This window comes from Periplaneta americana, chromosome 10, assembly GCF_040183065.1.
Source record: "Periplaneta americana isolate PAMFEO1 chromosome 10, P.americana_PAMFEO1_priV1, whole genome shotgun sequence".
NCBI lineage: Eukaryota > Metazoa > Arthropoda > Insecta > Blattodea > Blattidae > Periplaneta > Periplaneta americana.
Genome location: NC_091126.1, coordinates 133,585,969 through 133,730,147, shown reverse-complemented (window position 1 = coordinate 133,730,147; position 144,179 = coordinate 133,585,969).

Sequence of the window (144,179 nt, the reverse complement as noted above, 5' to 3'; positions counted from 1 at the left end):
TATTGAGGAAAAAGCAGAAATGCAATTTGGAAATTAGTCAATTTGCTATATCTATGGTTCTGATTAGAAAGTTCGCTTACACAATGAGAAAATTGGAGGTCAGATATCTCTTAACGCCAGTATACAATATCCGTCAGGTTTGGACGTTGTAAAAGGTATTGTCCAGTATTTTCGAGTGTAGTAATACTGTTTCTTCGGTGAGTATCGAAACATCAAATGATTCACAGTAACAGTTATATATTCATTTATTTTGACAGATTCTTCTCTCTTACTGAGTTAGATTTTCCGGTTTCATATTTGCAATGAACATTTTTACACTAATAAACCATGAATTGGCGAGAACATATAAAAATGTCATACGGAAATGGGTAATTAAAAATATTTTTAAAATTACGAACACCTTCAAAATTATTATATAAAATTAAATTGAATTCAAAATAATTGTTAATAAAGATTTATATTGAAAAATTATTTAATAAAGCGTATATTAACTTTTTAATGTTAAAAATAAATTTACAATCCCTAAAGATTCGAAGGAATTCAGTAAAGTTTTCGTTTGTCTGTGGCTCAAATCAACGGAGGCGAGGCTCAATTGGCAAAACATTAACTATTTAACACCTTATTTAACATATAAATGAACCTTCACGATCCCTAAACACAAATATCGCTATTAATTTTGCGGTCAAGAATAACTTCAAAACCACATATATTACAATAAATATTATACTGAACTTATTTGTAAAATAAAAGATATCTTAAACATTTAAAAAGTAGAAAATATCCGTAACTTCAAACAAGTAATACTTTCAAAACCCCTAAAGAAAAGAAAGGACTCGGTACTTTTTTGGTCTGTCTGAGACTGAAATGAGCGGGGTTGGGGCTCATTTCACTAAATTAAAAATAAAATAATTAACATATAAAAAAGGACATTAAATAATTCATAACTACTTAGGGCTACTTACAAATGCTTTTAGAGAACTCTGAGTTTCATTGCCGCCCTCACATAAACAAGCACGCCAACGGTTCCTATCCTGATCAAGAATATTTCAGTTTCTACCATAATATCCCCACTCCTTCAAATCCACTTGTCGTGCGTCGGTCTCGGTTGACTTCCCTCTGGCGTCGTGGTGGAGAGAGGGGAAACGGAAGTAATGGGACAAGAGGACTGAAGATCAAAGAGGGATGATGTATTATTCTGGCAAAAAACAGAAATCTTTTAAGAATCTCAATATATATGTTTTCCCCTGGATCTGGAGAAGGGGATACGGGAAAGTCCCGTTAGAAATTGGTAAATTAGAAATTCATCCCGATACGTAGATCCGTGGAGATTTACAATACCCTAATGGGGTAAGAGAGCAAGGATAACGGGAGTGTCTGGACAGGAGAGTGTTAGGCTTGCTTGGAGGGTACGATGTGTGGATAGGAGAATAAGAGAGAGATAGAACTGGAATCGAGATTAATTCTCACAGTCGAAGGATTGAGCTACCATCGTTTATCGATATTTCGATACCGAGAAGAAGTTCTGTGTACGTCGATGTTTCCAATGAACCTAGCTTCGCGACTTTTCGACGCTAGGTGCGGGAAACGGGTAAACTCTATTGTCGAGGGATCAACGATCATCATTCTAGCCTTTGCAACAAAAGAGAGGTTCGAAAGAAGAACCAGAGTAGAGTAAACCAGGATGAATATATGGATAGCTAAGAAGTGTTACCTAGTATCTGGAAAAATTGCAAGTATTCTGGAGAAGAAAAAAGTGTTTAAAATTAATTTATCTAAAAATTAATAAACGACTTGCTTATTTTTCTGCTATGCAAGATTTTCTACTCCAGGAGTAATTATCACTAATTGTTTAATTTCGTGAATATAACAATAATGTAGTTACAAGTAGCTACTCATGTCATTACTTTTAATAAACTAGTAGTTACGAGCTATCACAAATCACGAAATTATCTCGAATACAGTTCAATTGCGTCAGCATCAAGAAATATTAGCAAAGAGAGAGAAATTAAAAATGAATCGAAGTGAAACAAAAATAAATATTTTCACTGATGATAAACACACCTACAGCTATATTTGCAAAAATGTCAGTAAACGCTTGGAATTTTTCGGATATGCGAACTAATTTTTTGGACTTCTCACAATCTCGCATTATTAATCGGTCTCTTGCTTTCCTTTTTCTAATGTTTCTTCAAGGAAAAATCAATCTATTGAGGAAAGATATGTTGTAGGTTAAGTATAGAGTTGTGTCATAATTATTATGACAAATATTAACAAATGCATGCGGTGTCCAGCTAATGTTAGTGCTTTTCGCCATCATTAGTTGGGTATGGAAATTTTTAATTCTAAAATGCTGGTATATTTATATACTATTAGTGACACTAACGGTTATCTTTGTCATCTATTCGTTCAAGTGATGAATAAAGAAGCCACATGCTTGCAATGTGTGCGCGTTGCGATTATACCATGTTTTGGAGGAGTGGTGGAGGACTTATGTAGCTGCTTTAATTCAGAGAAGGTTCTTGGGGTGCACTTGATGCCCTTGATGTCTTTTGCCGCCGGATGCTTCGCAATTTTTTCCAGATCTGATCGTGGTGTAAGGCATGGATGCAGAGTAATCCTTCGTGAAATTATAGAATTTTTTTTTCTTTTTTGTTTTTTTGCATTATTAAGGATGATTTGTTGCTTCTTCCCTGAATCCTTCTCTTGGAAACAATTATTTTTAACGAGTGAGGCGACGTATATCTTTTCCTCGTCCCATGTCATTGTCCAGAAATCTTCAAATATTACTTTCCTTAAAATTTCATATATTAATTTATATTTCATAGCGATGCCATTCCGAGAAGGGGATGAATATGCTGTGCCCATTTTATTTTCTTCCCTTTCTTTTCCCCTTTCTTCTGCACTTCCTTGCAATTTTTGCCATCCAATGAACTTCTTTCCTAAATCCTTCAATATTGTATTAGTTTTTCCTCTCTCCATGCCCAGGTTCTGCTATTCTCTTTCTTTTTCTACTTTCTGCAGAATGCGAGGTGGTTGCAGTGTTGATTGAGGTAATGGAATAGTCTTCTGTGGTAAGTTATGTCCACTTTCTGGAATATACTCCTCATCACTGTCATCTTCCCGATCATTAACTTCTTGCTGTTCAGAACTTTACACCTTGTACGGATCATCAACATTCTCATCTATGTAATTAGCTTTACTGTTGCATTTCCCTTGTTCTAAATAATTATTACGGTGTGGAAATTTCTTGTTATTTCCTTCCATATATCTCTCACAGGAGAACATTTCCTCACTTTCTATATCCACCACATTTCCATTAATTATATCGCTGGCAGAAACACAATCATAGAGGGCTAATGGAACATTCAGTGTTTCACTCAGCATCTCTAATGTGATGCTATTATCGTTCGCTTGGATGATCGGAGTTTCACCTGGCGACGACGCACAGTGGTCCGGATCGCTAAAAAGCCGGACAAAAGTCATTTTTCAAACTTCATATTAAAAATACAAAATTACCTGAATAATAATCCTCAATAGTCATTCTAATAAGACCAAGTGTTTTTCGAAGAATACTTCAAAGGTTCTGGTCAATACTTACGAGCAAAAGTGACACAAATCTTTCGTGATTAATTCTGCGATTTTGTAAGTGATTTTTGAACAATGTGTCTGCCTTAACAATGCAAAATAAAATTCTGAGAATATTTTTTATGAATGTATTACGGTCTTATGTATAGGGAAAAATTATAATTATCATTGTTTTTTGTTTCTAAGTTCTAATAATAAATACAAATTTTAATGCTCGTATTTTGCGAAAAAATAAAGAATGTTTTAGAGTTTTAAAAAAATGTTCACGAGTGTACACCGTGAAACTTACATATTGTATATTGGTAGACATTTATAAGTTCGTCACTGAAGGTTTTATCTGCGGAACCCTGCAGAACTGTGAATCGTGACCTCCAAATCATCCCCATGCGCGTGGTCCGTCAACACATGTTGCGATATAAGCACGCAGTAAAATTTATGTTTGTATATTTAGATATTGAGGGATAATTTATTGGATGTAAACACACAGGCCCTTGACTTTTCAGTGTCCAGAGGGTTTCTGTCGGTCTCAGTTCAGTGTATAATGTGTGAATCCAGTGTATGAAAAATGAATTTACGTGTGAGTCGCCGAGAAATTTACGACATAATTCAAGGAAAGAACAGTGGGACTCGTGTACAACAAGAAGAATATGTTGTGGATTATATGAAGAATAAATTTGAATTACATTTGGACAATCGTGGCACAAATTCTCTACGAAGTGTAATAAGAAGGCGCTTTTTTCTTCCGTACTATCAGTTTTGGAAGAAATGTTATCGCAGCGAAAAAATGTTTGTTCCTAAATATTCAGACTGGTTACGACAAGAAACTGAATTACCACTTACAGACATTCCTTCCGCTTCTTCCTCTTCAAAAACGTTTGGACGTCCTTCAAAAGAATTTCAAGAATTATGTGAGAGAAGTAAGAGGAGGAAAATAGAGTATTTGAGGAAGAATGTGGGTGCTGAGGAGCTTTCATATGCCACAGTGATGAATTTGAGGGCTAGAGGTGACGACAATTCAGCAAAACTATTAAAAGAAATTACCACAACGACACCTATCAGAGGTAAACAAATTCGTGAATCATGGCTGAAGAAAAGAAAACAAGCTACGAAACTGTCAGAAGAAGAAGCGTTATCAACGACAGTAAGTACAAATTTATCGAAACATCAATACATGTCTATTAGAAAAATGGCAATTAAACACAATCATGACTTGTATCCGAGCTATTATGCAGTTCTGAAAGCAAAAGACGCAACTTATCCGAACAATATAAGTGCTAGTGAGAGTGCATGTGAAGTGAAAGTTCAGGATTTATTGGACCACACGTACTTCTAGCAGAATTTTGACATTTATATCTGACAGCGAGCATCCTGGTTTCCCCCACTCGCTTCTGCTCTCCCCTCTGTAAAGACTAGTGGCTGGGCTGTCTTAGCTCTTTTCTGAAAACATTAATTTCTGTTAGGAATTGGACGTCTACGTAATATTGTGTAACTGTTTAAAATAACTTAAATAAAAGGGCCTCGTCAAGTAATTAACTGTTATGTGAGTTCCCCCCTTTCTACAACCCTGCGACAAAACCAATTGGATGGATAGTAGATAGCATTCTGAGTAATTTTATCTTTTCGGATTAGACAGAAATGAAGATTGAATTTACATTCTTCTATACTGTCCATCCATAAACCACAAAAGAAGTAAATTAAAATCATCAGTACCAGTTGCAGAAGACACAATCCTGCAGTATATATTGACTACACCCCAACTCTGGCTACTAGCAACAGAAATCTACAATGAACGGTCAAATATACACCTCATTTCTCATGAAAACAAAAACTGAAAAGACTACAGTGGACTATAGTGGACTTTATGTTGTCAGCAAACAGCTGGATACATTAAGAAGATTGATTGATTGATTGATTGATTGATTGATTGATTGATTGATTGATTGGTGTTTGAATTGCGACCTTCAAACAGTTCTGTATTTCAACTTTTCTGCATTTACAATAATGAAACTACTCAGTGCATCCAAGGCACACTTCTCAGATGCAAATGCTCAACACCTTAGTAAGTATCAAAATGCATACTTTATTTCTGCTTAGCCATAAACTCCATAACAAAATGTATAAAAATGCAGATATTCTAATATAATTTAGCACAATAATATAATGGAATTTACAAGTGTGCAAGTTCATACAAGTTATATTACCGGTAGTATTAAATGGTACGTAACATTTTGGATACCCCTACAAAACTACGAAAATATTAACGGATTCTTTATGTTACTAAATGTAAGAATGTACTCACCCACAAAAATACAATCCTTAATTGAATTTCGATTATAACTTATACAGATTATAATTTTAAACTTGTGGATTACATAACTTATGTAACTTTTCATCCTTATATTAGGGGTTGCTGATGAAATCGTGTACATAAAATGACTATAATGATTGCATTTATCGAGTTTTGCAATAAAATAACAGTAGTGTGATAAAAATATCTAATTTGGCCCTTATTAATGAAAGCATAATTATCTCACCCCTCAAGAGGGGTAGTTATTCATTTCCAAATGGCATTAAAATTTGCACACGTTAGATACATGTTATTAGTAATAAGTGTACCAAATTTCAAGTTAATATGGCCACTAGAAAAGAAGTTATTACTTTTGTCCGGGTTTTAAGCGATTCGGACCACTGTGCGACGCCTGCATAACCGTTGTTATCATTCGCCATCTACGTGATGCGCTATAATTGCTCATCACTTTCTGCCTAGTATTTATCATGGTTTGTATTTTCATTTTTTTAATCACCTCTTTAAGCATATGAAACTAACTCATAAGATTCTAAATTTATTCGGCTACATTGAAATATGTAACTTAGATTATTATGAATCTTTATGTTGAAAGCCACTGGAGTGGCTCAGTCGGTTAAGGCGCTTGTCTGCCGGTCTGATGAAGTTGCGTTCGGGCCCGGGTTCGTTCCGCGCTTAGGTTGATTATCTGGTTGGGTTTTCCCCACCCGTAATGTGAATGCAAGGTAATCTATGGCGAATCTTCGGCCTCATCTCGTCAAATATCATCTCGCTATCATCAATCTCATCGACGCTAAATAACTTAGTAGTTGATAGAGCGTCGTTAAATAACCAACTAAAATAAAAAAAATACGTTGAATCAAGAATTTTCTGAAAAGTATGGCTAATAATAAAACTACTCTCAGAATGAAACAAGGCCGATGATCAAGTGATACTTATATAGGTACACTAATGAGGGGCTTATAATAAAAAGCAGGTAAGTGACGGAAACCTAGTTTTGAGAAAATTACAGTTAAAGTTCTACATGCAATGGAATATTATACACTAGTTTGGTGAAATGATGTCCATATAGCAGCACTGCACATTGTGATCACTTACCTGATTTTATCCCAAAGAAACATCCTTTTGGGCTATCACAACACGCACTTACCTCATTTTTTAATAATGTCACTTACCTGCTTGTTGTTCTAAGCCCCTCAAATGTTGTTGAATATCTACAATATAAACCTAATTTTACTCTCGATAGTATTACCACCATGACCCGGTGAGGGTTTTAAGAAATATTTCAAACACATATCTTGTAGAAAAGGCTTCTAAATAGACTATTTTGTGCTGAAACAAGAGGAATACCGCAACGATATATTGGAAATACTATATTTGCAACGATATATTGGAAATACTATATTTGCTAATTATGTTGAATCAAGAATTTTCTGAAAATTATGGCCAATAATAAAACTACTAATTGCTAATTATGTTGAATCAAGAATTTTCTGAAAAGTATGGTCAATAATAAAACTACTCTCAGAATAAAACAAGGCAGCGAACAAGTGATACTTATACAGGGTGTATCTAAATTGATGTCAAATATTTCGGGGACATATTCCTAATACCAAAACACTACAAAAAGTTCATATGAACATTGGTCTCAAAATAATTTATTTCAGAGTTACAAGACAAAATTTAATGTTACAAAAATTGCTCGGAGTGGCTTCCTCCTGCTTCGATGTATCCCCTAAACCTGCGTTACATGCTCTGGCGTTCTCTGTTGAAAGTTCCTGGAGTGTTTCGTATTTCGTGAAATCCAGTTTGGATACGCTCTCAGAATATCAACATTAAGTACAGTAGTCGCATAAACCAGGGACTTTAATGTCCCCAGACGAAGAAATCCATTGGATTCAAATCAGGCGATCGAGCAGGCCATCCAATGAATCCCCTTCGACCAATACATCTTTGGGGAAATCGATCATTAAAAAAATTACGAACTATCAGACTGAAATGAGCTGGAGCAGCATCGTGTTAAAACACATTCGTTGGATGACGTCCAGAAGCACATCATCAATTAAAATGATGCAAATCATTTCGTTCTGTTCACTCACAGAATATATTTTTTTCTGATTTCTTTGCTCAACAAAATACAAACAAACAAAAAACCATGAAACAATCAGCGGTCATTGATGGGACAAATCCTTTAGTAACTCCCTAACGAATGGTTTTCAGACCAATGTTCTTATTAACTATTTTAATTGTTTTGATGTTAAGAACACGTCCCCGAAACATTTGACACCAATTTAGATACACTCTGTATAGGTACACAAATGTTGTTGAATATATACAATATAAACCTAATTTTTCTCTCGATAGTATTACCACCATGAAACGGTGAGTGTTTTAAGAAATATTATAAACACATATCTTGTAGAAAAAACTTCTAAATAGAATATTGTGTGCTGAAACAAGAGGAATACGGCAACGATATATTGGAAATACAATTTGCTAATTTCTAAATATGATACAAATTAACCTTGAAGCTCTCAACAGCTTATTAAGAAACATAGTCAATAAATATTACCGATCATTAAAACACACTTATTTTATCCATATTTAATTTGTATAAATGATTTTGTTTCTTACAATATTTTTATTGCCATGTTATGCTATCGTTTCAATTTCCCGTGGTACTCTTCAGTTCTACCATCGGCCTTCTTAAAGAATGTGTTCCTGAATGTAATAAAAAAATAGGAACTACCTTCTACGTACATCTTACTTACTTACTTGCTTGCTTTTAAGGAACCCGGAGGTTCATTGCCGCCCTCACATAAGCCCGCCATTGGTCCCTATCCTGAGCAAGATTAATCCATTCTCTATCATCATATCCCACCTCCCTCAAATCCATTTTAATATTATCTTCCCATCTACGTCTCGGCCTCCCCAAAGGTCTTTTTCCCTCCGGCCTCCCAACTTATTTGAAGGATTCGTAACAAGCTGTTTTTTACGGTGATGGGTTGTTAGCCCTTCGCCCAACCCCCAAGCTACGTACATCTATATTATGTAAATAACTGAGAGCAGAAATTCGTCTCTCAGTGTGCGGAAACAATTTAATATTACATAAATTCTCAACTATGGGAATTGTTAGCATTTCTGTTGATTGCCGGATATTAGTATCGTACATGCAGCAGTGGTAAATGTATGAGATTCGATTTGTATACATATTATTTTATACCTACTGTACAGTACTTTTATAACAATTTTGTAAGTATACTACTGGAGATATAAGAATGCCGTAATTGAAAGCGATATTAAGAAGCAAGATATGGTCCATTTTTGCTTCACCTTAATGACTGTGAACAGTCAATTATATACTAAATTAAGAGTATTAGTATTCGGCTTTAAGAAGGGAGAATATCTGAGAGGCCCTTAGTTATTATAATACTGTATATATCCAAACTTCAATGTCGAAATTTAAATTTAAAAATATAATTCTACCGGTGTGTAATCAATATATTTCCACTATCATTATTTTACAGAAATTAAAATTAATGAAACAAGAAAAACAGAATGTGCAAGTGGATATATTCATAGGCTTTTTCATTATTTAAGGTATTTTAATTTAAAATAGAAAAATGCAAAGGAGAAGACTATCGATTAAATCTATAGGAGAAAATTTCTTCTTATGTCTCTTGCGACTGTTGTGGCTGATGTATATTTGAAAGAAATCAGCTACATCAGTGGAAAAAAATATGGGATGAAAATAACTACATAGAATGAAGATATTAATCTGTATTGTTATCAGTACAATACACGCAATTACTAATTCATTCTTCCAATTTCCATATTAACACAATTTTCATTGATTAAGTTTTTTAAACTTAATATATATGTCAATGTCGTCGAACTAATGTTATGAGAGAACAAAACAGCAGGACAGCTTCACACTAGCAACAAATATTTTATTATCTTTGTGGTAGGAATTTTAGAGATTGCATTTAACACTCCTGCACCAGTTCTGGTTCTCAGTATTATTAGAGACGTTTTCTGTGTTACCAATATACAAAAGCATTCACCATACACAATGAGACATCATTTTTTATAAAGATACAGTATAACCACTTACATTAAGTGACCGAAAGGAGGATGAAACATTTATGTTGCTTGATTTATATTAAAAGAAGCTCTGTCTACTTACGTCTGACTAAACACAGGAGTTTATTATTATTATTATTATTATTATTATTATTATTATTATTATTATTACTGCCACATGATTATAAACGGTACAAAACTTCGAGGCCTTAATATGGATCTGATGTAACTACAATCGATGTTTTATTCACAACTAATTATTGTTCAAATTCTATTATCTGTACGTTCCGTGTAACTCAACCATTAGGGCCTAGTATTGTACATGCCATTAATTTGTGAATAAACGATTCACTTTATGAAAAAAGACAGACATAAATTGTTCATCTTTTTAATATTTATCGCTACATTCACAGAGAATTTTAAAATTTTAAAGAGATATGAGAATATCAGCAGCGACAATTTCCATATAAATGATTTATTATTGGTTGGATTATGCGTTTTAGAAAAATATTTCATTAGAAGTATAGGTTCTATTTCATACAAAGAACCACCTGTCAAAATTTGGGCACTCAAACTCCTAACCCCTAAATGAATCTTCTCAATGAAATATTGCTAGTAGGCTACACTTGTGATCAAAAATATTTTCAAAATTATTTCTTTAAATAACTATTATACTGAAGTTATTTTTAAAATAAATTAATCTTAAGTATTATTAAAAAAATTTGAGAATATCCATAATTTCAAACACCGAAGAATTAAAAACCCAAACAGAAAGAAAGGACTCAGTAAAATTGTGGTCTAAGACTCAAATGAGAGAGGTCGGGGCTCATTTCACTAAAATAAATCAATTATTTAACTCATAAATATGCACATTTAATTATTATTCTGATCTTCAAGTATTTTTGGGTTTCGCCTGTTACGCCTCAGTTATCTGAGCTCTTCATTGTTTCTTTGGACGACCAAACTACGTATGCGACCGTCATTCATGCTGCAAATGACTTATCCAATAAAATAATTAATAATTACTTGTTTACTTGCAAATGGCTTTCAGAGAACTCGGAGTGTCATTGGCGCTCTCATACAAGCTCGGTCTTCTGAGCAAGATTAATCCAGTCCTTACCAACATAACCTACGACCCGAAATCCATTTCAATATTATTGCATCATCTACGTCTCGGTCTCTCCGAAGGTCTTTTTCCCTCAGGTCTCCAACGAAAACTCTATATGCATTTCTGGATTCACCCATACGTGCTACATGCTCCGCGAATCTTAAACGTTTGAATTTAGTGTTCCTAAAATTTTTATGTTAGGTGAAGAATAAAATGTGTGCTGTTTTATGTTATGTAACTTTCTCCATTCCCCTGTAACTTCATCCCTCTTAGCCCCAAATATTTTCCTATGCATCTTATTCTCAAACACCCTTAACATCTGTTCCCCTCTCAAAGTGAGAATCCTGGTCTAACAATGACACAGAGCAACCAGTAATAGCGTATAACAGTTTTATAAATTCAAACTAAGTTCTTGAAAGCAGAATGGATGACGAAAGCTTCTCAAACGAATACAGCAGGCAGTTCCCAAATGTATTCTCTGGGAATTTTTACGCCTTTTAGTCATGTTTTTCAAACCGAATTTACTTCGTCAAAGTATGATACTTTGTGAGTTACAATTTTACTGTTTACTGTATATTTGATTATATATTTTATTTTTGATTTCAGTGTTGTTATATTCCTATAATTTGAATAGGTTTAGTAATATTAAAAGGACAACATTAAGTTAGCCTATATTTATTTTCAACTCCATTGATAAAATATCGTTTTTTGGGTATGACGGGTAAAATTCTACACTTTATTCCATATGATTTTCAGAAATATGTTTCTGCTATTTCTACATATTCTTCAATCTTGTCAACGCACTATGATCTTCAGCGTGGAATAGTGGTTACTTCGTCGTCTGTGCCCAAAGACCGGGCGGAACGCCTCACTACTATTATGTTCAATAATTTATCCTCCTGAGTCGCTTTAAAAGCTACTTCGACACATTTTTGAGTCAAGTGAAATAAGGGCTAAAATGTCTAACAAGAAATGCTTTCGGACCTTCCGACGAAAATTGCCACGAAACTTTCTGGGCTGAACAAGCATGAGGCCAAAGTAATTGGTGTGAAGTGTGGCATTTCGCAATCATTTGCTATCCCTAAAACAAGGCGTATAAATGCAGGGTTCGCAACTGTAACGTTTGTGTTCATAAGTTATGAAACACGCTGTACCCGAGAGACATAATGTCCTTTTGTGATAATGCGCATGCCTGGTAGTTCTCCTGCCTTGTGTAAATAAGTGCGTTTTGCATAACCGTAAGTGGCTAAGTAGTACGATTCATGGCATGGGCCCGTTTGTGTGTTACAGAATACTGTAGGTGAAATACGTGTATACTATTGTGTGTTTATCAAAATGAGTTGTAACCCTCATGCTGTGGTACAGATACTGGTGAATGAGGTGACACAGAATTACCCAGCGAACAACACGCATCCAACATACATCGACAGGCGAATTGCACGGGAGTTGTTTATCATCCTGGAGAAATATGTCAGTAGCGGCATGGACATGTTGAAAGGACAGACATTGTGGTTTGATAGTGATGGAACGTCGGAAACTTTATCTGAAGATAACGATGTGCTCGGTAGTCCAGTTCATAACACGGCAACCAGTTCCAGTTCCTATGAACCATCACCTCCCAAATTCAAACGGAAAAGTATCCACTAGCAGTTCTCTAAAATAACAATGGAAAGGATTTATGACAGTGTCAAGATTGGACACAAAAGCGTTGCAGCAACTGCCCGAAAATTCAAGACATCACCGGCAAAATTGAGGCAAATAGACAAGGCGCTTGAGAGAGGTGGTAGGATAGAAAACAGACTTGCTCGCATTCGAGAGCATGTGTACACCAAATTCAGGAATGTGCGTAATGTTGGAAATGCAATTCACTACTGGCATTTAAAGACTTTAGCGAATGAAGCAGCTATTTTCATGGGGATTCCCAGATTTAAAGCCGCCAATTATTTCCTCCATCAATTCAAACGTCGCTACAAAATAACATCACGCAAGATTACAAGATTCATTACTAGGCGGGATGTTATTCTTGATACTGACGTGAGGATCAGAGCATTGGAGTTTGTGCGAGAAGTTACGGACTACGTTTCTGTTAATGCAATCGATGCCGACATGGTGTTGAATACGGATCAAAGTCGATTTGAGTACGAAATTACCTCAAATTTAACACTAACAATGACCGGGGAAAAGACAACTGAAGCAACTGTTGAAAGCGTTGCATCTACTACTCGACGCCTCGCAAATAAATTGTAGGCCTACATCTGTTTTCAGGAAGCGGGTGGTAAATTTGGAAAACGTATTTTCGAAACATTACAACGTAACCAACCTCCAAATATAGAATATGATTGCAGCACCAGTGGTAATATGTCAACAGCTCTCGTACTGTCCTGGATGCGTAAAGTACTGCAACCGGAACTAAAGGGAGCATTGCTTCTTCTGCAGGATTCATGGTCTCGTCAAACAGACACAGGTTTATCGGAAATAGCCTTCGGAAACAGGGATTTAAATTTACACACAAAAATCATACCAACTAAAACCACAAAGTACTGTCAGCCTCTAGACGTCTACTTATTTCGCCAGTACAAACTATTTCCACGACGCATTGAAGAGAACATACGTCATGATGAGGGGAATGCCGTCAAGCTGCATGATAGGATCTTCATTTTCAAGTTGCATTTCTTGATATACAATCAGTTGAGTGCACCACAGTAGTAGCCTATGCTTCGCTGTGCGTGGAAGGCGTCTGGATACGTGTCACAGGGCATGCCACTTCCGTTCCGTAATGTGTTGGACATAAATTTTGCTGGTCTTGACATACGCAGCATTCCTGCCTGTGATTGCAGTTCCGCCATTATTTGCTCGTGGTGTGAGATTCAACTTTGTTTGCAGCACTGCCTTCTTACACCACATTACCATAAGGTAGAATGAGGTACGTATATGACAGTTTACAAATCTATCTGTTGTACGTAATCTCGTTATTTACATGTGTCATATTTCACAGGTAGATGATGTTAGGCACTCTATGAATACAAATATTACAGCTGCGAACCCTACGTATATACGCCTTGTTGTAGGGGTAGCAAATGATTGTGAAAGGCCACACTTCACACCAATTACTTTGGCCTCATGCATGTTCAGCCCAGAAAGTTTCGTGGCGGTTTTCGCCGGAAGGTCCGAAATCATCCCTTGTAAGTTTGCAAACGTATAATGTGGTGACGTTCAGGAAGGCCAACGACAACACTTTCTTGAGGTACGTTTCGGATCAGCGGTGATTCCCTTTACCAGTCGTATGTTCGATATGAAAGATTTCCTCATACGATCACATTATTACTACATTTTAAGATTAGGTTTCAATTATCATTTTTTTAAGTAATCTGATAGAGTACTAACCTATTTTCAGAGTGATCTATATTTCATTGACGGAATACTGGTTAAGTTTCATGAGTGACTTGTGTATTACTAATATTTACATAAAATATTATTTTATTAAGGAGAAATTATAAATAATATTGTATGTGCGGTTTAAAAATTGACAGAACTTTTCTCTCGACGTGGTGTGATAAATTACTCACTATGGACTTGCTTGACACACTGCTTTGGATTGTCTTACGATATTTTGAAACATTTTTCACATAGTCTTTGTTTCCAAGCAGTAAGATGTTAATGCACAAATTTATCTTTGCAATAAACGTGTATTTAAATTATTTGCAGTTGATCAATTAAAAATGCATTTTCGCCAACATAAATGCTAGTATAAACTCTTATTATTATTATTATTATTATTATTATTATTATTATTATTATTATCATTATTATTATTATTATTGTCCTACTATAAGCGGTGAAATAAATTATTTTTACTATTTGCATCAAGGAGTTGAACTCGGTTAAAATTCATGTTGATTTGCGTAAGTGTAATTATACACATCTATATTAAGAAATTCCTTGCACAGAAAGAAATAAAGGTTTCAATCTTGTAAGATGTGACTGATTCGCTTAATAATATTGCCCCACTTATGCACAACTGACGACGCATTTGGAAGTAGCTGATGATTATCTTATTAAATAACAAACTTTGCTAATATTTATAAGTAGTTTGCGGTACCATTTGTATTATATTATTGCCAGCTCTATTCGCTTTGACTTGGTTGTTTGTTCACAAATTTTGAAGATTTAATGCAGATGAAAGGAATACAAAATTGGGGCTCGTGGACTATTTCCATAGAAAATATGGACGGTGTTTGTTAGATAACATGGGTTTAAAAATGGTCCAAAATGTGTCTGTTGTTAGCTCTCGGGCAAAGATTCCCAACAACGTGAACTTGTGTGTGTTATGTATCAGAGCACATATAGATCTGACAAATTTTCTATACCTACCCACTAATTCATGAAGAATGGACAATAGTCGTTCCAGAATCGGAAGGCTTTGAAGGACTGAATGCACTAATCTATGTCCTTCACCATCATATCCCTTTATATTAAACAAGAACTACAAAGAGGAAAGTGCAAATAAATTCATAAGATTGTCAAGGAACATAACATGCAGGGACTGAAAATATTTTGGGATTGAGAGAGTGAAGTTTCAAATCTTAATGGCCTTTCCTTGTAGTGAAAAGGAACAAAAACAACTATCCTTTAAAACAAATTATGGAAACCCTTGCTTAAGCATACATGTAAAATCTACAATTGAAGAGTTGAATAGAAAAAACGGGCGTAATCCATGTTTTTTTTTTCCTTTTTCCGTTCAATGCATTATTAGATTCTCTAGTGTGTATTTTGTCACCCTACAAAGTTTCGATTTGATATCTATTTTCTAGTGGTCTGTGGCACAGTATAAGTATTGAGCTGTTTTCACAGTTTAATATTAGTTATTAGATGATGGTTGAAAGATTGTGTTTTCTAAGTCCTACTCAATTTATTATTGAGAGAGAGCTCAACTTGTTATTGTTTTAATGTTACTCATTTTTTAAAAAATGCCCAGTGAATTGTATGTGTTCAGAGAAGATGTATCTTTCGGTTCATGCAAATATGAAAGTGAATGTGGTGAATGATGTACCGGTAACTAACAAAGCGACGAGAAAACGAAAAATAAATTCTAGATTCAGCTACCATACGAAGAAAGGAAACTAAAAAAACTATACTTCGAAAATCTCAATCTCAATATAAAGGTGTTGTTCAATCTTATTAGCTCTTACTACAGGCCAGAAATGGGCACAACTCTAAAAAAAAAGAGTACAGATCCTATTTCAGCTTTTGCAAGAGGACAGATTATGCTTCCAGATTACCACGAACAAATTTTTGTGTTAGAGTTTGACTATGTCCAGAATTTAGCACGTCCCTGATTGAATGTTACCACTCAGTTTTTTAGACTACCTACTGTGGTTTTACATCTTCAATTTCCACTGTCGCAATGACTCCAGCTTCTTTTACTACTTCGTAGAGAAAAAGTCGAAAAAGGGTCCTAACACAGTATGACTATGTTCAAAATATAAGAATTCTACAAATATTGAGGAGACAGTTCTCTTCCCAGATTCAGTCAAAATAAGAACTTCACAATGGTACGTTTCTGTTCACGGTTGTCAATGAAGATAAACGTTTAAAGTTACCCATATTTTTCCAGTTCGTGGTCACTCTTACAACCAGTGTGACTAGGACTTCGGTCTGTATAGCATGATAATCAAGAGGAAAGAAAATATTTACACAGCTGCGGAATAAGCTCAGATTCTTCTAACCTGTAGGCTGAGTCCAGCTATATTTAAGGTGATTGAAGGAAATGAGTATATCTTTGACTGGAGCCAAACTTTGACAACTCTTTTTAAGAATAAGAAACCCGCAACGAAAGATCCGCATTTCAAAATTCAGTCATATACAAAACTGAAAAATTCTTCTATTGGCATCGTGTCTGCTTCAGAGAGTTTTCTCAGTTGCTACTGTATATATTCTTTTGGCAAGAGGAAGTAGCATTTAAAGGGTTAGCTACAGCTTACAGCAGTAAAATTTTGGAAATATTCAACATTTTTTCTTCCATTACTGTATCTTGTACAATAATGAAAATTAGTATGTTTAAAACACTGTCCTTCTGCTATACGAAAAAAAAAATCGATTTAAAAAAATAATTTACATTTTTTTGTTCAAAATTCAGTTCACTGTGCAGTGATTAACCGTTTCCCACATAACTAAAACCTATCCAACATTATGTGATGAAAATTTTTGTGTGTATTTATACATGTCGTATCTACAATATGATGCAAGATCACTCGTCTACCTTTGATAGATTCTCTGATAGAAAATAAATTCATTTAAAAAAATGGTCAAATTATATCAGTATTTTCTTCTAACACAAAATAAAAAATATATTATTTATTAAGGAATGTAGTTGAAAGAACACGATATTGTAAATGTTATGTTTTATTTAACGACGCTCGCAACTGCAGAGGTTATATCAGCGTCGCCGGATGTGCCGGAATTTTGTCCCGCAGGAGTTCTTTTACATGCCAATAAATCTACTGATATGAGCCTGTCTCATTTACGCACACTTAAATGTCATCGATCTGGCTGATATTGGGTGTTTAACTGTGTTAACCAGGCATCCAGGAGCAAAATTTTCTCCCTTTCGTCGCCGAACAAACATTGCTTTGTCCATCAAACAGTGAAAGGTTCATTCATCGGAGAAGCAAACCTGTATGCAATTTCTTAATATTAACCAGTAACGAACTGTTTAATACTTAAATACAAAATTTAGAGTTTTTATCAGTTTCTTTGACAATTTTCAGGTTTTCTTCTCCGATGAATCAACCTTTCAGTGTTTGATGGGCAAAACAATGTTTGTTCGTCGACGAAATGGAGAAAATGTTGCTCCTGGATGCCTGGTTAACACAGTTAAACACCCAATATCAGTCATGATATGGTCTGTGATATCAGGCAAAGGTTCAGGACGACTCTACACTGTTCTGGGAACAATGAAACAAGATCAATATATCCAGGTATTGGAAAACAGGCCTATCCCTCAGCTGAACGAATGGTTCCCAAATGGGGAGAAATATATTTTTATGCAACATGGTGCACCTCGCCACACTGCTAGCAGAGTCAAAACGTTTCTGGCTTCCAAAAACATTCCACTTTTGCCATGGCCAGGAAACTCACCGGACTTGAATCCTATTGAGAACGTCTGGGCGCTCGTAACAAGAGAGACGGCAAAAGAATTTATTACTACCAGAGTTCGACTTATTGAAAGGCTGATACATGTTTGGAATCACAATGAGAGGATTCAGGAAATAATACAGAATTGTTTTGTAAGCATGCCGAAGAGAATTGAAGCTGTAATTAAAGCCAAAGGAGGTCGTACGAATTGCTGAAATTTCTGTAAAAATGAGGTGTGGTTGGTTATTTATCAATATTTCTTGAATTAACATTCTTATAATTGTAATTTTACTTAATATTGTTTAAAAATTAAATATGTAATGTGAATTCTGCTTAAGAAAAGGAAACCAGAGTTCAAATGAGGAAGTAATATGTAAAGTATAGTAAAAATGAGAGTGATTATAATAATGTGGTCAGGTACTGTAATTGCGAAGAACAAGGAAAAACAGAAAAATATAGCGGTAATAAATCGCTTGAGAAGCTACTGAGTGGGTATGAATTGAGGCCTTGCAAACCCAAAGGAGCTAATGACAAATTTTTCAAAACTGAGTTTTGTACACCTAAGTAATCTATGAACCAGCGCCAATGCACAGCTAAAAGAGACATGTTCTTAACCAGTTTCTAGTAGTTCCAACAGTGACCAAAAAATGACACAGGATTTACGTCAAGACCCCCTTTGCAATTCTAAAGGAGCTATGTGCAACTGATTCTATTCAGTGGAAGGCGGACTAGTGACTGTTTTGTTGTATTTTTGGCGTACGTTTTGCTAATAATGATCGAGAAACCTGCTGCATTTAATGACGAAACACAAATAAAAGTTTCCCATAAGAAGATAATACACAAAGCACGTGTGAGTGGGAACTCATATGTAACAGGAAGTGGTAAACATATTCTAAAAAACCCACTTTCAAAGTAAACAGGTAAGGTCAGGCAACATAATTTCATATTATATTTATTTGATATGTCTTTATTTTATATTCCAAATATATTATTATATCTACTGGTTCATTGATCCACATTCAAGATACTTCAGATGATGTCATGTGTCTCTGGTGGAGGAAATCAGATGGCATCGTGTTTACTGCGTGCAATCAACGGATTTCATCACGTCCAAGACGAAGATGGTGATTTGGAGTGACAACTTGCGATCCGTTTAAAAATCGCATGATGATATTTCTGTACCTTTATCTCATTGCCATGGGAATGATTGATAGGATGGAACACAAATTTCTCATGGTAGGTCACAGTTTTGGTTCTGCATATTGTGATTTCACTGTAATAGAACAACGTTGGAAGGTCACAAGTAACAATCAAGTTCTGGAACACGTTGTTACAGACATTGAAGAAGCGAGACCATCTAGACCATTCAAGACTTTCCGCATGGGAGGAAAATTCTTTCACATAGATGAAGCAGCATCTCTGACAATCAGCACATCTAAATTGAAAATCTCTAAGACTACTTGGATTATGGTAGAGAAATCAGCACCGAGTGTTGTGGAAATCAGAGTTTCAATGAAATCTCTGATTTCAAGTCGTACAAAGTTCTGAAGCCAGGAGTCACAATGGAAAACATCGCCAAGATACAAATTCAAGCTCTTCCGGCAACAGCTGCACTGTCTGCTATGAAGAAAGAATACTTATGGACAATGCTTCCTTACATAGACCAAGAAAATCGAGAATTTTTTCAGCACCTTTTCGCCTAAGTTCACGGTGCTACCAAGGTTTGTATGCCTACTGGCATCAATGTTCATGACCTAAGAACATTAATACAGGGTTGTTTCCGAACTCTGATAACGAATTTGAATGACCTCATGTGCTTCAGGAATCACACCGACAGCTTAATTGCGGCGAGAGGTGACAGACCAGTAGTGAGTGATTTCATAATCACAGTGCACGGTGTATCACAGTAGCAATGCCCAAGAAAATCGAGACTTTTTGGGAGGGGTACATAGCAACCCTTTCCGATGCCAAGTATAGATACGTGAAAATCATAGGAGCCTGCAAAAAACGTGGCTTCGCTATTTTCAAGAAAGGCATCTTGTGTGTACCTAATAAGACTGGCAAAGGTCGGAGGGATTAATTCCAGAGTGCAAAAAGCAACAAAATCCACCCCTCGTTACAAGTCGCTGCACCCCACAAGATGATACAAATTATTCCTTTACAGCTTTACCAAACTTATTAAGTACACAGAAGATGTCTTTCTTGGAAATAAGGAAACCTCCTTCATTGCAGGCTTCTTTTATTTTCAAATAACTGGAATGGGTTGTTATGTACCCCTATCAAAAAGGCTCGATTTTCTTGGACATTGCTACTGTGATACACCGTGCACTCTAATTATGAAATCACTCACTACCGGTCGCCACCTCGCGCCACAGTTCAGCTGTCGTGTGACTCCTGACGCACATGATATCATTCAATTTCGTTATCAGACATCGGAAAAAATCCTGTAGCACTGATAACATTAATTTTTCTTTATTTTTCACTTTTTTCTAATACCATCCAAACTTTAATCTGCATGGTTTCGAAAGATTGCACGGTACTTAGCTCTGTTCAATATAAATATCAGGTTGCACTTATCTTCTTTCCAAATATCACAAATTCAAATATTTTTTGTGAAGTGTGTGAGTAATTATAATCCAAAAAAACATATGTAGTCAATAAAGCATGATTCAAAGTATGTTAATAATTTTTTGCTACATGTTATATTAAAACCCTGAAGCATGAATCAGTTTTTACTTATTTCCCAAAAAACACAATTTTGTCACTTAGCACTTTTGGGTTTGCAAGGCCTCAATTAATGTAAATAAAGCGAAAAATTATTAAGGGTTATGTGTGGTTGTAGGAATACGTCATTGTATCAAGAAATTAAGGGAAACAAATACAAAGTAATGTATCACAAAAGTTAACTCCTATCTTGTATTATGATTTATGTTGAAGAATATTGTCGTACATTGTAGAAAATATCCACAATTTTACAATTTTCTAGTGAATAAAACCACAGGGAAAGAAAATATGTATGAACAAATAAAATATTATTTTCTTTATAGTACTTTTTATGTAAGAATGTGCCATCATCGCTTACTGCTAATAATATGCCTTACATTATATATATTTCGGCAGATTTCTTTTCTCCATATTATTGTAATGCTCACAACAAATTCCCCAAATTTAAACAAAATATTAGGCAGAAGCCACTCTCCTTTCAAGAAAACATGAAATTATTAAGAGCACGTCAATATGTGAAGATTTTTACAAAACAAAAAGTTAAAAAAATTTCTGGAGTATTTCCAGTAAACTAAAATTAAAACATAGTTTTTTCGACTTGTTTTATTAAACAGGTTACATTGATACGCTTATGTTAATAAGAAAATACACATTATTCGAATTTTAACATTTATTTTATGACATCAATACACGTCAAGTGAATTATTGTTCATGTGTCCTTAATGTTAAGAAAAATGTTCCCTTACATGTCTATTTTATACGCATTTCTAAAAGAACTCACTTTTCAATGAGTAACACATTATATATTATATTAATTGATAGATTAATATTTTCACAATTTTTTGTAGCGTTGCCTCTCTTCCTTTCTATCTCTCTCTTTCTACCTCTCTCTCTCTCTCTCTCTCTCTCTCTCTCCCTCTCCCTCTCTCACACATTCCACATTCTCTGATATAAGCAATAAAGTTATAATTTCTTTCCTGATAATTTTAGCATCCACATATAAATCCTAATCTCTCATCTTACATAATAGTTTTTGTTTTCTCTTCAGAGCTCGTTTAATTCTGGTACTTTAATCACTGCAGTTTGCACATTCAACGATATCAATGTAAGTATCAATATTTCCAAATATATGAATAGTGTTTATTCGGCTGTGTGGAAAGAGCGGGCAATGCATTCTGGTCCTCTCTGTCCTCTTTTTCTACACGTTCTCCAGCGACATCTAGGAACTATGATCATCATGATGAGAAGACGTAAATGTAAATGTTCAGTATTTCAAACGGAATTCATGCTGCATCTTGTTTTTTTTTTTTTCATACAGAGACTGAATCACGTTAACCGTTATCTTTATCTGGACAAGTCCTTCTGCCTTGTTGAGGTTGATTCCAGGTCTTGTTTTTCCATTAAAAAGTAGCAGTCTTAATTTTTCGATTGCGTACCTTGTATAATGTTATTGCAATGTGGATTACAGCTGCTCTGTTACCGCCCAATTATAATAGATTCATGAAAGTGATTGTTACAAAAACAAACTAACTTCCTACGTAAAGTTCATCAAGAAGGTACCTTCGTGTCGAAGTGGCGCGGGAAGTGTGAGAACTGAGTTTGTATTTGATACTCATTCTTACCCTTTCCGTGCCATTTCGGCACGTATTTCAGAATGTATTCACTTCCCAAATGTAAGAATGTAAGAAATACTGTCACGATTTATTCTGCCTTATATGTTTATAATTTGTAATTGAATAATAGAATGAAAATTGTTTCTTATAAATTTTCTACTATATTATTATTAGTGTTATTATTATTGCTATTATTGTTGTTATTATTATTGTTATTATTATTGTTTTTATTATTATTATTATTATTATTACTCTAATTACTATCAATATTAATATTATTTTACTATAAGCGGTGTAACAAATTATTTTTATTATTCGCATCAAGGACATCAATTTGTATAAACCGTTACAAACTCATGTCTACTTTTGTAGGCCTAAGTGTAATTGTACTTATTTGTGTTAAGAAATTCCTGATCTGCAGAAAATGAAGGGTTGAAACTCGTGTGGTTTTACAGATCACATTAATAATTTTTCACCTGTGATATACAACTATTGTGCCGTTTGGAAGTAGCTGATTATTCTCTCATTTTATAACTATTACTAATATGTGTAAACATATTTTTGCGGTATCATTTCTATTTTTTTATTGTCAGCACTTTACGTTGTAAACTTGGCTGCTTATTCACAAAACTTACAGATATATTCTACAACAAAGAATACAAAAATCAAGCTCGTGGACTATTTTGACTGATAAAATTCGTTGCTATGTTAGATTACATAGGCTTCAAAATGGTCCAAAATATTTATTTGTTATTAGCTCTAGGCAAAAATTTACAAAAGACATGAACTTGTGTGCGCTGTATGTAAGAATGCATATAGGCTATAGTCTGTTTCTCGAATCTGTAGTATATAGGAACCAAAATATAAGTCATTTCTGCAAGTGGAGAGTGTAGTGGTACAATCGAGTGACCGCTTTGGGGTAAAACATGAATTGAAGACGAGCGTCTAAAATACCTTCCCTACCTATCACATTGTGTGACGCACTTCTCATCCATTTGTGGCCGTGAGCCGATGCATCCCGCAATACACTTCCGCACTCATAGACTCCGCCCTTTCGCTTGTCATAGGCTGCACCAAAATGCGTCGACTTACTCCACAGATTCCACAAACGGAATATAGTTCGGAAAAATATTTGTTGAACCTGCCTACTAGTCCATGAGGAATGGATAAATTTGTTCCAGAAACGAAAACGATTTAGAGCAGTGGAATGCATTAATATATTTTCTTCACAATCATGTTCCTTTATATTAAAAAAAATACAAAGAGGTAAGCAGAAATAAATTGATATGATTGTCAATGCAGGCACTGTTGAAATTGTGTAATCGAGAGTGCAAAGTTTCAAAGCTGATACCAATAACTCTTTCATTAAAAGTTTATTATAATGTATAATTTATGAAATAAACAATAGAAACCAGTGATGAAGCATAAATGTAAAATCTAGAATTTTGAATATTTAAAATATTTATCAATTGTTTGATATAGTTTGCTACCACCCGAATTGTCGTTTACGCTTTTATACTTGGTCCTGCTTGCCAGCTTCCCGAAACAGCTATCATGATAACAAGTCCTCGAAGTTACGTCTCCGAAATTCACTTGAGAGTACGTCTCCTGATTCGGAATCGGATTCGGCCGTGGGTTCGATCCCAGCTTGGGCTGATTAACTGGTTGGTTTTTCCGAGGTATCCCGAATGTAAAGTAAATGTCAAGGAAACTATGACGCATCCTCGGCTTCATCTCAGCAAATACCATCTCGTGGTCACGAAATATATCGACGGTAAATATCCCAGTAAGTAGTTTATTTGGCGTCGTTACATAACCAAGTAAGAAATTGAGATATATCTTCGGACACGAAAGAGTTTAATAGTGTACAACGACCGAACTTACGATGACAACAATAGACGTCATTTGGACAAAGCTTTATTTAAGACAGGCAGATGGATTTCTTAATTCATTTCTTCCATAGCTTCTAATATACTGCAATAGAAGTATAAGGTGTTATACTGTAGGGTTATTAATTTTCTGAGTTACTCGGGAATTTTCAAATCGGGGAAACAGAAATTAAAGAAATGTGAAACATGACAGAAGATAATTTGATTCAGGAAAATTGATTTCACAAAGTATATTGTTCGGGAATATGGATATTCCTGTATGTTCTGCCTTGTAGTTTTACTATTTGAATTTGATTAATAAATTTTTTATTGTTGCTTAAATATTTTCTGCTATTTTATAAATATTATATTATTATTATTATTATTATTATTATTATTACTATTATTATTATTATTATTATTATTATTAATATTATTTATGTATAAGGTAAGGAAAGGTATTTTCTTGATATAAGTATATCCGTGATAATTTTTGCGGAAGATTTCAGGAACATGACTTCTGTAGAAAATAGTTCTAGGCACCTGCTAGTAATACTGCATTGTTTCGCGGATAGTGAAACATGATTGATTCCACCTTAGTTTGGTTGTGCTGGCCATGACAGAAAGTTGTATTGTGCGCTACTTATTTTCTTAAGAATTTCTGTAGTTTTTTTAACTATTTCTAGTGTTGCAGTAATTATTGAGCACACATTTAAGGTAAGAACTCCTTACTTGTTCTATACCATAATACTTGAGTTCCTCTAACTGTACATATATTTACATTATATTACTTATGTTAATGGCGTCCATCAAAGCTTAATAATGGATGCGATTTCTTAGCTTTCTTCTCGTGAAAGTGATGGCGGCCGAACAAGCATCAGTATTTCGGTACATAGCAAGATTTCTGCACCTTTGCCAGAAAAACTTATTTGAAGAGAATTATTACCCATAAATCGTACTTCAATTCTATCTATTTTTTATTAATTTGGTGCCTATCACGAAATTACCTACCCTATTTTGATTTTAGGTCTAGCATAGGAAAAGAGAGAATTAAATGCAGGAAATATGGTGCAATCAAGTTATTGCAGCCGCCAAAATAGTGAGGGAGCAGAAATTATCTAGCTATAAAGCTACAAAAAAAGTAGATGTGTCATGGAATTCAATCAAAGATTTCATGAGCAGAAATGACGGTAATGGAAATCAGACTCCTAAATTAGGAAGGCTTTTTGCTCTTATGCGTGATCTGAAAGTACCGCTGTACATTAATTATACCAAGGTGGATCGAAAAGTAACGCACAATAATTAAAAAAAAACGCTTAATAGGTAAACAAAAAAAAAAAAACAAATGAAGTCACGTCTTTCAGCTATTTTTCTACATAGGCACCAAGTTTCTCAACACATTTCTGCCATCGTGGTACCAGTTTCAGTATACTATGTTCATAGAAGTCCGTTAGGTTGAAGTATAGACATCTGCGGACAGTTGATTGCATTTTTTCAACGGTCGCAAAGCGATGGTCGGCCAGGAATTTTTTCATGGGGTCAAACACATGAAAGTCCGGTCGTGGAAGTTCTGGACTGTATGGTGGATGCTGGAGCACCTCCCAATCAAATGTATTGATTTTCTAACGAACAGAAGCCGCATAAATGGGGCGAGCATGTCATGAAGAAGTTTTACACCGTCAGCATTAATGTTACGGCGTTTGTCACGAAGGCACAACGCAACTTTACCAATGTCTGTCTGCTGCAGCATTCACAGTGGTCTCGTGTTTAGCAGAGACCACCATCGAAACACCATTCATATCCCAGAACACTGTCACAAGCACTTTCTTTGCAGATTTCGTCACTTTGAATTTTTTCTTTGCTGCGAATGCAACATGTTTCCACTCCATAGAGGTCTGCTTTGTTTCGGGCGTGCAGTGGTACGCCAAGGACGCATTACCAGTAACAATTGCTTCCAAAAAAAGTCATGCCCTTCTGAAGCGTAACGCCTTTAAGTATTCCAAGCATGTCATCATTCACTGGCTCTTGTTGTCGTCTGTCAGATTCTTATGCACCCAGCGGGCACTAACTTTACTAAATTTCAATGTGTCGTGTGTCATTCACAATATCGTACACCACTCCGAGTGAATTGTTGAACTGCTGAGATAAGGTACGCATTTAGATCCGCGGTCGTTCAAAATTGCCATCTCAATGTCTGTGACATTCCGCTGGGTTGCAGTTATTACCGGCCGCCCGGAACGTGGCGAATCACAAAGGTTATCACGGCCGTTTGATAAGAATGCGCATCGCCTGAAGATATTGCTCGAGTCCATAGTCTTCCCCGTACAGTCATACATATCCCTGTGAATTTCACTCGGGTTTTGTCCTTTAATCCACAAAAATCGCACAACACTTCGCTGCTCTTCACAAGTTGACGATAGTAACATGCGTGCAATTACTGTTTCATAGTTCACGTACACGCTTCTTTCGCTAGAGCTGCACATACAAAACAAATTGTGTCTGTAGTAAAACTTCAAACTACATTTCGGTGAAATGTCAACATCCCAGCCGCAATACCAACAAAGAAAAAAATTATTGTGCGTTACTTTCCGATCCGACCTCATATTATGTATACAAATGCAAGAGTTGGAATTTGGCTTGACGGTGCCTATTATGAAAGTGGCACACCAGATGGCCAGGAGTATCGGGCGAGAATGTTTGCTGAATGCAGATAGCGAAACTGCCAGATAATGAAGGTGGTTTCATTTTAAACAGAGATACAATCTTACAATAAGGGCTCCTAAAAATCTTACTGCCAAGAACTCACAAAAGTCGTAAATGTGTTTATGTTTCATGTTTTCTTATTTATTTAATGTTTTTAGTTTTATTAGCCCTAAGATATGTTAGAAACTGTTGTCCGGACGATCTCTTATTTTTACATCAACAGTCCCCGTATCATGATCAAATTAATCAAAATAAGCCTATCTCTACATAACGGTCATAAATATGTTTATGGTTCATATTCTATTATTTGTATCATGTGTTGTTTTTTATTGAGCCTAGTATATTTCAAAGGTAGTAGTCTAGAAGATTTTTTTTTCATGAATAATCCTATGAACTGTTAAAACTGAATAAATATACATTTATAGGCTTTCATAAATAAGAAGTCATAATATAATTTAGTGTATAAAAACACTATTGTGAATTTATATAAATATAAAGTAGGCCTAACATGAAGTAACTATGTGTTTCTTTCATTCACGAAATTGCCTTGCCATTATCACGAAATTACATACCCCTATCATTAAATTACCTACCAAACGCGCATATTTTCAGTCATATTTTCGATTAACAATTAAAGTTTGAAAAATAGAAACTACACCTCTCTGTTATATAACTTATGTCGTTACATTAATGCCATAGAAATAGAAACATAGTATCATTCCCAAAATGGGGAAGAACTAGCCATAATGTTAAAAATATCACGAAAATAACTTTCCTTACCCTACATCTCACATCTGATTAAATACTGTAACTATGTTACTACTTACCAAATTGTGCAATATAAGGGACAGGAACATGCCAACTTACTTCATTAACTCCTGGCCTTGTAGCCCCATGAGTCATGCCTTATTGTTATCACGAGCTTTCAGTCAGTCTTCGCTCTCATGACTAAGTATGTAACATTAATAATACGATTATTATTAATTATTACCATTGTTATAGTTATTAATTACTTTATTATTATCGTCGTCATTATAATTATCGTTATCATTACCCTTATTATCATTATCGTTTTTATATACATCTGACATCTGACTATGCTAAGAGTTACCGGATTATGCAATAGAAGGGACAGGAACAAGCCAACTTACCACATTAATTCCTGGATTAGTAGCCCCACGAGTCATACCTTATTGTTTCACTTACGAGCTTTCAGTCAGGTTTCGCACTCATGACTAAACATATATTACTACTATTATTATTATTATTATTATTATTATTATTATTATTAATTATTACTGTTATAATAATTAATTTGTTATTATTATCGTTATCATTACCATTATCATCGTTATCATTATCATCATAATCTTCATTACCATTATCATTATCATTATTATTATTATTATTATTATTATTATTATTATTATTATTATTATTACATTAATATAAGCGGTACAACAATTTTAAATGTGGGGTTTAGAGTATTATTCCTTAAAGCGATATAATACAAAGAATTCGAGAAAATAAAATCTAGTTTATCGTCCTATTTTCCGTACAGTATATAATTTAGAGCAGCGATCATCAGCCCAGAGCACCCTGGAGCTAGCGTCGCTTACCCCCGGAGAACACACTGCAATATTGTGCAATCGTGGCTGCTAGCGGCTATGCTCTCTACCTCTTCCTTCTGCACGATAGGGCACACGGGAGTGCTCCGCTTACCCTTTACCCATTTCAGCGGATGCTGACGGCCACTGATTTAGAGCAATTTTCTCACATTAATTTCATTGTAATATAGGCCTACATAAAAAGTGACAAATTTTAAAGTCACTGAAGACTTTTATATCAGGGTAAAGAATTGAAAGTACTTCTGTGTATGGAAGTTTCTGTAACATTCTGGCTTTCACATATTTTAAAAGAATTTTCTGTAAGTTAAAATAAAAGCTTAAATTTTCAGTTGTTTCTTTACCGGCTAATTTTTAAAAAGTTGAGAATATCCACAATTTCAAAACCCTAAAAAAAAAAAAAGAAAGGACTCAGTAATACTGCGGTCTGTCTGAGACTGAAATGAGCGAGGTTGGGGCTCATTTCACTAAAACAAATAAATCAATTAACACATAAATGGGCACATTAAATAATTCTTGTTCTTATCTACAAGTATTTTTGGGTTTCTCCTGTTACGCCTCGGTTGTCTCATCTCTTCATAGTTTTTTTGGAGAACCAAAACTCTCCGTCCACTTTGACCATAATTAATCATTTGTTTCAGTATGCAACCATCATTCATACGCTGCAAATGAGTTTTCCAATAATATAACTAATAATTACTTATTTACTTGCGAGTGGCTTTCAGAGAACCCAGGGTTTCATTGGCGCTCTCATAAAAGTTCACCGTAGCTCTCTCTCCTGAGCAAGATTAATCCAGTCCTTACAAACATAACCGAACTCCCCAAATCCAATTCAATATTATTCTGCCTTCTACGTTTCGGTCTCTCCAAATGTCTTTTCCCCTCAGGTCTCCCAATGAAAAATATATATACATTTCTGGAATCACCAATACGTGCTACATGCCCTGCCAATCTTAAACGTCTAGATTTAGTATTCCTAATCTATTATGTTAGGTGGAGAATAAAATGTGTCCCGTTTTGTGTTAGAGTGGATCGTGGGAAGATACCTGACTTTTCCTTTGATTGAAAATTATAAGACAGTCTTCATTTAGTTTTGAATTTCATATTGAAATATCAAGGTCTGGGAGGTATTTTGAAACAATAATTTTGGTACAAAACAAGAAACATTATTTACTTTTTTTGTAGATACAGGTTTTCTTCTTGTCTGCAATGTAGGCATCTATCCTCGATAATAGGGTAAGATGTCAAATGCAGTTAACACATTTACTGATATATGTATTTTACATGAACTTGGTTTGATACAGGTATATAACAAAATTGACCTAATCTTAATCTCCTGGACACTTGTTCATTCGTTTATCACTTCCTAGCAAGACAGTCGTTGCACATGTTTTATTGCCGTGTGCAAGACTCGTGAAATCATTTCATACACAGAAAGAATTCAATCCAGTACATTTTTTGTAATCATTCATTTTTAGACGGCTTTTAAAGGTACAATAAAGAATCCCGTATGCTTGCGATGCTCTGAAACAGTTCGTACCCTCTGTTGTAACATGTTCCATCGCAAGTTGAAGACTCTCCTCAATCCACTGAGCTCTATCACAAGATTTTACATAATGTTTATACATTCCCTGCAATAAAAAGAAATAAAACTCTTGAAACAAGCTGCCATATTACCCCGAAAAAATGATAATCTTCCCCAAGTATCCTGGAAAGATGCCTAGTTCTGTGATGCAACCTAAGATGGCGGAACAAGGTCGCCGGTTGTTAAAAATACAAACTTTAGAACCTTTACTATAATATCCATTACAAAGGTTTAACAATTATTACTAATTCAAGGATCTACTACAATTTTAACATAACTTTGCAATTATTTTCTAGCAGAAAAATGAACTGTTTTCTTGCTTTTCTTCTTCTCACAACAAGAACGCGTGGCAAAATGAGTTGGCTTCCATTCTACAGACATTCAACTGTTTCAATGATCATGAAGACATGCGCGTGGCTTTCTCTCTTGGAAGTATGTGAAACTACAAATAAATAAGCATCTTCCCCCGATAGTCATCTCCCCCCGATTCACTCTATGTAATTTTCTCCATTGCCCTGTAACATCATCCCTCTTAGCCCCAAATATTTTGCTAAGTACCTTATCCTCAAACAGCTTTGATACGTCCACTTCCTAAAGAAAATTCACGTACTTCTGCCAAAGACTATATGCCAGTCTCCATTCTTCCGGTTTTATCTAAAGCCCTGGAACGCATCCTTCATAAACAGTTGTCAGATTATCATGTAATATAATTAAATCTTTTAGATCCTTAACAATCAGAATTCAGAAATGGACATAGCATTCTACTGCTTTGTTGAATGTTACTGAGGACATACGCGTAGCCATGGATAAACGACAGGCTACTGTACTAGTTTTATTGGACTATAGCAAAGCCCTCGATTCTGTTGACTTCGATCTACTATTGACTAAACTACAAACGCTACAACTTTCTGATAGTGCTATCACCTGGATGCACTCCTACATTACTGGCCGCCAGCAGCGTGTCATATCTAATAACCGTTTCTCATCCTGGCGTACTGTAGACATAGTAGTTCCTTAAGGTTCAGTATTAGGCGCCTTGCTCTTCTCTCTTTATACAAATTGAATTTCTAAATAATTTAAGCATTGTAGATATCAAATATATACAGACAACTTTCATTCGTATATTTCAGCCCGTCCTGATACACTAAATGACAGCATTAATAGTTTTAATGAAGATCTTGATTCCATCCCTTCCTGGTCTCAGAAATTTGGACTTAACCTAAAAGCATGTAAATCACAGGTTATTCTGTTCGCGGACCGTGGATTAATTCCTGATGTCAACGACCTGAATATTCCACCTGTTAAACTGAATAAAACAATCATCCCGTTTAGCCCTACCTTAAAAAAGTTTCGGAGTGCATTTCGAACCTAATCTCAATTGGGATACACATATTAAATATACATGCAAGAAGGCATTGTCTATTCTCCATTCACTAAAAAGATTGTATCATTATCCATCTAAATTAAAACAGATACTGGTACAGACACCCATTCTACCTCATTTCGAATATTGCGACGTTTTGTTCAGTGATCTCAGAACTGATTCCGCTCAGAAACTACAGCGTGTTCATGACGCGTGCGTCCGATTCATATGTAATTGTCGATACTATGATCATATCTCAACTTCTTTCGAGAAGTTATAATGACTTAGTTTACATGAGAGGAGAAATCTGCACTCGCTTTCTCTCTTATATCGTATTATGCACACTTCATCCCCCTCTTACTTATTCGCCCGTTTTCATACTCTCTCTCGCTATCATAATATTAATACTCGATAACACGCTAGAAATTCCATTTTACACATGATCTCTGTATTCCTCATCATTCACTGTTGCTACCTCACGCCACTGGAACTCTCTGCCGCCTAAAGTCAAGGGATGCCGAACACTGAAATCTTTCAAATAGGTCCACACCTGTGGAGTAACGGTCAGCGCGTCTGGCCGCGAAACCAGGTGACCCGGGTTCGAATCCCGGTAGGGGCAAGTTACCTGGTTGACGTTATTCCGGGGTTTACAATCAACCCAATACGAGCAAATGCTGGGTAACTTTCGGTGTTGGACCCCGGATTCATTTCACCGGCATTATCACCTTCATATCATTCAGACGCTAAATAACCTGAGATGTTGAGACAGCGTCGTAAAATAACCCAATTAAAAATCTTTCAAATACAAGTTAGAAAATTATCTTATGACGAGTTGCCAAAATATCTTATTATTATAACAAGTGTTGTATTGCAAGTTTCCATGTATTCACATTTTTTAATGTTCTAGTGATATTTAACTTATTTTATCTTTGTTTTCATATTTCTCGATAATGGTATATCTATAATGTGATAACTTGAGCTATATATAATCATAATTTTTCTTACTGTGTGTACCTAAAAATATTGTACTCATCGTGTGCTTTGTACTTCATTATTTTATTATTATTATTATTATTATTATTATTATTATTATCTTACTTTTTATACTTTGTATATCTCATTTATTTTGACCTGCTGCTCACATTTTATTATGCTTTTTCCTTTCTTTCTGTATGTTTATATTATGTCTGATTTCTACTTAATTTTTGTTACATCATTGTTATCTTATTCAGTTTTGCGTGTAAAATTTTAGTGTACTTTGTAAACATTCTTTTGTAACGCAGTTTTACTCCTGGTTGAGTATTAGAGAAGGCCTTATGGCTTGAAACCCTGCCAGGGTAAACAAACCATTATTATTATTATTATTATTATTATTATTATTATTATTATTCTTGTTGTTGTTGTTGTGACGTATGACTTCACGCACAAACGCGCATATAGTTTGTTTCAGTAAGACTAGGCCTATATGGAAATGTGTTTTTCGTTAAAACAAACTATTAACAATTGCATGCTGTGTCCAGCTAATGTTAGTGCTTTTGCAATCATTAGTAGGGTATGGAAATTTTGAATTCTAAAACGCTGGTATATTTATGTACTATTAGCGACACTAACTGTTATTTTTGTCATCTATTCGTTCAAGTAATTACTAAAGAAGCCACATGCTTGCAATGTATGAGCGTTGCGAGTATAGCTTGTTTTGGAGGAGTGGCGGAGGACTTATGTAGCTGCTTTAATACAGAGAAGGTTCTTGGGGTGCACTTGATGCCCTTGATGTCTTTTGCCGCCGGATCCTTCGCACTTTTTCCAGATTTGATCGTGGTGTAAGGCATGGATGCAGAGAAATCCTTCGTGAAATTATAGAATTCTTTTTTTTTTTTGCATTCTTAAGGAAGATTTGTTGCTTCTTCCCAGAATCCTTCTCTTGGAAACAATTATTTTTAACAAGTGAGGCGACGGTCCCATGTCATTGTCCAGAAATCTTCAAATATTACCTTCCTTACAATTTCTGATATAAATTTATATTTCATAGTCATGCCATTCCGAGAGGGGGATGAATATGCTGTGCCCATTTTCTTTTCTTCCCTTTCTTTTCTCCTTTCTTCTGCACTTCCCTGCAATTTTTGCCATCCAATTAACTTTTTTTCCTAAATCCTTCAATATTGCATTATTTTTTTTCTCTCCATGCCCCAGGCTCTGCTATTCTCTTTCATTTTCTACTTCCTGCAGAATGCGAGGTGGTCGCAGTGTAGATTGAGGTAATGGAATAGTTTTCTGTGGTATGTCCACTTTCTAGGATATACTCCTCATCACTGTCATCTTCCCGATCATCAAATTCTTGCTCTTCAGAACTTTGCACCTTGTACGGATCATCAACATTCTCATCTATGTAATTAGCTTTGCTGTTGCATTTCCCTTGTTCTACATAATTAATGCGATGTGGAAATTTCTTGTTATTTCCTTCCATATATGTCTCACCGGAGAACAATTCCTCACTTTCTATATCCACCACATTTCAATTAATTATATCGCTGGCAGAAACACATTCATATAGGGCTAATGGATCATTCAGTGTTTCACTCAGCATCTCTAATGTGATGCTATTACCGTTTGTTTGGATGATCGGAGTTTCAGCTCGCGACGACGTCTGCATAACCATTGTTATCATTCGCCATCTACGTGATACGCTATAATTGCTCATCACTTTTTGCCCAGTATTAATCACGGTTTGTATGATCATTTTTTGAAATCACTTTTTTAAACATATGAAACTAAATCATAAGGATTTAAATTTATTTCGCTACATTAAAAATTTTGTAACATAGATTATTATAAACCTTCATGTTGAAAGCCACTGGCGTGGCTCAGTCGGTTAAGGCGTATGTTTGCCGGTCTGAAGTTGCGTTCGGGCGCGAGTTCGTTCTCCGCTTGGACTGATTAACTGGTTGGGTTTTCCTCACCCGTAATGTGAATGCAAGGTAATCTATGGCGAATCCTCGGCCTCAACTCGCAAAATATCATCTGGCTATCACCAATCTCATCGACGCTAAATACCTCAGTAGTTGATCCAGCGTCGTTAAACAACCAACTAAAATTTAAAAAAAATTATGTTGAATCAAGAATTTTTTGAAACGTATGGCTAATAATAAAACTACTGTCAGCATAAAACAAGGCCGACGATCAAGTGATACTTATATAGGTACACAAATGTTGAATATCTACAATATAAACCTAATTTTTCTCTCGATAGTATTACCACCATGACACAGTGAGGGATTTAAGAAATATTATGAATACATATCTTGTAGAAAAAAATTCTAAATATAATATTTTGTTCTGAAACAAGAGGAATACGGCAGCGATATTGGAAATACTATATTTGCTAATTTTTTAATATGATACAAATTAACCTTGAAGCTCTCCACAGCTTATTAAGAAACATAGTCAATAAATATTACCGATTATGGAAACACATTTATTTTATCCATATTCAATTTGTATAAATAATTTTGTTTCTTACAATCGTTTATTGCCATGTTATGCTATCGTTTCAATTTCCCGTGGTACTCTTTAGTTCTACCATCGGCCTTCTTACAGAATGTGTTCCTGAATGTAATAAAAAACAGGAACTACCTTCTACGTACATCTATATTATCTAAATAACTAGAGCAGCATTGCGTCCCTCAGTGTGCGGAAACAATTTAATATTACATAAATTCTGCATTATGGAAATTGTTAGCATTTCTGTGGATTGCCGGATATTAGTATCGTATATGCACCAGTGGTAAATGTATGAGATTCGAATTGTATACATATTATTTTACACCTACTGTACAGTACTTTGTAACAATTTTGTAAGTATACTACTGGAGATGTAAGAATCCCGTAATTGAAAGCGATATTAAGAAGAAAGGTATGGCCCATTTGTGCTTCATCTTAATAACTGTGAACCGTCAATTATATATACTAAATTAAGGGTATTGATATTGATATTGATATTGATATTTATTTGTCACTCAACTTTACAATTCACAGTTATGGTGGACCTTCACATTTCTGTTTTTCGATCCACCATCCCTTTATACATATAACTCTTTTCTATTAAGGTATTCTTTGCCGAGAATTTCTTGATTACTTTCTAATGCTCTGTTATGACTGAATTGCTATATGTCCTTCCCCCTCTATGCTCTTCTATTCTCTCCCTCCTACCTAGACTGTTTCCCTTCCATTCCTAAATTTCCGATTTTATTACCCCTATCCATATATTTATTTCTATAATACTCCTACAGTTATAGTACCCCTGCTACTACTCCCAATCCAAAACATTGAAAAACATCAAATATCTAATTCACGTAAATTACACTTCCAATTTCTCTCTCATTCCACTTCACATTTGTTCAGATATATACAGTACACACATATATATATATATATATATATATATATATATATATATATATATATATATATATATATATATATTTTCCCCCACTTTAATTCTCTTTGTATTCTTTGTTTGATAGTTTATCTTATTACACTCTTACCCTATCTTCTTACACTTAACACTTTCTTCTCTGTTCCTTTTCTTACACTTTTGCCACCCCTAACTTTCCTGCACTCTTCTTCTTCTTCGCTATAACCTCTCCAACGCGCTATCTATTCAGTCTCACAATCACTAATATCTGGTAGTCGCTTCATTCCTTCACTCGTTCTTCTCATGTCTTCTCTTGCATTTCCTCCATTAATCTTGTCTATGCTCCTGACCTCAGACACTACCAGTTGTTTCCCTAATCCTTCGTCCGCAGTATTTTATATCTGCCTCACGTTATGTTTTCCTCCTTGGTTTATTCTGGTCAGCTGTTTCGTACTCGAAGTAGACGTCAGGTATCGTCATTGTCCATCTCTCGTTTCATTGATATTGAAGTTTTGTGTCGTATGCATTTTTCCATTCTTCCTAGCGTGCTGCCTTGACGTACGCATATTTTCTCGTCCATTGAACCTCCGTTTCACTGCGCCTTGATTCACCTGGCTTCGCTAGATTTCAGTCCAAAACTCTGGTTTGTCACAATTCTTTCCACAGTATTCGAGAACGTACATTTTATCATTGATTTTCAATTTATCTATGCCTCAGACTAAGCAGATCTTTCCTCTGGTTCACTTTTACACTTCACACGTCTTAGTTTGCACTTCCTTGTTTCTTTAACTATCACATGACTCGCTGAATTTTTATATAGTTTCACCTATTTTCTCGCACATCTTTTTTTTTTTAGTTCCCTCTCCAAAACCTCCACGATTTCTGAACTTGACCCTCTGCGCTCTCGTTGACAGTTGTCCTTAAATATCACATAACTCGCTGCATTTTATATAAGTTTCGTCTACTTTCTCGCGTATCTTATTTAGTTCTCTCTCAAACATCTCCACGATTGTTGATCTTTGACCCTCTGCGCACTCGTTGTCAGTTGTATTCTCGACTTCTTTCTTCTCTTCCCCGCAGTCCCTTTCGTAACTTGCACTTTTATCTGCACTCGCAAAGACTCCTTTCCTTATACTCTCCGTATTCCCCTTCGATGATTCTCCTATTATTCCCAACCATGGACTTCTCTCCTTCTCTTTCCTTCTTCTTACCTCTATTATCCGCTCACACGATTCATAGCCATCAGTAGCTCCCCCTTCTTCACTAGACTCATTCATCATTACACAACTTAAACCTTTCTTTATCTTCTCATTCGCATATTTCTTTGCCGCTGTAGCCTTTATGCCACTCTTCTTAGAAGTGTACTTCTTCCTGTCTGTTAGCTTGGTGATCCGTTTTTTGCTCCCTGGTTCAATGTCTTCTTTCTGCGTGTGACGCCTTCTTGCTTCGACTCCTGATTCATCATTTTTCGCCGCATGCTTCTCGTATTCTACTTTAGCTCCAATGTTTTCTTCCGAAGTCAGTTGAACTGTACGCTTGATTTCATTCTCTACTCCTGCTTTCGATTCCCGCTGCGCGTGTTTGTCAGTCTGCCTCTGATGTTTCTCTACCACGTTATTTAATCCAAATTCCGGATGATTTATATTCTTCTCACAAAACTCCAGGTCATAGTATCTCCCGTTGACTTTCAGTTTATCTTCATATATCTTAGCAAAATTTCCCTTATTTCTAGCACCTATCATAAACGGTATCAGCGCTTTGCGTCTTCTTCTTGTTTCGTAGTTTACGTCTTTTTCAACCCTTATTTTCGTCATTCTTAATTTTCTTAAGTTCCTTAAGATAATTTCTCTTGTTCTCATGCTTACGAAAGAAATTAAAATAGGTCTAAATCTTCCTTTCCCAATTCTATAAGTCTGTTCAATGTGGCCCACTCTCACATCGATACCAAAAATCTTATCGCACACGTTGCATACAGTCTCATATGTATCCTTTTCATATTCATGACCCTCTTCTTCCACCCCGAAGAATATTAAATTCTTCTTTCTTTGCTTATCTTCATAATATTTGATTTTCTCTTTCATTTGCTCATTATCCCGTACCAGATAATCAATCTTCGCACAGATGTTATTTATTCTGCACATCAAGCTTCCTGATGTTATATCCACTTGATTATTCGAGTTTCCTGTACTGTTCTGCATTTGTAGTCCTCCATTCCTAGCTTCATTTCTCCCCTTCTTTATCACTTCTCGTTGTAGCACTTTTTCCATTTTCTAATGTACCTTCCGCTCTATCACTCGTTCGCAGGTCAATGCCTCTATACGCTGTTCAGACTCCGCTCCTTCAGCACACGTCCTTACTCGGCTAAAACTCGTTGATGACTGAATTAAGGGTATTAGTATATCGGATTTAAGAAGAGCGAATATCTGAGAGGTCCTTGGTTATTATAATACTCTATATATCTAAGTTTCAATCTCGAAGGTTAAATTTAAAAATATAATTCTACCGGTGTGTAATCAATATATTTCCACTATAATTATTTTACAGAAATTAAAATTAATGAAACAAGAAAAACAGAATGTGCAAGTGGATATATTCATAGACTTCTTCATTATTTAAGTTATTTTAATTTAAAATAGAAAAATGCAAAGCAGAAGACTATCGATTAAATCTATAAGAGAAAATTTCTTCTTATGTCTCTTGCGACTGTTGTGGCTGATGTATATTTGAAAGACATCAGGTACATCAGTTGCAAGAAATATGGGATGAAAATACCTGCATAGAACGAAGATATTAATCTGTATTGTTACCAGTACAATACACGCAATTAGTAATTCATTCTTCCAATTTCCATATTAACACAATTTTCATTGATTAAGTTTTTTGAACTAAATATATATGTCAATGTTGTCTAACTAATTTTATGAGAGAACAAAACAGCAGCACCGCTTCATTCAAGCAACACATATTTTATTATCTTTGTGGTGGGAATTTTAGAGATTCCATTTAACACTTCTGCACCAATTCTGGTTCTCAGTATTATTAGAGACGTTTTCTGTGTTACCAATATACAAAAGCATTCATCATACACAATGAGACATAATTTTTATAAAGACACAGTATAAACACTTACATTAAGTGAACGAAAAGAGAATGAAACATTTAGGTTGCTAGATTATTATTAAAAGAAACTCAGTCTACTTACATCTGACTAAAGAGACGTGTATACTATTATTATTATTATTATTATTATTATTATTATTATTATTATTATTATTATTATATTATAAATTCTAAATCTTCCTCGCCGGTCTCGAGATGTATAAACATGCTAACTTACATGCAGGCGATTTAGATCTATTCAATGTAGGGTAAACATTGGTAATTTCGTGGCAGTGGTTATTTCGTTATACTTTTTCTTTGCTCTTTCGTGAACTAACCAATGGTGTTACGAGATTCAAATTTCCGCCAAGGGATTGCATATGTTGTCGAGTTTCCAGAAACATACAGCGACACTTTGTGTGACTATTGTAACTGCTTCAGTGAGCTTTTATGTTTGGAGAGAGCAAGTTAGCGTCGACATCTCAGGCGTACAAATTTTCTTAATGTTTGTAATACCATTACAGGCTTATTACTAAAGGTAAGCATATGATATTTGGTACAATGATTTATTAAATCTTAATGAAATTTTAGGAAATGTTTTTGGAATTTTAGATACAGCTGTAGTCGCCATATAGGCTTAGCTTTACTGATAGAAATCTTAGCTGTTTGAGCAAAATTTTCTTGAGTATTAAGCGTTACATTTTATGCTATTTTAAAAATTGTATTACAATACGATTTTAGAAATCTGGAGATAAGATGTGACAACAAAAAAGAAAAGGGGGACGCAATGGGTTCAGTGTAGCTTCTGCTTGATTTGTTATCATGCTAAGTGTCAATGATAAGTGTAAGATTACATATTTCCAAGAATTGTGACAGAAGATGAAACATGGCTCCACCATTTTGGACCGGAGACAGAGGCAGATAATGAAGTGGCATCATGAAAATTCACCAAAGAAATAGAAATTCAAAAGTGCACCTTCGGCAGGAAAAGTTATGGCTACTGTGCTTTCGATTCAGAAGGACTCTTGCTTGAGGACATCATGCCACACGGAACCACCATTAATTCTGGCGCGTATGTGGCAACTCTGAAGGAACTTCAAGCTCGACTGAGTCGTGTTCGACGACATCGGGAGAAGCAGGATGTTCTGCTATTGCACGACAACGCACAGCCATATGTCAGTCACAAGACCACAGATCAGATCAGAAAATTCGGGTAGACAACACTGAAACATCCGCCTTACATTCCTGAACTGGCACCGTGCGATTACCATCTCTTTGGTAAACTGTAGGATCCCTTCGCGAAACGAGGTTAGAAGATGACTCCCTTATGCACGCTGCTAAAGAGTGGCTCAGACATGTTTTTTTTTTCATTTGGTTAATTAACGACGCTGTATCAATTACGAGGTTATTTAGCGTCGATGAGATTGGTGATAGCGAGATGGTATTTGGCGAGATGAGGCCGAGGATTCGCCATAGATTACCTGGCATTCACCTTACGGTTGGGGAAAACCTCGGAAAAAACCCAACCAGGTAATCAGCCCAAGCGGGGGTCGAACCCGCGCCCGAGTCATATATGTTGGTCCAGACTTTTACCGTGCTGGTCTACAGGCCCTCGTTCCTAGGTTATGTACATAAGGCAGTTGAAACGGACGGGGATTATGTGGAAAAGTGGCATTTTGTTCCTAAAGAATGTATCTACATTCTGTGAAAATAGCAAAGCTGTAGGATAAAAATATAATTTTTAAACAAATGGTATGCATTTCTTTTGGAGTTACCCTAGTAATATAGGCTATAGTAAAGTCCGTAATAAAAGTGTTCACCCTTTCAGGGCAAAGAAGATGCCTTTTCAATTTCAATTTTTACTTTGATTTCATTTTTATTATGTGTTGATATGTATTTCTATGTTTTCATGCTATGAATATTAGACGGAATTACTATGTTTGAAGTCTTGTAACAATAAATGAGAATTTCATTTGACTTTAATGAATGTTTACACAATTCTTCTAACTCTCACGAAATTATCAATGTAATTTCACGAAATTACCAAGGTTATCACGAAATAACCAACCTTTTAGCTTAAGTTGTAAAAGTGGTTTTTGGCACTTGCTCAAGAACGTGTCCAATCTTTTATGTGTCCAGATTTGTACAGCAAATTATCGTCTTTTAGATGAAAAAATCGGAATAAGGATATATTTACACATTTGTATTTTAAAATAATTTTCATTAAATTATCTCGAAATTACCAATGTTTACCCTATAGAAGTATTACAATATGGCATTTTCTTTGATAATATTATTAGCATAATCCTTATACACAAATTGGTAGTAAGAATCAACTCCTTTCCCTAACATTTTATAGTATTAATTCTTGTAAATTAATTATTGTAATCTATGTTCTTTATTTTGTTGTTAACCCAAGTATATAATTTGTACCATAGTTGTTCATTTTAATGTATTAATTGTATGACTGTGCTGGACATTTATTGGCCAATGGCTGTTGTCCAGCACATAAAAATGAATAAGTTATTAATATTATTATTACTATGATTATTACTATTATTACTATAATCATTATTATTATTATATTTATTTCTATATACATATGATATCTGATTAAATAACTATGTTTCTAGTTACCGAATTATTCAATAGAAGGGATTGTTACTTTTTCTATATACATCTGACATCTGGTTAAATAACTAGGTTACTAGTTACCGAATTATGCAATAGAAGGGACAGGTACAAGCAAACTTACCACATTAACTCCTGGCTTAGTATCCCCATGAGTAATGTCTTATTGCTGTTACTTACGAGTTTTTCAGTCAGGCTTCGCACTCATGACTAAACATATATTATTAATACTGCAATTATTGTTTATTACAATTGTTATAATTTTTAGTTTGTTATTATTATCGTTATCATTATAATTATAATTATCATTATCAATATTATTATTATTATTATTATTATTATCCCGACCACACCATCTCATTCTAGTGCCGAGGTCATGGAAAGCATGGGGCTCTACCTCCATGCCCCCGAAGTGCCTTCATGGCATGTTACGGGGATACCTTTACCTTTATTATTATTATCATCATCATCATCATCATCATCATCACGTGAATATAAGCGGTACAACAATTTTAAATGTGATGTTTAGAGTAATATTCCTTAAAGCGATATAATGGAAAGAATTCGAGAAAATAAATCTAGTTTATCGTCCTTTTTTCCGTACAATATTTAATATAGAGCATTTTTCTCGCATTAATTGCATTGTAACATGCATAAAAAGATGATAAATTTTAAAGTCACTCTAAGACTTTCCTTATCATGATAAAAGAACTGAAGGTACTTGTGCGTGAAAGTTTCTGTAACATTCTTCCTTTCACATATTTTTAAAAGAATTTTCTGTAAGTTAAAATAAAAGCTTACTTTTCAGTTTTTTTCTTTACCGGCTAATTTGGTTGGGGTTCTTCAATAAAAATGTGAAATTCTTTTTCCCCAAAATTATTATACTAACTATGGGTTTATTAGCCGTAAAGACTAATAACCCTTTATGTCCATTCTTTTTATAAAAATTGAAACATTAATCCATTTTTCACGAGGTTAAATTGTTAAGAGTTCTGTTTTCAATTATTCAAAATTAATTTCTAAACACACAGTGACGTATATTTCACTAATTTTGTCCTTTTTCTCTCTCACTCATTTCATTTGCTCTTACGGCTAACAAAAGCATACTATATTTCCTCAGGAATTTAGAACGTAAACGAAAATGAAAGACAACATCTACTATTCTTTTTTTTTCTCATTTTGTTACATTAATTCTGATAGTTTATTTTAATCACTGCAGTTACTGCACAAAACAAAGTAAAGTGCATACTCATCAATAGAGCTAGGGCATGTAGCCACTGAAGAAGAAATCATGTAGCCTACGACGCGCATAGTTATGCCTGAGTCATACGTCACAAACTGACTCAGAGCTGTACAGTCTCTGGTACGACAGCATTACGCGGTGAGTGTTTTAGGAAACATAAAAATATAAATTTGTGGGGTAAAATAATTAATGGAATGTTTTCTGCCGAATAATGAGGGATAGCGCAACGCTTTTGGAAGCACTATGCTTGATAATTCCGAAATGTGATAAAAATTAACTTTCAAGCCCTCCGCAGCGTATTAAGTAACATGGTCAATAACCATTACCGATAATGAAAACGCCTTGTTTTTCTATTTTTAATTGTGAAAAATAATTTTGTTTCTTATAATTGTTCATTGCCATGTTATGCTAACGTTTCGATTACCCCGTGGAAATTTTTCAATTCTAACATCGGCCTTCTTACACAATGTGTTTCTGAAAGTAATAAGAAACAGGCATTACCTTCTACTTACGTCTATATTACCTCAATAACTAAGAGCAGCATTGCTTCTCTCATTATCAGTGTGCGGAAACTAATTCATATTGCATAAATTCTGCATTATAGGAGTTTTTAACATTTCTATTGAGTACCGGATATTACTGCCGTATATGCAGCATTGGTAAATGTAAGGTACACGTACCAAATAGCACCACCTTAACACTTCAGTTACTTTTGCTCTGGAAATAAGTTATGTACAAACATGAAAATTATGAAATAGAAACTGTAATCTTATCTTTACAAAATTGCACAATGAAAATGGATATATTATATACCGAACAAGAATTAGAACTCAAACAGGAAAACTTTGTAAACTGGCTATTAGGAACAGGTTGTCCAATTAACGCCTCCTATTTTCTAGTAACCTATACACTTATAATTGTTAATGAATTATTTTTCCTAAGCAACACAAATTGAACTAAGCGATTAAATTTTAGTTTCTGTTAATAAAAGATACAAAATCACTCAATACTAATGAAAGATTCTTGATCTGAAACTGAAACACCAGATGGATTAGGAAAATATGTTTTCCAGTGACACCTTACTTAAAAAAAAAAAAAGAAACAATGTGACACAGTAGAAAGTTATTAAACACAAAAATGTTTACCTTAGTTCAATATGAATGTTTTGCAATAAGTAAAACAAAAAAAGTTAAGGTATGTAAAATTAAAAAAAGTAAGAGTTCGATAAGCAAATGAACCAATATCATCACTGCACATTCTGAACATTTGTAAGTTGAAAGTTTAGTGATTTTCCTGATGTTTTTACACTGATGCTGTACTGTCAGCCTTAGTATTAACATAACCTAAAATTTTGTCTGTAGACCTTTAACGCCACATGGCGTTAAAGCGCTACTGAGTACTTGATAACATGACATGCCTGTTTCTCTAACATTTTCAAATTTTATAAATAGCAAATACTTTCTATACATAGAAGAATGTTTAAAGATCACGAAAATATATAGTTTAATATAGTTATTATTTGCTCAACACACAAAATAAAATATTGCCTCTTACCTTGATATAAGAACAGCCATTCACTATCAACACACAACAGGAAAATCATGGAATATAATGTCGCTCGTAAATGTCAGCGGACAGCTAGTAACTCATTTCAACACTAGATTGCAAGCGAATGCAGGCTACAGTAGTGCACTACCGAAAACTTGTGTAGTTAACAAATTTTAATAGGGTGGCGTTAAATATATACATGGAGTTATTGGCTCAGGGACCTTATGAGATTCGACTTGTGTACATTTTATTTTACACATACTGCACTCTGATACAATTTTGTGCAGTATACTACTGTAGATGTAAGAACCCCATAATCGAAAGCGATATTGAGATGCATGAAATGTTCCATTTGTCCTACTTCTTAATGACTGTGCAGCCGTAAATTTTATATTACACTTAAGATATTAGTATATCAGCTTTACTGCATGTAAGAAAGGAGAAATTCTGGGAGGTTCTTACTTATTGTAATATATATCACACTTTCAATTTGGGAAGTTACATTTTAAAATATAACTCTACAGGTGTGTAGTTAATATATTTACAATATAAATTTTTACAGAAATTAAAATTAATGTAACAAGAAAAATAGAATGTGCAAGTGGATTATATTCACACGCTTTTCCATTATTTAAGGTACACTTATATAAAAGAGAAAAGCACAAATGAGAAGAATACCGATTAAATCTATAAGAGAAATGTTTTGCCTTACGTTATTTGCTACTGCAGTGGTTGATGTATATTTGAAAGACATCAGTTACCGTTGTGGCAAAAAATACGGGATGAATACCACTACATGAAACAACGATATTAATCTGCATTATTATCCTTACTAATATCCGCAAATAGAAATTAATTCTTTCAATTTTCATATTAACATAATTTGCAAAGATTAACTGTCTCTAAACCAAAAATATTTATGCCTATGTCGTCCAACTAATATTATGAGAGAAGAAAACAGCAACACAGTCTACACAAGTAGCAAATATTTTACCATCTTAGTGGTAAGAATTTCTGAGGTTGCATTTAAAACTCCTGCACCAATTCCAGTTCTCAATATTATTGGAGATGCATCTCTGCGTTTGCAATGTACCAAAGCATTCACCATACTCATTGATACATAATCTTTTCAGATAGATATAAACACTTAGAAAACTAATGTTTGTGAACGGCCAATTTAAGACTTTTGATTCGATTTGTTGACACAAATTCGCACCCTAGCATTATGCAAGTACTACCATTCCGAAAACACGGAAATACATTTCCTTAAACCTACACCAAGTGAACGAAAAGACGATAAAACATTTAGGTTACTAGATTAATATTAAAAGAAACACAGTCTCCTCACAATTGACAAAACATACGAGTATATTATTATTATTATTATTATTATTATTATTATTATTATTATTATAACCACACGATTATAAGCGGTACAAAACTTCGAGGACTTAAAATGGATCTAATGTAACTACAATCGATGCTTTATTCACAACATATTAATGCTCAAATTTTGTTATCCGTATGTTCCGTGTAACTCAACCATTAGAGTCTAGTATTTTACGTGGCATTAATTTGTGAATAAACAGTTCACATTATGGAAAAAGACAAAGACATAAGTTGATCATATTTTTAATATCTATCGCGACATTCATAGATAATTATAAAATTTTTAAGAGATATCAAGATATCAGCAACGACACTTTTCATACAACTTACTTATTATTGGTTGAAATATGCGTTATAGAAAATATTTCATTAGAAGTATAGGTTCTATTTTATACAAAGTACGTCCTGTCAAAGTCTGGGCACTCAAACGCCTGACATTCTGTTTAAATCTATCATTACAATGCCGGATCACAAAAATCGCTAGTAACTTTGGGAACAAAAATATCTTCAACATTATTTCTTCAAATAACTATTGTATTGAAGTTATTTTAAAATAAATTATATCTTAAATATGATTCAAAGTTTGAGAATATCCATAATTTCAAACACCATAGCATTTCAAAACCCTAATAAAAACAAAGGACTCAGTAATAATATGGTCTGTCTGAGACTGAAATGAGCGAGGTTGGGGCTCATTTCACTAAAATAAATCAATCAATTAACACACAAAAGGGCACATTAAAATAATTCTAATTCTTATCTTCAAGTATTTTTGGGTTTCGACTGTTACGCCTCAGTTATCTCAGGTCTTCATCGTTTCCTTGGAGAACCAAAACTGCCCGTCCCCTTTGACCATAATTAATCATTTCTTTCCCTGTGCGACCGCCATTCATACGCTGCAAATGATTTATCCAATAATATACGTAATTAATAGTTACTTATTTACTTGCAAAAGGATTTCAGAGAACCCGGAGTTTCATTGGCCCTCTCATACAACCTCGCCATCGGTCGCTCTTCTGAGCAAGATTCATCCAGTCTGTACCAACATAACCTAAGTCCCGAAATCCATTTCAATATTATTCTGCCATCTAAGACTCGGTCTCTCCAAAGGTCTTTTCCCCTCAGGTCTCCCAAAGAAAAATCTACATCCATTTCTGCATCCACTCATATGTGTTACATGCCCCGCCAATCTCAAACGTCTGGATTTAATGTTCCTAATTTATTATATTAGGTGAAGAATAAAATGTGTGCCGTTTTGCGTTATGCAACTTTCTTCATTCCCCTGTAACTTCATCCCTCTTAGCCCCAAATATTTTCCTAAGCACCTTATCCTCAAACACGCTTAACACCTGTTCCTCTCTCAACAAATGTGAATCCCAATTTAGCACTGACACAGAGAAACCATTAATATCCTTCAACAATTTTATACATTTTAACTTTCGTTTTTTAAAGCAGAATCGAAGAAGAAAAGCTTTTCAAAACAATAATAGCAGGGATTTCCCAAGTTTATTTTGTGTTTTATTTCCTCTCGACTCTCATTACATATTTATTACTACCACCACCACCACCATTATTATTATTATTATTATTATTATTATTATTATTATTATTATTATTATAGCAATCAAGAAACAACAATACATACTTTTAGGCTGCTACTACCAAAGTAATTCCAGCACCGAAACACCAACACATGCTACAGTTACTACTACTACTACCACCACCACCACTTACTACTAACTACTACTACTTACTACTAACTACTACTACTACTACTACTACTACTACTACTACTACTTCTACTTACTACTACTACTCCTTCTACTTACTACTACTACTCCTTCTACTTACTACTACTACTACTTATACTACTTACTACTACTACTACTTATACTACTTACTACTACTACTACTACTACTACTAATACTACTTACTACTACTATTACTACTACTTATACTACTACTACTACTTATACTACTACTACTTCTTATACTACTACTTCGTATACTTGTACTTCTTATAATTCTACTTCTTATAATTCTACTTCTTATAATTCTACTTCTTATAATTCTACTACTACTACTACTACTACTACCCGCATTTCGTCTATTATTTTTTGTATTTATTGTTCTACCAGTGTTTGATAATTTCTGCCATCATGGTTCGTGGAAAAAGCAGGCAACAGGAGGAAAGCATTGAAGATTGTGTGAAGCGTGTGTTTGAGGAGTCTTGGCGCGATCCCACCATATTGGCGGGTCTTGCCAACCTCATCAAGGACTCTATAGTGTCGGAGCTGAAGTCTGCTCTCGCGCGCAACACGGAGGTGATCGAAAAGCTGGAGGCATCCCTTCGTGAGAAAGACGAGAAAATCGCCAGCCTAGAAAGGAAGCTTGAAGGCAAACAGGACGCTCTTGAACAATATCAGCGCCGGCAGAGTCTCCGTATATTTGGGATCCCGGAAAACAACAACGAGGACACAGACCAGATCGCCATCGAAGTCGCGGCAAAAGTCGGGGTCAACCTGGTGGTGAGCGACATCGATAGGAATCACCGGGTTAGGAGGCAAGGAGACCGACCTCGGCCGGTGATCGTAAAATTCGTAAGTTACCGAAAAAGAAGAGAAGTGTTTACTAATAAAAAATTGTTAAAAAAAACTCAGGTGTAACGTTGAGAGAGGACTTAAAGCAACCCCGGCATGCACTATTGAAAGACTGCATCACGATATATGGACTGACTAATGTCTGGACCACAGACGACATTATTTTTGTTAAAATTGGGAATGTAAAACACAAAATTGTAAAAGCTTCTGATCTGCCGTAGTTAATATGCAAGCACTAGGTCATAACATCATACACTACCACATTTTCTTAGTTCGTAATTCAATTTTTAGTGGTAGGCTTGCAATATTCACTATTACTGTTATCATATAAATATTATTATTATTAATCTCTGTCATTATTGCAATACTATTAGTTTATATTAATTTAGTTTCTGTAAGCTGTCAGTATTGACTGCATCGAGGTGAATGACTCGCTGTCTGCAGCCCCTCACACAAACGACTTTCACTTTTCTGAATTCCCTTCCACAGCCTCACCCCCACCCACCCCAGCCACCCCTAACCCACTACCTGCTCCTTCGACCAGTGCCCTGTTAAAATCGTCTTTCAGGTCGCATCCTAACACTTTAAAAGTAACCCACATAAATTCTCAAAGCCTTCTCTGTCATTTCAATGAAGTTCAATCTATTTTCTCTCCTTTGTCTCTTCACGCTATTCTTACCGCTGAAACGTGGTTGAAGCCTTCCCTATCATCTTCTCTAGTAAGTTTAGATAATTACACCCTCTGTAGAAATGACCGAATCGGTAAACGCGGAGGTGGTGTTGCGATATATGTGCGATCGGACTTACCGTTTAAAATTGTCTATCAGTCTTCGAATGAAGTCTTAGAACATCCTGAATATCTATTCATCGAAGTCGGTGCAAGCAACAAAAAGTGCCTCCTTGAAGTTGTATACAAACCCCCTAAATCAGGATTCTTAAGTGATCTTGAAACACCTTTGCTTAATCTTGTGCCTCACTATGACCATACTGTTATTTTAGGCGATTTCAATACAAACTTATTAAATTCAAGTAATTACGCTACAGTTCAACTTTAGAACATGTTTCAGTCTTACAATATATCCATCCTTCCTTCCGCAGCTACCCACCACACCCAGGAATCGGAGACACTTCTTGACATTATTGCCACGACTAATCCTCAGCTAGCATTAACAACTACCAGAGCCCGGTATCTCAGCACACGACATAATCTTTCTAGAATATTCCTTGTATTGTCCAAAATATAAACCTCACATCACATCATACCGTGACTTGAAGCACATTGAGCATGATGAATTAATCAACGATGCACTTAGCCTACCTTGGACTGAAGTATGGAATTTACCAGACATTGACGACAAAATCGAAAAATTTAACGACCTAGTAATTCAGTTATACGATAAACACGCACCCTTGAAAACTAGACGAGTTGGTAGACGCCCTGCGCCTTGGATGTGCGATGACATAAAATTACTCATGACAGACAGAGACACTGCTTATCGTAAATACAGACGGAGCAAGGACGAATTAGATTTTAATACTTACAAAGTTTTAAGAAATAAATGTAATCAAGCAGTAAGAAATGCTAAATTACGCCATGCACATTCCCTTATTCTACCTTCGGTCAGTGCGAAAGAATTGTGGCGTAACCTTAATAACCTGGGTCTAACAAAAGCAAAGCCTAGGGTAGATAACATCAACTTGTCACCCAATAGTCTAAATGAACATTTCGTCACTGCTCCACCTGAACCATTACATAAACAAGAGACTCTTGAATTTCTCTGATCTTACCCCCAACCTGTATGGGATAAATTCTTCTTTAAATACATTAACCCGACTGACGTAATAAAGACGCTGCGACGTATGAAATCTAAAGCCCAAGGTATAGACAATATAAATATCACTCTCCTGTATAAAATAATAGATGTGATCCTGCCGACCGTCACCCATACATTCAATGCATCTATTATGACTGGGTCCTACCCCTCACTCTGGAAAATGGCATTAGTGAAACCTTTACCTAAATCTAACACACCTTCTACAGTAAACCAATACAGACCGATATCAATTCTTCCCACTCTTTCAAAAGCATTAAAACATATTGTACACGGACAACTTACGAACTATCTCGACGAACACAAACTCCTCGATGACTATCAATCGGGTTTTAGGCATGGACACAGCACTACTACAGCCCTACTTAAAGTGACTGAGGACATCCGTGAAGCTATGGATAGGGGTGAAGTAACGGCACTAACTCTTCTCGATTTCAGCAATGCCTTTGGTTCTGTTGATATCGACTTGCTTCTTGCAAAGATGAAGGCTTTGCACCTGTCAGACAATACCTTGAGCTGGATGGACTCTTACCTACGGGACCGCCAACAGTGTGTTTCACTTGATAATCAATTCTCCCAATGGCGATGCACAAAGGCGGGAGTGCCGCAGGGCTCCGTATTAGGACCACTACTTTTCTCTATCTACATTAATGACGTATCAAAGAACTTACAGTATTGCCGATATCACCTCTATGCTGAAGACCTACAACTTTACATATATTCCAGACCCAATACGATCAATGAATCGATTGACAAGTTAAATTGTGACCTAGCCACTGTCTCCACTTGGGCGGCCAATTTCGGACTCGCACTTAATCCAAGTAAGACTCAAGCCATAATAAATTATTGGACATAAGCGTTTAGTTAACTCCCTTAATAACAGTAATCTTTCAGTTGTTACCCTTAACAACACGCTAATCCCTTATTCATCTGTCGTAAAAAAATCTTGGCTTCTTTTTTGATAATAATCTAACTTGGAATTTTCAAGTTAAAGAAACGATAAAAAAAATCTGTTCCTCCATTCACTCTTTGAGTCACTTGAGAAACTTCTTGCCCCAGCAACTAAAACTTACCCTAGTACAAACCCTAGTAATGCCGCACTTCGATTATTGTGACGTTTTGTTAAGTGACCTAAGTTCTGAACTGTCAGTCAAGTTACAGCGAACTCAGAATATGTGCGTCAGATACGTGTGCAACATCCGACGATATAATCACATATCACCGTCCTTCGCAAGTCTCTCGTGGCTCCGACTTAAAGAACGCAGAACTTTACACTCTTTGTCTTTACTCTTTCGAATTCTGCACACCTCAACACCAAATTACCTTTCGTCTCGTTTCTCTTATCTATACTCTAACCACGACGTAAATACCAGATCACTTATCTGTGGCACGCTAAATATACCTCTCCATAGAACATCATGTTATTCCTCATCTTTTACAATATCCACCTCGCGTCAATGGAATTCCTTGTCACAAAGTATTAGGGGCTGCAAGACAACAAACACCTTTAAGAACAGCTTAAAAGATAACCTTTTTAGCATTTCACTCCAATCATAGTGATTTAAACTATGACTGACTACACTGTTACTTTTTTCTTTAGACATCATCCTGATCGTGCTGTATTTTCAAAATTGTCTCATAATAATCTCTTTCTATTATCTAATATCATTTGAAATATATTAACATTCTATGTATTTTAGTTTAATTCTGCTACACAGTTTATTTCAGTGTTTAATTAATAGTTCATAGTATTTTGTTGTTTAATTCGTAAATAACTCTTGTATACATGTAACTCTCATCTAAATCAAATTGTTGAATTCTTTGTAAGTTCATGCATATGTATATACACTTTTTGCTGGTTGAGTGGAAGAGAAGGCCTTACGGCCTTAACTCTGCCAGCTAAAATAAATCATTATTATTATTATTATTATTATTATTATTATTATTACTACTACTACTACTACTACTACTACTACTAATACCACTACTACTACTATTATTATTACTACTAATACTGCTACTACTACCAATACTGCTGCTGCTGTTTTGGTACTACAGAAGGAATATTAATAGGAACACTACCAATACATTTGTCAAATATTAATACTACATTGCTTCCTAATAATTTTGTAATTGAAGTATCAAATGATAATTACTCTTCGCGTACCATATCGATTACTTATTTAAATTTTACAACTCCGTAACTATCTAATAGATTTCTACTCTCCCACGTATGCTACAGAGGACAAAAGAGACAATTCAGCATACAACATTATCTTCTGGTTTAGTTGCCTCATAAGTGATGCCAAATTATTGTCAAATATGGGTCTTTTGTCAGTCCCAGCGCTGCTGACTAAACACATTATTATTATTATTATTATTATTATTATTATTATTATTATTATTATTATTATTATTATTATAAGCGATATAACAATTATTTTATTATGCGCATCAAGGACTTGAATTTGTATAAACCGTTATAAACTCATGTCGATTTTTGTAGGTCTAAGTGTAGGCTAATTGCACTTACTCTATATACGTTAAGAAATTCCTTATCTGCAGAAATTGAATGGTTCAAATTGTACGGTTTTACAGATCCTCTTAATAATTTTGCCCCTGAGATGCACAACTAGGGGGGCCATTTAGATGTAGCTGATTATTCTCTCGTTATATAATATCTATTACTAATATCTGTAAACATATTTTTGCGGTTCCATTTGTATTCTTTTATTGTCAGCTCTATACGTTGTTGTCTTGGTTGTTTGTTCAGAGATCTTGAAGATTTATTCTGCAACAAAGGAATACAAAATTGGAGCTCGTGGTTTATTTTGTTTTATAAAAAACGGTGTAATGTTAGACAACATTGGTTTAAAAATGATCGAAAATTAGTTTTTTTATTAGCTCTTGTCCAAAGTTGCTGAACAACATAAACTTGTGTTTGCTGTGTGTGGGAGTACATATAGGGTCGATTACTAAAACGAGTTCTAGACTACGGTCATGGCTCTAAACCGCGTTTTGATTAATAAAACGAGGTCTCTTTTCATTTTTCTGAGACATGGGTCGAAGCCATGGTCTGAAGCAGGGAGCACGGCTAGGGTAGGTTTAAAACCACGGCTTCATGTATGCAATATGAAGGTAGTAGCTCAACTGGATAATTACACTGTTCTACAAGGGTCATTTTTCTTATATGAAAATATGTGATTTCAAAGGATTTTGATATGGCAAATTCAAATCTGAAAATAGAAATTCGCTATCAGGCACAGATTTTTAGTTATACGACAATATACGTCTCATTTAACTTACATTTTAAGTTTGTGATAAAGATGGTGAACTTTGCTTAACAACAGTTGCCTACAATTAATTTTGTTCTTCATTGGTTTTCATTTTCAAATTGTGGCATTCCTGTTGCTAGTAAAATTTTATGATAATAAGCAAGTCGTTGTCACAGGATTTAAAATTGAGTTAAACTGGCATTATTTGGATGATGGAGACATTCCTTACCATGTGAGTAAGTATTCATTTTTAACCATAATATTCCGACATCTGTTGTATATAAAATGTGTAAAACTTTACATATTTCTCTTTCACAGAAACCTCCTAAATCATAGAAGTAAAATAGACAAATTCTAACAGAGAGAGAGAGAGAGAGAAATCTTGAGTTTAACCTGAAATTCTTGTTAGAGGAAGTGAGTATGTTTCGTTTACATGAAATATTGTTTCTGCACATGCACAATTCAACTCATAATGACATTCTGCAATGATGTTTGTGACCTAATGAATACTTAGAACTTCAAATACGAGCCATAGAAGTGGAGACTTTTATAGATGCCTAAAAATGCAGTCTAATCATGCTAGGCCTTATTAAACAATTTGTTAAGGCCATGAACACATCTGGAAGAGGATTTATGTACCTTTCAAAAACGTTTCTTCGTTTTTCTGCAGCAAAAATAAAAGAGGGCGTGTTTGTGAGTCCCCAAATTAGAGACTTCAGAAGGATTCAGATTTTGAACAATGCCTTGCACCAAAAGAAAGAAGAGCGTGGTCTTGTTTCAAGAATGTAACGCAAAATTTTCTGGGACGAAAAAGAGTTAACGACTTCGAACAATTGGTTCAACAAATGATAAATGCATATAGAGATCTAGAATGTCACATGTCTTTAAAAGTGTATTTCCAAAATTCTCATCTATATCATTTTCCTGAGAGCTGCAGTGATGTCTCCGACGAACATGGTGAAAGGTTCCATAAATATATAATATCCATGGAAAAGCGGTATGAAGGGAAATGGATGCCTGCGATTCTTGCTGACTACTGCTGGAACATTATTAGAGACTGAAAAATTGAACACAGGAGAAAAAGATAAGATATTTAAATTCCTAGGGAAAAGTGTATTTTGTTCATATTTTCTAACCTTAAATACGTTTTTCCATATAATATAATATAATTATTATATTGAGGCTTGTATTTATTTTTTGTTTTATAGTGCATAAAATGTTTGTAAATAATTTTGTAAGTGACTAAAATATTTATAGTTACATATTTTGCCTACATAAATACATAGCGTGGAAACGAAAATTATTTAAAAAATGAAATTGCATATGACATGAAAACTATGCGTGACACAGAGAAACTAATTACAGATTTGAATTCAGGAAGTAAATTTCCATATTAATCAAGAATGTTATACCCAGAAAAATGAATTTCATTTTTTTTGTAGTACAGTGTTATCGCAGGAAATTTTGTCTCTACAGTATTAAATCCCCGGATTAGAGTGATGAGAGACAGGAATAATCCTTTATAACTATATAACGACGATAATTTCAGGCGAATATTTCGATTTTTGAAGGAATCAACGCAAAAATTTGCAAGAATGCTAAATAATAATCTGCAACGAAATGCAAGAGGCGGCGGGTTGAGAATTATTTTACACCAGGGGTCGTCAGCACAGAGCTCGCTGGGGGTAGTCTCTCTTACCCGCGGAAAACGCAGTGCACTAGGGTGGACTCCGTAGCTGCTAGCGGGTATGCTCTCCATCTCTCCCTGTTGCACGACGGTGCACACCGGACAGCACCGCGTACCCTTTGCACATTTCATCGAGTGCTGACGACCACTGTTTTACACCTTCTTGTTGCTTTGAGGGAATAAGACATAATATATTGTATTAATTATACGTTTATGCCTGTAAGACGATATAAATTAACCTTAATCATTACAGTAGTTTTGGACATTTTATTCAATACTCGAAAATGATGTGGGCCTACAAAAATATGAAGCAATGTGATTTTATCTTATTTTAAATTTTATGCCACTAGGGCTTTTCATGTAGTATTATATGTGGATACAGAACCATGCTACAATTTAGTTTCAATTGAAATTTTAATCCATTTAATATTTAGGTTATTCAGATAGTTAATGTTGGTAGTAGTTATGAAAAAATGGTAAACTGCAACGTAAACGCTCGATTTGTGCTAATTATTTGGGCAATATCATTCTGGTGCCGAAAAATGCGTTCCCTATAAAATACCAAGTAATGCTAGTATTTTAAACGCACATATATTTTGCAAATTAGTAAATATAACAATACCTTAGCTGAGAAAAAAAGAATGTGACTTACTGCAATTCAATTAAAATATTAATCCCAATGTTCACTTCTTTCTAATATGGACTGTTTACAAGAAAATAAAAATCGAATCCAATTTGCGTTTCCATATATAAAACTCACTAACCTCGGTTTCTTCTCAAGCTGCGTCTCGACATTGTTTTAGAAATCGTATAAGGATTCAGACCTCGATCGCAGTTTGAAAGCCGAGGTTTGGAACCACGATTTTGTCCGTGTTTTAGAAATCGACCCATATAATCTGTTTTGGAATCTGTAAACTGTAGGAACCGGAAGAACTCTATTGCGCAATTTGTGAGTGGAGGGGGCAAGCCGAATGAGCGCTCTGGGTAAAACATCGATTGAAGACGAGCGTCTAAAATGCCTCCCCTAGCTATCACCATTTGTCAAGAGCATCTTAATTCTTTGCGGCCATGAGCCGATGAAGTCAGATACACACTTCCGCGATGATAGGCTCCACCCATTCGCTTGTAAAAGGTTCCACTAAATGCGCCGACTTACTCCACAGATTCCAGAAACGCGGTGTAGATTGGAAAAAGTAGCTGAACCTACTCATTAGTTTATGACAAATGGCTAAAAGATGTTTCAGAATCGGAAATTATTTAGAGCAGTGGAATGCATTAACCTATTTCCATCACAATCATGTCCCTTTATATTAAAAAAGAAATACAAAGAGGAAATCACAAATAAATTGATATGATTGTCAAGGAACATAACTTGCAGGCACTGTTGAAATTTTGTAATCGAAAGTACAAGTTTCAAAGCTTATATCAATTCTTTTCCTTAAAAGTGAACTATAGTGAATAATTCATGAAATAAATAATAGAAGCTCGTGATGAAGCATAAATGTAAAATATATAATTTCGATACTTAAAATATTTCTCAATAATTGATAAAACTTCCTATCTCCTGAATAGTCGTTTTATCGTGTAATTTTGTCCTGCTTGCCAGCTTCCCGAATTAGCAATCACGATAACAAATCCCCGAAATTACGTCGCCGAAATTCAGTTGAGCGTATGTCTCCTGATTCGGAGTTGGATTCGGTAGTGGGTTCAATCCCATCTTGGGCTGAATAACTGGTTGGTTTTTTCAAGAAATCCTAATTGTGAAATAATTGTCAAGAAATACAGTATATTATGATGAATCCTCGACCTCATCCCAGCAAATACGATCTCGTTGTCACGAATTACATCGACGCTAAATATCCCAGTAAGCAGTTTATTTGGCATCGTTAAGTATCCAAGTAAAAAAAAATAAGATAAATCTTCAGACACGAATAAGATTAATAATGCACGACACAAATTACGTCGACAACAATAGACACCATTTGGACATAACTTTCTAAGCGAGGACATGTTTTTTTTTTTCAATTCACATCCTTCATAACTTCTAATGTACTCATTGAATGAATATCATGGCGTATTCATTTCTTGGACGACTGTTTCTAGTTTGGCAAATTATGAATGAGGTGGTAAGTGCAAGTTTCATTTTATCACATGGAAGCGTCTCCATAGAAGAATTCTCAGCCTCAAGTCGGGATCTGACACCCTATACAGAAGCAATGAACACACGAGAAATCGACATCAAGCTGAATAACCTGTGAGATTTGAAGAGAATTGTACAGAACCCACATTAATGCGTTATGCCATGTAGCTTCTGATTCCGATCAGAGACGCTCATCGAGCTTAAGCAGCCGACGAATTAAAAGGCCTCTCTAAGTATCTAAATGCGAAAAACAAAAGATATATGATAAAAAAATACCTGTAATAAATCCCTTGATATGCTACTGAGAGGGTATCAATTAATGTAGGTAACCGAAAAAATTATCAAGAGTTAAGTCTGGCCCAAGGAATACGTCATTGTTTCATGGAATAAAGAGGAAAAGAAACAAAGTAGGCCCTACTATATCACAAAATCTTAGCTCTTATATTGTATTATGAATGATATTGAAAAGAAGTCATCACGAACATAGTCATATATCGAAAAATAACAACAATTTCACAATTTGCTAATGAATAAATCCAAAGCGAAAGAAACAATGTACGCACATATTACTACTTTCGTTACAGCAAATTATATGTAAGAATGTGCCATCATTGTTTACTGGTAACAATATATCATACATTTCATATTTTTCAGCAGGTCTCTTTCCTTGATATTATTGTAATGCTGACGACAAATTCTCCCTTTTTAAATAAAGTATTATGCCTAAGCCATTCTCTTTTGAAGAAAACATATGGAATTATTATTGGCACGTGTGTATGCGAAGGTCTATCTAAAAACGAAAATTAAAAAAAAAAATGTGGAGTATTTCCAGAAAAATAAAACAATAACGTAATTTTTTTAATGCCCTTTTTCTACCGGATACAATGGTATGGTTATTTTAATAAGAAAACATACATAGTTCCAACTTAAATTTTTATTTCATTACTCCAATAAACGTCAAGTGAATTATTGTCCACGAGCCCTTAATATTTGTAAAAATATTCTCCTATATTTTTCTTTTATAAGAATATAAGCCTACATTGCTAAAACTCAGTCATCAACCAGTGATACAATATGTGACTTATTAATTCATATATTTATACAGTTTTTCACAAATGTCAGTACTCTGTCTGCCTCGTTTTTCCTCTCTCACATTTCACATTTTCTGTCAAGACCAATAAAGTTATCATTTCTTTCCTGATAATTTTAGTATCCACATATAAATCCTAACCTCTCATCTTACATCAGAGATTTTTTCTTCACAGTTCGTTTACATCTGGTACTTTAATTATTGCATTTTGTTAGTTCAACGACATTAATGCAAGCATTAATATTTCCAGCTAACTTATAGAATAGTGTTTATTCGGCAGTGTGGAAACGGCAGGTAAAGCGTTCCAGAAATCAGATACTTAATAGTGCGTTCTGGATATATTTGCCCTCTTTTTCTACACGTTCTCCAGCGAGATCTAGGAATTATGATCATCATGATGAGAAGAAGTAAATTTAATGTTCAATATTTTAAACGGAGTTCATGGTGCTTCTTAGGTTTTTTTTTCCACACAAATTCTGAATTACGTTAACAGTTATCTTTATGTTGACTAGTTCTTCATCCATGTTGAAGTTGATGTTCCCTCTTATTTTTCCATGTAAAGTAACAGTCCTAATCTTTCGAATGCGTACCCTGTATAGAGTTATTGCAATGTAAATTGCAACTGTTCTGTTAGTGCCTTATTGTAATGGATTAAGCGTGGCAACTGAGTTAGCATTTGATACACATTGCCACCCTTTTCGCACCATTTCGGTACGTATTTCAGACCGTATTTACTTCGAATGTAGAAGAAATATTTATAGTTTATTCTGCCATATATGTTTAGAATCTTTAATTGAATACTAGAATGATAATGATAACTGTTTCGTACATATTTCCTGCTATGGTATTATTATTATTATTATTACTATTATTATTATATTATTATTATTATTATTATTATTATTATTATTATTATTTACTTTTCGCAACTCATTACATGCCAGCATACCGCATTAAGCCTACTTCCTGGTTTGTTTGAATCATGGGGGATAACTGGTTGTTGTCAAATATGAGTCTTGAGTCAGTCTCCGTACTGCTGAATAAATATGTTATGATCATTATTATTCTTATTAATATATTTATTATTAATATTAATATTACGTTACCATGAACGGAATAACAAATTATTTTTATCACAAGCATCAAGGACTTGAATTTGTATAAACCATTATAAACTCATGTGGATTTTTGTAGGCCTGTGTAATTGAGGTGTTTGCCGGAAAAAGGGCGTATACGTCAATATGGCGACGTGAGATACGTGCAATCTAAGATATTAAAACGCACCTGATTAAAATGTTATACACGCACGCAGCCCTGTCCTGCATGTATCTACAGTACAATCAAAACAAGATTTCGCTACTATAATTATTCACTACATTTTAAACCGTTTTCCCGAAGAAGGGCGTATAGGTCTATCCGCCTTTCTTCCGGCAAGGCCCTCAATTGTGCTTATTTACGTTAAGAAATTCGTGATCTGCAGAAATTGAAGGGTTCAAACTTTTATGGTTTTCCAGACCTTCTTAATAATTTTGGCCCTGTGATGCACAACTAGGGGGGTCATGGGATATAGCTAATTATTAGGCCTGTCTCATTACATAAATATTACTAATATTTGTAAATGTATTTCTGCGGTTCCATTTGAATTATTTTATTGTCAGCTCTATACGTTGATGTTTTGGTTGTTTGTTCACAGACCTTGAAGACTTATTCTACAATAAAGGAATACAAAATTAGAGCTAGTGCTCTATATTGATTAAAAAACTGGTGTAAAGTTAGACAACATTGGTTTAAAATGGTCCAAATTTAATTTTTATTAGCTTTTGCCCAAAGTTTCTGAACAACATGAACTTGTGTTTGCTGTGTGTGAGAGTACATATGTATTCCGTTTCTGGAATCTGTAAAGTATAGGAACCGAAAGAACTCACTTGCGCAAGTGGTGAGTGGAAGGGTCCAGTCGAATGACCGCTCTGGGTAAAACATCGATTGAAGACGAGCGTCTGAAATGCCTCCCCTAGCTATCATATTTTGTCAAGCGTATCTCAACCCTTTGCGGCCATGAGCCGATGCAGACAGCTATACACTTCCACAATGATAGGCTCCCCCCATTCGCTTGTTTTAGGTTCCACTAAACTGTGTCGATTTACTCCACAGAATCCAGAAACAGAGTGTAGATCGGAAAAAGAATTGTTGAACCTGCCCATTACTTCATGAGGATTGGCTAAAGGTTATTCAAAAATTGGAAATTATTTAGAGCAGTGGAATGTATTAATCTACTTCCTTCACAATCATGTCCCTTTATATTAAAAGAGAAATATAAAGAGAAAACCAGAAATAAATTGATATGATTGTCAAGGAACATAACATGTAGGCACTGTTGAAATTTTGTAATCGAGAGTGCAAAGTTTCAAAGTTTGGACTAATAATTATTTTCATTAAAAGTGAACTATAATGAAAATTTATTAAATAAACAATAGAAGCTAAATGTAAAATATACAATTTTGAATATTTAAAATATTTCTCAATTGTTTGTTATAATTAGCTACCTCCCGAATAGTCGTTTACGTGTGTATCCTTGGTCCTACTTGCCAGCTTCCCGAATCAGCAATCACGATAACATGTCCCCGAAATTACGTCGTCGAAATTCAGTTGCGCGTAAGCCTCCTCGTTCGGAGTTGAATTTGGGCATGGGTTCGATCCCCGTTTGGGTTGGATAACTAGTTGGGTTTTCTCGAGGAATCCCAATTGTAAAGTAATTGTCAAGAAATATATGGTGAATCCTCGACCTCATCTCAGCAAATACCATCTCGCTGTCAAGAATTAGGCCTACATTGACACTAAATATCCCAGTAACTAGTATATTTGGCGTCGTTAAATAACGAATTAAAAAAATTAGATAAATTTTCAGACACGAATAACATTAACAGTGCACAACGGTACAAATTACGATAACAATAGACATGTCCACATCTGTGGCGTAACGGATAGCGCGTCTGGCCGAGAAACCAGGTGGCCCGAGTTCGATTTCCGGTCGGGACAAGTTACCTGGTTGAGGTTTTTCCGGGGTTTTCCCTCAACCCATTATGAGGAAATGCTGGGTAACTTTCGGTGCTGGACCCTGGAGTTATTTCACCGGCATTATCACCTTCACCTCATTCAGAAGCTAAATAACCTAAGATGTTGATAAAGCGTCGTAAAATAACCTACTAAAAAACAATAGACATCATTTGGACATCACTTTCTAAGACGAAGACATGTTCTTTTTGAATTCACTTCTTTCATAGATGCTAATTGTACTGCGATAAATGGGTTTCATGTTGTACTGAAGGGTTGTTAATTTTCAGAGTATATGGGAACTTTCCAATCGGGAAAACAGGAAATGAAAAAATAAGGAAAATGTCAAAAGGGAATAAGGATTCTGGAAAAGTGATTTCGAGAAATATATTGTTTGGTTACATGGATATTCCGAAGCACGGATCAGGAAAATTGTGCTGGAATCGCAAATATAAGTTAGGAAAGCAGCTCAACATACTGAAGAAGGCAGAGTGATGAGTAGAAGAACCCTTCCAACGTACTGACAGAAATATATTATGAAAAGTTCTATTTACCTGTGTTGGAAACACAAACTCGTCAAAAAAGTTGCTTCCAAAAATGTATGGTGTCTTCAAGATGAGAATTTCAATTTTCCCTGTGTTTAAATGCATCTTGTTACCAGGGAAACATTTGCTACTTGATGTAGACATTACTTAGCACTCTCATGAATGGGAAATTCTTAAATTTGAGAAAATGAGCCGGTAGATGTTCCTATTTATGAGCCTTATTTAATTTCTTTGAAGACAGTTTATAGTTTGGCAAAGTTTGCATCACTGAATGAGGTGGTAAGAGCAAGTTTCAATTTATCACATCAAAGCGTCTGCATAGGAGAATTTCTCAGTCTCAAGTTGGGCTCTGACACTGTATACAGAAGCAATGTCCTCACGAAAAATCGACGTTAGGCTGAATAATCTGTCAGATCTGAAGAGAAATGTACAGAGACATATAATGCGTTACGCCAAAGAGCTTCTGTTTCTGATCAGCGACGCTCATCGAGCTTAACCAGCCGACGAATTAAACGGAGTCTCTAAGTGTCTAATTGCGAAAAGCAAAGGAAATCTGACAAAAATACCGGTAATAAATCACTTGAGAAGATACTGAGAGGGTATCAATTAATGCATTTTACGAAAGAATTATCAAGAGTTAAGTTTGTCTCAAGGAATACGTCTCTGTATCAAGAAATTAAGGAGAACAGAAACAAAGAACTGTATTACAATATTTCTAGACTGCTCGGGAAAAAGAGAATAAGTCAAAATATACAACTTTTCAGTACAAGCAACTTAATGGTTTACAGTCTTACTGTTTGCTATTGTTACATACTAAAAAACTGATTGTATTTTAATTGAATACTTATATATTACTTTACTTATATAGTTTATACCAATCTGTAGAACATGTTATGGTGCAACATAACATTGACTTATCTTATTTTGGCCATTTTTTTACTTATACCGTAGTTTCCCCTAACTATGGTCCACATTTGTCACATTTTTCTTTGTATATTCAATACTATTCATCCAGATTAAGTGAAATTTTGGCTTCGGACTCTTGTAAGTGTATATTAAATAAATATTGACATATGTGTTTGAAATTATTTAATTACAAGTGTTGAAAAAATAATAAGCATTGGTACATAGTTGTATTCTGAGTTGCCCAACTATGGTCCACTCATATATTCATGCTTGAAAGCATGAATGGACTATAGCTAGATCTGTAATTATTCGTAAATCAATAAATTGAGCTTCTAATTTAAGGGTAGAGACATAATCTAGCACAGACACATTAAAATTAAATGAAAAGTACACGGATTCTTTTTATTAGTACACATTGCATAAACACACAAAAAACAAGTAAAATCTGAAAGTCATTTTCCTGGAATAATGAACAACTACACTCACCGGCAAAAATACCGGGTCACCTAAAGTCTCTCAATTTTTTTATGAGGTGAGAATCAGAAAACCCATTATGAAATGAAGAAAACATTGCTTCCCAGAAAGAAAAACTCTTTTCTTATTATCACTTGCGCTATTATTTTCAACGCCAAACAATGGATATAATTAAAAGGTGTAAAAACTTACAAATTATATCAATTTTCTTCCAAATGTTCAACTGATTTTGTGGCCACCCAGATGTTACTAATGGCGGATATTGCCTCCCCGTGACTGTATTTGTTACCATTCGCCGATTCAACCTTTCGATCAGAATCTGGAAGTCATTCTGGTCGATACTATTCCATTCCTTACTTAGAAAATTTTGGAGCTGCTGTAAGATGCTGTGAGGAGTTAGCCGACTTCTAACTCGCTTCCCTAGCAGTCCCCACACATGTTCAAAAGGGTTTATATCAGGACTTCTTGCTGGCCATACCATACTATTCAATCCAACGTCGTGAAAGACCCACACATGTTCAATAGGGTTTATATAAAGACTTCTTGCTGGCCATGCCATCCTATTCAATCCAACGTCGTGAAGGAAGTCATCCACGATTCTTGTAGCATGAGGGCGAGCATTGTCATTCATTAACAGGAACTTTTCACCAATAAGTGGAGCATATGGTACCACATGTTAAATTAGACCTTCTTCGATGTATCTTGGAGCAGTCAAAGCACCTCCATTAATGAAAACAAGTTCTGTGTGAGCTTCATACGAAATGCCATTCTATACCATTACTAATACATCTTGAAAACTCACACGTGAACTGAAGGTACATGAAGAAAAACGTTCTCCTTCTCTTCTCCACACTCTTTCACGTCCATCTGTAAACTAAATCTCAATTCATCTGTGAAGCGCACTCGTCGCCACTGCCCCAGGTTCCAATTAGCATGATTGTGAGCAAATCGTAATCGTTCAATACGATGTTGCTGGAGCAATTCTGGGCCTTTAGCTGATCTTCTGAAATTCAGCCCACATTCATCTAGACGTCTGCTTACATTTCTCTCACTCACGTTAACTTGTCTTATTTTCTGGAAGGCTCTTCTGGTCCCAAGAACTGCAGCCACATAACGCTGACTATTCCCATCTTCTATCAATGCAACCACTTTGCTGAATCGGTAGGACTTAGTGACATTTGTATACAATGAAGTACTCCAATACTACCTCAAGAGAGCTTACCAGTCTGTAGACTTCTTCAGCATAGCTTGAAATGTGTCCGAGAAGTTTAGACACAATAGGCCCTATTGCAAGAAGAATGAATCTCCTTTTCAGATCATTGTTGGCTATTACGTATTCAGTATTACATTGTTACGTATCACAAAATAAATTAATAACTAAATGAACCTCAGCACACCAACAATTATGAAAAAAATTCTACAATTTTAAAAAATTTTGAATAAAATGTTGTTGGTCCCCCCCTTTTTTTTGCCGGTGAGAGTATATTAAAGAACAAAAGTATGGTATCAAAATAAACAAACACATTCTTAGCAAAATATTATGAAAATAAATTCACTGATAATGTTTATTTACCATACTGAGAACTAGCTATATTTAGTAGGCTTATTTCTATTCTTTGAATATCCACTTCTCTTGTAATTCTGAAACTGAAAATATACCTCTCTTTTTCGAGACGCATATGGGGTCTTCCATTTGTTTTATTATGTTTTCCTTTCTATAGAATAAAATGTCTTCCATTTCTCGCCACCTCAGTAATTGCCGCTTCTTACTATACATGAAACAACAGTTCCATTATTCTTCACTTTCAAAACTTTCCCTGGCCACAATTCCTCCTCAAAAGTAACTACCATATAACTATGTGCCTTTAGCATTATTTTAACAGATTTCGTCTTCTTTTTCACATCTGACTCACTGTCTGTAGATAAGGAGAGTACACCGGAAACATCACAATCTGTATCCAATTCAATTTCATCGCTCTCATAGTCACTTACAGGGAAGGTTGTGATCCTTCTACCTTGAAGTTTTCATTTTACCGGACCATTATTCGTGCTAGTACCATTGATGCTGGAACAGCCTGTTTCTTTATTTACTGGACTATAACGTTAAATGGTGTTTTAGAATATATTGAAATACCGCATTTGCAGAAGTAAATAATCAAATTGTTCACATTTCATTAAAACAAATATTTCAAAATGAAATACAACTATGGTCCACGAAAAATTGTGGTACATAGTTGAGGAGTGACTTCTAGCCTTGAGGTTGAACATTTTTCACGCAGATTCCTTAACCTCTGCCAGTCTGATTATTACGTGAAAGTAAACACTATATAGCCAAATTTAATTGTACAAACAATCATATATCTATAATTTACAAGTTCTACAGAGGACAGCTTAATAAACCAGACAAACACAAACTGAATGATTTCGTGTCTTCACACATTCAATACAACGATGCACACTGACCTTGTTAAGCATCCATATCATTGCCACGTATAATGGTAGATAGAAGCATCTATGGGGAACATAATTCCATCACAGTGGCGCCTTAAATGGCAAACACGGAACTCTTTTGGGACTAAGTAATTCATAATGCGTTTTGGACCATAGTTGGGTGCCTGGACCATAGTTATGGGAAATTACGGTACTCTTTTTCCCGAGCAGTCTAGATTTTTGCTCTTATCTTGTATTATGAAATGTTAAAAAAAAATGTTATGTTTTATTTAACGACGCTCGCAACTGCAGTGCTTATATCAGCGTCGCCGGATGTGCCGGAATTTTGTCCCGTAGGAGTTCTTTTACATGTCAGTAAATCTACTGACATGAGCCTGTCGCATTTAAACACACTTAAATGCCATCGACCTGGCCCGGGATCGAACCCGCAAACTTGGGCATAGAAGGCCAACTCGCCAACCAGGACGACCTTGTATTATGAATGATTTTGAACAGAGTCATCAAGAATATCGTCATACATCGAAAAAAATATCAACAATTCCACAATTTGTTAGTGAAAAGAACCAAAGCAAAAGAAAAAAATTTAGGTACATATTATCATTTTCGTTATAGTAATTTTTATGTAAGAATGTGCCATCATCGTTTACTGCTAATAATATATCTTACATATCATATTTTCCAGTAGATCTCTTTCCTTGACATTATTGTAATGTTGACAAAAAAATTCTCTAGTTTTAAACAAAATAATAGACCAAAGCCATCCTCTTTCCAAGAAAACATATGAAATTATACTTAGAACGTCTGTATGTGAAGGTTTTTCTAAAACCAAACCTTCTGACACATGTATGGAGTATTTCCACTAAACTACAATAAAAACCCAATTTTTAAAATGATTTTTCTACCGGTTACAATGGTACGATTATTTTAATAAGAGGATACACGTTGTTCCAACTTTAATTTTTATTTTATGACTCCAATACACATCAAGTGAATTTCTGCCAACGAGTACTTAATTTTTATAAAAATGGTCTCTCAGATATCTCTTTTATAGGAATTTAGGCTTATATTGCTAAAAACTCTGTTATCAATCAGTGACACATTATGTAATTTATTAATTGATATAATGATACTATTTTTCACAAAATATCACTACTGTCTCTCCCTACTTTTTTTTCTCTCTCACATTTCACGTTTTCTTTCAAGACAAATAAAGTTATAATTTCTTTCCTGATAATTTTAGTATCCACAAATAAATCCTATTTTCTCATCATACATAACAGTTAATTATTTTTGTCTTCACAGTTCATTTATTCTGGTACTTTAATCACTGCAGTTTGTACCTTCAACGAAAAAAAATATAACCATCAATATCCCCAAATATATGAATAGTGTTTATTCGGCAGTGTGGGAAGGGTGGGTAAAGAGTTCCAGAACACATAAATTTAATATTGCGTTCTGGATCTCTTTGCCCTCTTTTTCTACATGTTCTCCAACGACATCTAGAAACTATGGTCATCATGACGACAAGATGTAAAGGGAATTCATGCTGCTTGCTAGGTTTGTTTCCAGATAGAGTCTGAATCACGTTAACAGTTTTCTTTATCTGGACAAGTTTCTCTGCCATGTTGATGTTGATGACCTGTCTTACATATCCATTTAAAGTAACAGTCCTATTCATTCGATTGAGCATTCATACATAGTGTTATTGCAATATAGAGTACAGCTACTCTGTTAATGATCTGGTGTATTAGATTAATGTAACTGATTGCTACAAAAACAAACTGATCTCCAGCACAAAGTTCAACAAAAAGATACCTTAGTGTCGAAGTGGCGTGGGAAGTGTAGCATCTGAGTTAATATTTGATACTCATAGCCACATTTTCCATGCTATTTTCGCACATATTTCACACGGTATTTACTTCGCAAAGGTAAGAATGTAAAAGAAACTCTTGCGGTTTATTCTGCCTTATATGTTTACAATGTGCATTTGAATGATAAAATGTTTATTGTTGCTAACATATTTTTGCTATACCACCACCACCACCACCAAAACCACTACAACCACTACTACTACAACCACCACCACCACCACTACTACAACCACCACCAACACCACTACTACAACCACCACCACCACCACTACTACAACCACCACCACCACCACCACCACCACCACTACTACAACCACCACCACCACCACCACCACTACAACCACCACCACCACCACTACAACCACCACCACCACCATTATTATTATTATTATTATTATTATTATTATTACTTATTTACATTTTCCAACTCATTAATGAACTAATATATTACTACTCTACCATGTATGCAATAGAGGAGAAAAGAAACAATCCAGCATACCACATTATCTCCTGGTTTCTTTGCTTCATGACTGATGCCCAATTGTTGTCAAAGATGAGTTATGTCAGTGCTAGCACTGCTCATTAAACATATTATTATTATTATTGTAATTATTATTACTAATATTAATATTAATTACTGTAAGCAGTATAATAATTATTTTTGCTATGCGCATCAAGGATTTGAATTTGTATAACCGTTATAACCTCATGTTGATTTTTGCAGGTCTAAGTGTAATTGTACTTATTTAAGTTAAGAAATTCCTGACCTGTATAAATGGAAGTGTTTCACAGATCCTCTTAATAATTTTGCCCCTGTGATGCACAACTAGTGTGACCATTTGGAGGTAGCTGATTATTGTCTCATGGTATTATAATAACTATTACTAATATTTGTAAATATTTTACGGTTCCATTTGTATTATTTTATTGCCAGCTCTATACGTTGTTCAGTTTATTGTTTGTTCACAGATCTCGACGATGTATTCTATAAAGAAGAGTACAAAATTGGAGCTCGTGGACTATTTTGATTGATGAAAGACTGTGTTATGTTAGACAACATTGATTTGAAAATAGTCCAAAATATTGGTTTGTTATTAGCGCTTGGCCAAAATATCCGAAGAACATGAACTAGTGTGCGCTGTGTGTGAGAGTAGGCCTACATGTATACTCCAAGTCCCCACACTGCCGGCTGCGCAGAAGATAGGACTGGACCCAAATTGAAGCGATCGCTCGCCGCCATCTTGGGGCCGTGACGATAGCGGACGGAAAGCAATGCTGATAGAACGCAATCGTATAACAAACTAAGATTTATTACTATACAACATAAAAACAACCAAACATGAGCCTAAGAGTAACAAGGATAAAGACAAATATAAATGGTAAAACGTAATTACCTGCATTCTTGTGGTATAATATCAAATAATCAAAGATATTAATCCTGCAACTGTCAGTCAATAATCTTCGTCGTCTTTATGAATTGGGCGTATTTCTATTTACATAATTCATCATATCCGTAGGATGGGCTTCCTGAAATATATTTCAATAACCGAGTGAGAACATTAACTTAATCTTGCACATTGTGTGCATCTTGCGGTCGTGAAAATAGCGGACGAAAAGTAATGCTGATAGAAAGCAACCGCAAAAGACACTAAGATTTATTACTACACTATAAAAAATAGCCAAATATAAGCTAAAAGAGTAACAAGGATAAAAACAAATATAAACAGTGAAACGTAATCACCTGCATACCTGTAGTAGTCTACAACAGCAAATAATTGAAGAAACTGGAACTGTCATTCAGTAATCGTCATCTTTGTGAACAACAAATATTAAGCTGTTATGCTAAAATTGTCAATTAAAAATTCTTGTCTTCGTGATTAGGCCTATTCATATTTACACAATTCATCAAATCTGTACCGATGGAGTTCCTGAAATATTTAATTAATCGAGATAGGACATTGACTTAATCTTGCACACTGTGTGCATTTTGCTTAGGCCTAATAATAAATATTTCAATAAACAAGGAAATGCATCAACTGTTATTATTAAATCGAATATATGCAAGAATGTCAAAATATTGTAACTAGGCCATATCTAGATAGTATGAAAATACTTAACCAGATTTATTTTGCACTCACCTATTGATTCATAAATAAAATTGATTTAGAGAGATGTTGTCTAACTATCTTCTTGTGCAAAGCAATACTGTATGATTTTGCAGTGTGATGACATCTGATTTTCACATACAGATTTATTGTCAGATGCATTATTCTTAAAATGTGGTTTTCGGGATATTCGTTGTCTAAAACATGGTCATGTAACTGGGGGAAAAGGATTGTAGAATTGAGCTGGTCCAGAACTAAGTTTTTCACTTGACTTACCAAAGATCCTTTTGGAGGCAGACCATTGTTTTCTTTTAACAATAACCTAACTGCCTTTTCACACCAGCGACATACTGTTATCACATCCTCAGATGGAATATGAAGGCCTCCATTATTTTTCTTCAACAAAAATGACATTCCCTTGCTGTAGTTTTCATTTTCATAAAGCGCTTTTTCACAAGTGTCACAATTTATCGTTTTACTAATTTGCTTTACTACATAACCAGCTATGTATGTTACTACATTTTCTGAATATTCACTCAGTGCAAATGAAGTGAGGAAAAAGGTGCTATAGAGATCTTCTGCAGGTACCAGTAGATTATTACTGTTGTCATAGCGTCTCATATTTCCGAAACACAGGGGATCTTCAGTAACGGGCTCAACATGTGCCTTGCTTGCTCCACACCAAGGTAATAATTGGACATTACTCCTCTCGGTGACGTTCCCAGTATTTTTACTCTTTACTTCATTTACAACTAATAAATGTTTGTATGCTGCTTTGAACTGCAGAGCTGTAGGGTTGTTGTTGTGTCCAAGTCTGCTTCGGATTTTATAAAAAAAAAAAAAGAGTTCTAAATGATCTTGACTGAACTTGTAGGTGGCTAAATAGCTCATCTGATCTGTCTCAGTCAAGTCATTGTAAATGTTTCTAACTCCTCGACACAATGACAAAAAACCTATGATTGCAGTTTTTCTTGCTGTCTTATATAAAGGGATGTCATACTGATCTTTCAGCCCTAGCAAGTAAAATTCAGCATAATCCAAAAACTGAAAAGAAATCACTTTATTTCTTTTATACAGAACAGACTTGTATCCCTTGGCAAATTTATAGTTTATCAAAGAATAAACAGAACTCTGCTGTTGCCTCTGAACCCTGCAATTCATTAAGACCTAGGTCATTGCAAATAAATAATAGGGCATTACCAACAGAGGCACTAAGCACTTGGACAGCAAGCTTAACCTTCATTTTCTGTTGGACATAATTAATGTGACGCATTGATACTTTGTTTGCCAAAGTCAATCCTTCAATATCCTGAATATTCTGTAATAGTTCAATAAATTTCCAGCTTATTATTTTGCTATTTTGATTTTTAATAGTTTTTAGTTCACCAAATAAATTTATAACTAATTTTATCATGTGGCAAGCATCCAACATGACCTGAATTTTATGTTCACCTATTTCGAAAGATGGATCTAGTAATTCTGCCAAAAAAAACTGCAGCCTAACTTAGTTCCGACAGAAATATTTGAAGTTAAACCATCACACGTGATGGAAATAACATTCAAATTTATGTTTTGCAATCTTTTTACAGCTTCTTCGAGTATATTCTTCTTTATTTCAGCTGATAATCCATTTATCAGGTAGTAACCGATTGGCATTTTCCAGGAAGCGTTCAGAGCTATCACCATTAGTACAAGAACTTCCTTTGCTTTCTCTGTTTCGGTTAAACATACACCATCTCCCAAATCAACATACCCAACAAATTCCTTACCATTCCACTCAATGCACTTTTTAATTGACATCTCATCAAACATGAGAACAACCCATATTTGATGAGAAGAAAGCTTAGCACGTTCCTCTAATGCAAGGAAAGCTTCCTGAGTAAAACCAGGATCCCCTCTTACTGTATTGTACCATGTGCGTAAGGTATTGACATGTGGTAAAGAATTATTTAGATTCTGCCTGAGATATTCATATGCAGCTGGTGAATAAAAGTGCATTGTTATGGCAAACTTCTTAAGTATATCAGAATATTCACCCTTCTGTTCACCAGCTGCTCTAGAAATGATATCTAACATCACATCCGAAAAATTATCCTGCATGACTGATAGTGTGTGCTCAGTGGCAAGATTTTTTCTTTCAATTCTTTTACTGCTACTTTCAATTTGTTGATGGAACCCTCTTGTTTGTGAGTTTTCTTTCTGTATGTGGAATTTAGACATCTTAAATTTTCAATTTGTTCATTCTTTCTTTCCAGCTCTTTTTCCATTAATTTACATTTTTTTCTGGGACTAAGAGCATAGTTGTGCTCTGCTACGACGTGATCAGTATTTATTAAAATAGTACCACTGTTACTTTCTTCATTTGTTTCATGTTTGTCTGATTCTAATGATCTCTTTAATACTCTACGGGGTGGTTGTTCAATCTGAAATAAATTTTAGAAGTGGTAAGAATTCTGAATGTGGACATACGGGTTCCAACACATAAAAAAACATTAACTTATGAGCATTTTAATTATGATTTGCAAAATATAGACATGGATCTATGTTATAAGTAACTTTCAGTACCGTACTTCAATATAAGTTACAAGTAAATGAACATAAAAAAACATTATTTTAAAGGTCAAAAATCTAACTAGGCTATGGCCTTTTAAACTTATTTTGTGATTACCTTTGTGAGATGGGCTGGAAAATTAAAAACTGATGGAACTGCGTCAGGTTTCAGTAATTTATTACCATTAGTCTTCCAGAAACAAGATTCTATGAAATGAACTGAACAAAGCCTGTGGTGAATTGATAGTATAAATTTATCGCGTTTAACAGCAGATAACCATTTACTGAGAAGCTCAGGCTTTTGCAATGGAAACCTAAAAAGAAAGTTTGCGCTTACTCCTATAAAACATTCTCTTCTATTAACACAATAAATATGTACTAATATTCTCAGTCATTTTACAATATCCTAATACAATATATGTAACTAACTTACTTGTGAAAAGAAATTTCCGAATCCTTCTTATGTTGATTCGTACAGTTGTATGCAGCACAACTATACACCATGATTCCACTTGCGGAATCTATATAGGAGTACGATGAAAATAAATGATAAAAGAACACTCTTTGTACAGTTGTATGCAGCACAAGAGCACACGATGGTTTCATTCATAACGTGATTAAAATACTATACAAACACTATATGTATGGGCCTCATATGTAGCAAAATAGTAGGCCTACACTGTGATTTCACGTATATCACAGGAGAACGATTCATTTAAACTATATTAACACTATATACACACACACTATTGACTAAATTAATACGCACTTACTCCTAACACATTCAATAATACTGAATAACCTTCTATGTTATTTCAAATTAAGCGGAATTGTGATGTAAACATATTGTAATCACATGGCTCTCTGCCCCAAGATGGCTATGCGCGAAAGTGTTCAATTTTTGGTCGAGGAACAGCGCTCGTAGTGAGTCTAGGTTAAACTATAAAACGTCTTTGGTATACTCCGTTTCTAGAATCTCTCGTGTAAAGGAACCGAAACAAGTCTCTTGAGCAAGTGGTGAGTGGAGGGGCAGTCGAATGACCGCTATTGGTAAAACATCGATTGAAGACGAGCGTCTACAATGCCTCAACTACCCATCACTATTTCTCAAGCGCATCTTAAATCTTTCCGGCAGTGAGTTAATGCAGACCGAAATACACTAACGCAATGATAGCCTCCGCCAATTCACTTGCTATAGCCTCCACTCAAATGCGTCGACTTACTCCACAGATTCCAGAAAAGGAGTGTAAACCGGAGAAATTTGCTGAACCTATTCATTAGTTCATGAGGAATGGCTAAAATTTGTTCCAGAATTGCAAATGATTTAGAGCAGTGAAATGCAGTAATCTATTTCCTTCACAATCATGCCCCTTTATATTAAAAAAGGAATACATAGGGAAAGCACAAATAAATTTATAAGATTTTCAAAGAGCATAACATGCAGGCACTTTTGAAAAGTTGTAATCGAGAGTGCAAAATTTCAAATCTTATACCAATAATTCTTTTCATTAAAAGTAAACTATAATGAATAATTTATGAAATAAACAATAGAAACCCGTGATGGAGCATACATGTAAAATCTACAAATTTTTATATACAAAATATTTCTCAATTGTTTGATAAAATTTGCTACCTCCTGAATGCTCGTTTAAGCGTGTATAATTTGTCCTGCTTGACAGCTTCCCGAATCAGCAACCACGATAACAAATCCCCGAAGTTACGTCGCCGAAATTCTGTTGAGCGTATATCTCCAGATTCGGAGTTGGACTCGGGCGTGGGTTCGATTCCCGCTTGGGCTGAATAACTGGTTGGATTTTTCCGAGAAATACCATTTGTAAAGTAATTCTCAAGAAATATATGGCGAATCCTCGACCTCATCTCAGCAAATACAAGCTCGTTGTCACGAATTAAATGGACGCTAAATAGCCCAGTAAGTAGTTTACTTGGCGACGTTATAGGCCTATAACAAAGTGAAAAATTAAAATAAATCTCAAGATACGAATAAGATTAATAATGCACAATGACCCAAATTACGATAGCAGCAATATACATCATTTGGACATAACCTTATAAGATGAGGACATGATTTTTAATTCACTTCTTACATAGCTTCTAATGTAATACAATAAATGAATATGATGGTGTATTCACTTCTTTGAAGACTGTCTCTGGTTTGGCAAAATATGCATCACTGTCTGAGGATGTAAGAGCAAGTTTCATTTTACCAGATGAGAGGGTCTCAATAGGAGAATTCTCAGCCTCAATCGCACCCTGACACCCTGTACAGAAGCAATGAACACACGAGAAATCGACGTCAAGCTGAATAATCTGTGAGCTCTGAAGAGAATTATTGTACAGAAACCTCATTAATGCGTTATGCCAAGGAGCTTCTGATTCTGGTCAGAGACACCCATCGAGCTTAAGCAGCCGAGTAAATAAAAGGCCTATCGAAGTATGTAATTGAAAAAAAAAGGAATTTATGAGAAATTATACATGTAACAAGTCGCTTTAAAAGCTGCTAAGAGGGTATCAATTAATGTAGGTAAACGAAAGAATTATCAAGAATTAAGCTGGCCCAAGGAAATTGTCATTATATCAAGGAATTAAGAGGAACAGAAACAAAGTACTGTGTTACAAAATGTTAGCTCTTATCTTGTATTATGAATGATATTGAAAAGAAGTCATCAAGAACACAGTCATACATAAAAAATATCATCAATTTCACAATTTGCTAATGAATAAACCCAAAGCGAAACAAAAAAATGTATGTACATAGGCCTATTACCATATTCGTTATAGTAATTTTTACGTAAGAATGTCCCATTATCGTTTACTGCTAACAATTTCTTACATTTCACATTTCTCAACAGATCTCTTTCCTTGATATTATTGTAATGCTGACAACAAATTCTCCATTATTAAACAAAGTATTATGCCTAACTCTTTCGAAGGAAACGTATGAAAATATTATTAGCACGTCTGTATGTGAATGGTTTTCTAAAATAAAAAAAAAATAAAAATATATAGTATTTCCAGTAAATTAAAACAAAAAAAAAAAATAATTTTTAGGAGTATTTTTTTCCACCGGATATAATTGTACGGTTATTTTAATAAAAAAATACACATAGTTCCAACTTTAATTTTTATTTTATGACTCCAATACACATCACGTGAATTTATTGTCTACGAGTCCTTAATTTTTATAAAAGTGTTCTCCTATATTTTTCTTTTATAAGAATATAAGACTACATTGCTAAAAACCAGTGATACAGCATACAACTTATAAATTGATTTATTAATAATATTTTTCACAAATGTCAGTACTCTATCTCCCTCCTTTTTCCTCCCTCACATTTCACATTTTCTGTCAAATCCAATAAAGTTTGTCATTTCTTTCCTGATAATTTTAATACCCACAAATAAATGCTAATCCCTATTTTACATAACAGGTTTTTTTGTCTTCAGAATTCATTTATTTCTGGTACTTTAATCACTGCACTTTGTACCTTCAACGACATCAATGTAAGCATCAATATTACCAACTATATGTATAGTGTTTATTCGACAGTGTGGAAAGGGAGGGTAAAGCGTTCCAGAAGGCATATATTTAATACTGCGTTCTGGAACCCTTTACTCTCTTTTTCTACACGTTCTCCAGCGACATCTAAGAACTATGATCATCATGTAAATTTAATGTTCAAAATTTTAAACGGAGTTCATGCTGCTTCTTAAGTTTTCTTCCCCCCCCCCCGACAGATTCTGAATCACGTTAACATTTATCTTCATGTTGACAAGTTCTTCAGCCATGTTGAGGTTGATGTCCCCTCTTATTTTTCCATTTAAAGTAACAGTCCTAATCTTTCGATTGCGTACCCTGTATGGTGTTATTGCAATGTAGATTGCAGCTGGTCTGTTAGTGTCCTATTATAATAGATTAACGAAAGTGATTGTTACCAAAGCAAACTCATTTCCTACGTAAAGTTGAACAAATGGTACCTTCGTGTCGATGTGGTGCAGGAAGTGTGACAACTGAGTTAGTATTTGATACTCATTGTCACCCTTTCTGTGCCATTTCGGCACGTATTTCAGACCGTATTTACTTCGCAAAGGTAAGAATGTCAGAGAAACTTTTACGGTTTATTCTGCCTTTTATGTTCATAATTTGTAGTTGAATAACAAAATGATTATTTTTGCTAACATATTTTCTCCTATATTACTATTATTATTATTATTATTATTATTATTATTATTATTATTATTATTATTATTATTAGGCAAGGGATGTTCTAACATTCTAATAACTGTTTTAACTTTTATATTTAATTTAAGTTTATTAACTGGTACATACCCTATGCTTTGGAAAGAAGCATCCATTATTCCTATCTTTAAGAATGGTTAAAAAAATGTTGTTTCCAATTATAGATCTATTTCAATATTAAACAATTTTTCAAACATTTTTAAAAAAATAATCCACAAACATGTTTCATTTTATGTTAAGAATAAAATTAATTCAGCCCAACATGGTTTTACTAAAGGCAAATCAACAACTACTAACATAGTATCCTACCTTAATCTTGTTATGCCGGTTGTTGAAACGCAAGGTCAAATTGACTCAATCTACTTCGACTTTAGCAAAGCGTTTGATGTTGTACCTCACAATATCTTGATAAATAAATTAGAAAACTTTGGTCTCTCTTCTAACTACGTGAGCAGGTTTGAAAACTATTTAACTAATAGACCATGTTGTGTTCGTCTAAGTTGAGTCTCTCTCGGACCCATTTAATTGTTTATGTGGAGTTCCCCAAGGATCTACATTGGGCCCTCTATTATTTTTATTATTTATAGATGACATATGTAAAAGAATAAGTTCAAACTACCTGTTACTTGCTGATGATCTCAAAATCTTTCGCTCAATATGTAGTCCTGCCGATTGCCAAACTCTTCAAAATGATATTAACTCTATTGAACTTTGGTCTGACAATAATGGAATGAAAATTAATGAAACAAAAACTTTTGTCATTTCGTACTCACGAAAAACTACTTCCATAAAATTTAACTATTCTTTTAACAAAGTCTGTATTATTAGGAAAAATTCTATCAAAGATCTTTGTGTATTACTCGTTCTAAATTATACTTTCACGATCATGTTCAATATATTTATAATCATTCAATAAGAATGCTTGGTTTAATAAGGTCTATAACTTATTCTTTTTCTACTCCAGAGTCACTATTAATTCTATACTTTACTTTGGTTCGATCTAAACTTGAATATGCATCTGTAGCCTAGAATTCCATTACTTCAACAGATTCGGTTAAATTGGAAACTATTCAAAGAAAATTTATTTCCTTATGTGCTTTTCGATTTATACCCAATTCCTCTGACTTTAACTATGAGATTACCTGTAAATATTTTAACTGTTGTAGCCTTTATTCTAGACGTCAAAATCTTGATTATCTATTTATTTACAAAATTATCAATGGTGATAATGATTGTGAGTCTATCATAAACAACATCGGCCTTCGTATTCCTACAAAAGGTTTAAGATTTCAAAAAAATTTTTATAACAGAAATCCTAAATCACTTTCTCCAGTCTGTATGTGCGTAAAATATGCCAATTTGCATGGGCACAATTTAGATCCTTTTAAGGTATAGCTTCGTTTTGATTATTAGTATTTACTGTTCTTGTTATCTATTTATTTATGCATGTTTTTCTTTATTTAAGATATTATTTATTAGTTTTTGCACCTTTGTATCTTCTGTTTGTGTATTGTGCTGAACTATAATTGGCCTCTGGCTGTTGTTCAGTACACAAATATTAATAATAAAAAAATAAAAATATTATTATTATTATTATTATTATAATTAATTTTCATTTTGCAACTCATTATTGAAGTAATATATTACTACACTTCCATGTATGTAATAGAGGTGAAAATAAACAATCCATCATATCACAATATATCCTGCTATAGTTGCTTCATGAGTGATGCCTTACTGTTGTCAGATATGAGTTTTAGTCAATCTCCACACTGCTGACTAAACATAATATTATTATTATTATTATATTTATTATTATTATTGTCATTATTATTAATATTAAATTACTATAAGCGGTATAACAATTATTTTATTATGCGCATCAAGGACTTGAATTTGTATAAACCATTATAAACTCATATCGATTTTTGTATGCCTAAGTGTAATTGTACTTACGTATTTACGTTAAGAAATTCCTGAGCTGTAGAAACTGAAAGGTTCAAACTTGTACGGTTTTACAGATCCTCTTAATAATTTCGCTCCTGTGATGCACAACTAGGGGGACCATTCGGATGTAGTTGATTACTCTCACATTATATAGAGTGGATCGGGGAAGACGGCAATCGGGAGAACATGCCTATTTTCTTACAGTTCGGCCGTTCACCGAGAGAATGCACCACCTCCTTGTAGCCACTTTGTTCTCAGACCTCAGTGTGCTTCCAGACGAGCAGTGGGAACATTTCTTTCGCGCGTTTTCTTGCAGTAAATCTACAATATCATAGGCAAGTAATAAATTTCGCCTTGTAAAATTATTGCAGACATATAGTAAATCAATAATAAGTACCTTTTATTGACTTATAACTGTAGATGTCGTAGTCTCAACGCAAAGTTAAGACATTAACTTATTATGCCTGTGCTAAAATTTTATTACACTACAGTCTACGAGTAGGATGCTATTGGCATCTCACCCCGACATCTGGGTGAGACGCCACTATTTTTTTTCGGGGTAAGATGACAACTTTAACTATACACATAAATTACTTGTTCATTTCACAGAAAATGCCTAGAAACTATGTAAGGATTTCCAACCGGGGACACTGGAGGGAGGAGAGCCTCCAACTTGCCGTAGCCCACGTATTGTCGGACCATCATCGGATCTATGCCCCTTCAGCGCTGTCGTCGTTCTTGGAAAAGTTAACGCCTCTACTCACCCGATTCCACCCGTTTCTCTCTCACTACGTCAAACAGCAGGCCACGAACCTTGCCGAATAGGGATGTTGCCAAACTTCCATCAAACAGTGTCATGTCTCTTGAATATTGCTTTTAATACTGTAAGGTTAATTATTACTTATTCATAATTTAATTTAAGTAGGTCTATTGACGCTGATTGACTTATGCAAAATGCTATTACTTGCTTAATAATATTTATTTCACCACTCCGTGGTATAGTATTTATGTTGAGTTTACAACACTGGACTGCAAGTGAAAATAAACTGTCCCGCAAGAAGGCTCAAAATTGTGAGTAGTGGGGGAGAGAATGAGAGAGGGATAGAAAAAAGAGAAATAAGAATATAGGGAGAGAAATGAATTGCCGAGGCTGAAAAGGAATTAAGGTTCAGTTCGCATATCTTACGGGGGCACAGATCCGATGGTCGGACTATAAAAACTGGGGTTACTAACTGCTTTCGAGCATCCCAAGAGTATGGTATACCTTACGGTACTCTCAAGAGGAGGGTTGAGAAGAATTATGACAAGGAAAGAGGCTTGGGACGACAGAGTAACCAATTCCTAAGTTATGAAATGTATTATTATTATTATTATTATTATTATTATTATTATTATTATTAGCATCACCAATATTATCGTTGTTATTTATAGGTACCCTCGGAGAGGGAACTGAATCACGCTTTGTCGACTACATAAAAAAGCTACAAGCGTCAGGATTTCCTGCTACAGGAGAGAAATAGAGCCTTAGTATTTATGAACAATTTCAAGGAAAAATTGTTCCGGGGCCGGGTATCGATCCCGGGACCTCTGGTTGAACGTACCAGCGCTCTACCACTGAGCTACCCGGGAACTCCACCCGACATCCTCTCAACTTTTCCCTTTATATCCACACAACTCGCGTGGGCTGACGAAACGCCAGAGACCCACAACGAGTGCACACAATCTCTGTGTGACTTGGAATTGTGGTTTTCTGTTAACGTACACAGTAACGTATATATTATGCAAATCTAGTCTTTCAGGTGAAGCTCCCTGTAAAGCAGATTTGAATAATTTCAAGGAAAAATGGTTCCGGGGCCGGGTATTGATCCCGGTACCTCTGGTTGAACGTACCAGCGCTCTACCACTGAGCTACCCGGGAACTCCACCAGACACCCTCTCAACTTTTCCCTTTATATCCACACAACTCGCGTGGGCTGACGAAACGCCAGAGACCCACAACGAGTGCACACAATCTCTGAGTGACTTGGAATTGTGGTTTTCTGTTAACGTACACAGTAACATATATTATGCAAATCTAGTCTTTCAGGTGAAGCTCCCTGTAAAGCAGATTTGAATAATTTCAGCCCACGCGAGTTGTGTGGATATAAAGAGAAAAGTTGAGACGGTGTCGGGTGGAGTTCCCGGGTAGCTCAGTGGTAGAGCGCTGGTACGTTCAAACAGAGGTCCCGGGATCGATACCCGGCCCCGGAACAAGTTTTCCTCGAAATTATTCAAATGTGCTTTACAGGGAGCTTCACCTGAAAGACTAGATTTGCATAATATATACGTTACTGTGTACGTTAACAGAAAACCACAATTCCAAGTCACACAGAGATTGTGTGCACTCGTTGTGGGTCTCTGGCGTTTCGTTGCCCACGCGAGTTGTGTGGATATAAAGGGAAAAGTTGAGACGGTGTCGGGTGGAGTTCCCGGGTAGCTCAGTGGTAGAGAGCTGATACGTTCAACCAGAGGTCCCGGGATCGATAACCGGCCCCGGAACAATTTTTCCTTGAAATTATTCGAATCTGCTTTACAGGGAGCTTCACCTGAAAGACTACATTTGCTTAGTATTTATGTTTGCAGAAAAAAATGGAATCCGTCATCGGTTCAATGCAGAAGCTGGTATGGCAGGCTGGGACTGGCTGCAGTATTTCATGGGTCGATTTCCTGGTCTTGTGATCAGGAAACCGCAAGGTCTGTCCATCGACAGGTCTGTAGCTCTAAATAGGAGTGACATACAAAGATATTTCGATCTTGTTTCTGAAACGTTGTCATCCAACCAACTACTGGATAAATCAGGACATATTTATAACATAGACAAAAGCGGAGTCCAACTGAACCCGAGAGTAGAAAAGGTAATCGCCGAAAAGTGTTCACCTTCTGTGTGCCAGATGACCTGTGGTGAAAAGGAGGAAACCATAACTACCATAGCTTGCTGTAATGCTGAAGGCTACTTTTTACCTCCAGTGTGTGTCTTCAAAGGCAAAAATAAGAAGCCTGAGTGGGAAGATGCTCTTCCAAATGGCTCGCGGGTCTTTATGAACGACAAGTCAGGTTATGTGAACTCTGATAGGTTCATAAATTGGCTGAGAAAACATTTTAACCCCCGAAAGCCAAACGGGAAAGATTTACTCCTCCTTGATGGCCACGTCTCTCAAAACACGGATCCAGATATGCTTGAGTTGGCAGAGACAAACGGTGTGATCCTGCTCTGTTTGCCTCCCCATTCCACTCACATCTTACAGCCTTTGGATCGCTGTTTCTTCAAGCCTATGCAGCAGTATTTCTACAAAGCCATGAAGAATTGGACGAAAACTCATCCTGGAAGGAAAGTCTCCCGATTGCAGTTCGGAGCTTTCTTGAAGGAGGCTTGGCAAAAGGCTTCTACTCATTCCATTGTCTGTAATGGATTTAAAGTCTGTGGAATCTACCCATTTAATCCACAGTCAGTCCCAGAAGAAGCCTTCTCAGTGTCTGATATTATGGTGGAGTCTAGGACTGTGCGTTCCGGTCCAGCATCAGAAGGTTTGGAAAATTCGCTCGTTCCGAGGAAATCCACAGGCTAGTCTTCTATGTTAGAATCAATGGATGCTACTCGCTCTGGACCATCATCCCTGCCTGAGAGGGCATGCAGAGATTCTTCCACGGCAGTGCCACTTCAAACTTCGGATGCAGCTCGTCCTGGACTACAGTCCCATACTACGAATGCTCCCGGTGGTTCCGACGCAAAGATGGCGGTTGCAGACTATTGATGCAAGTTCTAATGAGCTGTTTTTTGAAGAAATAGCCCCAGTGCCAGTACTGGAACCCACACAGAAGATAAGGAAGAAGAATACCGCCGCAGTGTTGACCGATGTTCAGAACATTGCTAACGCTAAACTACGCTGTTGACGAAACGTCCTATAGGGAACACTAGGTCACGTGCAGCCACCGAAAACGACTGCTTAGTTTGCAAAAAAAGAATCAATATGACAAAACTGGAACTGAGGTGGAGTGGATTCAGTGCACGGTGTGCAAAATGTGGCTGCATGAAACCTGCACAGACGACGAGAATATGTGCTACTACTGTGGAGAATAGGTGTGCTATTTTGTCTTCAGTGTTACCTAGTTGTAGTTTTTTAATGTTACTTTGATATATATTCAATAAATATTTATATTGAAATTACTACATTAATGTCTTTATTAAAAAAGGAATTGTCATCTTACCCCGAGAATCGGGGTAAGATAGCAACATTACCACCTTATTAATGTGGATCAGTAAGTCGGTATAAAAAAGCATATAATGTTTCTGTTTTTCATAGTTATGTTCGGAAAGGCATATAGAATATGTGTGCAAAATGTAAAAATGCTAAACTGACTGACATTTGTCCTTCTAACCCACGTTAGAACAAAATATTAGGCATCTTCCCCCGATCCACTCTAACTATTACTAAAATTTGTAGATATTTTGCTGTTCCATTTCATTATTTAATTGCCAGATTTATATATTGTTGTCTTGGTTGTTTTTTTTCACAGATCTCGACAATTTATTCTACAACAAATGAATTCAAAATTGTAGCTCGTGGCTATTTTGATTGATAAAAACGGTGTAATTTTACACAACATTGGTTTAACAATTGTCCAAAATTGGTTTGGTATTACCTTTTGGCCAAAGACTCTGAACAACATGAACTTTTGTTTGCTGTGTGTGAGAGTACTTATATAATCCGTTTCTGGAATCTGTAAAGTATAGGAACCGAAAGAGTGGGGAGTGGAGGAGGCCAGTCTAAACAACGCTCTGGGTAAAACATCGATTGAAGACGAGCATCTAAAATGCCTCCCCTACCTATCAACATTTGTCAAGCACATTTTAACTCTTTGCGGCCGTGAGCCGATGCAGACCGCAATTCACTTGAGCAATGATAGGATCCGACCAACGAGTTAGATACTATATAGAGGCTAAGACCTTTGATAAGCGCTCCCTGCGGAGGCCAACAGTACTAAGGATCGTTCCATAAATACATGGCGTTCTATAGTACCGCCAGCCTCCGCAAGGAGTGCTTATCAAAGGTACACTGCAATTAAGACTTTAAAATTTCCAAAAATGTCTCATTCCCTCGGATTTAAATTAAATGTGCCGTAAATCATAATATTCGTGGCTGGATAATTAAATCCTCTCAATACAGGTATCATTGCCGCAGAGAATTATAAGATAAGACGGACTGAGCATAAGCGAAATATCTGTATTAATAAGTTTGTACCATCAAGAGTTTAGTATTTATTGTGTTTATAGGGCCTACACCAATTTTCTTTTATTAATGCGTAGGGCTCTTTTGTTAACAAAGAGGAAAGTTAGCACTTGCATCACACACAATTTAGCATTATTGTTCAAAATAATGTAAGAACAGTTTTATTCTGCAAAAGCCTCTGCCTAGTTGCGAGACACGTGTGAGATCAATGTTTGTTTCAAATTATATTAGACTACACGATGTCTCCATCACGCGACAATATTTGTTTCAAATTATATTAGACTACACGATGTCTCCATCACGCGAAAAGAAGTGTACCTAGCTGTGGCTCCTGTTGTTTCTGATAACAATGTTAACCGTAAGTATCTTATCGTTTCAATAAACGTGATGAGTTATGATCATGTGTAACTTTCTATTAGTGTCATTCTTTAATTATTATGTTGCATGCTAAGAGGTTATTTGTAGTTTTAATAATTGCAGTTTTTAAAAGTCCTCTGTATTGATTACAATTTCAAATGTATTTTTCTCAATAACTTAATTACTGGATTTTTTTCTTTAATTTTCGCCACTACCTTGCCTATATTTTACTCCTATTAGTTACATACGTCGTCTCTCTTGAAATCACCCGGTGAGCACTGAATTACATAATTTCATATTAGGTTAGATTAGCTGTAAGGTAATTAAATTTGTGACGAAGTCAAAATAATTATTTATTTTTCTTCTGCGGATTAAATTCATCCGTCTTTAGGTGCTTTGCTTTGGTTGCATCGAGTATAGCTTGTCATTAATATCTGGGCTATATTTAGTGAAACTAATAAAACATAGGCCTACAGCTGTTATAAAACTGAAAATTTTGTGTGTATTTTACTTTTTACTTATTAACATAGTCTTAATATGTAACTCAATTCACAATGATACTAACTTCATCACAGTCATTTCCTACAACATCCGAGCCACGCACCTTTGTTTTGACTAACCGAAACATGGCGAACCAATCTTCAATTGTCTTCAACTTTCTGAGGTCTTTGGCCACTCTATAGTATCTAACTCGTTGGTTCTGACTATTCGCTTGTTATAGGATCCACTAAAATGCGTCGATTTACTACACAGATTCCAGAAACGGAGTGTAGATCGGAAAAAGTAGGTGAACCTACCCTTTAGTTCATGAGGAATGGATAAAAGTTGTTTCAGAATCGGAAATGATTTAGAGCAATGAAATGGATTAATCTATTTCCTTCACAATCATGTCCCTTTATATTAAAAAAGAAATACAAAGGGAAAAGCACAAATAAATTGATATATTGTCAAGGAACATAACATGCACGCACTGTTGACATTTTGTAATCGAGAGTGCAAAATTTCAAAGCTTACACCAATTTTTTTCATTGAAATTGAACCATAATGAATAATTTATGAAATAAGCAATAGGAACTCGTGATCAAACATCAATATAAAATGTACAATTTTGAATATTTAAAATATTTCTCAGTTATTGTTTGATAAAATTTGCTACTTCCCTAACAGTCGTTTATGCATGTATACTTTGTCCTGCTTGCCACCTTTCCGAATCAGCAATCACGATAACAAGTCCCCGAAGATACGTCACCGAAATTCAGTTGAGCGATAGCCCTCCTTCGGCACCTCCACATGCCATATTTCAGCAGGACAATGACCGGCCACATGTGGCGAAGATTGTACAAGCTTTCTTCAAAGAATAACGGGTATCACTGCTTTCCAGGCCTTCACGTTCACCAGACATGTCGTCCAAAGAACATGTCTGGGATATGATTGGTCGGCAACTTCATCGTCATGATCATCCAACACCCACTCTTAATGCATTGTAGACTCGCATACAACTGCGAAAATTGCAGTGGCGTAGCGTCAATGTAAGCTAAAAAGCTTAGCTTCCCCAGTTAATAATAATTTCATAATAAACCTGCAGTTTATGGACAAAATTATTTATTAATTTTAATAGAATTTATATTTACGCGTTAAACATTGCGATGCGGCAGCTCAGGATGATTTGTGATGCAGCAGTAAACAAGAAGCCTGCACACACCAGCTTCCAAGCAGACCGGTTTCTTCTGTGTAATCCACCCCGCAGATTTTACATCCCTTTCTAATTAAGCTACACTAGTCGCAAGGCTCTCAAATAAGCTAGCTTTAACATTTAAAATAAGTACCTAGTTTCCGAGTTATCCCTTTTCGTCAGTTGTGTTCAGTTGAAGTGTTAGTGTGCACTTGGCTGATATAATGAATAATGAGCGAAATAACAGTTCCTGACACTAATTTACTTGAATTTTTTTAGGATAATTGTATTATCAAGACAGACTTACGAACAAAAGTGTGATTTAAAAACAAATGACCGATTCCCTTGCTGTCAATGAAGGACACAACCAAAAGGCAGACGCATACTTACGTAATGATACTAATATTGTGATTTCTCTAAGTATGACAGGGAGTGAGCTAATGTTATACGTATACGTGTCTATTTGTTAAGAGATATGTGTAAACCTTCAAATCATATTTTATTACGTATCATTTGAGGTCATGCCTTATTGGTGTTACATACGATGTTCCAACCAATCTTCGACTGCTGACTTGAAATTGACTACTATTTATTTTAAGACTGTATTTTTGTAATACGTTTTCTCGTATTGCATGAAAGACAAATTCATTTACCTTCCCCTGCTCAAAATTTCATGCTACGCCACTGCTAAATGGAGATTCAACAGGAACGTATTCAGGCCCTCTTTGATTCCATGCCACGTCGCTTAGAGACTCTGATTGCAACGTATGGAGGCTTCACGCCATACTGAAATCTCACAGTCACAGATCAGGTACAGTTCTGTAATTCTAATAATTTGTGTATGGTCATGTAACTAATCTGTCGTATCAATTTTATTTCAGTTACGTGTACCTCCCTTGGTGCTCCAATTTCCACAAACAGTCGTGTATTTCATATTACATAAATTCTGCATTATGGGAATTTTAGCTTTTCAGTCAATTGCCGGATATTAGTGCCGTATTGTAGTCGTAAATGTATGAGATTCGAGTTATATAATTTTAATTTTACACCTAATCTATGGTAGTGTGGAACATTTTTGTCCAATATACTATGGAGATGTAAGAACCCCGTAATTGAAAGCGATATTTAGAAGCAAGATATGGTCAATTTGTGTTTCATCTTAATGATTGTGTCCCGTCAATTATTAAATTTAAGATATTAGTATATCGGCTTCAGATCATGTAAGAAAGGAGAAATTCTGAGAGGTTCTTACTTATTATAATACTGTATATATCCCAGGATCAATGTGGAAAGTTAAATTTGAAAATATATTTCTACTGATATTTAATTTATATATTTCCACTACAATTATTTTACAGAAATTAAAATTAATGTAACAGGAAAGACAGAATGTGCAAGTGTATATATTCAGAGGATTTTTCATTATTTATGATGTTTTAAAAATAGAAAAATGCAAATGAGAAGACTACCGATTAAATCTACAAGATAAATTGTTCTTCTTATGTCCTCTGTTACTGGTGTTGTTGATGTATATTTCAAAGATATCAGCTACATCAGTGGAAAACAATATGGGATAAACATTACTACATAAAACGACTATATAAATCTGTATTATTATCCCTACAAATATCGGTAAGTAGTAATTCACTCTTCCAGTTCCATATTAACACAATTTTTATTAATCATAAATAATTTTAAATGAAATATGTATGTTAATGTCGTCGAACTAATGTTATGGGAGAACAAAACTGCAATTGTGATGGGAAATTTGAGATGTTTTTCTGCTCTTCCACTTTCCAATGTGTATTATCATGTAACTAATCTGTGGTATCAATTTTATCTCAGTTAAATGTACCTTTCTTGGTGCTGCAATTTCCACAAACAGTAGTGTTTTTCATGTTACATTAATTCTGTATTATGGGAATTTTAGTATTTCTGTGAATTGCCGTATATTAGTGTCATATAGCAGAGGTAAATGTATGAGATTCGAGTTATATGCATTTCATTTTACACCTACTCTACAGTAGCCTACTTTGGAACAATTTTGTACAATATACTATGGAGATGTAAGAACTCCGTAATTGAAAGCGATATTGAGAAGCAAGATATTGTCAATTTGTGTTTCATCTTAATGATTTTGTCCCGTCAGTTATATGTTAAATTTATGATACAGTTATATCGGCTTTAGATCATGTAAGAAAGGAGACTTTCTGAGAGGTCCTCACTCATTATAATAGTGTATATATTCCAGGATTAATGTGGAAGGTTAGATTTAAAAAATATATTTCTACCGGTAATTAATTAATGTATTTCCACCACAATTATTTTACACAAAATAAATTAATGTAACAAGATTCACAGAATGTGCAAGTGCATATATTCATGGGATTTTTCATTATTTATGGTATTAAAAATAGAAAAATATAAATGCGAAGGCTACCGATTAAATCTACACGAGAAATTGTTCTTCTTATGTCCTCTGTTACTGCTGTTGCCGATGTATATTTGAAAGACATCAGCAACATCAGTGGCAAACAATTTGGGATGAACATTACTACATAAAACGACTATATAAATCTGCATTATTATCCCTACAAATATAGGTAAGTAGTAATTCGTTCTTCCAATTTCCATATTAACATAATTTTTATTAATTATTCATATTTTTAAATGAAATATGTATGCCAATGTCTTCCTACTAATGTTAAGAGAGAACAAATCAGCAACAAAGTCTCAAATAAGCAACAAATATTTTATTACATAATGTGGTGGGAAATTTTGAGATTCGATTTAATATTCCTGCACCAATTCTGGTTTTCAGTATTTTAGGTGATATCTTTCTGCTCTTCCAATTTCCAATGTACAATAGCATTCAGCATACACAATGAGAGAGAATTTTTTGTAAAAGTTATAAACACTTAGAATACTAAAATATTAGTATTCTAAATGTTTATAACTTTTACAAAATATTCTGAACGGCCAATATTAGTTTTCTTTCTTTTTTTTAATTTGTTGATACCAAATTCGCGCCCCAACCTTGTGCAAGTAATACTATTCCGAAAATAATGAAATATATTTTCTTAGATCTATATCGACGGAACGAAAAGAGGAACGATAATACTTTTAGGTTACTAGATGAAATGCCGAATCCTCACTACTGACTAACCTTAAGAGTATATTATTATTATTATTATTATTATTATTATTATTATTATTATTAATATTAATATTATTATTATTATTATTATCATTATTACTATTACCACTCGATTATAAGCGGTACAAAAATTCAAGGGCTTAATAAGAATCTAATATAAGTACAATCGATGTTTCATTCAGAACAAATTAATGCTCAAGTTCTATCATTTGTACGTTCCGCGTGACTATAGTATTAGTGTTGTAAGTGGCATTAATTTAAGCAAAAAGGACAAAAACATTAATTTTTAATTTTTTTTTTAAATAACTATTGCGACATTCATTGACAATTTTAAAATTTTGAAGAAGTATGAAAACATCAGGAACGAAACTTTTCGAACAACTTATATTTTATTGGTAAAATTATGCGTTGTAGAAATATATTTCATTACACGTATAGGTTTTGTTTCATAAAAGGAACCACATGTGAAAATTTGTGCACTAAAACCCCTAACATTCTGCATAAATGTATCTTCACAATGCTTAATCACAAAAATCGCTAGTAACTTTGTGGTAAAAAATATCTTCAACACTATTTCTTTAAATAATTATTATATTGAAGTAATTGTTAAAATGAATTATATCTTAAATATTATTTAAAAAATTGAGAATATCCATAATTTCAAACATATAAGAATTTCAAATCCCTAACATAAAAATGGACTCTGTAATATTGTAGTCTGCCTGACACAAATGAGTGAGGTTGGCGCCCATTTCACAAAAATAAATCAATTATTTAACACATAAATATGCATATTAAATAATTATTCTTCCTATCTTCAAGTATTTTTGGCTTTCGCCTGTTACGCTTCAGATATCTGAGATCTTCATCGTCTTCTTGGATGGCCCAAACTCCCCGTTCCCTTCGATCATAATTCATTATTTTTTCCGAATATGATCATCATTCATGCGCTGCAAAGGATTAAACCAATAATATAATATAATTAATAGGTACTTAGTTACATATAATGGTTATTAGAGAAACCGGGGTTTCACTGCCACTCGCAAATAAGCTCGCCATCGATCACTTTCATGAACAAGACTAATCAAGTCCTTACAAACATAACCCATCTCCCCCAAATTCATTTCAGTATCATTCAGCGAACTACATCTCGGTTTCTCCAAAAGTCTCTTTCTTTCATGAATCCCAACGAAAAATCTATATGCATTTCTGGATTCACTCATATGTTACATGCCCCACCCATCTTAATCGTCTGGATTTAATGTTGCTACTTATGCTAGGTGAAGAATAAAATGTGTGCCATTTCAACAGATTTATTCCTTGATATAAAAGTAATGATGCAAAATAGTATCAATTTTTAAACAAAAAACATTAAGTCATTCTCCCTCCAAAAAAAAAAAAAAAAAACATTTGTAATTATTATTAGCACATGTGTGTACGTGTCTGTAAAGTTTTTCTAAAAGCAAAGACATTTTAAAAATTTACTTAGTGCTTCCTGTAAACTAAAATAAAAGCGTAATTTTTCAGATGTGTTGTTAAACGGTTATAATGGTAATGAGTTTTCAATAGGAAAATACACGTTGTTTCAAAATTAATTTTTATCTTGTGACTTTAATACACGTGAAGTATATTGTTGATCACAAGTCTTTTATTTTTGTAGAAATCGTATCTTAAAGTCCTTTTCTATACGAATGTAGGCCTACGTTAATAAAAAACCATATCTTCAATGAGTAACACTGAATGTAACTAATTAATAAATATACTAATATCTTTTTTCATAATTTCAATGCTCTGTCTCCCTCCCTTTCCTTCTCACTCTTCACATTTTCTGTCAAGATCAATAAAGGTAGAACTTATATCCTAATAATTTTAGTATACACAAATAAATACTAATCTGTCTTTTTACATACCTGTTACTTTTTTGTTTTGCTTTCAGAGTTCATTTACATCTGGTACTTCAATCACAGCAGTTTGTGCCTAGAAGGACATCAACGTAGCCATCAATATATCCAACTATATAAGTGTTTATTCGACAGTGTGGAAAAGCATTGCTAGAGTTTTCCTGCAGTCCTAGGGTAAATTAGGGCCTGTTGGACAGCCGGTCATGTTGGACAATCTGTACTTTAACGTGTTACCTCGCCACTTGTGTGCACCACATTCTCCTAGAAGTCAATGATGGAAGTAACCACGCAATTTCTAGTATATTTTCCTTTGTAAAAATTATTTTTTTTACTAGGTATATTAACATGTTGTAATTTGTTGTTTTAGGTGTACAGAAATAATGATTTTTAACAATGTAAACTACATTTATTTACTATAGTCTATATTATAATTAGTTTTCCATCACTAGTTAGTACTTGTATTTTATATTTACTCTGTATTTCGTTACTTACACTCCCCTGTCTCTATAGCTTATAGTTCCTTTCTACGTAGGCCTATTTGCGTTGCGTCCTCACCACTCCTCCAAAACAAGCTATATTCGCAACGCGCACAGATTGTAAGCAACCGGATATTTGTACGGGCTCCAGTAGCGGCTCGCCGTCAAAAAAATAGGTGAAATAAAGACCAGTTTAGATACCGCTCATGGATAAATGTATTCATTTTACATCATTTTTTCATAACATGAAAATCATATTAAAGCACAAAAGAATAGGCCTATATTTGTTTCTCTGCCAGTTTACTTGCTGATTCGATGCAAATTTTCTGTAGGCCTAAGGAACGTTATAAGATAAGAAATATGATTGAATTAATTAAGGGGGTATGTATACTTCTTATACCTTAAAATTATGTTATGTGAAATATAGGCCTAATATAAAATTTAAATTTATACACCAACTATTGAAGTTCATTCAGATAAAACAACCAGTATTAGATTTTTTAGTCATTTAACGACACTGTATAAATTACTAGGTTATTTGGTGTCGATGGGATTGGTGATAGAAAAATGGTATTTGGCGAGATGTTGCCGAGGATTCGCTATAGATTACCCGACATTCACCTTACTGTTGAGAAAAACCTCGGAAAACCCCCAATCAGATAAATCAGTAAAAGCGGGAATTGAACCCACGCCCGAGTGCAACTTCGGATCAGCAATCAACTAAGCCAACTAAGCTATGCCAGTGGCTCTGTATTAGTTCTGAAGTTATGATTTGTAATGTAAAGTGCGGCATTGGCTATAATAGCTGTTAAGTGGAAAACGGCATGAGCTCTTTTTCTTCTTCGCAAACTAGGCTTATATTCCTTTAAAACCCTTTACCTGGTAATTCCCAAAATACTGGATAGAATCGAATGAAATTTTTTCTGCATTCTTAAACATAATGTACAAATCAGAATATTTCCGGAAGTATATTTGCTGTTGGCGATATCTCTTCCGAGTACTGTTCGACGAAGTAAATCACGCATAAAATCGTCTATCTTACCGAATTCTGTTTTACAGTAGTTTATTTTCTCTTCAGCTGGTGAACCGTAATTCTTAATTACTATGCCCCATATATATTTTTTTACAAACTCCGCCGGTTGCGTCCGATGTTAAGTGATTAAGATTTGTACTTATCAAACTGCCTCAACTTTCGATTACTCTATGGACAGAATTTCTAACCTTGGATACCATTTTAACACACTCCTCTGCAAATAACATATTCTGTTTTCTTCGACGGTGTTATTTGTTCTTGTCTTGATGGTCCTGGATCTTCAGGTGAATCAGGAGGCCTGACTGCGTATCATCGGCTCCTACACTCATTAATCATGGCGGGAATAAATTAAACATATTGAAGTGCACAACAGTATAAAACAACACGTCGACATATGTCTAAAAAGACACTGACAACAGGTGAAACCAAACAGGTAGAGGCAATGACTTACGAGTAAATTTGGCAATTTTGGGATCTATTATATTTCTGCCACGCGGCTAGGGGTTGAGTAGAGGATGGGGGTTTATGACAGATTACCAATTCCAAGAACAGAGGCCGTCATGTCTTCGAGGCAAGTATAGATATGTTTTCTTACTGAATTTGTGAAACAAACATTTAACAATCTAATCCTATATGGGATGTTTTCCAGATTTTAACGTGTTAATGTTCCATATTTATTGAAGGATTATGCGTCTTCTGAGATGTTTTACGTTAGTTTCAAATCAGATGACATTTCTTTCAGAGGACAGCGGATGATACACTGACACATTGATACATTGTTTATAATCTTAGAATTCTTTTTCACTAGTTATGAATTATTTTAATAGGTTGTGTTTGAGCCGTGTACTGAGATTCGCCTTTACTGCCTTCTATCAACGTAGAAATCCAGTGCTTCGGACTTTTCAAAATCTCCGATTTGAGACTGCACAATATTTTGTTAAGTTCTGTGTGTGTATTAAGAACGCCATTTTAACTAAAGGACTGTCAATAAGAACAGTTCTAAGAAACGAAACTTTTCTACAAAAATTGTGACTGTTGTGAATTTTACAAGTATCCAGTAACATCACAAGAAAATTTAACTTTTTCCGCAGCTGAACATATCCAGTGTGGTATTGTATGGAATGTGTGAAAAATTGTAAACCATTAGGTTGATTTCTTTCCACCTGCATATTGCATTAGTTACAGAATTAATAGTGATAATACAATGTCAAGATACTTATTCTACTCCAAAATTTAAACTGCGATATTGGCAGTGATCAACTGTTGGTGTTACGTTTATGAGCCAGATACTTTAACAATAACAGTTCTTAAACACAGGACTTTGCTACAAAGAAGTGAAAAATTAGTCAGTTTTTGTGACATTCCGTAATTATATTTCAATTAATTTTGATATGTGTGTTGCTATGGAACACAAAAATGTATGTCGTTTTATTGCTATGACGATTGTCATACTTCTTGTAAAATTCGCGGTGACCTGACTTAAAAATGATAGAGATCAGACACAAAAGTTAACACAGTGAAGAATAATTAAATCCTAATTTACTTTCAGTTACGTTAATGTAAATAATTCTTAAACGAAGAAGCACAGTACAAAGAACTGTGAATGTTGTGAAATTTAACAACATTCCAATAAGTCTTAAATTTCTTGTGTTGCGGACAAAATACTTGTGGTTGCGAGTCCCAAATTCTGAAGAATTACGTCTTTCGGTTACAATTTATAAACTGGAAACATTTTATAGTGATGGTTAATACGCCTTCAATATGTTGCTGAAAAAACGAGTTAATACTTTCCGAAGACAAAATAGACCTTAAGTGAAAATTCCGATAAACTCTGCAGTGAGTTCATGCTTTCCAACTACTTACAGCCATAAGTAAAAACATTATGTACTGCAAGAAATAGTGACATTTCCTAAAACTCTAAATAGCGAAAAAGTGAGCTGTTTTACTACAATGTGGCTGAACGAAAGGCACAAGTGAGAAGCGTAAAACGAGTTATTGTTTTATGCATGAAGAGCTTGAACAACAAAACGGTGAAGAAGAAGAAGAAGAAGAAGAAGAAGAAGAACAACAACAACAACAACAAGCAAAGGCATTTTGGAAATGTTTTCTAATCCAAAGACTGAAGTGGCAGAAATAGTGTTAAGTCTACAGACAAGCAACGATAGATGCACAAGAGAAGATTCCGGCATCTTCCCGCAGTTGCAGCAAAAATCATAGACTTAAAACACGACAGCACGACGGAGTGGTTCCAGACGCCAAAATTGGAGTGCCTCACAACATTATCTTATCCCAGCAGCGGGGACGACATTTTAGGAGTCCAAAATCTTACAACACTTGCAGCAGCAATCAAGGACCACAACCACGACAGGAAGAAGCAGAGGTCAATGATGCCAGAATTGGAGTGCTTGTGAACATCATCGGAGCCTAGGAGCGGGGGCAGCATTGTAAGTATCAACGACATTTTGTTCAGATTCATACATAACATCAACTATTACATATACTATATTAAATTGATTGCGAATAAAAGTATTTCCTTTTCAAAGCTAGCCTAAAATGTATTTTATTCTGAGATGTCAGAATATCTAACCTCTTACTTGAATGGATTTTGGACTAAATTTTGAAATTTAGTTTACTTAGAACTATGACCAATGCTTTCTATTTATCACAGTACATTTATATGAATTTGTCATATTTCCAGAGAGATAGGATTTCTCAACTGTTTCCAGTATATAATTCAAATACATTGTTATTTTCCTTACAGGTTCGGTATTTCAGCGTCCAGATCTGTGGAATTCGAGAAATTCGCAAAATTTAAACTGCAAGTATAAATTTTATTGAACCAAAAACTAACCCGGAATGTGCTGAATTAACCACTTCGCTTCGGGGTAGTATTTGTTTGACAAACAGTAATGCAAAATAAAATCAATGTCAGCTATTAGAAATTTTCATTTTACGGTGTTTTAATTTGGTTTCCAAGAAAATCACATTCATAATTTTGGTTTGGTTTTCTTTCTTACCGAAAATTAATGATTTCCAACTCCCAACCCAAACATATAATTTCTGCTTTCTTAATTGAATGCAATTTTATTTCCATTTATTCCTATTTACAATGTCTTGTTTTACATCCATTCTATTCTCATTTATTTCGTTTCCAAATACTCATTTTTCTATATAAATTATTTTTATCTTCCATCTATTTCTGAGTTGCGACCTTCAATCAAGCCTTATTTTTAATATATAAAGGTTATATGATTTCAGTCAGTAACTTATCGAAGTGTAAGTACAGAATAAATTCTGTTACATCACATTAAATTATATATTTCACATATCACATTATATTATATTGTATATAATATAATATATTATAATATATATAATAAAATGTGATATGTGAAATATATAATTTAATGTGATGTAACAGAATTCATTCTGTACTTACACTTCGCTAGGTTACTGACTGAAATCATATAACCTTTTTATATTATAATTCCAACTTATCTGAATCTTAACATGACCTTCAAATATTTTTAATGTTATATTTTGTTTCGTTTCTGATCTTATTCTAATTTGGTTTCCAAATAATGTCATTGTTTTTAAAAATGTATTTTACGAAATATCTTCTTCATTAGTCAGATTTCCATACCAAACATACATTGTAATTTGCATTTTAAAAACATCATATCCTTGCATTACTAGAAAAGTCACTGATTGAATACACCGTGATCATGATTTAAAAATAAATTTCACTTTTTTTAGAAAACTGTATTTCTGTACAACTTAAACTGATTCATGCGATAATGCAAAATGTATGCCTACATCTTTATAAAATGTACCATGATATTATAATCTCATTGTTTTAAAATAATAATAAAATACTTAAATTAAACTTCCATTCTGTTCCACCAAACCACAATTCTAATGAAGTTTCAGCCTGTCACAACAATTCAAAACTAATTCACCACTTCTTCATTACATTACTTGCATTCCAAAAATATTGACATGATATATTTGCATTACTGTGGGCGCCAAATTGGTTTGCCCCAACGTAAGAAGAAGAAGCCTTCAACGCTACGGTCCCTCCTTCACAACCTTTATATGAAGATAAATATTAGATTGCATAGTTTAGGTACAGTTTGCCAAATACATAGCTGAGTGATTTCGTGGGTCAAGTACTATCTAATTTCATCCCCTTAAAACCTCTGTAAAAGGAATACTGAATTTAGCTTTTCATTGTCTTATCAATACTCTTCCCAAAAGTAAATGATTGGAGAGTAACCTCACTCACACAACTGTCTTCTGACATGAGAGTAACATGTCTAATACGCCCGAGACTATAGACCTATTTGGAGTCCAACTCGAGCTCTATCTGTACAGAGTTATGTTAGTTACTTGGCAAATTTTCCTGAACGTCAAAGAGTAGGACATAATCCCTCAGGCTACTCAAACGGACCCACTGTGTTATTTCAAAATTTTCATTTGGGCAAGAAATGACCTGTAAATTTTGCCTGTAGCCCTCTCATTCAGGATATAGCCCAGTTGTGTACAGATCTACTTCCCTTTATTTATCGGGTGAAGGAGTCCATGCTAAAGATTGAAGCATGAAGTCGTTTAATGTAAGTCACCTTCAGTCAGGTGTTATTCAAATAACGTCGCATGTAATGGCAGGCGCAGTATCTACTATACTTGTTTTTTTGAAAGATGGGATATGACGAGAGCGTTACGATCGGGAAAAACAACTGAATGTCACATAGCGTGGTAGGCCTCTTGCTATGGTAACAACGGTTGAGTTGCCAAACTTACAGTTTCCATATGGCGAGTGCTTAATAGTTCTCTTGGCTACATTTATTGTGCACTCAATGTTATCATTAGCACGTTTCGCCTTTGATTCTCTGTCGATTTTTGTATTGTTTCCTTACCTTCGCGCCAATTGTCAATGAATGTTTTAACGACAATTCCTAGCTACCATCAGCTGGCAGCATGATAGTCCATATTGGCAACATGGCACTGTAGTTCCAAGCTCGGCCGCTTAACTGTCATGTCCCATCTTTCAAAAAAACAAATATAGGCCTACGAGAACGTTACTCGAAGACAGGAATTTAGAGGCGATTTCTTCACGACAGGCTATTCTAAAACATCTTGCAAAAATTTAAATACAGTTGTAATAAGTTATAAAATTATGGTAGATATTAGCAAAGTAGGATGGTCAGGAGTCCCTTAGAATTTTTTTCACAGGATATTAGGCCCTTCATTGTCAACGGAACAGGTGAGTCTTTTTCTGACCAAGGAAAGAGCTAGGACTTTTATATTTCCCACTCCTCTCCACACATAGGTTGTACAGGGGCAGGAAAAAGTTTCGCATATTTTCAATATATTTTCAATATGCAATATGCAAAATATTTTTCAAAATTTGGTAGGACTACAGTTTCACATACAGCTTCCAGGGTGATACTGAAAGTTGTTAAGTACATTTAAGTCCACAAATATAAACCATTATAATTAGAATTTGGAAACTGTTTTTTCGTACCAATATTGACGTCTTCGCCAAGAATAACTGTTTGAATCGAATACCATGGGTCACACTGAGCAATTTCTGGAATCTGATATGAATAGCAACAAATTATTTCTGCTTTCGATTCTATTGCTTCTCAAAATATTCCGCTTAAATTTTATACATTTGTTCATTCGATATAACCAGCCATCAAAACACTACACCCACTTTTCTATAGGCATTTCCAGCTTTTGAAAGCTTCAACGGTATTAAAGGAAAATCCGCACATTTCCATCTTGATGATTGGGAACAAGCTGAAGTCGCATGTTGCCAGATCAGGAATTTAGGACGGATTAATAAATAATTTCACGCTTGAAGTGACTAAAAATTCCACTGTCTGTTTCGCAGAGAGGGACGATGCATTGTCATAGTAGAGGAAGACATGTTTCCAAGGTCATTCTGTACACACTTATTCCAATAAACAATCAGAACGACGACGAAATAATGACGCAACCATCTTCATAGCAATGCTTCCGCCTCTTTTGGCTTTCGTTGGCTTATTTTCAACTAGAAAGATCCATTGTGTCCATTGCCGTTTATTTTCTGGCTTATATCAGTAATTCCATGTTTCGCCACCTGTTATGATGTCAAAAGAGTATGACCTGTCTCGATCTCGATTGAATTCTTTAAATATTTTCTTGCACCAATCAACACGTGTTTGTATTTCAGCTTCTGTCAAATTATGAGGAATCCACAAGAGGGCTAGAATTAAACTATCTAGTCCTCTTGGGAATCCACCAAGCACACAGCTTCCTCACAGCATGTTGATTAAGGGCCGGTTCAAGAAATGAATTCGAATAAATGACCGTTTCGAGAAATTCCCGTACCGTGTGAGCGGGCCCTAAGTATAATGTTTTGTATTGCACTCATACCTATCTCAAGGATCTCCGAATTTAGTCGTAGGTGATTCATTTATTTAATCATGCGTCAATATATCTGTCACTAGTCATTGTAGCATGTCGATCCTTGCAGAAATCGTCGCTGATATAAGTACATCCACTTTTGAATTCCGCAGACTAATTATACGCGGCCCCAGCTGATGGTGCTTAATCTTCAATAAGCGTTTAAAATTCGTTAGATGCATTGTTTTGGGGTCAATGACGATTAAAACAATAGAACATCTTAGTTCCAAAACTTTTAGACTTAAATCCATTAGTAAAATAGACTTTTCATTTTAAAAATATCTACCAACTAAACCAGGATACATTTTTTGGATTTGTAAACAGCAGTTGTCTTGGGAACTTAATTGCATTTTATCATCGAACAAAAGATAATATATTGCTAAACCTGTAAGTTTGCAGAAACTTTCAGTGACCTCGTAAGAAAAGGAAATTAACTGCTAGAAAATGTTAACTGTGGTAGAAACATAGTAAAAATGGATATTTGTTCATAGTTTATTGAACGTCTTTTTATTTAAGATTTCGTAATAAATTAGACCTTGTTAACCAATTGGATTCCCTTATGTTGGTGAGCCTGTAGCATAATCTTGTGTAGCATAGCCTATTTACCTTGGTGACAGCAGTGGGTGCTATATTTTAAATTATCCCCTCCACATCATGGGTAAATGATTGCTCAACAGAAACAAGTTTAATATTTTATTGCTGGATTCTGCTGCCATCTAATTATGACGTATTAAATGTAGCGCTCAGGAGGGACGGTGAAAGGGCGGAATATTTTAAGCCTACTTTTCCCTTCACCAGAAAAGGAGTGTAACAAAAATGCACTGCAATTAGATAATGTTGGTCCAATTAATTCTACTTTTCCAATTTCAAATTCCTCAGATTTTTCTCACATAATAATCGTTGCTGTTTATGTTGGTCTTCTGTAATTGTATTTTCTGGATATCATAATTCCTGATATTATGAAGTTTATTTGACAAAAGCAATTTATCTTCTTTCTGTACCATTGCGAAACGTCTTTACATACAGACTCAACGAATGGTCTCAATTATTTTTCTTCGAAAGGATCCTTTTTTCTTTGTGCCTCAAAATTCTCATTCCCAAAAGTCCACAGATTTGTGAGATGTTATTATCAATTTCGTAGTTGATGGTATTTAAAGTCCACGTCTTTGTGAGATATTGTGATCAATTTCAGACATGATGGTATTTGACAAAAAGAAACTTCTCTCGCTAGCCAGTTCCACACAGTTGTACATCTTAATTATTTTTTTTATATTTTCTTTATATAACGTGCTTATTAAAAGCAAATTCACTTTTCAGATATCTTTGGAATTATACAAGTACGTCCTATTGTTTTCTATGATATATTCATGTTATATTTCTCTTTTCCTCTTCGAAATTCTTCTGAATTTTCTTGTAAGTAATTGGTCCTGGTTATCGGATACTAAATTATATGATAGCTCATCTTTGTATCTAGGTATATAATTGCATTTGTTTTAGTCTCTGCCCTTCCTTAAGTTTGTAACCACATTATGTCTTCTATCATTGCATTAAATACTGCTTTACTCGTTGTGCTTTGGTGAATTTCTAATTTGAGCGCAACTGATTTTCATGTTGTATTTTAAAATTAGATTTCTGTTAGTTAGTGTCATAAACATTGCCATCTTTTATGGCGTTATTAAATATTCAATATTCAACCACTCTACATAATGGGAGAATGACTTTAATTATCACAGTTTACGTTAAGATTTTCAGTAATTTGTGGAAGTGATATAATAATAATAATATTTTGTCCTTGACATTTTCAGTGCAAACACGTGAATCCAAAATTTGTTCAAATTACGGCTATGACTAACATATCTGATTTCACCTGCACTAATGCATTTTTTCTGGATTTTTGTGTTCTCTTTCAGCTTCAGCAGGACTGATTAAATTTAAGATATGTTGTCTCCTATAGATACAGTCGGGAGTAGCTGAGTATATCATCATTTCACGTTCATGACACTCATTTCAAGTGCATGATGAACTTCCTGTAACTTTATGCAATTAACAACCAATATAATAATATTACTTGGCTGTCATTGTTTTGAATTATCCAATAAACGCTTAATAAAATATTGCTTATACTTTCTTTGCCTCATGATTTCCATTCTTTCTTTACGTTTTCATTACATTTTCTCTCATTTAATGAAATTTTGTTTATTGATGTTTGTCTTAAATAATTTGATTCCTTTCCAATTAGAGTTTAACACTTTTACGATGTATTTCGTCTTGCTATTCAGTTAAAACTCGATATCTAATTGCGCTTGTAGGTCTAGTTTCTATTTTCAGAATTGTGCTATGAATTTTGTATTTATTGCGTACTCGTACACCTTAGGTTCGTTGTTAGCATACTCATTTCTTATAATTTCGTATACTCTTAGCGCATCGTCTTAATGTTACGATTTCACTTACTGTAAATATTGCGTTACGCGGCTGTATCTTTCAAATACGCAAGTTTAGAAGATTTAGACGTTTAATCTCTAAGCTTGTTGTTCATTTGTTTAGGTAAGTATACGTCTTTAATCGTAATATTTTTTATTATTTCCCGCAACCTATCTGGGACACTTTCTGACCCATTATTTTCAAATTCAGATTATGCTACTTAGAGAAAAAATAAAGCCATAATTTAATATTGCAGATCTATTGTAGGCTAGATTGCTTATAAACGTACTGAACTGTAATTATTTTAAAATTAATTTGTAAACTTTTACAACAACGCATTGTTCCTGTAAATTTGCCTATAACAAATGGATTTGATAATTATAATATAAATTAAACAACAGGTATTATCATTTCGACAATAGAAATTATTGTTTTATTATATTCCATACTACAAGGTAGTCCATTGTGTTTTGATATGTAACTCATCTGGTGAGGCGTACCTCGGCATCCTGTTCGATACTTTAGAGCTTCTTTGGCTTGGTCAAGATATCTAACTGGCCATGATTTCCTGACCTGTGAATCCCTTCAGGAAAGTTACGTTTGAATTTCTCCCATCATTTTAAATGGCGAAAAGCGTGGCGAGGTGAACTGAGTCGAAGTGTGAGCTGTTCGTTCATTTGAACGGCGAGATGCGCTATTCGGAGTGGCGAATTGAACAATTCCAACATGTTTTTACTCTAAGAATTTCGAAGATTTTTAAGTTGTCACTGATTTTATCAGTAGACGAAAGCTGTTAAATATGAGTTCGAAAATACAATATAGAGCAATGATAATGGCAAAGTTTTCCTTGTCATGAAAATCAGTTCCACTTCAAAGTGGATTTTAATAATCGAGTAGCTTGGGAAGTAGGATATGCTGAAGGATATGCGAGGTCGTCCTATGGTGATGAAAGAAATATTCTGAAATATGTTGGAAAATTCTCCCATAAAATGTCGATATGCAAGAGAAATCTCAAATATGAAACTGACAGATCTTAAAACGAATCTCCACCTGGAGAGAGATCACAGTACCAGCCGGGTGAATGTTGTACTGAAAGCGAGTTTCCGCTGTGAGTGAGATCCCTGCACAAGTCGGGAAAAGAATTTTACTAAAAGGAAATCTCCACCGGGAAAGAGATCTCCGTGCCTGTGGAATGAAAGTTTTACTTAAAGCGAGTCCCCACTGGGAGAGAGATCCCTATACCAGTCGGGTGAATGTTGTACTGAAAGCGAGTCTCCACCGGGAGAGAGATCCCTATACCAGTCGGGTGAATGTACTGAAAGCGAGTCCCCACCGGGAAAGAGATCCATGTATCAATCGGGTAGAATATGTACTAAAAGCGATTCCCAACCGGAAGGGAGATCCCTGTACAATTTAGGTGAACTTTGTAGTGAAAGCAAATCTCCGCCGGAAAAGAGATTCCGTACCAGACGGGTGAAAGTTTTAGTAAACGCGGGTCTCCACCGGGAGAAAAAATGTATGTACCAGTTGGCTGAACGTTGTACTGGAACTAGTCTCCACGGGAGAGAGATCCCTGTACCAGTCGGGTGAAGGTTGTACTGAAAGCGAGTCTGCTCAAGTAGAGAGATTCCTATACCTGTCGAGTGAATGTTGTAGTAAAAGCGAGTCTCCACCGGGGGAGAGATCCCTGTACCGGTCGGATGAATGTTGTATAGAAAGCGAGTCCCCGCCTCAGGAGAGATCCCCGTCTAAGTCCAGCTCTCCGTCCTGGTCAAGTTTAAGTCATACTGAGAGCTAATCCCCAGTGAAGGAGCGAGTTCGACCCCACTCGGGTTAATGTCTTACTCTATTAGGCAAAAGCTGTATACAATTCAAAACTTTATGACATGAATTTACTCCTAAGTCACCTTTAAACAGTTCTGAATTTGCAGCAGGAAACACATAGAAAATGGAAAACTTCGTACATATCACTTAAAACAGTCAGTGATGTATTTTACTAGTAACATCTAAATAGGCTATGCCTTATACTGTACAGATAAGTAACCGCTCGTAGACTTTTTCGAAATTAAGAATAATTTCTACGTGAGACATTAAATTTTTCCCAAGTATTATAATGCCCTTATCATACGTTATTCACACGAATTTTGATTATGTTACTATATCGTTAAATCTCTTACGTATAAATACAGTTATAAATGATATTATGTATATTAAGTCTTCAAATAATTATCTTAATTATGTTAAATTTCTTTACACCATGTCTACATCATCATAAGTGATCACAATACCCTCTCGATCAGTGTTTCTATCTGATGCGATTCTCTTATTGAAGCAGCACTTCACGTCATAATTATAAGTATGTGAGTATAATTTCTGTCGCAGAGATTGATAATGCCAAATCGGAGTTAGAATTTGGTTCTCCTATGAAATGAAGCATGCAAATACTCCTCCTTGAGACAGAGAGACAGAGAGAGAGAGAGAGAAAATACGAGTCTGTGACACAATGTCCTGCTATAGCTGGAATTTCAGACACAGATTGTTAGACTTCCTTCGGCTATCTTAATGGTTTCTTTGTAAAGATACCTTTTTCTTGCCTCTTACAAAGCAAACTGTGCAATATCAGTACCTTGGTACGCATGTATATCTAAGCCATATAACTATACGAACTGTTGAATATGTTGCAGTTCTAGGTCAAGTTCTTCGTCATCACCAATAATGTGTTTACTGTACTTCTATAATGGAAGTTACGCTGCATCTTGGCTTTAAACTTTGAGCCAAATTCATGGTGCAGATCAAGCTTTGGAAACAGACCCAATATCAGCTTCACTCTAATGATATCCTATGTAAGAAGGAATGCAATTATCATTAGCAAAAATTGAAAATCTCACTTATAACAATCCACAAATTTCCTAAACTGTGTATTGTTCTCCTTTTTCCGTAGTTGAAATTTTAGATAAAACGCAGGAATAAATAATGAATCCCACACACATAACTATTCAGCATCTCCTTCCAATTTGATAGAGAAAGGGATTTCTTCACAAATTGCAGCCCTGCTGATTTTACGTCATATCTTTGTTCGGCCTTATTGTTTGAAATAACTCAGGTTTCATATTCACGCCCTCAACAAATAAAGCAACATCTTGATAGTAGCACTTCATATTATCTGAAAGAGTATTTACGCAGAATTCAAAACATTAAAAAGATCTATGTGTTGCAAATACAAATTTTATTGATATTTTAATAATCTCGTCTTGCTAACATATTCCATCGTCTTGAATTTTGTTGGATAACTTCTTTATTTTCTGCCAGCTGTGCACCCATTAGTCCATTCACAATTATTGCAGCCCCTTTATATGTTAATTGATTAACCTTTTTGGACTGGGGTGCCAATTGTGATATGTTAACTCGAGCACAGACATAGAGATTCCTGTCTTCAGAAGCCTTCATTATTCTAATTAGAAGTGTCTTCCTCCCACATTCTTCATGACTTTGCTATCTCTCGTAGTTACTAATATATTGCAACGTACATCGAATACGTGAATAACCATATGCGAAGAAACATAATCAAGTATAAGAAATCCATTAAACAGAGCACAACTTGTAAAATATCGACATAAAATTCCTCTTGATCCCTTAACACTGGTGTTTGACTGTACATGCTCCCATGACTCCATAAATGAATGGTGACTCAGTTTCTCATAAAGATCTGTCACGTGACAAAGAAGAGCATCTGAACTGTCTGAACGTATATCACCAACATCAATCGAATAGACAGCACCTCTAAATTTTTAATTAGAATTTGTTTATTGACTAGTGCTGGAACAGATAGGCATGATTTTCCTGAAACTATAGTCCCATGAAAAACTACATACCATCCTCTCTGCAGGGAATGCAATTCTTTACTCCCTTCTTCTGCGAATTTATTTTCTCTACGCGTCATATGGAGGCGGCTGTGGAAAATCTCTTAAAAGTATGGTGATATAGAAACACATTTCTTGAACTTGACACTATTGTAGATCTCCTGCCTGTAATTGTTGACTAAGCCATGGGAACGGGTGCAGGAAGAACAGCACAATGAAAAAGAGCAGCGAAAATCTTGACTTGTTCATCATCACCTTGTTACGGACCAGGTACGAGGCTGTGGGTTAATCAAATACAGTCTTGTAAGTTTCCACAGTAATACTGCCAGTTATACTTCTGAGTTGGTTTACTGGACGACGAACTTTCTTCAACAGAGATACTTGAACTGTGCTCTCGACTTTGAATTAAGACGTTAACTTATTTGTTGGCCTCTGCCAAACAGATATTTCGCGACACAGTTCTCGCACATTCTGGGGCTCGGCATAGCGTAATGTGCTGATTTCTCAAATAAGATGAAACTCAAACACAGGCATGTGGTAAACACCACGAAGAGGACTACAATGCTCATGTTCATTGAGAATATGTTGACGTCGACTCTAGCTTCGATGACTTCTGAGTTGGACCTTAAAATAACGTTGGCTGAGTCCCAGACGAACGTGATACTGCCACCGATGTTGGAGTAGATGATTATTGCCTTCAACATAGGCACGCAGTTCAGTCCCATGATCTCGCACAACATATTTTACATCTCAGTGGAAGCATGAAATCTCCCATAGTCCTATTTTGCTCTATGTTACATCTCTCTTATTCACATAAGTAAATCTATAAGAGCAGTTCTTTCCTAAATACTCGTATGATAAAAACCAGTAGGCCTACGCATATTAACACTGATTTTTATTGTCTTCGAGATTAAAAGAACGATTAAGATCTCCATTCCGCTTTATCAGTTCTACTGAGATAAATTTCGATAAGAGGAATTCTGCTTGATGTTATTTTCTGGATAAGAGCAATTCCGTATTATTTTGTCTTGCGAGAGAAAACCCAACAGTAAGAAATATCGTTAAAATGTTGTCAAGGATCATAAGCAGAAAATGGTGAATGAAGAGTGTTGGATATACCTCTGTGATTATGGGTTTGAAATGAAGTATTATTCAGCTCTTATAGGTCATATGAACATAATATAATATAAAGCAAATAGAATTACTACTGATACCACATGAAGGTAATGGGCTACAACGAAACACGTATATAGCTGAAGAGTCCATTAATGAATTTGCTTCACTGGAAATCCATTTTCTCTCAACTTTGAATCCAGAATAAGAGGAGTTTTCCTCCAGTGTTGTCTATGATTTACATTTAAAAGTTTATACGATTTAATCGCTTCTTATATATTTACATATAATCTACTTTTAAAGCTTTTTCTTTTTATATTGTCTTCGTAGCGACCGGCACAGTCCAGGCAGTAGCTGATATGCCTGCTGATTAATTCTTGGCATTGGGCATGGGTTCCATTACCCGTCAGATGTAATCTTTAATGCCTATTGTATCGGCACCTTAACGGTAGCTACTAATTCATTCTCTATGCACGCTAAAATAGCTGTTTTTTTTATAAAATGTTTAGGTTTATTCCGAGCCTTTCCTGAACTGTAAGACAAATGCTAAGCATTTATTCGAGAATCCTAGGCCTCATCTCACCAAATACAATCTCGCTATCACAAAGTAAGTCCACGCTAAGTTTTTTTTTATTTAATAATAACATATACATAAAAACGTTACATTAAAATGCCCCGAAAGAGCAAAGCTCGTATTCGGGGACAGTTCCGTTACATAGATATACATACGAAACAAGTAAAACATTATTTGGTACAGCATGGTTAGTAAGTGACTGAAATTAAAGCAAAGATTATTACAGTCTTGATATCGACCTGTGCTCTCTCTAAATCCGCAATAAACTATCACTCTTAAGCAGTTCGTTCTGCATTCTTTATTTTTCGTCCACAAAGAAACAACCAGTAGATTTTTCCTGTGCAGTGCTTTATCTTTGTCTCAATTCGATCGACTACCAGAATGGTTGTTGCAGTTTAATTTTCCCTCTGTTATTTGATATGTCTTCATTAGTGTTCTTATCATAACAGATGTTAAATTGTAAATAAGAATGCGTTTCTATACTGTTATTGAAATGTGCTGCATTCTTTATGTTCTTCTCATAAGACAAATGCAGACGTGAGCTACCGTTCCGCGAAGGACTGCGGAATCAGTGCATAACATTGCGAATATTTGGGGACAAATGGATGTAGTAATTTGACTACACATCTTCACACTTTCATTTCGTGCAAAGGACAATAACTTTTTATGCATTCTCATGAGAAAGCATTGTACAACTTCAGGAGTTTGTCCAGCACATGTAACAATTCTCTATTTTTCATCAGGATTTCCTTTCCATAACACTCAAACTGTAGTCCTCAGTTTCAGCTCAGCAAGAGCAATAAAATCTCTACTAGACCTGTATATGACTTATGGATCATGCATACAACCATTTAATTTCATTGTGACTTTTTTGCGCTTGTTCTTAATTTCAAATAATTTTTCTAGTCTAGAAGTTTTCACTTCTATTAATTGAGAAGAGGTTTCAGTCAGAATACTTCTTGCTCGAAGCAACTAAAGTTTATTATAATTGTCTCCAGCTGCTAGCAAAGATAGACATGGATCTCAAAAAAAATTTCCATCACAGAGAACATCGTTGACTTAAGTTTATTTTCTTGTTGCTTTTAGGGTAATTAAGTATGCGAAATTTTTATTCTCATACTATCCGAGTCTGAGATATAAAGTTTAACTGGTAGTTGCTGCCACAGAAAGTGTCCAAACTTCTCTTTTGCGATGATTTTGTTGAACATGTCCTGACAGGTTTCTTGTTCTTTAGGTTCTATTTCATCTGTGCATTGAGAGTTGAATATTAATAATCTTCTTCATTCCAAGTACAATACGGAAATAAAATCTTGAGCTCTCTTATTGTATAAGTTTCGCTTACAACACACTGCGGATGTGCTGTAAACAAGAGTCTCTGTACATATGCTACTTGTGGACAGTCGTGTGAAATTGTTGCATACACATAGGTGGACTGCCATCAAGACTCGCTCCCAATTTTAATTCCGTGCCTATACATAAACAATACTTATAGAATTATCAGTCACTACAGCTATTTCACAATGTGAAACTCTTAATATTATTATTACGCAACCAGAAATTCTGCAATCTGCAATAAGTTACTCAGTGTTACTGTCATAAAAGAAACTTATGTTGTCCTCTCCGCCAAACATTACAATTGGGCCATCATGAGTATACATACAACATTTAGCAAATCCTGTTACAGTAGAAGACTAAGGATATAGACTTAGGAACAGCTTCACATTCCAAAATCTAGACAATGCCATCTCTGAAGGATGACATTACTACAATACCATCATGAGGGAATGTAGCATGCAGCACATGAGAGAAATATGACCAATAAATGTTCGGAAAAATCTATCACCACATGTATACCTGGAACAAATGTTGCTGTAATTACTGTTTTGCCATTTGCGAGAAGGTGTCATCATCGAGCAATAATATTCATCAAATACTTCTTGATATATGTTCTTACATAGTGTACCTTCAAGGTTTCACTGTAGCATCTTTTGAACATGATAAGAACTGTATTCCATCTAGACTCAGGGCTAAATGTGACATTCCTTCTTTGTGGTCCCGAGAAAATGCAATATAGATGAGCATAATCTCTGTCCAAAAGACTGATAATGCCATTTTCATTCTCAGTTAGAATTTAGGTCTCCTTTGAATTGAAGCATACAAGGAAAGCTTCTTTGAAAGAGAAATTATGAGTTTGTAACACATGTCCTGATGTAAGAAATCCAGATATTGTTTGTTAGGCTTTGCTTTGTCTATCTTAATGGCTTCTCTGTAAATATGACTAATTCTGGGTCTCGCAAAGCAAACTGTACAATATCAGTACCGGTATTTTAGGACATGTGTATTTCTAAGCCTTGTAACTGTATGATCTGTTCAATATGTTGCATTACTGCACCAAGTTGTTCGTTATCAGCAATAACTTATTTACTATATGTCTGATATTATACTAGAAGGTACGCTGCACTTGTGGCTTTCAATTTTCAGCCAATAGATTCAAGATCCAGTTCAAGCTTCGGAAACATAGACCATATCTCAGCTTCACTCAAATTATACCCAGTGGAAGAATTACTGTTACCAATAGGAAAATTTGCAAAACTGCCACCAGAAACTGAATTACGACTTTCCACAAGTTTCCTGATCAGTTTATTTTCTCCTGTTCAGTATCTCATTACAATTTTATACAGCATAAGGTAACAGGATGAGACACTCTAGTAGTTAGCTCATCCCAGGGAGTAGTCGCCCCTGCCTTTGTGAGCTCCAGGTCCCACTGGCTCGGTGGGTAGCACCTGGTAAGAGTCCCTTCCTCAGGGTTACGAGGGGATAGAAGAAATTCCTTGGCCATAGTGAAAGCAATCTTCTAAGGGAAGGAAACCAACAGAGAAGTAAATTGGTCCTCCAGGTTGGCAGTTTTGTTATGGGTTGATACTTCATACTTATAAAAAATACTTTACTCAATAGTTCCAAAGTAAGAATTGCAGGATTGCTAACCTTGGAAACCGATCTCAGCAATGGATTAAGAAAAAAGACTTTCGGATTCCGGAAACACTAAAGATTGGGACATGGAATGTGAGAGGCCTCTGCCATAGAGATAGAATTAGAAAAAAATATAAAATATATGAATATAGTTTTTGAAGTATCTGAAAAAAAAAGGAATAAAGAAACTATGGATTTAAAGGACTGTATTATGATATAGAGTGGAGTAGACAACAACGAACGAGCATCATCAGGAGTAGCCCTACTTATAAAGAAGAGTTGGAGAAATAGAATTAATAGTTATACTTGGCTAAATGACAGACTAATAAGCGTAAGACTTGAAGTTGAAAGAGGATACCTAACTTTAAGTGGGATATATGCGCCTGAAGAGGGTAAGACAGATATATATCTAAAGAATTTTATAACAGTTTACACGATCATTATGATAAGATTAATAAAACAGATTACATTATGATAGCGGGAGATTATAATGCTCTAGTTGAATCGTGGGCTGTTATGGAGAAAGCTGCATTAATGAAAATGGGAAAATATTGATTAATTTTTGTTCATTTAATGAAATACGGCTAACAAACACTTTTTTTAAACATCGTGACATTCACAAATATACTTGGGCGGCAAAAGGATCCCAATCATTGATAGATTGTGTTGCAGTAAATCAAAAGTGTGTACCACTAATACAAGATACAAGAATATATAGGGGGAAGGATGTATCTTCGGACCATACTAAAGAAACTAATACTAAAGAAGTGGGTGAAATATAAGAAGCAAGCAACCCAACCAGAAGAAGTTTTTAAAGTTCATCTCTTAAAAGATGAAAGTATAAAATGTCTCTACCGAACAAGATTAACAAAATAAATACAAGACATTACTCTTTCTCGCACTGTGGAAAGGGACTGGGAAATTCTTAAGGGTATTCTACTGAAAACAGAAAATGAAGTCTTGGGCAACAGAAAAAAAGAAAATCTACTAGAGGAATGAGAATTTGAAATGAGGAATTAGAAAAGCTTATCAAAGACAAGAAGAGTGCCTACTTAAAATTTATAAGTACTAGAGATATACCTGAAAAGATCGAATATAAATGATTATCGGTTGTAACAAAGAGAGAAATAAGGAAATTAAAAAGACAACATTGGGATTCCTATGTTGCAAACCTTGAATCCGATGTACATGGATATCAAACAATGGTATATAAAGCTTTAAAAGAGTTGAATAAATCAGAAAAAGATAAAGCACAATTAAATCCTATAAAATTACGAACAAGGGAACATTTTTGCACAAATCTGAGGACAGATAGTCAGAACGAATCTGCAACATTTTCATTTGGCAGCAAATGATGAAAATATAGACTCTCTTGATTTTAAGGAGCTATTAGAAACCATTAATAACATTCAAGGGAGGAAGGCGCTAGGAGTAGATGGTATAAATGGATAATTATTTAAAAATGCTCCGACCTGTTTTCTTCTAAAGTTACTAGCATTGCTAAATTTATGTTGGAAAAGTAGCACACTTCCGGGGGAATGGAACTCAGCTATTGTAGTACCCATATTCAAAAGAAAAAAAAGGAGACCGCAAAAGATGTGAGAATTATAGAGGGATAAGTCTTCTAACTATTATATATAAGATATAATCTAAGATCACAACTAATTGGGTGACATGTATAACTGAACCTTATTTATTAGAAGCACAAAACGGATTCCGTAAAGGATGCTCATGTACAGATTGTATCTCTTCAATGCAGCAGTTAATAGAAAAGAGTTCAATCTTGCAACTTACATCTGTTTTATTGGTTATATTAAAGCGTTTGACATGGTCAAAAGAAAATTTTTATGGGAAATTTTACATATTATATGGTTTTCACAACATCTTATAAGAGCCATTCAGAGTCTATATCAGGAAACCAATATTATTGTGTCGACTGGGAAAGAAAGGAATGAAAATAGAAATGTTATAAATTAAGGAGTTAGTCAAGGTTTCTCTCCGTCTCCCATTTTATTTAATATATATTTAGACTATGCCATCAGAGATTGGCAGGATAACTTACCTTTTGACGAGGAGACATATTTGTTGCATTTACTTTTCGCAGATGATGAAGCAATACTAGTGTACAACGGAGGTGATCTTCAAATAGCAATATAGACATATTATCTAAAACAATGAAGAAATATAATCTAAATATATCATAAGAGACATCTGAAATATTGGCATTCTGCGGGAAAAACAATAAGAACTAAAATAATGTTGAATGACTCTGCTATAGACAAAGTTTTAAATTTTAAATATTTCTAGGCTATAATATGAGCACTCTCAAACAGACACTGAAACAAAAATAGCATCATTTCAAGGACTATGTGGTGCTTTAAAAAGAATCCTTCCTCATAAAACAAGAAGAGAGACTATAATAAAGGAACTAAAGGAAAGAATACAGGTTGCAGAAATGAAATTTTTACGTCCAGTTACAGGGAAAAACTCACACAAAAAATTCCTAACGAAGATATAAGGCCAGACCTTAACATTTTCTTATTTTAATGAAAGAATTTTAAAGAAACAAGAAGAATATTAAATTTTAGTTATGTTTTAAGGATGGATGAATCTGGGTTGCCACATGTCCTTTTCCAATACAAACCAAGAAGAGTAAAAAGGAGTAAAGGACGCCCAGAAAAACGATGGAGCAACCAGTTCAATAACTAATTTGGAACCAAAATGGGGCAATTGGACCCAAGCCATGAAGTTGATTATGATGATGAATTTAATACAGCAAGAGATTTTGTCATAAATTCACACATTGCAGCTTTTACTTTATATTATTTTTTCAACCACATTGTTTGCAACACCTCATATTTCATATTCACATCCTCAACAAATAAAGAATAATGTGGATAGTACCACTTCATGTCATCTGGAAGAGTGTTTATGTTGATTTCAAAAGCATGAAAAATGTCACTGTTCTGCAAAGAAGAATTTATATGTATGTTTCCACAATGACGTCTTGTTAACATATCGAAATAAAAATCCACCTTCCTGAATTTCCTCGAACATCATCTTCATTTTCTGCCAAATGCACTTCTGTTAATTCACTCACATTATTGGAATCCCTTTAATAATATTTGATTAATCTTCTGGGCCTAGGGTGCCAATTGTAATATTTTAAGTCCAGCACATTTAGCCAATATACATAGAGATTCCTGCTTCCAAAAGCCTTCACTAAGAATTAGAATTATTCAAATTAGACGAGGTCTTTCTCCCACATTATTCATGACTTTGCTTTCTCTCGTAGTTACTAATATCTTGCAACATACATCGAATACGTGAATAACCATAGTTGAAGAAACGTAATCAAGTATAAGAAGTCCACCAATCAGAGCACCACATGTAAAGTATCGACATGCACTTTCTTTTGCTCCTCTAACACTTGTGCTTGATTGGCCATGCTTCTCTGACTCCATAAACTGATGGTGACACAGTTTCTAAAAGAGATCTGTCATGTTCCAAAGCAGATCATCTGAACTCTCTGAACATGTAGTACCAACTCCTATCTAAAAGACAGCACCTTTGACACTTTAATTAAAATTTGTTTGTTGTCTATCGATGCAGCAGATAAGCATGATTTCCCTTAGAATTTCGTCCCATGAAGAACTAAATACCGTCCTCTTTTCAGGGAACGCAATTCTTGTCTCCTTTCTTCTAAGAATTTATTTTCTCTACGCATCATGTGGAGACGGCTATGGCAAATCTCCTAAAAAGTAAGGTGTTACAGTAACTCTTTTCTTAAAATTGATACGATTGTGAACCTCCTGCCTGTAATTGTTGACTAAGTCATGGATACGTTTTCTGTAGAGAATCAACAAAGTGTTCAAAACATGAGACGTCCCTCCTTTATAAGAAATTGCTTGGGAATTAACTCCAAAGAGTTTACGATTGATCTATCAAATAATTACAGAGTATTTTATTTATTTTTAAAAGTTAGAGATAATTATAAGGCGGCCGGATAGCTCAGTTGGTAGAGCAGCTGGCTACGGACTGGAAGGTCCGGGGTTCGATCCCAGGTGGTGACAGGATTTTTTCTCGTTGCCAAACATTCAGAACGGCCCCGAGGTTCACCCAGCCTCCTATAAAATTGAGTACCGGGTCTTTCCCGGGGGTAAAAGGCGGTCAGAGCGTGGTGCCGACCACACCACCTCATTCTAGTGCCGAGGTCACGGAAGGCATGGGGCTCTACATCCATGCCCCCCAAGTGCCTTCATGGCATGTTACGGGGATACCTTTAACTTTTTACCTTTTACAGAGAATTATAATAAATATGCGTAGGAAACACAGAGCTGATTCATCACAATCCTATATGATTGATATATCAATGATTACAGAGTATTTTATTTATTTTTAAAAGTTACAGAGAATTATAATAAATATGAGTAGGAAACACAGACCTGATTTATCACAATCCTATTTCCCTTTAGTTACTACTGCCAATGTCCTCCTCAAGCCCTGTGTCTGTTATCAGTACCACCGCTTGAGTCTTGCGTCCGATCCAGTCTTTAAGGGGTAGATAGGGCTGGTACTCCATAAGAATGAATATCAACACAAAGAAATGAAAAGTGTGCCATTCGACACGGGCCAGAAGGTTCTCTGTTTCCCATTTGTCTGCAGTACGAGTAGCAGAATGGCCCCCAGTAGCGCCGTCCAGCTTAACGACAGATTGAGTTTGGGCGCGGAGTTCAGGAAGAACAGCGCCACCACAAAGAGCAGCGACACTCCGGAATCGACCAGCAGCACTTTGTTACGGAATCGGGTATGAGGCTGTGAACTCTTCCAATATAGCCTTGTATATAGTATCCACAGTAGAGTCCTGCAATGTTGGAACTTGAGAGAAGCAACCAAAACTTTAAAAACTTCGCCTTGTTTCATAGGGAAAACAAATCACAAGATCTGTGCCAAAATCCTTAAGCGTTTAAATACTGAAGGGTGGTACTGGAGAAAAACGAATATTTTTATATCAAGATTGAACAAACACGGCAGACTGACTCCTGCAGAGCGAATATCGGCGAATATCGAACTTCGCCTAATTCGACAATTTGAACCGAACATAGTGCCTGTAATGCATAATGCTCGGCACTAATGCACAGCAACACTCCCAGTTGTATGAGTTGGTTTGCTAGACGACGAACTTTTTTTTCAACAAGGATATTCGAACTGTGTCCTCGTCTTTGGAGTAAGAGAATAGCGACGCTGCAGGTCTCTGTCCAACATCTGATATTACGTCAAGCAGTTCTCACACAACCTGCCGCTCTGTACAGTGTAATGTATTGATGTCTCGAAATAAGAACCTCAAGCACGACACGCAGAGCACTCAGACCTTCATGTGCATTGAGAATATATTGAAGTCCACACCAGCTTAGATAACGTCTGATTTGAATGTTGTGAACTTTGAGTGGGTCTCCGACGAGGATGATACTGCCACCGATGATGGAGTAGATGACTGTTGCTATCAACACGGGAATGGGATTCAGCTCTATGGCCTCCCAAAATTTATTCTACATCTCAGTGAAAGCATGAAATACCACTTTGATCTATTTCGTCTTATGTTACATCTCTCTTATTCACACAAGTAAATCTATAAGAGCAGTTTCTTCCCAAGTTCTCTTATGATAAAAACCAGAGGGCCTAAGTTATGCCTAATAACACTTTGGTTTTTGTTGTGTTCGATATACATAGGTTGGATAAAAAGTAATGGCAACACTGCTGTCACGTGACGATGGTGCGTTCGAGAGTTGCCAGCTGTATGGACATGAACAAGGACTGTTAGATGAGTTAGTGTAGCCAGCGGCGACAGTACTCTGTCAATCTACTACAGTGTGTAGAACGTTGACTTTGATAGGGATAGTGCGAGCGCCCTGAGATCATGTTTACAAATCTAGAGCAACGTTCCTGGATCAAAATTGAAGTGGCACTAGGTCGTAGTGCACAAGAATGTTTTCAGGGACTGCGTGAAGCATGTGGCGATGCAGCGTTGCCATATCTCACAGTGGCACGATGAGTTAAAGCGTTTCGGGATGGCCTTGTTGGAAGTGCTGTGAAGGTGATGTTCATTGTGGCGTATGACATTGATGGGGTAATACTGCACCACGCTGTACCTCTAAGGCAGACGGTAAACGCGGACTACTACTGCAGGTTCCTGCAGCACCACCTTCGTCCAGCCCTCAGGAGAAAACGACGACACTTGGGGGTACAGAACCCCATCATTCTTCATGATAATGCAAAGACTCATACAGCTGCTGCTGTCAAGGACCTCTTGCATCGCTGGCAATGGGAGATTCTGGAACATCCTACGTACTCACCCGATATGAGTCCATGCGATTACGATCTCTTCGCCAAAGTAAAAGAACCACTGCGAGGGACCCGGTACAATACCAGAGATGAACTTTTCCGTGCTATAGGGCCGTCAATACGGAACATCAACAAAGATGGACGCGCTGATGGTGTACGACGCCTTCCAAACATTTGGCAGAATGTGATAAATAAATGTTGTACCCAGTCAGAAATATCGAAATGTTGCCATTACTTTTTAACCAACCCAAGTAAACAGAACGATTGAGATTTCCATTCTGTGTTATCTGTCTTGTTGAGATAAATTTGGATAATATGAAATCCGTTTTATGTTGTTTGTGGATAAGAGCAATAAATCTGTCCTGCTGTCTGTGGAGAAGTAAGAATTATCCCATTAAGCGGTGTATTTTTCTCTCATTAAAATTTTCTATGAGTCATAAGCAGACATTGTTCAATGGAGGGCGTTGTATTTAAGTCTGAGAACATGGTTATAACAAGAAATTTAATTATTCATCGTTTATAGTTATATGAACATAATCTGATATAATGCAAGTAGTAGAACTACCACTGATACTACATAGTGCAAACTTGTACAACGAAACAATTGTCTAGTAGAACTGTCCATTACTGAATTTGATTTATTATACAATCCATTTTCCCCGTGTGGTGACCGGAGTTAAAGAATGGTCCCAACGTAGTCCATTGCGTGTCGTAAGAGGCGACTAAAATTGACACCCAGTGCCTGGGGTATAACTGGGTCACCCTGCCTTCAGGGGATATAAATATGGAGGCAATGGTAAGGTTACCCATCAAACCACTTCACATTAGGCTAATCACCCATGGGGAGGTAAAAATGATTCAACATAGCCTCGAACAGGACGGGTCTGTAAGACGACGATCGCAATGGAAGAGGAAAGTGAGATTTGGAACATGGAATAAGACAGTTGGAGAAATGAAGAGATTGAGTAGTAATAGACAGGAGTGGCAGAGATGGATAAACTGAGGTTATCCCGACGCTTGACAGCATAAGGGATGTAAAAAGAAGAAGAAGAAGGCACTCCATTTTCTCTCAAATTTGAATCAAGATTAAGATCTGTTTTCCTCCAGCGTTTTCTCTGCCTTGTATTCACAATTCCTACGTATTGTTCGCATCTTCTTTATGGACATAAAATCTTAATTAAAAGCTGTTTCGTGTTTTATTTTCTTAGTATCAATCGGCATAGTTCAGGTAAGAGCTTATTTGCATGCTGATCCAATGCAGCGCTTGGACGTGAGTTCCATTTCCCGTCAAATGTAATCTTTAATGCAATTTGTGCCTTAGCTGTTGCAACATAAATCTTTTTTTTTTCAATAAAAATGGTTAGGTTTGTTCCGAGACTATTCCGTACAGTAAGAAAAAAGTTGAGTAATCCTTGGCGAATTCTAGGCCTCAACTCAACAAATGCAATCTCACTATCACCAAGTCGACGATAAATGAAACATTATTTGGTATAGAGTGGTTAGTAAGTTACTCGAGTTAGAGAAAAGACTAGGGCAGTTTAGATATCTCCCTATGCTTCCTCTATGTCCAGGTTAAACAATCACTCTTGAGTGGTTCGTTCTGCATTCCTTACTTTTCGTCTACAAAGAAACAACCACTAGTTTTTTTTTTTTCTGTACAGTGCTTCTTCATCTTGGTCTGAATTGGATCGAGTATTGGAATGGTTACCGTTTTCGTTTTCTCTGAGTTATTTGGGATTCAGGCTTAGATTAAGAATTATTGTCTTCTGGATTGTTTTTATCACAATAGATTTTGAACCGTAAATAAGATTGCTTTCGTCTGCACTGATCTCCATTATTTGTGGGAATGCAAACAACAGAAGGTTATGTTTCTGTTGTGTGTTCTTCCTTTCGCTTGCTGAATCCGTCACTTTTCCGTTCTGACTAGCCTTCCATTCTGAATTTTTGTGGAGTCGGCAGCAATTGAGAGTTTTGGGAGGAAAACCAGGCACTTCCATTTCAGTACTTTTCGAGATAATGAAGAAAAACTTACCGACAATCAATAAGCATGTACAGAAGTGGCAGGTCCAAAATGCATTATAACTGTGAATATAAATCTTGGAACTACTTGGTTTTTCGACGAAACGATAGAGCGTATTTTTTGTTTTCTGTGCATAACTAACTCAAAAATGAAAAAAATTGGAGCTGCCTGGTTTTTCCTCCAAACCTCTCTTGGTCGGAAAAGACAGAAGCGGACGGGAAAGGGGCACGATTTCCTTACATTACTCAGTACTATCTAGGAACTGTGTTAAATTTCTTAATAGTATCAAACTCGTCTGGTAAAGGAATATTTCAAATACCATTTATGATCATTTAAATTCTGATATAAAAATTCTCAATTGCAATGATTATTACTGAACAGGTAACAATTTTAATCTCACTCATGTACTACACAATCTTCAAATTCCGAACGTCAGTTCTTGGACTGTAAATCCCCTGATATTTGTCTACAAATTGACAGTAAAAAAAGAGATAAGTCAATAACTCATATCCGTTATTGGCACGATAAAAAACATTGCAACTACTTGTAATATGACTGTCAAGCATGCACTGCAAATTCTTCGAATTTGAATTTCCATTTTTCCAATGCACAGGCCTGAAATTAAAAAAAAAAATGCCAGTAAGAAAAGAGAAATACGTCAATATTTATTATTGTAGTTATGTCCACTCTTAGAAACATTGAAATCTCTTCTATGGAATATAGAAGCTACTGTAGTAAAGTAAAAGGTAACACATCTGAACTTCTGAATAATATTTCTACAGTTAAGCCATTCTATTGTGCGACAGTAACTCTTACAGCAATAGGCCCTACTACAAATATTCGGTGTCGGAATATAACTCACACTATGGAAAACTAACATATGAATTTCTTTTTTATTTAATTTTATCTGTATTAGCTATGTTTCCCCACGTGTTACATTGAACATTTTTGCAGAAGTTAAAAAAATAGATTGATATTCACAGTAATGTAGCCAGTATCTGTTGCTTGAGTGCCTCTTTTACGAAGATATTGAAATCTGCATTGTATGTTGTTTCGTCTCTTTCCTCGTAAGAAAAAATGCGATCGGGAACACAGTAGTTATACACTAGACCATGATGGGAATATAATGGTGTAGCAGACGGTTGACTCAAACTCGTTTTCTACTGCGCATGTCGTCACTTGGGAAGCAGCAGCGGCGCGCTAATTCGCGCCGCAGTCCTCGAGGAACAAAACAAACCGCTGTTATATGTACGTGCACGGTGTTAATTCTTTGTTTATATAATTATATTATATTGAATGTTATCCTTGAATTAGTAATGCTATTAATATGACACATTTTTAAATCGATGATGTACTTGGAATATCTCACTTCACACAGTGATATTTGAGCATTGCCACAGTATATTTAGCAAAACTACGTCTATGAGCCGGTTTCACCAACCTTCAGTAAATCAGTCCAAATGAAACATTAACTACTGAACATTAAAATATTTAACGATTCACTACAATGCGAGCTGCTCACCAACCAAATTTTCTTAACATTTAATGAACAGTAAGTAATGGCTCATTATTATAAATAAATGCGATCTATGAAATGTGTTAAATGTTATGGTTTATTTAACGACGCTCGCAACTGCAGAGGTTATATCAGCGTCGCCGGATGTGCCGGAATTTTGTCCCGCAGGAGTTCTTTTACATGCCAGTAAATCTACTGACATAAGCCTGTCGCAATTAAGCACACTTAAATGCCATCGACCTGGCCCGGGATCGAACCCGCAACCTTGGGCATAGAAGGCCAGCGCTATACCAACTTGCCAACCAGGTCGACTCGATCAATGAATTTTTCATAACTATATCAGAACATCTTTAAATAAAACCACAGTCTACTGTATCTATAATCGTGTACAGCATTAGAAAACAGTTTTATTGTCTCTCTTGGTAGTGGAAAAGTTGAAATTTTGGCCGCGATTTACACGAGTAGGCTCTACGTTTATATGCGCTGTCTCCGTATACTTCAAGCCGAACACCTATTATATGCCTCGTAACGCTTAATACGTCACGCTTCTGTGGTGGAGCAGTCATTAGTACGCTGGCTTGTCAAACCTGGAACCCGAGTTCGATTCTCGGTGAGAACTGTTTTTTTCATTAACGTAACTAATTTTTATACATGTTACCTTTCTTCATTTTCTTTTCTTTTTTTTTTCTTCTTTTTTTTTTTGGTAGTGAAACGAATTATTTCGCAACTCTGGCTCCACTAGGAGAATCAATTATCTTCCCGAAATACAACAAAGATAAACAAATAAATTAAAGAAAAATACGCATGTGGATCTAATACTTCGTCCACATGCCACTGGTGTCTGTCACTTCCTGGCATCTTCGTGGCATTGAGTCCATCAGATCGCGGAAATAGTTTTGGTTCTCAGCGAGATCTTCCCAGGTACCCAGAACTTGATCCCACAACTGATTTGGATTTTAAGGTGGGTTGTCTCGATATTCTCAATCCTCCTCTTTTTCATGCCTTTCCGTGAACCGTCTTTGAACATTTATGGCGATGTGCGCGGTGTTGTTATCCCGCTGGAAAATGAAATTTCCTTTGGAAAGAAAACGATTATAAATTCCATGAATCCAGTTCTTTCGCTTCTATTTTAAAGCCAGTGCAAACATATCTTATCGCTAGCTAACATATAATTCTAATAAATGAAAGTTAATATACCAATTGAGCGGCCGGGTAGCTCAGTTGGTAGAGTAGCTGGCTACGGACTGGAAGGTCTGGGATTCGATCCCAGGTGGTGACAGGATTTTTTTTCTCGTTGCCAAACTTTCAGAGCGGCCCCGAGATTCACTCAGCCTCCTATAAAATTGAGTACCGAGTCTTTCCCGGGGGTAAAATGCGGTCAGAGCGTGGTGCCGACCACACCACCTCATTCTAGTGCCGAGGTCATGGAAAGCATGGGGCTCTACCTCCATGCCCCCCAAGAGCCTTCATGGCATGTTACGGGGACACCTTTACCTTTTTACCTTTTTAATATACCTATTAAATTTCGTTATATTTGAATGCACATTGCGTATTAATTTACTAATATTTCTGAGGTATGTAGTTATAATAACCACTTTCATGTGTTAAAATAATAGCTCAATTGTATGTTACCTAGTTGACTAGTTTTCAGCTTTGTCTCAGCTGTTTTTATGTTATTCTAACCTATGATCAGTTTCTTCTAAAATTTTGAGTATCATGATCTTCGTGACGCAGTATCTTTCTTGAATTTTTGTGTCATTCAAAGTTTCAAAATTATCGTTTCTTAAACGGTTAACATTACCTCCATCTGACTCTTAATTTTCGAGCAGTTCTAGATATAACAATTCTGCGTCGATACGTTCCGCCATTTTATATTGCAACTAATGAACCATTAAAAATTTAAAGACGGAAATTTCTATCACTAAATTTAATGCTAGTTTTACTGGTTCGTTGGGCTAAAGATTGTTGGTGAGATATAAAAATGAGTTAATGAACCAGTAAATAAATTAATGAATCACTAAAACCTTAGTGAAGGTTGGTGAAACCGGCCCTATTTGTCATAAACTGAATGTGTAATGTAAAATTAATTTTAGTAGGTAGCTTTATGGTTATTTTTATGTCACAAATTATACTGCTGTTTCAATAATTCAATTATTGACTGTTAAATATAATGTGTAGGTCTATTGCAGACGAACTGAAGAATTGTTACATGTGAATTTTGGTGAACTTGTTTATTATTTTTTTAAATTTAGATTCAGGTTTTTTTCGACGCGTGTTGTTATTTTAAATTCCGATGGGGTGACTGTACCCACCTATTGTGCTTAAAATTGTTTTATTTTTTAAACATACAGAATTAATAAAAGTTTGTGTATTTACTTACCAACAAGTAGTATAAAATGCCATTTTTGATTCTGATTTCTTGGTATTCATAATCAATTAACCAACTCCTCTTCCAAACCTTACGAATTTGAGCTGAGCTAAGCAAGCAAGCTGCGAGAGAGTTCGCAGTGCTTCCCACGTGACGTCATCACGTAGTACGAGAACAGGCGAGATTGCGCACTGCTTCACCATTATATTCCCACCACGCACTAGACCAGGCTTGCAGAACTGGGCGACAATTGTAGCGTTTTGTCTCATAACGGAATACGTCACTCACTCCTCCCTACAATTCCGCGTCATTGACTTGGTAGGGGAGGGGATTTGTATTCAGTATCTGTCGTATGTGATTTCGTACCGGCCACAGAAACGAGATTCAACTCCGGTGGATTGTGGACGGGAAACCAACGCTTTCCCCATGATTTCTACCCCTCTCTCGCCAGTTATGTATCCCTGCACTAGACCTATCAAATATATTGAATACAACTGACAGAAGGTGGATGGCACAGTCTTGAATGTTCCGTCAAAAAAGGAGGTTGCACTTGTTGCAAGATTTTGCAACGATCTGTCTGTGCGAAATATTATAAATCTGTCGGTATTTTGGGGCCCGAGTCGTATAATAGGATCCTACTGTTATCAAGTGTAGTGTTATATGGAGATATAATTTTTATCTCTGCCAGGCGCAGAGAATAGCATGGTGGCCTTTGTGATGCTACCCGTTTTGAAAATAAATCGGACGCAGACATTATGTATACGTTGAAAATTTATAGAAATTTCAGCACTTAGATCGTTATATATTGTGTCAGATTGTTAAACTCAAAGGGAGACTTTTCTTTCGTTATCGAAATTCAATAGAATGTGTTCCACCTATAGGACTATTTCGTCCTATGTTAGGCCTATATCTCTCTCATTCACATAAATAAATCAATAAGAACAATCCCTTGCAAGTACTGTCAAGAAAAAAAAAAGCTTATTAACCGTCTGGTATTTCTTGTCTTCGAGATAAAAACAACCATAAAGAATACCATTCTGTTTTAGGTGTCTTATTGAGATAAATGTCGATGAGATCAAATACCGTTTTATGTTATCTCTGGATAAGAGGAATTCCGTCTTATGTTGCTAAGAATCATAAACAAGTGCTGATTGAAGTATGTCGAATTTATCTCTCAGATTATGTTTATGACCTGAAATTTTTAATTATTCAGCATTTATATATCAAATATCATGCCAAACAGGACTACCACTGATACTTCATGAAGGGCTACAAAGAACCAAGTATCATACAGAACTGTCCGTTAATAAATGTTCTTATTATACCAACCGCAAACCGCTTTCCCTCAAATTTAAATCTAAAATAGTGGAATTTCTCTCCAAAGTTTTCTCTGTCTTCATAATTGTTCGCATCCTCTTTATTTACATAAAAAATTGCATTATAAATGTTGCTTCCTTTGTTGTCTCAGTAGCCATCGACATAGTTCAGGAGGTAGAGTCTTTGTCAGCTGATCCGGAGCTACTCTTGGGATTGGCTACGAATCTTTATCAAATTTTAACTTTAATGCCTGTTACACCTTATAGCGGAAGCTACAATGCTTCTCTTTACAGGCTAAAGCAACTGCTCTTTTTTAAATGGTTAGGTTCCTTCCGAGGTTTTCCCGAACCATTAAGTAATCTTGGGCGAATTATCGGCCACATTCTTTCAAACATCATGTTCGTTCTGACTTTCACACGTAGAAATTTTCATAATTGGCTATCCTTAGCTCATGAAGCTACATATTTTGTATTATATAATGCTCTTCAGAATGCAGCTTATTTAAGTCGTCTGTAAGTAAAGAGCACTGATCACATAGTTCAATTTTCACTCTTAGAACACAAACTGTACTACATATTCTCAAGAGGTATGTAATGGAACTCTCCACTTAGAAATAACCTCCAAGCATGATTAAAATATAATTATTTTTATAAAATAATATTGTAATAATCTAAGCTGTATGAAACAGAACATTAATATCACTGTAAATGTCCGCAGTGAAGGAAGACCTCCAGCAAAATTGTTAATCTAGGTTAGATAAATTAATGTTTATGGACTTTAAAACTACGTATACTATTAGCTTGGAGTGCTAGTTTTTGTATCTTTCTGCTACAGAGAAATGTGTAGGAAAACGCATTTTTTGGAGGAACTTCAGCAGTTCCATTGTTAGTCTTTACATTGTCTCAATAATCTAAACATTAATTAAAATTTTTTGCGCACTAAATAATTCTCTGTTGAAGTAAATATGAAATTGTGAAAACTTCACAATCCACTTAAGATCTGTCGTGATTTAATTCACTACCTTCAAGGAAAAACTTATGTAACGTCTTCAAATTTGGAGAAACAACGTCGCAAAATACAACCTAATTTGAACAATGAAATTCACGCTTAAATGGATTTCATGATTTGTATATAGCACAGAATAATACTAGTTTTGACAATAATATTTTATAAATCAATTTCATCATTACGGCTCACGTAAAATTCCGTACATCAATCTTCGAGAAAAAAAACTTCTGGATATGATTCTTGGCCCTATGAATATATAAGTTATCCGGAAGTCCATTTGTTCCGGAATTAATGACATCTCTCTTGGTTACGATGTGAGATGCTACCAGCGATATCACCAGTGAAAGTTGGTCTACGCAGTGTATTATAATCTGCAATACAATAAGGAATGAGGCTAATGTATGATAAAATGGCAGACTTCTTTTGTGTTATCATTTGCCAATATAAGAACGACACATTCCCTAGCAGTCGATATCCTGGCAGATGGATCGGTGGATGAGGACATGTCGCAGGTCCTCACGATCGCCGGACCTAAACATTCTCCTTAATTTTACTTGTAGAGATGTCTGAAAAATTGTCGTGTGTGGTGAGCATCAGTGCATGACGCGACGCTTGATCGCTCGCAATCAGATCCATAGGGCACATTTCGAGAATCTAGCGGCTATTTCGATTTTACACACTTCTCTCCGATATCGGAGAGGCTTAGGAGAAATCGTTAATTTGAAATGTTTATGAAGGGGTGGAAGTATTTTCATTTTGAAAATATAATACTTTTTTTTTTTAATATTTTGTGAACACAAAAGCTTCCTTCACTGCAAGTGCTATTATCGAAGTATAAAATAAATACCGTATTTGTGTATGCAGACAAAATGGCACCGAACTTATTTTATGAATAACATTAAATTTGACTTAGAATGTCGGTGTACTACTTTGTGTTCACAGTTTCGTAAACAGCTTCTTTGATTAAGAAAGTAATTTTTAAATACAATACTTAGGAGAACAAAATTTTACAACCCTTTCGTGGTCTGAAACTTTTAAGTTATCTCTTTTCATTTCAGAATAATTTCATCTATAAAATATATTCGCTTTAGTATCTAAAGAAACTGTTTACCAAACATGCTATGTAAAATCGAGGCGTTGGGAGTGACAATGGTGTAAGAATTGTAGTTATAGTGTTAAGTTAAGAAGTTAATATCGAAGTTAAACATGTTCAAATTCAGGGTTAAAAGCGTATTTAAATTGTTATGTCTTATGCATGGAATCATAAATTCTAGAAGTTCTAAAAGGCAGAACAGAGAAAGCACATAAGTCTATACTATAAGTATACAAAGAACTAACAATTATCTCTCATCGCCTCTAATATAGACTTGAGTATTTGTGTCGTTAGTCTCCATTATTTCAAACAAGTATTCCCGCGTCAATAAATATCCAAAATTTGCAAGACAAATAGAGGAAATAACACAACTAAGTTTCCTCTTCTTTAATCTGCATCTCTGACAAATTCATAATAGAATTAAAATAGTATTAAGTATTTACACTTTCAATTGAAAGTTGCATTACGTAATACTAATGAAGTCTACGACATGGATATTCATACTCATTAATTAATGTAAAATAAAATAAAGTTTTAAAATTGTAAAAAATAACCTTGAATGTAAACATGAAGGAATGCATTAAAGCAATCTGTAAAACATTTCATAATTTTTAAGTAAATTAAAGCAACAGAACTCTTTCTCTTTGTTATATACATTGTAAAGAAGATAATTTTAAAAGATCTGTGTGGTGCAATTTTCATATGCATATACATGTAAACATTTTAGTATATACTATGAATGAAATTAAATACATGGTTATTTACTTAATTTGTGAAAGCTTAAGCTTGAGATTTGGAAAAATTCGAAGTCAAATTAAGAAAAACCAAAAGTTATGTACACACTCCAAGAAATGTCACCATTAAGCTCTCGTTTAAAGCAAAAATTTGCAGATGTTTTCAAACAGGTCTGTATCCTACTCCTGTGAACACTGTGAAGACTTATTGAACTGGTTAGTAGTTAGGTCTACAACTGGATTTGAACCTCAATTTCCTAACAATTTTAAACGGCGTTACAATGACGACATAGTCTCTGCAAACAGAGAGTTATGGAAAGTGAACGGTTGACAACTACGAGATAATTTTTGTGACATTTCCAAGGAGGTATAGGGTAAACTAGAGTCTGTTGGACAGTCGGGCATGTTGGACACTGTACTTTAACGTGTTACCTCGCCACTTATAGGCACCACATTCTGCTAGAGGTCAATGACGGAAGTAGAGACGAGTGGGCCTACTTCCGTCATTGACTTCTAGCAGAATGTGGTGCCTACAAGTGGCGAGGTAACACGTTAAAATACAGAGTGTCCAACATGCCCGACTGTCCAACAGACCCTAGTTTACCCTAATTACGGGTTCTGTTATAAATAGGGTACAATCACGGGCGCTGTTACAAGAAACACTATGGTAAAATATGTGAAAACATTAGGCATTTTTTTCATTCAAAACACTACGTATTACTATGTGTGCATTTATACTGCCAAAGAAAATTGTTCATTTCCGTTCTAAGTTAGTATAGAAAAAAATATCTTTATAATAACTGTGTGAGCAACAGAATGAAAACTGTGCTATTAAATAACCATCTACTTGAACTATTTTTTCATTAATTCTGTCTTTATATTTTACAGTAAATATTGTCTTAACTTCATGAAATTTTGCAGGCAAATAGACACTACGCCCTATATTAGTTACCAGTATCGATTTTATATCATTTTGTTTGTGCTTCGAATAATAATTTTTATTCTTAAAAAAAATCAACTATAAATTTAGAAGAAAAAAATTAGAGAACTAAGAAGCATATAAGAAAAATTATTCTACACCACATATTAAAATCTTTTGAAACAAGAATTAAATTTGATTAAACATACAGAGTGGCCAAAAATATTAAAAATAATTATAAGTAATTTGTAAAAAACTAGAATATCGCTTACTTTAAAATATTCGATATTTCAGCACAATGTCAATGGGAATATACTGTGGAAATTTTCTCAAAATCTGTAAAATAATTAATGTTTTGAAAATTACAAGAGTGTCCCCTTAAGGAAGTTATAATAACGGAGCCTATAGGAATGGATACCACTTAACACGTTGTTAGGGAGATATCACTGAGTACAGTACAAGATTATAATACCATTACTTTGCAATCAAACGTAATGCCTTAATGTAAGTATTGCTGGGACTAAAGAAGTATTTGCATAGATTGAAAATAATTTGTTTTGTAACTAATTTATAATTATAAATATTATAGCATAATAATTTCTAAACTATTGTAAGTTTCTGTATATTTTATGTTAGTCTTTGAACATGTCGTAACATATATATCCTTTGAATGTGTGTTAGTAAATAATTATAAACTGTGAAGGATTTCGATTAATACTAGTACTGTACTTCAATGGTAGCAGCACAGATTCTTCTAAATAGAACAGATACTAAGCACATGAACAATCAATTCTTTGCAGAAGGGTACTGAAAATATTGATGTTTGAATTAATACAAAACAATCACCAATTTTGTTCACCACTCCACAAATCACTCGTAAGGCATTTGACATAACAGAGCTACAGAGTAATGAAGCTACAAGAATTCTCGTTACTACATCAAATGCTCGCCAGCAAATTTTCAACCCAAGAGAGAGAACTCGTACAAATGTAATGAACTGATGTACTTTACTTACTTATTCCGATCCTCTTCTACCTTTTGGTGTCGAGGTTTTATAACGAGTTCGCCATTGTTTGCGATCTACTGCAAAATGAACTGATGTAATTTTCAACAAAACGATTCTCTCCTCTGCAAGAAACTAATGAATTTTAGGAGCATCTTATATTCCTCTCTCTTGTTTAAGCAACCGATGGTGCTCCTTACATTACATCAGTGCCCTTCAATGCAAATAATTTCTTTTCTTTTCAATAAACTAAGTTTCTTAAGTAAAATCAATGCAGTTCCTTGAAACAAAAGTGTTCCTTTGTTAAAAAAGCGAACTTCCTTAGAAGGAACTAGAGTTTTTGTTCGTAAGAAATCAAGAATGTCTATTGAATAAAACAGTGCTCATTTTTGTAAGGAAGGATTGCTGTTCTGTCCCTCCCTCGCAAAGAATAAATGTAGTTGTAACTAAACAGTGTTGTTATATGCGCTGAACCAATGTCCCGCTTTTCGAGTGATCATCATATTCACAGGAAAGATATGTTCTCTGCTACAAACCAGTGATGTTACTTAAAAATACATCTCTTTTCGACAAAACAATGCCGTTTCTTCAAGGTAGTCAATCGTCTTCAATGCAATAGACTACTAGCTTCATCTTTTTGCATTAAACTATTTCCTCTGTTATGACTAAGATATCTTCTTCTGTCAACTAAAGTGAAAAAGTACTTTTTTCTGTCAATTGAAGTGAAGAAGTTTCTCTGCCAACAAAAGTGAACAAGTGTTTTTCTCTGCAATCGTACTATGACAGTTCATTCAAGAAACGAGTGTTTTCTATGTGAACAAATAAACATTCGTTTATTGCAAAAACTTATACTTTTCTTAGCAAAAAACTGCAATTCTTCGTAACAAGACTTTTTCTGAGCAAACAGTGTTACCTGTAGCAAACTTTCTTCAAGTCTGAACTCTCAGTTCGTGATAGTTAAGTGCCTGCCATGTGTTCGCGAATGTCTGCGCAGTAAACTATTAATAAACGACCATTTACCTATGATAAAATTAAGTTTTTTCTCTGTCGAATGAAATGAAGAAGTCTTCTCTGTGAATTAAAATGAACAAGTGTTTTCGTCTGCCACCGTTCTATGATATGACAGTTTATTCAAGAAATAAGTATTTTCTATATGATGCAATCAACATTCATTTTTGCACAAACTTGTACTCATCTTCGCAAAAAGACTTTCTCCGGAGCAAGTAGTGTTATTTGAACATTTTCAACAGAAATACTTATTTATTGGATTTTAAAAATAAACTATTCATATTGTAGCAAATCTTCTGCAGGTCTGAAGATTCATTTCGTGGTAGTGAAGTGCCTGTTATCTGTGTACGAATGCCTGCGGAGTAATAACAACTTGTACGGTGTTCCGAAAACAGAATCTACTCAAGCATAAATCTTCCATTCGTGTCTGCGAATTGATTACGTGTATGATGAACGATTGAACAAATGTACGCAGTTAAACATTTAGGAATGCCATGACTTGTGTATTTGTGAACAACTAAAGACTTATGTAACTATTACACGATTTCATTCGAGTCAACACCCCAAAATCACATATTCGTACATTGTTTGAAATTGATCTATTTTATGACTTTGGGAGAATAAAAAAGTGTTATATTCTCGTGCTTCGTCAATTTTTAAGACTATTCTCCAAATATGACTTACAAATACTTGGTGTCAAGCTGAATAAACCTAAGTGACTTTTTCAACAAACTGTCTTCAATATAACTCTTTATTATGTGAGAAAAGAGGAACACAAATTTGGAAAGAGTGAATATGCACAAAGTTTAATCCTTTGAAGACTACAGAGAGAGAGTGGGAACCGAAAAATCTATGTATTTGCTGGACTCAGTTAGGAAACTCATTTTGTACAGATGTCAAGATTGAAAATTTGTCACTATTTTTACTCGGAGTGACTTATTATATTATTCTTTTTAAAGATACAATCCTGAAGAGAACATTTGATGTTATACTTAATTATGAAAAGCACTTCTTGGTTTCTAATGCATATAAATATTTCTGTTTTAATTAGAAAATATATTACACTAAAAATATGTATTTCTGGCAATTTTCAATGTGCTCAAGATTGGCAAGGAAATATTTCCGCAACATTTTTAAGGTTTTAACATAAACGCTACTCTAATGCAGACGTCAAACGTAAACGTTTGTTTGTTAAGGCTGCAATAATAAATGCTACTGAATAATAATCTCAAATGTTACTACAGTATTTATCGTTCTCTATATGTAAAACAAGTAGACAGGTAAAATACTAAAAGAATGTAAACAATTTTTAACTGCTAAGTAGACAGTAGTAATTATTGTAAGGTGATGTTTTATTTGTATGTGCTTCGTGAATTTTGTTGAGTACAAGTATCTAGGATGCATGAAAGAATAAATATGTGAAAGACGAGGAATAAAGCATAGCTGTAGTCAAAATAACTTACGTAACTTCGTGACTCTCTATTGCAGTGTTTAAATTCCAATGTTTTTCATATTAATGTGTTTTGGAGGATCACCTACAGTTAAATTACAATTAAAATTTGCATCCTAAGTATCTGTAACTTGTAAGTTATTAAATACATAAGTGCATCGATATTACAAGTATGGTGAACCCTTTTGTCTGGATTTGTATAAGATTTTGTAACTGAAGGGTTGATAGAGAAAATAGGATAAGTTCAAAAATTCCAATTTTGAGCATAGTACAGTTCTCTTCACTTTATTTCAAGCGGAACCTATTGACATAACAAGTTTCTAAAAAAAACAGTTGTGCCATTAAAATGAGTGTTTGAAAATGTAACGTTTCTGTAAAAAGCGGATTAGTCTGCCTTTATAGCAAAAGATGGTTAAGTCACAAACTTTTTCGCTTCTTGTTGAAAAATGATGTCATGAAGATGGCATTAGTGTTGTCTCCTTTTGTTATATCGTCAAATTAGCTGTTATTTTCGGTGATATTGGTTAAATATTTCGTTTTACAAATGAATGATCATCGAAATGAATCAGATCCAAAGAAAGCAAGTCATCTTAATGAGGAGATTGTGGTTGCAGAAGATGACAACAGCAGTGGGTATGATGAGTGAAAACAGCTATAATAATAATAATAATAATAATAATAATAATAATAATAATAATAATAATAATAATAATAATATATTGTCTTTTGTTTGAGCATAGTTTAATGTGATATTGCAATAATTATTTGATTTACCTAACGTGCCAAGAACCCAAAGACTGAAGGACGCAAATTAGAAACAGGAAAATATAAATATAACAATATTGTTTTTCTTGTTCTGGAAATCATTTCAAACAGTTGTAAAATATTTGTTTGTATGCTGACGCAGTTCAAAATATGAATGAAACATGATTTCATATACTTTTTCTCAATTAATGTGTTTACACATACAATTTTCTGCAAAAAGTGGATATGTCCAAATGCTTTTTTTTTTTTTTTTTTATTTCCAAGAAACCATATAAATGAGAACAGTGAAACGTTTTACCATAGTTGAGATACCTGTATAAATATATCGTATTATTTTACTGTATAAGAAACGTGAGGGACAGTTTTTTTCGTTTTCTGAAAAAATAATATTTTGGTCTTGTTCGGTTTCTGCTATCAACCCTTCAGATATTCTACATGTGAAAGAGGAATGTTGGAATGATGGTAGTAATGAACAATCCACAAAATATTTAGACATTAATCAGAAATGTATTATGTAACACAGAGAGGATGTATGCAGTATATGTCGCGTAAAACCGAATTACGTAACCTTTTGTAAATGTTCGTGTTTTGGTCCATATACTTTAAATCTAGCAAAAAATAATTTTACGTAAGGATATACCACATTATATTGTGATCCTTGGTTATGAATTATTTGATTTTATTTGTCGTATTTCACTTCAGCAGTGTAATTTTTTTTGTCCAATTCGACTTCTTCATCTTTACAATATGAAATTTAAACTGTAAATCATCTTGAAAATATTTGTTATGAATATTTTTGCTCACAATTTTCATGTAATATTTTAACGGCGAACGATTTACAAGAGAATTTTATTGAAAATACAGTACAGTAATAATTTTAGTCAGGCTTCTGTAAAATAGTTGAAAATATTCATATTACTTGTTGATCAGTAGTCTGTATATCTGGTCACTTCGTTAAGGTCAATGCACCGCAACGAGCATACTGTATATGCTATAAATATGCAACATTTTATTATCTATACTGTGTGGGAGGTAAAACATCAAGGGAAGCTAATTCAAACCACATTGAAATGGAAATATTTGTACTATATCAAGACAAAATTCTACGTTTTCTAAAGATAGGTAATTAGAGAGATTATAATGCCATTTTAAATCGAATTCATATTGAAACTAGTTGGTTCTAATTGTACAATTCGAAAGAAAAATTTATAAAATGTGGTGGTCTAACAAATGAGTTTTAAGAACATAGACAACAAAATTTAATCTTTTTTTTTTTTGTCTAATATCACAAATAAATTTTTGACAGAATTTATAATAAATGTGGAACACAACGCGGGTTCCAAAATTTTGACTTCTAAACCAAAAACAATATTTATGTGTGAAGGTATCTCAAATCATGTCACCAAAAACTGTTTAGACAAACAAAATTTGAACTTTTATTATTAATTAATATCAGGCAGAATTTATTCGTAGAATGTATATTACTCGAACTCAAGAAATATTATAGACAGTAGGCTAAAATTAGAGATATTAAAATGTAAGCACTTTTAAATCCACTTCATACTAATATTCGTGGATTTGAAGTATGGAATTCGGAACTAAGAATTATTCAAATTGTGGTGATCTAACAAATCAGTTTCATGAACGAAAACTTTATACAACATTATAACTTGTGTTATTAAATGTCACAAACAAAAGTTTAGGTAAAAATTATACAAATAGTAAAATAGATCGAATGTGACAGACTAAGGTATTGATTTTGGCTTAATGAAATAATACGAACAGCATTGCTACTCGTAAATAAAGAGGTCAGTCAATTGTAGCAATTCTGTTATTATACCATGCTTCGGTGTACTTGTAAGCTAAATGACGAGCATAAACATATGCTAATTTACGAACCTATATTTGTGTAAGTTGGACTAATTCGGACTCCAGCTCTTCGCTGAACACTTGTCGGCTCGTGTATCGCAAACCATACTTTCCACCTATGTCATCGCCTTCTTGAACTTCTTCATTTGGTAAAATAATGACGTGTGAAACATGTCATACTCTGAAGCTTCAGTTCTTAATGAGAGTTTTCTTTCACTGGCAGACCTTGCTGCTACCTGAACAAATTCATTGAATAATTCATGTTTGTTCTTTTCTTTATGCATGTCCGAAAAATTGTATGTCCTAAAAAAAATGTCATGAATAAATTCGTTATATTAAACTTGTAAAACATTTTCACAGTAGGCCTATTATTAAATTAATGTTGTGGAATAGTTTTGAACATTCTTCAAATGTTGCCACAAGAAACTGTTCAAATGTGACCCACAGGACCCTATCAAGCACGATCGTTCATTAAAAGAAAGAAGTAAATACTAGATATTTACAATGATTTTCGAAAAGTGAATTTATTAGGCTCTAATATTACGTAATAAAACTCATCTCTGAAACGTTCATGTTGTCAGAATACCCTTACAAAGTTCGAAAAAAAATTTCTAAGCACTTCAACACAAGTCCATCCACTGAGTTCACACCAATAAATTAAATGAAAGGGAAAAGGCAGCCAGTAAATCAGAAAGGCTGCCTTCAGATTCAGTACCGTCAACTGAATGAAAATTATGTGTTGAGGTGAGATATTCAATCTGTTATAATGTGCCCCCTTTTGCCCTATCATATATGATAAAGAGTGAAGAGAAATGACAAGAACAATATTTCAAGTCAGAAAGAAAAATTCTGAAATAAAATGAGGTGGTATAATAATGTAACACGTCAGTATAAATGCAAAATAAGAAATAATACATAATAACTCCGCCGAAAAACCACCAGATTACAGCAAAATATATTCTGATATATAAAATATAATACTTCTGAAGTTGCAAGGATAACATGCGCAGAATTAGGAGAAAAGGATATCTTTAAATTAAGATAATAAGAATAACAATGGGGAAGAAACACAGGGTGTACTTAAACTAGTGTTTTGATGAATGAATGAACAAACGAACGAATCAATGAATGAATGAATGAATGAATGAATGAATGGATGAAATAATTAATTATTTCCATGAAGGGCTAAAGTCTATTAAATGGACAGCTCGTTAGGAAAATTTATACTGTTCATATGCTCTGTTCATTATTATTATATTTCTTTAACCTTGAAATATAATGCAATATATTGTGTACTTTGTTTATAATCTACATTGCTTGTCTTGCATTGTTCTGTATATGAATATTGTGGTCGCAAAACGACCCAGCAGTTACGCGACCTAAAATAAATATAAAAAACTATGTGGTGAGTTATTATATACATTCACACGAGAGTTTGAATTACACATTGAGTCTAGTTAAATTACATAAAAGTCTTTGAAGCGTATGCACTATTGGTTCACATTTGTTTCTCCTTACAGGGTTTATGAAGACAGCTACATTCACTCTGCTCCTTGCCACCCTAGACCAGTGCAGTCCCACAATTTTCTAGAATGATGCTGCCTGTATCTAATTTTATTGCAGGTGTATCTTGTTATCTCCTACCGATACGAAGGTTCCACATAGTAGAAATCCGTGCCCATCTCCAAATATGGATTCTCACAACGTGACCTTACCTTTTCCACTTCAGGATGGTTGTACGTTGGGCTATGTCACCCTTGTTTGCCACTTATCTTATTCTGGTGTTTTGGATGTTGTCTCTGAGGCGTCCCCCTAAAACAATCCGTTCCATTTTCCTCTGGTAGATTTGGAGATGTTTTTCTCTGGTTTTGAATCAGATTCCAAGTTTGTCATACATGCAAAAATGTTCCACAGCACAGGATTATAGTGCTTCCAATTTTATTCAACTGTTGAAATACCAGTATAACATGATAATATATTATCAGGTCGTTTTTGAACGTATCTGGATGATCGAAATTGAATAATACCTTTTCTGTTTTAGCTTTTCAACGGATTCAGCTCCACACAGCTGCATTTCTATATAATGCATTTCTACTTGTCCCAGTTTCTCCATAATGCGTTCGCTTACTGTACACTTACCATTAGTTCTACGATCAGTTTTAGAAATCACAAAGGTAATATTGTGTTCTCCTTCTGCTCCAATTTGCCGTTAGGCGTAGGGTTCACCTCGCTCCGTCCAGACTCTCCAGGATTCCCGGTCCCTGCTCATTTCCTTCATTTCTGCCAATGTCTTACCTCTCGTTCTTCCTATTCTTACCACTATATCTTCCCAGTTTATCCTTGGCCGTCCTCTACCTCTTCCTCCCTCCACTCTCATTTCCATTACTTGCTTAACCTTCCTTTCTTCCGTCATCCTATTTGTATGTCCAAAACATTTTAGTTGTTATTTCTTCTATTTTATTTATTAATGGTTTGTCTTGTTTTGCCTCTTCTCTTATTTGTTCGTTCCTAATCCTATCTTTCTTAGTCTTTCCCATCATTCTTCTTAAATATTTCATTTCGACTGCTGTTATTCTAGTTCGATGTTTATTCTGTAAAGGTAATCTTTCTATTCCATATGTTAATATTGGAGCTATTATTGATTAAAATACTTGCAGTTTTATCTTGTTGTTAATCTCCTTCTTTCCCACAATTGTATTATTTATTCCGTAATATGCGTTTACTGCTTTCTTATTTCGGTTTAGTGTTTCTTGATCTATTTTTCCATCGCTACTTATTACGTGGTACAGCCATTAAGTTCTGACACTGACGCCTGAAGTGTAGGCACCCACAAGAATCTGGATGTCTCAGAAGATGCCGCGTGATACGGCGTACACTTAAACAGATCGACATCCTCCCTCAATATAGTCGCCGTTGGCCGCTATGCACGTCTGCCAACGTTGGTGTAGCTGCTGGAAGCACCGCTGAAAGATGTTGGCAGGAAGATGCCGTACGGCTTCTCTTGTGGCAGTCATGACCTTTTCGGCCGCATAAAAATTACGCCCTCGTAGGACTGATTTCATGAGGGGAAAGAGAAAAAAAATCGTATGGTGCGAGATCAGGTGAATACGGAGGATGTGGCAAAACAGCGACCTGTTGTCTTGCAAGTTCCTCTTGGACAAGGATGGAGCGATGTGCAGGGGCGTTGTCGTGTAGCAACAGCCAATTCTTCCCATGCCAAAGCTCAGGACGCGTACGACGAATTGAATTGCTTAAACGGCCAAGAATCTCTTTGTAGAGGATCTTGTCTACAGTTGCACCTTGTGGGATGAATTCTATGTGAACAATTCCATTTGAATAAAAAAAAACTGTGAAAGAATCACCTTGCCTTTTCACCTGTCTTGTTGCGGATTTTTCTGTCGTGGAAATAATGGCGTTTTCCTGGTGGCGGATTGTCGCTTCAGTTGCGGATCGTAAAGGAAACACCATGTTTCGTCTCCAGTTATGATCGGTTATAGCAGTTTCGCCTAATTTCTCACAGAACGTGACGTTTGCCCGTTGCTCAAACTGCAACATACTCGAGTTTTGACGCGCGCATTCAAATCACCGTCACAACAAACACCGTAGTTCTGCTTACAGTGCATGCACTCAACTGTCTCTTGTTGGGTCGAGAGACTAACTGACAAGGTATCATACCATGGCGCCACCTATGCGCTATAGTGCACCACAACGCCACTATGCGCTCAGTATTAGAACTTAATGACAGTACCACGAATTGTTCCAAGGTATTCGTAGTTCTCTTCTTTCTGCAATTCTTGATTCTTATATCTGATGTTCAGTTGGTCATTCTGGCTATCTTCTTTCGATATCTTCATCACTTTACTCTTATCCATATGTATCTTCATCCCCTTTCTCTCCAATTCTTCATTCCATTCTCCTAGTGCGTGCTGTAATCTATCCCTGGTGTCGGTTATGAGAAGTATGTCATCCGCGTATAATAACGCTTGTATACATACCGGTCTCAAATTCCAGTTTCCTATTTTTGTTCTGTGGGTTCTTCTTTTACAGATCTTATGTATTTCATCCATGAATATCAAGAAGAGTAGTAGACTTACACTATTTCCCTGCTTTATTCCTTTCTTCATTGCAAATTCTCCTGAAAGTTCTCCGTCTATTCTTACTATTCCGACTGGGTTTTCATAGACGCTTTTAATGGCATTAGCCAATCTTTTTGGTATCTTATTCGTCTCTAGTGCTTGCCATATGTTTTTCCTAGGTACTGTATCAAATGCTATGCAAGTCTATGAATGCTAGGAACGTGTCTATTTTTCTCAATGTTTTCCTATTATTGTTCGTAATGTGTATTTATGGTCCTGAGTCTGTCTATTTTCTCTGAATGCTGCCTGTTCTTCTATTTGCTGTTCCACCGCTCTTAATCTTCCTTCCAGCACTCTGGTATATATCTTATATACGACTGATGGCATACTTATAGCTCTGTAGTTTTCACACTCATTGCTGTTGTCCTTCTTGTGAATAGGTATTGCTATATTCTTTCTCCATTCTGTTGGTATCTTATTCTCATTCCAAACCTTCTGGCATAACAATGTTATAATTTTGTTCATTGTCTTTCTTCCGCACTTTATTAGTTCTGGTGTTATATCATCTATTCCGACTGCTTTCCGATTTTTTAATCCATTTTTGGCCATTTCTATTTCTATTTCGTCTATATTGCCTTCTATCAGTTGATCCTCTATTTCAGGATATGGTACATACTTTATCTCTTGAGTTTCTTGCTCTTCTTCTTCTTCTTCATCTGCTCTGAATTTGTTTTTATAATATTTCCTCCATATCTCTAATACTTATTTCTTATCTGTATATATTTTGTTTCCTTCCCTTATTGATCTTATTCTTTTACCGTATTTTTCTCTTAGTGCCTTAACCTTTTTTTCCAGAATCGTCTGTTATGCTTTTCTTTAGCATCTTTTTCTATTTCGTTACCAAATTCTCTCCATGATTTAGCTTTTGCTTCCTTCACTTTCCTTTTAACGTTATTTCGTTCTTCTACATATCTTTGTCTATCTACCTCTCTTCTACTTTGTATATAATTTTTCCTTGCTTCTCTCTTTTTCTTCAATTTCTCTTTTCCTTCCTCGTTCCACCGTGGGGTTTTCTTCGTTTTAGTATTTATTATTGTTTCCCAGCATACTGCCTTTACTTATTCTATTACTATTTTCTTGAATTAGTTCCATATTGTATTTATGTCCTCTCTCTCCTTATTTTCTTCTTCTTGAACTTTGATATGCATTAGTTCTTGGTATTCTTTCCTCTTTTCTTGTTTTTGAAGTTCTGTTACTTTAATCTTCTTAATTTTCTTTACCCTTGGTTTCATTGGTTTCCGAAATCTAGTGTGCATCACTAATAACTTGTGGTCTGCAAATCAAGCTTTCAGGTATAACTCCCTGTAAAGTTGATTTGAATAATTTTTCCCTCAAAATTATTCACTTGTGGTTTGTTGCCAATTCTGCTCCTCTGATTACTTTTATCCCCATTATGTTTCTTCTCATTGAGTCCGCATATAAAGTAGTCAATTAAGCTTTTAGCCACTCTTCCTTCTGCCTCAAACGTGATCTTATGTAATGTTTTGTGCTTGAAGTATGAATTTCCTATCAGTAGCTTGTTTCAATACAGAATTCTATCCTTCTTCTCTTATTTTCGTTGATTACTCTTTCTCCCCCAAAGTTTCCCATGCTTCCATGTGCGGTTCTCTTGTCCCATCCTGTCCTTGCATTAAAATCCCCTCCAATAATTATGTTTCTTCCTTCCACTTCTTTTTCTACGGTTCTCTGTAGTTCTGCAAAAATTCTTCTTTCTCTACTATTGTTGAGTCCTCTATTAGAGCATATATTTGAATAAATGATATCGGTATTTCTAGCTCGATCCTTATTGTCATTATTCTTGAATTTATTGGACTCCATGCACTTACTTTTTGTTCGTAATTCTCACTAGTCACTATTCCAATTCCTTCATTTGCCATTCTGTCTAAGCCCACTCCGAAGTATATTAGTGGTTATCCTCCTTCTATCCTTTTTATACCATTCCCTTTTTTCTTTACTTCGCATAGTCCCGTGAACTCTATTTTGCGTCCTCTCATTTCTTGAACCAATTCTGGTTCTTTTCCTATTATTGTTTTAACGTTCCAGTTTCCAAATATCATTGTCCTTTTCCATTCCGGTCGTCTCCTATTTAGTCCGTCCGATCCGAGGCTATTATTGTTTCTTTGAATCGCTCTAACCTTCGAGTGGGAGATTAGCCCAACTTGAAGTGGTTTTATTTGAATTTTCCTTCTCTTCCTCAGTTCTTGAGGTGGAGTCAGGGCATTTCCTCTCTGGCTCACTTGCTAAGGTTTTCCCGCCTTTACTCGGGTTGCTGACTGCAGTGGTTTCCCACTGGGCGATGGGGTCGCTACTTCCTTACACTGAACTTTGTGTTCTACACAATTAAATAGAATACCTCTATCGTTAGTTTTTTCGTGTTTCCGACATATTTTTAGTCATTCGTTTGTTATTTCTGAATATGACTTGGAACTGTTAATCGTAATAATATCACTTAATTGCTAGCGGTTCACATAGTGCTGAAGTCTTTCCTGTGTTGAGGATTTTGTTAATTCTTTTCTATCTATTTTTTTTTCACCTTAATAGCCTCATGTATGTTGAGAGGCAAAGCGTGTGGATATTAATATGTGGTGGTTGTAACAAATGTATGGTTTTCTTAAGACAATTCTATGAACACTAACGTGGAAACAGAGTGTGCACTGTCAGTGTGAACTATATCAATATTGCGTGCTTTCCCACTTTAATAATAATAACAATAATAATAATAATAATAATAATAATAATAATAATAATAATAACAGTAATAATAATAATAATAATAATAATAATAATAAATATTGTAACACATTAAAAAGTAACTGAAGGAATAAGAGGGTCTATAGTCTATTCTTGTAAATCCTTTTGAGTTCAGGTATAAATAAATTGTGTAGAAAGTTAATAATATACACAAATTCGATACAATTTCTTATTCACACGCCGCAATAAACAACCAATGTTTCTTTGTACGTATACGACAACAAACAAATTAACTAATAAAATGAATATATCCCAATCCAAACAAATCTGCAAATTCCTGCATGATCTGTGCATTTAAGAAACTAGCAAATTAGGCGAACAGAAACTGTGATATGATAAGTGAGAGAGTTAGGAGGAAGTGGAGAAAATTTTTTTTTTTTTCAGATCAGGCAGAAATATCCCGAAATAAAATTGCCGGTGGAATTGCGGAACATATATATTAATATAGACGCATTAGTGGTTTGAAAACCAGAAAACCAACTTTAGTTTACAATATACTCCGTGTCCCGCTTAGAGGGATCGAGAAATAAATGCTCACCATTTAAAATCAGATGAAGATATTGTTTTGATTTAGCAACTTACAAGATACAGAAACTGTCCATTTTTATGTACCAATGGTTTAAAAACAGTTGTATATTCATAGGCATGCGCACTAACGTTTAACCCAAAGCCCATTTTGCTCCGCTTTACTTTAAAAATTCCATTGAAGCACTCTGTTTCCTCTTAGTACTGTTTAATGCTCTGGAATGTAGAACGTCTACACCGTTCTTCATATTAGCAATAAAAGACATACCCGAAGAGCGCCTGAAAATTTCATGGTTGAATTATGTATTTGCACGCTACTGTACACTGCACGTCGAACTCCGGTTTGCCGAGCTGCGTCACAATCGCCAGGTGGACACGGTCACAATTACGGACTCACTCACTCAAGTTCACTGCACGTCGAATTCAGATCCCCCAGCTGCGGTCCACTGCACGTCAAACTCCGGTCTCCCCAGATGCGGTCCACTGCACAACGAACTCAGGTATCCCCAGCTGCGGTCCACTGCACGTCGAACTCATGTCTCCCCACCTGCGGTCCACTGCACGTCGAAATCTGGTATTCCCAGTTGCGGTCCACTGCACGTCGAATTCAGTTCCTCTCATCTGCGGTCCACTGCACGTAGAATTCAGAAATCTCCAGGTGCGGTTTACAGCACGTCGAATTCAGGTTCTCCTTGCTGCGTCGCTCGCTGCTGTCCAAGACAAGACTTGAAGACTCAAGACAGACTGACTGACTGTCGGAAACTCACGCTTTTATTGCTACACCACATACTCTCGAACCTTGAATTCGCGTGCCTTTCTCGACCTTCGAGAGAATTCCGCTTCTAGACGTTTCCCTTGCTCTCTCCGCTCCGCGCCGTCATCATAGACTTCTCCCCTCGCTCCGAACGGCGCTACAGCTCCTACCTAAGCTCGAGTTTCCATTTCCCCGCGCGTTCCTTTTCGCTAGATGCGCGCGCACACTCCTGAGGCAACCAAAACAATCCATACTGGAGCGACAATACTTAAAATTGACCCCTTAAGAGCAGAAGTGGTGTATGTCAAAAATGGGTAATGAGGGTTAAAGTAAACATTCTGTAAAATACAGCGCAAAGTAACAATTATTATTCAGTTCTCCCCAGGTGCGGTCCACTGCACGTCGAACTCAGGTTCCCATTGCTGCATCGCTCGCTGCTGTCCAAGACAAGACTTGAAGACTCAAGTCTGACTGACTGTCGAAAAGTTGCGCTTTTATTGCTAAACTACAACATATTCTCGAACTTTCGATTCGCGTGACTTTCTGGAACTTCGAGAGAATTACCCTTCTAGACGTTGTCCTTGCTCTCTCCGTTCCGCGCCGTCACCGTAGACTTCTGCTTTCGCTCCGTACCGCGCTATAGCTCCTACCTAAGCTCGAGTTTCCATTTCCCCGCGCCTTCCTTCTCGCTAGATGCGCGTGCACACTCCTGAGGCAACCAGAACAAACCAGACTGATGCGGCAATACTTAAAATTGACCCCTTAAGAGCAGAAGTTGTGTAAGTCAAAAATGGGTAATGAGGGTTAAAGTAAACATTCTGTAAAATGCAGCGCATAATAACAAATAATATTCAATATATTTAAAATATTAGTAGTTAATGGATAGCAAGAAGGACACATAAATTGCTACTTTGCGCTGAATTTTACAGAATTTTACTTTGAACCTCATTACCCAATTTTGACAAACCATTTTTGATCTGAACTGCTAAATTATAAAATATAGCAATAAAAACAATCCCACAATTTAATAAAATTTCATATAAAATACAATGTTGAATATGCAACATATATAATACATTTGATTCCGAGGCATCTTCCCAGGTACGCTATAATTTTATTTCGTGTTTTATATTCCTACCCGCTGCTCCTCAACATTATGCTTTTCATATCTGTATGTTTACCGTCCGACGTCTTCCATTATTAAAATGATTTAATGAGCTGCATAGTAGAGAAATGCTGTTTACGAGTGCCATGTTTGTCATCATATGCAACAATTATTTTGGGGACTGCGAAATTCTAAGTATTATAATACGGTCCACATATAATAATTCCTTATTCTGCTACTACAGCTCTAACCGGGATGGAATATTCTACATTTTTTGCCTGTAACTCACATTCGTTAAAAACGATTATGCAGCATTTTTCTGCGGAAATATTCAATTAATTAATATATAAAATTAACCTTCACGGCCCCAAAAAAGGGCTAATAAAATTTTCTGGTCAAAGATACGTTCAAAATTATTTCATTAAATATCAATATTATAATATTGAATTTATTTTTAAAATAAATTGTATCGAAACGTTGATTCTTAAAAACACAAAAAATCTGTAAATTGTAACACTTAAGATTTTCGAACCCCCTAAATAAAACAAAGGACTCAGTAATTCTGTGGTCTGTCTGAGACTGAAATGAGCGTGGTTGGGGCTCATTTCACTAAAATAAACAAATGAATTGACACATAAATAAGTACAGTAAACAAATTCATAATAAGCACATTAAATATATAATCAATTTTAAAAAGTCTAACATTTTAAATTATGATAGAATTATTTCATATATATATATACATACATACATACATATATACACACATTGTGTGCAGTGTGCGCGTGTGTGTCCCACGTGAAATAATAACAATAATAATAATAATAATAATAATAATAATAATAATAAACACATTACACAGGTCAATTTTACAACAGCATAATGACTTACTTACTTAAGGCTTTTAAGGAACACGAAGGTTCATTGCCGCCCTCACATAAGCCCGCCATTGGTCCCTATCCTCAGCAAGATTAATCCAGTCCCTACCATCATATCCCACCTCAGTCAAATCCATTTTAATATTATTCTCCCATCTACGTCTCGGTCTCCTCAAAGGTCTTATTCCCTCCGGCCTCCCAACTAACAGTCTATATTTATTATTTGTCATAAGTTAACCCTAAATTGCGCAACCTAACAGGTGTTCAACCAGCAATTCCATGAACTAGAATGTGATTCTTTAATTTAAATTTGGATTCTGATATTGTTCGACAGTCTCTGACATAATCAGGGAGAGATTTCCAGAGGCGTGGAATCGATATGTTGAATGATGATGAGCAGAAAAGTGTTCTGTAACGAAGCATAGAGAGTAGGTATATGTTCCGTGTTCGAGGTAGTGAAAGGTAAACAAAACGAGATGCTAGGAAAGGGGGTGTGGAGGTGTGGTAGTTCATCTTATCCAAATATAATTAATGTTCACACATGAAAAATATGTGTTACCTCTAACT